Source organism: Pseudorca crassidens, chromosome 3, assembly GCF_039906515.1.
Source record: "Pseudorca crassidens isolate mPseCra1 chromosome 3, mPseCra1.hap1, whole genome shotgun sequence".
Lineage (NCBI taxonomy): Eukaryota > Metazoa > Chordata > Mammalia > Artiodactyla > Delphinidae > Pseudorca > Pseudorca crassidens.
The window spans coordinates 170,671,859-170,801,899 of record NC_090298.1 but is presented as its reverse complement, the minus strand read 5'-3'; the positions used below and the strand labels follow the sequence as shown (position 1 = coordinate 170,801,899).

At 60.4% G+C, this 130,041-nt stretch overlaps 7 protein-coding genes and 2 long non-coding RNA genes across 13 annotated transcripts; 4 read left to right on the top strand and 5 right to left on the bottom strand.

The window, feature by feature from the left end:
* Positions 1 to 1,482: 1,482 nt before the first annotated feature.
* Positions 1,483 to 19,584, bottom strand: SCAMP4 (secretory carrier membrane protein 4). Of its 2 annotated transcripts, XM_067734356.1 has the most exons (7): positions 19,504 to 19,584; positions 12,881 to 12,929; positions 11,595 to 11,723; positions 11,148 to 11,304; positions 9,352 to 9,453; positions 4,258 to 4,375; positions 1,483 to 3,107 (listed from the first exon to the last, which is right to left on the bottom strand). In XM_067734356.1, exons 2-7 carry the CDS (start codon positions 12,885 to 12,887, stop codon positions 2,928 to 2,930), a joined length of 693 nt encoding a protein of 230 aa, XP_067590457.1. In that variant the 5' UTR covers positions 12,888 to 12,929; positions 19,504 to 19,584; the 3' UTR covers positions 1,483 to 2,927. The 2 variants fall into 2 exon arrangements, with proteins under 2 accessions (XP_067590457.1, XP_067590458.1); XM_067734357.1 differs by lacking the exon at positions 9,352 to 9,453.
* On the bottom strand, positions 14,402 to 19,588 carry ADAT3 (adenosine deaminase tRNA specific 3). The gene is made up of 2 exons (XM_067734355.1): positions 19,504 to 19,588; positions 14,402 to 16,010 (listed from the first exon to the last, which is right to left on the bottom strand). Exon 2 carries the CDS (start codon positions 15,732 to 15,734, stop codon positions 14,682 to 14,684), a length of 1,053 nt encoding a protein of 350 aa, XP_067590456.1. The 5' UTR covers positions 15,735 to 16,010; positions 19,504 to 19,588; the 3' UTR covers positions 14,402 to 14,681.
* A 24,498-nt stretch (positions 19,589 to 44,086) lies between these two features.
* Positions 44,087 to 49,016, top strand: ABHD17A (abhydrolase domain containing 17A, depalmitoylase). The gene is made up of 4 exons (XM_067734352.1): positions 44,087 to 44,582; positions 45,711 to 45,905; positions 48,268 to 48,447; positions 48,550 to 49,016. Exons 1-4 carry the CDS (start codon positions 44,251 to 44,253, stop codon positions 48,773 to 48,775), a joined length of 933 nt encoding a protein of 310 aa, XP_067590453.1. The 5' UTR covers positions 44,087 to 44,250; the 3' UTR covers positions 48,776 to 49,016.
* Positions 49,017 to 57,873: 8,857 nt separating this feature from the next.
* On the top strand, positions 57,874 to 68,747 carry KLF16 (KLF transcription factor 16). The gene is made up of 2 exons (XM_067734354.1): positions 57,874 to 58,475; positions 66,401 to 68,747. Exons 1-2 carry the CDS (start codon positions 58,016 to 58,018, stop codon positions 66,700 to 66,702), a joined length of 762 nt encoding a protein of 253 aa, XP_067590455.1. The 5' UTR covers positions 57,874 to 58,015; the 3' UTR covers positions 66,703 to 68,747.
* Positions 68,748 to 71,957: 3,210 nt separating this feature from the next.
* On the top strand, positions 71,958 to 92,792 carry REXO1 (RNA exonuclease 1 homolog). Of its 2 annotated transcripts, XM_067734350.1 has the most exons (16): positions 71,963 to 72,225; positions 81,909 to 83,635; positions 84,603 to 84,707; positions 85,906 to 86,116; positions 87,921 to 88,084; positions 88,234 to 88,365; positions 88,430 to 88,553; positions 89,091 to 89,204; positions 89,313 to 89,450; positions 89,567 to 89,680; positions 90,273 to 90,346; positions 90,570 to 90,680; positions 91,097 to 91,212; positions 91,378 to 91,516; positions 91,703 to 91,823; positions 91,902 to 92,792. In XM_067734350.1, the coding sequence occupies exons 1-16, from the start codon at positions 72,069 to 72,071 to the stop codon at positions 91,988 to 91,990; spliced, it is 3,636 nt and encodes a 1,211-aa protein (XP_067590451.1). In that variant the 5' UTR covers positions 71,963 to 72,068; the 3' UTR covers positions 91,991 to 92,792. The 2 variants fall into 2 exon arrangements, with proteins under 2 accessions (XP_067590452.1, XP_067590451.1); XM_067734351.1 differs by lacking the exons at positions 90,273 to 90,346; positions 90,570 to 90,680; positions 91,097 to 91,212; ... (1 more) ...; positions 91,703 to 91,823; positions 91,902 to 92,792 and adding an exon at positions 89,787 to 90,266 and having other exon boundaries at positions 71,958 to 72,225.
* On the bottom strand, positions 84,025 to 88,238 carry LOC137222704 (uncharacterized). Its single transcript, XR_010942561.1, has 3 exons — positions 88,107 to 88,238; positions 87,219 to 87,274; positions 84,025 to 84,822 (listed from the first exon to the last, which is right to left on the bottom strand). It is a non-coding gene; the product is annotated as an uncharacterized lncRNA (long non-coding RNA).
* A 612-nt stretch (positions 92,793 to 93,404) lies between the features above and the next one.
* Positions 93,405 to 95,088, bottom strand: LOC137220947 (uncharacterized). Of its 3 annotated transcripts, none has more exons than XR_010941848.1 (3): positions 94,828 to 95,088; positions 94,303 to 94,598; positions 93,405 to 93,871 (listed from the first exon to the last, which is right to left on the bottom strand). It is a non-coding gene; the product is annotated as an uncharacterized lncRNA (long non-coding RNA). The 3 variants fall into 3 exon arrangements; XR_010941846.1 differs by having other exon boundaries at positions 94,912 to 95,088; XR_010941847.1 differs by having other exon boundaries at positions 93,405 to 93,780; positions 94,912 to 95,088.
* Positions 95,089 to 96,642: 1,554 nt separating this feature from the next.
* Positions 96,643 to 106,666, top strand: ATP8B3 (ATPase phospholipid transporting 8B3). The gene is given in 13 exon segments (XM_067730271.1): positions 96,643 to 96,686; positions 96,836 to 96,894; positions 97,373 to 97,464; positions 97,836 to 97,848; positions 97,851 to 98,226; positions 99,869 to 100,146; positions 100,224 to 100,358; positions 101,464 to 101,539; positions 101,764 to 101,884; positions 102,146 to 102,277; positions 102,372 to 102,614; positions 105,690 to 106,337; positions 106,339 to 106,666. Coding segments are annotated over 13 exon segments (2,451 nt in total). The 3' UTR covers positions 106,573 to 106,666.
* Positions 106,667 to 111,477: 4,811 nt separating this feature from the next.
* On the bottom strand, positions 111,478 to 129,541 carry ONECUT3 (one cut homeobox 3). The gene is made up of 2 exons (XM_067730203.1): positions 128,350 to 129,541; positions 111,478 to 111,770 (listed from the first exon to the last, which is right to left on the bottom strand). Exons 1-2 carry the CDS (start codon positions 129,539 to 129,541, stop codon positions 111,478 to 111,480), a joined length of 1,485 nt encoding a protein of 494 aa, XP_067586304.1.
* Between the last annotated feature and the right edge of the window lie 500 nt (positions 129,542 to 130,041).

Here is a 130,041-nt window from a genome sequence, read left to right as displayed (position 1 = left end):
AGGTGCCGTGCCCCCACCCTCACCTGCACCCCTTCCCCCGTGAATGATGCTCTCGTCCATCCCAGGGACCCATCCCCAAAGCCAAGCCCCTCGGTGCAGCCTCGGTTCTCTTTCCCTGGACGGGCTGAGCGGTGGCCCGGAACCTGTGACCTTACTTGGAAACAGGGTCTTTTCAGATGTATGAAAGGTAAGGAACCAGCTGAGATCATGCCGGATGTGGGGTGGGCCCCAAGTCCAAGGATGGTTTCCTCGTAAGAGACAGAAGAGAAGGCTGTGAGGACAGAGGCAGAGCCTGGAGCGCCCTGAGGGTCGGAGAGGCAGTAAGGACCCTCCCCTGGAGTCTGGAGGGAGTGCGGTCCGGCCACACCTGGATCCAGAACCGGGAAGGATAAATCCTTCGTTTAGGTCCCAGGTCAGTGGTCCCGTCACGGCCGCCCCAGCAGACGGTCCCCTTCTCGACCTGGCCTTGGTCCCCTCACCTCCACCCTGTCCTGTGTCCCCGTCACCTCTGAGCCGAGGACGCGGATGCCCTTCCCCAGACCCACGTCCCCCACACCGACAGGTGAGCCCTACACCGCCCGCGACCCAGCACCGCAGACTGCGCGGCTCACACACGTGTATCCCCTCAGCTCGGCAGGGCAGAGCCCGAGATCCGGGGTCCCAGGCTGGCTCCTGCCCAGGGACCACCTGCCCTCCTCCGCCCCCACTCTCCCCTGGCTTCCGGGGTTCCCCACAACCCTAGGCTCGGAGCGGCCTCACCCCATCTCTGCCTCTGCCTTCACATGGCCCCTCCCCGTGTGTGTCCAAACGGCCCCCCTCTTAAGGACACCAGTCCTGCTGCGTTAGGACCACCTGCTTCTGTGTGACCTCCCCTTAACTAACTACTCCCGCAAAGACCCCGTTCCCACACAGGTCCCACTCTGAGGTGCTGGGTCAGGACTTCACGTGAACTTGGGGGGACGCGAGGAAACCCACGCCACTTGCTCTGGGTTCCGTCTGCCTCCTCTCTGCTGACTTCGTTTCCTTCCCCGGGTGTCCGTGGGGTAACAGACCGGCCGCCGCTCTCCTGTGTCCACGCGGGGTGTCCACTCCACCACCAGGGCCCCCCGTGAGCCGGGCTGGGGCCTCTGCAGACCCACGCCGCTCCTATCTCAGCCACTTCAGCCCTCGTGTCTCCTTCTCGGCAAGTGGCGCTGGTGTCTCACTTCCTGCAAATTTTCTTTCTCAGATGAAAGCTGCTGAGCGTGAAGAAAATGTGACTGAAAGCAAGAACACGAAGGGACATGGCTTGCGGGCGAGGTTCCGCGGTGGGTGGGGCATGGTCCCGGGCAGGGGCGGCCGGCAGCGTGGACGGCACTCGGCCCAGCGCACAGCCTGGTCCTGGTTTATCCCACCGGAGGCCGTGGGCGCTGGGACCCAGGGGAGGAAGGCCCCGGAGGTGATACCACATGGCGCCAAAAACAGCCCCCTCGGAGGCTCCTCTGATGCGGAAAGGATGTTTTTATTTCCTGGATATTCTCACGTAACAAAAACCACAACGCACAGCGAGGAGCGGGGTGGGGGTGGGTGCTGTGGGCGATCCCGGGCTGGCTGACGCCTGCTCATCGCCCGTCACTGGTGGCGCCCCGCTCACGCGAGACTCGGCCCCACGGGGAGAGCGGCGCACGCCTCCGTCACGGGAGGTGGCCTTGGGGACGCCATCTCAGGGGCCCATTAGGGTCCCAGACCCGGGCGCTTTCTCGCAGCCACCTTCGGGCACCGCGGGGTGTTCAGCACGAGTAGCCAAGCAAGCAGGCAGAGGCGTGGGGGGCGGCCCAGCTGGTGCGACAGGAAGGGCGTCCTGCCCCGAGGGCTGGGCGGCTAGGAGCCGAGGGGCAGCATCCGGGGCGCCCGGGAGCCTGGACGGGGGCCCATCCACTCACACAGGTGCAGGCTGCTTGTCTGGGAAGGAGCTGGAAGGACCGGAGGGCAGAGCGAAGGGGCGGGTTCAGATTCCTAATAAGGCACAGACTTGTCACTCTCCTCTGTCCCCTCAGGGACTCCAACTCCTGGTCCCACGGCCCCTGCGTGGACGGCAGCCCACGAGCCTCGGGCCCAGTGCTCGGCCTGGGGCGTGCGCTCTGCGGAGACGCGTCTGGTTTCCCGTCTGCTTTCATCGGGGACAGACCGGCGGCTCCCCTTCCCCGCAGAGCGAGTTGGTCCCAGGTGTCAGATCTGACGAGGTCCTGCCTGAGGGTCCCAGCTCTAAGACACCTCCAGGGGAGATGAGAGCGTCTCGGAATGAGCGTGGCCACGGGCAGGGGGACTGGAGGTAAGCTGCCAATGGACAGATGGACAGCCAGCCAGACGGGGTGAAGCTCAGATCATGGCACTGAGGCGGCAAGTCCACAAGAGGGGAAACACGTGGAGGATCCGGCTACCGTCATGCCCCTCCGTCTCCCACCAGGGACCGGAACCTGGTGCTGGGAAGGCCTCCCTCTTTCCCTCTTACTGGAAGCTGGGCCGAGGGTGACCACCCGGATGGAAGCCGGGAAGGGTGGACGCAGGGCCGGGGCCCTTCTCCGCGTCAGCAGCTCTGGAAAGGGGGCAGCCGGCCCACCTCTGACCTGCAAGGCCCGGGTCAGCCCCCCGAGACCCCAAGGGGAGAGGGTGTGGCTGCAGCACAGTGGACGTCACGGTGACTAAACGCATTCAGGACCACAGGGGGTGGCCTTCTGCTGGACAGTGGCGGCCGGACAGCTTCTGGGCAGAGCCCGCAGGGAGCCCTGCTCTCGGGAGTGAGGTGAATGCGGGGGCGGGTCCCCGAGAGCCCCCGGGTCTGCCGTCCCGTTTGGCGGTGGGGCCTCACCAAACCCAGGGCAGTGGCAGTGGATGGCGAGGGGCAGGTGGGCCGGTGGAGGGCGGGCAGCGGGGCCGCCGGACTCCCCCTAAGGCCACTGGCTGCCGCTGGCCGGGTAGCTGGGCACGGTGGGGTATTCAGGCAGGCTGTTCCCCGAGAAGTTGTTGTACTGGGCCTCCCGGGACGGCGGATTCCGCCAGGCGCCTGTGCTCCACTCCGTCTGCGCCTTCTGGAAGCTCCCGCCAGCCCCGCGGTAGATGCTGTGCACCTGCGGGGGTGGAAGAAAGGACGGTGGAGAGACCCACTTGGGTTCGAGGCGGGGCTTTTCTTAAACAGGTGACAAACTGCAGGAGCTTTAGAAAAAGTGCAGAAGCTGAGACGGGGGTGGGGGGGGGGCTCTGAAGGCCACGCCTGCGCTGTGACCACTGCCTGCCCGTCCGAGGGTCTCCGCCACCCCAGTGGAAAGGGGCTCGTCCAGGACAGTCCTGCAGCCTGGCGACCACCCGGTAACTCAACTCCCGGGGCACATCAGGCCCCGGGCCCCCGTGTTGCCAAGGGCATCTCTGCAATGACTTCCTCAGCAGAGACCTCTGGGGACGGACCACTGCCTCCTCCCCACCGTGCAGGAAGGCTGGGCCCCTCGGACACGGGGCTGGGCTATTTCTGGAAGTCCCAGCAAATCCACTAACTGAGAAGATGGCATTTGTTTTAACTTGAGGCTCTTGAGCAGCGAAGCTGACGCTTTTGTCCTTTATCTTTCTCCTGTGCAATGGCCTCCCGGCGAACCCCCAAACCGGGGCGGTGCTGGGGACCCCGATGGGGCAGCTCTGCTCTGGAGGACTCGCTCAGCTCGGAACCCCTCCCGTCTGCTGCTGAGATGTTCCTGGTGGAACCGCAGCTGTCCCTGCACCGCCTTTGTCCCAGCATCTCCCCAAGCTTCCCTTGGTTCCTCCTGCCCCCTTCGGGTCATCCATAGAGCCAGGGGACTTCAGGGGCAAACACGGAGGAGGTGGGTGCGATGGACGCAAGGAATTTTTAGTTTTAGTTAACTTTACTCAATTTGGATTTAACTGTAAACAGCGATTAGTGGCCGGCGGTGGCTGAACTGGCAGTGTGGACCACCCTCTGGGACACGCGTGCTAGGGGCTCTGGCAGGCAGTGGTCACCATCGGCCACAGGGCACTGTCTCCCCAAGTCCCTCCTCCCTGGAAGGCCATGTGGGCAGGACGGCAGGGCCCTGGCCTGAGCAGTCGAGGGTCCGGACCACGGAGGGTGTGCCCTGCTGACAGCGCTCACTTCACTTCCCGATGCTCGGTCTCCTGCTCCCAAAACAGGGTAAGACGAGCCCCCGGGGCTGGGAGGTCAGGACACAGGATGCGAGAGAGGAAGTGGGATGTCTCGGGACCCAGAGGAGTTACCTTCATGATCGTGATGGCCATCATGGCGGCCGACATGGAGAACATGATGGCCGGAAGCAGCATGACCACGGCGGCCCCGACACTGGTCTGGAAGAACCCAATCGCGGCCAGCCAACCACTGCAAGGGGCGAGAGAGCGTGTGGGAGCCAGCATGACCGCCAGACAAGGGCCCACCATCCCTCATATGTAAAGAGCTCCAATAAATCAACAAGAAAAAGGTAAATGACCAGCAGAGAAAATGGGCAATTCACAAGGAGCAACAAACTTAGGAAGCGATGCTCGAACCCACCAACAAAGATGTGCAAGTTAGAAAAAGTCTTGTTCTCACACCATCGTCCCGGCAAATATCGTGAGGGAATGGAGAAACAAACACTACTTTGTCAGTGTGGGGTGCACCCTTCCTGGAGGGCAATGAGGTGTGACCTACAACAAGACTTAAGTGCTCATTCCTTTTTCTTTTTTTTTTTTTTTTTTGCGGTACGTGGGCCTCTCACTGTTGTGGCCTCTCCCGTTGCGGAGCACAGGCTCCGGATGCACAGGCTCAGCGGCCATGGCTCACGGGCCCAGCCGCCCCGCGGCATGTGGGATCTTCCCGGACCGGGGCACAAACCTGTGTCCCCTGCATCGGCAGGCGGACTCTCCACCACTGCGCCACCAGGGAAGCCCCAGCGCTCATTCCTTTTCCCCCAACTATTTCACTTGTAAAAATTTATGCCACGGCCATTGTTTGTAAGAAGGAAAAGCTGAGGGTAACCTGTGAACGCCCACTGGCTGGGAATGACTGGAACATCAGTTTGCTAAGGAGACAGCAAAACAAGAGAAAAGCTGGTGGTCACTGGGTGCGTCCCTAGTCCACATGCGGAAGAACACCCATCTGGTCTCTGGGAGGGAGAGGCAGGAAATAGGGTGTTTTTGAGAATGTTTCTTCTTAGCAAGTAATGACACCACACTGTTCAAGATTCAGGAAATTAAAAAAAAAAACACAATAGACAGTCTCTCTCCTGCCGACCCCCTCCCCAGCCCAGAGGGAACTGGTGTAGCTCATCTGCTATGTATCCATCCTGAGAGAGTTTATAAGACGTATGCAACCCGCTGCAGGCACACACGAACAGGCCTCGCCCCTCTGTGAAACCAGGAGAGGCGTCCTTGTGTACAAACAAGGACAGCAGAACACGCTGCTTTGCACTTTGAGGGGTATGAGCACAGCCGGGTGGCTGGGGGGCTCAGGTAGGTAGACAGGCAGATGGGGCTGGGCCAGTGGGGGGCTGGATGCTGTCCTGTGGGCTCCTGGGAGGGAAGGAGGGGCTGGCTCTGCTGGGAGAGGGGCCACTCTGGGGACCAATGATCTCGCATCGGATCTGGGGCCATGGATCCTGGCCACTGGGGAGGGTGGGGCTGTAGGATGCGGACCTGCTCCACGGCCCAGACTCCCAGAGGGACCGGCAGCCGGAGCTTCCAGAGAGCAGTATCACCAACAGCCCAGGGTGACCCACTCAGGACAGTGGGTGATAAACCGGCCTCGACCAGCTACGGACAGATGTGCAGAGCCTGCTGCACCCACCAGGCGGGTCAGCCAAGGCAAGCGGCAGTGGGGGGAGGGCAGGGAGGATGACAGGCCTGGAGACAAGGCGGCAGGGACACGAGGGTGCCAGGTGCTCCCCCAAGGCCACTCGGCCAGGAGCTCGAGGGGACAGAGCCAGGGATATGGGGACAGAAGGTGCAAAAGGACAGCACAGGGATGCAGCCTGCAAAGGCTATGGGAGTGCCTGGCAGCTCCTCAGACAGCTAAACAGTCACTGTGTTGCCCAGCAATTCCACAACCAGGTGGAAGAGGAATGAGAACACACATTCACACGGATACCTGTAGAAACCGCACAGCAGAACGACAAGCAATAACAGACAGGCACACACAACCCAAGCGTCCACCATGTGTCCGTGAATGGACACACATACCGTGTCCCTCCACACACGGGAGCATCACTCAGCCACGAAAAGGGGTGAAGCCCCGACACTCGCTACCACGTGGACGGACCCTGAGAACACGACGCTCAGTGACAGAAGCCAGACGCAGAAGGACACACAGAATGTGATTCCATTGATGGGAAACGTTCAGAATAGGCAAGTCCACAGACACAGAGAGGGGATGCGTGGTTGTCAGGGGCTGGGGAGGGGGTGTGGGTGACTGATGATGGGGACGGGCTCCTTTTTGGGGTGATGGAATGTTCTGGAATTGGATAGAGGTGATGAACCTCTATCCTTGTAAATACACTGAAAACCACTGAATCATGCGCTTCAGAGGCTGCCTTTCTGGCTGTGAAGGCACCTAGATAAAGCCCCTACCATGGAGACTACAGACGGTCGAGCTCCCGGATCAGAGAGGCGTTCACACCTCACCTGGAGTCTGATGTGAACCAACCGCAAAGGCCAAACGTTAACAACCCACAGGGATCCCCGAGGGGAAAAACACTGTGGAAACCTGTGACACCTGCAGGCGGGTAAGAGCACTGCACCCGCCATGTGTGGTCGAGGCCAGGACGTCAGATGTGGGCGGGGAGTTGGCTGAGTGGTGGGCGGCGGGCTCTGCCCCAGGTCCGTGAATCTCTAAGGAGCCCCACATGAGGTCACGAGAGGGCAGGAAGGACACGTCTGAGCACCTGAGGTGCTGGGGTCACTGTTGGTTTCCTGGCGCAAAGCAGCATCGCAGCCTTTTACGTATAAGACGTCTCAGAGGTTTTAAAAGTCCGCCTCCTGCACAGACTCACAGGAAAGCGTCTGGGGTGAGCAGGGAAGGACAGACCTGCGGGCCCGGGACTGGCTGGGAGCCGGTGCCCCCGGAAGGCATCCCCGAGGCTCCACACGCTGACCCCCGAGTGGTCCACTCGCTCCCTGGAGGTGACCTGCGGGACTGCGGTCACCTGGGCAGGAGGGTGAGACCCCGGGAACAGGGAGACCCCAGCCAGCCAGGAGGAGACCCCCGGAATGGGCAGACCCCGGGCGGGGAGGCTCAGCAGCGGGGCAGACCCCAGGCGGGGGAAGCCCAGGCTGGCCCGTCAGGGTGAACGCAGACAGGCAGAGCTGCAGCTCCTCGGCCCCAGCCCCAGCACTGAGCCCCGAGGCGGCCCCCGGGCCAGGCGCCATCTACTCCCTCATCTGCGGAGGCCGGGGGTCCCCATACGGGACCAGAGCCAGGACAGCTGCCCAAACCAGCAGGAAGGGGAGGGCCTTGGGTACCAGGTACGGAGCCTAATCCTGACCCTAACCCTTGCCCCCATCCACGCCTGTCCCCCTGTCTGCAGACTAGGAAGTCAGGAGACCCCTTCAAGGGGAGCAAATGAGCCAGCCCTTGGGAGGTGCCCAAGCCCCCCTGCACACCCAGGAGCACTGTCACCGTCACTGTCACCGTTGTTATTACTACCCCCCTCCCCCTCCCCAAACAAGGGCAACATCTCGGGCAGCCCCTGCACGAGGTGAGGTCACCAGCTGGGGAGGCCCCCACGGGAGGTGGGAAGGTCGGCTCCGATGTTCCCTTTCTGCAGGCTGGGCCCCAAGGAAGGTATGCGCCCTGCCCGTCCGCACAGAAACCACGGCGATGGGGGGCCAGGCAGAAGGCGGCTGGGTGCCAGCGTGAGGCCGCGTCTGGAACCAGACCTCGGGGGCTCCCCGTCCCAACACCGCGTATGCAAACGTGGAGTCCACCCGGGCACCTACTCTCCCGCTGGATCTGGGGTCTCGGCCATGCCTGGGGGTCGCCCAGTGAATCCCTGCACTTGGGGTGGTCCTGAGGACCCCACACCCCCATCTGGGAAGGCATCGGCCGAGAGGAGGCCCAGCATTCAGGGTCTGCTCACCATGCGGGGAGGGAGCAATGTCAGAAACCCGGAGAGACGCACCCTGGAGATGACCCTGGGTGACAGGCTCCATCCTGGGGAGGGGTGAAGGCCCGGCAGCAAACGGACACCGAGAGGCCGTGCAACCTCGAAGGGGCCTCAGGAAAAAGAGCGCGCACAGCTCACCACTGCCAAGGGCACGTGGCGGCCGTCCCCGCGGACACGGCAGAGTGACGGGGACGGACACCTAGAAGGCAATGCCAACAGGCGCCCCCCACCCAGGAGCCAGAAGATCCACCAGAGGGCGTGACCCAGAAGACCCCCCGCCGCTCACACGGGCAAGGTCCCGACACGCCGAGAAATTCTACCAAGAGACGTGGGGACACGCCAGGCGGCACATGCGGCAGGAAGAGCAGCCGCCCAGCGCCACCTCTGGGCACTGCCTGCCGCAGACGGACCCACTGCCCCGACACTGCCACGTCCTGCTCCAGGGCCCCGCGGATGTGGCACCTTAGGTGGCAAAAGGGACTTTCCAGGTGGGATTAAGTTAAAGCCCCTGAGACAGGGATGACCCTGGATTCCCCGGGGGTCCTAGCGTCATCCCAGGGTCCCTATAAGAGGGAAGCGGGAGGGTCAGAGGCAGAGAGAGACGGGAGATGCTGCGCTGCTGGCTGTGAGGATGCAGGAGGGGCTGAGAGCCAGGGATGCGGCGCCTCTAGAAGCTGGAAAAGGCGGGAACCGATGCTGCCCTGGAGCCTCCGGAAGGACCAGCCCTGCCCACTCACAGGTTAAAGTGAGTTCTGACCTCCAGAATGTGACATAAGTTTCTTTCATTTCAAGTCCTTAAATCTGGAGTAATTTGTTACAGTAGCCACAGAAACCTCGTATGATACCCCAAAAGCAAACAAATGGAAAACGGCTCGCCCCCTAGATGGCAGGCCTAGGCACAGGTGGCCGCTCGGGGCAGGCCCTCGAGCTGCTCTCCCACCCCCCAGACACACCATGGACCACGCTTCCCAGGTCCTCCTGGGGCCGGGTGACCACGCACGAGGCGGCAGAAGGCGGGCGGATCCGCCGCACCCGGCCCCCGGAGCCGGCAGCTCCCTGGAGGGTTGACGAGAGCAAGGAGCAAACATCAGCCCTGTCCCGGCTGTCGGAGTTTTGGGGTCCTCGTCACAGAGCTCAGCCTGCACTAACGGTACGAGCAAGTGACTCGTGGCCCCAGAGCTGACCCCGCTCGTCGCGGGCTCTCGGGGGCCCTGCTCACCATGCGCCCCATCCCGAGAAGCCAATAGCCTGGATGACGGTCAGGATGAACTGGGCTCCGAAGATGAAGAAAAACGCCATGAAATTGAAGGAGCTGTCAGATCTGGAGGAAAGGAAAACAGCCATTACTGAGGCCGTGGAGGAAGAGGCAGAGGCTGCGGGAGTGGGACGGCCCCTCCCCTGCAGTTCCCATCAGAAGGGGCCCAGCACTGCCCTTCCCAGAGGACGTCACCCAGACACACTCCTCCTGGGAAGTTTAAGAGCCTCCTGCGTCCTAAGGACATGCCCGCACCCGCGTGGCCCAAGGGAGGTTCATCGTGGATTTGAGGTGCTCTGCATGCTGGACCCATGCCTGCTGCCCCGGACAAGGGAGGCTGCACGGGGCTCACCCAAGCCGCTTCCGGCTCATGAAAGGAGGGCAGGCGCCGGGGGACCCACAGCAGAGGAAGGGCGGGGTAGGCAGGGATGCCCGCGTAGCTCAGGGCTGCTCCCAGGCAGTCCCCGAAGCCCTCGGGGGTCCCCGTTCCTGCGCACGGTCACACCAGCCAGCCTGGGGCCTCAAGCAACAGGCCCCTTTTGCTTCAGCACATGTGAGCAGGTTTCTGATTCTTGCCCCCAAGAGGGCACCAGGGGCCCTGTATGACTCCCACTGAGTCCTGGATTCAGGGACCTTCCAGGGGCAAACATGGCACACACCTGAGTAGCAGGGGGCTGGCTGGGGTTGAACTCACAGAGCAAGATTCACAGCACCCAAAAGGTGGCAACAACTCAAACGCCCATCAACGGATGATGGATAAACAGCTGTGGGGGGACTTCCCTGGTGGTGCAGTGATTAAGAATCCGCCTGCCAATGCAGGGGACACGGGTTTGAGCCCTGATCCAGCAAGATCCCACATGCCGCGGAGCAACTAAGCCCACGCGCCACAACTACTGAGCCTGCGCTCTGGAGCCTGTGAGCCACAACTACTGAGCCCTTGTGCGGCAACTACTGAAGCCCGTGCTCGGCAACAAGAGAAGCCACCGCAATGAGAAGCCCGCGCACCGCAACGAAGAGTAGCCCCTGCTCTCTGCAACTAAGGAAAGCCTGAGCGCAGCAACGAAGACCCAACACAGCCAAAAAAAAACCCCACGATATTATTAACAAAAACAAAACAAAACCAGCTGTCCCTCCACACACGGGGGCACCACCACTCAGCCACGCAAAGGGGTGAAGCCCCGACACTCACTACAACGTGGATGGACCCTGAGAACACGATGCTCAGTGAGAGAAGCCAGACACAGAAGGACATGCAGTGTGTGATTCCACAGACAGGAAACGTCTAGAACAGGCAGATCCACAGACACAGAGAGCAGGTTCATGGTTGTCAGGGGCTGGGGAGCGGGATGGGGGGATGCTAATGGGCACAAGGTTTCTCTTTGGGGTTTTAGACAGTGGTGATTGTTGTCCAACCTTGTGAAGATACTAGAAACAACGGTTAAGCAGGTGAGCTGGATAACATGTAAAAATATGATCTCAATAAAATTCTTAGAAGTGAACAAAACAGGCAGCAGCTGGTTTTGGCCCGTGGGCCGCTGTCTGCAGACCCGATATAAAGTGCCATCCGAACTGGACAAGGGGAGGGGGTGGAGCTCACGCCTGGGCCCGGCGGCAGATGCAGACTAGGATGCAGCCCACGCGGGGCCGGGCACGGAGGGGAGCGCACGCAGTGAGGTAGCCTGTTCCCCTCAGTTTGGGGCTGTCAGCACCAGACACTCCCCGAGGGCCCCTGGAGGGTGCAGGCCACCCGCCCCACTCACCGGAAGGCCTTGTATGCGGGCCGGAACCAGCACACGTAGCCGCAGGGGGAGAAGAGCAGCAGCCAGACCAGGGCCAGACCGAAGTTGGCTCCCAAGCCGCCGGCGATCCACCAGGCCAGGCAGGCGATGAGGTTGACGCCCAGGGTGGCGCAGTAGACTGTGGGGAGGGGGCGAAGGGGGAGAGAGGGGCTGAGCCGGGACACCCCCCACCCCTGGACGGCAGCTCCCATGAGTGCAGGGACCCCGAGGCCAGAGAAGGGTCCAGAGGGCCCAGCCCCGCCCCCTGCTCCATCCACACCGGACAGGAGCTCAGCAGAAAGGAGCTTTATCACCAAACCCTCAGGCTCTCACCGCCCGGGTGCAGGGCGGCCTCCTAGCCTGCCCCTGTCCCAGACTTGGGTCTCTGGGTGGTGCAGGTGGCCCCCCATTCCTGCCCTGTCCACTCACACAGCCACAGGCGGTAGATCCTCTTCACCAGGACCTGGTGCTCGATAGGGATCTCGTCAGAGAAGTTCTGGTAGAAGCAGGGCTTCAGGGGGATGAACTTGGGCAGCGGGGGGAAGTTGTTCTCCTTTTCTGCAGGGACAAAGGAGCCAGAACAAAACCCACACTGCAATCAGCTTGTAGCGGCCCCAAAGATGCGCCCATCTGGTCCCAGGACCTGTGGACATGTCACCTCACGGGGCAGAGGGGACTTTGCAGGTGGGACTAATTAAGGCCCCTGGGATGGGGAGGACACTGGATTCCCTGAGGGGCCCAGCGTCATCACAGGGTCCTTATAAGAGGGAGGCGGGAGGATCAGATGCAGAGAGAGATGGGAGATGCTGCACTGTTGGCTGTGAGGATGCAGGAGGGGCCGCGAGCCAGGGATGCGGCACCTCTAGAAGCTGGAAAGGCGGGAACCACTGCTCCCCTGGAGCCTCCGGAAGGACCAGCCCTGCCCACACCTGGATTCAGCCCCGTGAGACCCCAGTCGGACTCCTGACCTCAGGACTGTCAGAGAACAAATTTTATTTTAAATCACTGAGTTTGTGGTGATTTCTCAGAAGTCACAGGAACACACACAGACTCCATGGCAGGGCCCACGTGCCATTCACACCTTTGACTCCAGGGAAGGTTCTGGCACTCGGGACATATGAACTTCCCAGGGCGGCTGTAACAAAACGACCACAGACTGGGGGGCTTAACACAAGAGAAATTTATCCATCTCCATTCTGGACACCAGATGACTGAGATCCAGGTGTGACAGGGCCACGCTCCCTCCACACGCTCCAGGGGAGGGTCCTTCCTGCCCTTTCCAGCTTCTGGGGGCTCCAGGCGTCCTGCGCTTGTGGACCCATCCCTCCAGTGTCCGCCCCCATCTTCCCTGGCTTCTGTGTGTCTGTGCCCACATTTCCTCCTTCTTAGGACGTCTGCCATGAGACATCAGGGCCACCCTATTCCATTGGGACCTCAAATTAAGTTACATCTGCAATAGGGTCCTGTTCCAGGGTCCCGGGGTCCAGACTTCATGGTTTTCAACACAAAACCTTTCCGGTCTCGCGTGTCTCCCGGCTCAGGGGCCGTGCTCATCTCTGTATGGCTCCATTTTAGCGCACGTGCTACCATGGCAGGCACTGCACGGGCCTCAATGGGGACGTGATCCTGCCCGCAGCACAGCGTCCAGCGCCCGAGCGCTTCCCAGAGGAGTGGAGAAGCCAGAACCCTCGCTGTGTGACGCGGCCAGGACTCACCTGACATTTCCGCTGTGAAGACAGGGCAGGGGCAGAAGCCTGCAGCCACCTGGAGGGGAGACAGTCACAGTCAGGGGGTCCCCATGTCTGCTGGGTGACCCCAACGCCAGCTGCAGTCCCAGAGGGCTACCGCGGGCACCGTCCTAACCACCAAACTGTCCACAGGGGTATCTGGGCTCTTGGCCCAAAGGTTGGCCCAGCCCTGAACATGCGATCCCAGTCACCACCTCACCTCAGAGCCCCCCAGGCAGCCTGGCACTTATGCGAGGGGAGGCATCAGGCCAGAGGATCCCCGCAACCCACCCCCACTGCCCTCCTGCCTCATCTCCCCCACCCCCCAAACTTCCCCTTTATCCACGGATGGCTCTGAGCACCTCCTATGGCCACAAAGAATCTCTGAATCACCGATAAATGGGTCCATGCTCATTGCTGTGTGACCTCAGGCAAACCACACAACCTCTCTGGTCTGCAGTTTTTGCCCTTGTGAGTCTTGCAAGGCCAAGGACCCCACTGCAATCCAAGTAAAACACCAGGGGACAGACCCGGCACCCAGCGGCCCTGCCCAGAAGGAGCCCAGGAGCCCGTGTCACAGAGCAGCCCCTCACAGGAGACACCACCGAGGCACGTAACTGAGCTGAATTCACCTGTTCCACGAGGGCCCTGTGGGCAGATGGTGTCATCTTCAGGAAACAGGCCAGGCAATGTGGCCACGCCTAGCGCCCACCTGGCCCTCACGGTACAGCTGGCCCTGCACTGCCCCCTGTGCCTGGCACCAGAGTGGGTAGGGGAGCCCTGCCTGGAGGTGGTCCAGGTGGGAAGGATCCAGTGACCGAGAGTTCCCTGGGTCCACCCCCCGGCCCCCTGCTCAGTGAGGGCCCCACCGGGACCCTCAGCCCGGCCTGGCCCTGCCCTCCTGCCTGCAGGCCCCACTGTCTGCCCACTGCTCCGGCTCTGGCCAAGCCCCCCTGACCTGTCCCCACGGGCTGGGAGCATCCCCGAGCTGGGGGCTGGAGCGGGGGCTCAGGGCAGGGATGTCTCAGGGCCCTGTGGCACTGTGTGGTCAGTCAACATGTATCTGCTGGATGGACAAACAGGCTGCTCCGAGCCCCTCGCACACGGGTCCTAGTGCTAACCCGCCTTGGAAGAGCCCAAGGGCCCCTCTGGGGACCCCGTGGGCACCTGCGAAGGACGGGAAATTGATGTGGTCAGCTGAGTCCAGGCTGGCCGGGCTCCTCCCCAGAGTCCAGCCACAGCCTTCCAGACTCTGGGGGCCCCGCTCTGCCCACACGTGGCTCAGAAGCTCACCGCCCGCACCCCCTCCAGTACAAGCCCACGTGTCGGCGGAAGCAGCCACCCCGATCCAGGGACCCTCGTTCCTCTATCAACAGACAACGACCTGTTTTTTTTTTTTTCTCTTGGCCGCACCGCTTGATACGTGGGATCTTATCGAACCTGTGCCCCCTGCACTGGAAGCACAGAGCCCTAACTACTGGACCGCCAGGGAAGTCCCAGACACCGACCTGGTTTTCAGTTGTTTATTTTCACACGTCAGAGCTGTTTCCTGACACCTGAGAAAAGGAGACACAATCCTGGTGGCCCCAGAGGCCCAGGTCTGAAGCTGCCCGGCTACTCGGCCTGGCTGGAGCCCCGCTACGCCCAAGCCCGGAGAAGAGCTCACCCAGACAGGCATGCACCCCACGCGCCGGCAGCAACAGCGCGAGTGTCCCCAAGCCGAGACGGGCCGGCAGCCCCTGGCAACGTGAGGGAGGCTGAGGAAGGTCCGGTCCGGTCCAGGTCGGGCCTATGCGTCGGGGTCCAGCCGGCGGCACTGGGCCTCCAGCACGCCACAGAAGGCCTGGAAGCGGTGGTTGAGGTCCGGCTGGGCGTGGAGGCGGAAGCGGGTGCCCAGCGCACCGTCGGGCGAGGGCGCCCCGTAGAAGACGCGCCGCACGCGGGAGTGGACGAGGGCCATGGCGCACATGGCGCAGGGCTCGCGGGTGACGTACAGGTCGTAGCCGGTGCACACGTAGGGCAGGCCATCGGCGTCCTCATCCAGCTTGTGCACGGAGCCCGCGCGGACGCCTGGGGGGGCGGCGGCTGGGGCGAAGGAGCAGGCGGGGTGGGGTGCAAGGTCATAGGCACCGCGGCCCTGGCCCCGGGCCACCAGGTCGATGCACACCATGGTGGCGTGCAGCAGGGGTCCGGCCGCGCTGCTGCAGTCGTGGCCTGTGGCCAGCACGCGGCCCGAGGCTGGCTCCACCACCACTGCCCCCACGGCCCGCAGGCCCCGCGAGGCCGCCTGCTGCGCGGCCCACACGGCCCGCTCCATGTGGCCCTGCATCGCCTCCCGCTCCTGTGCCGAGAAGAGTTGCCCGGCCAGGGCTCGGGTCACCTGCCGGTCCTCGTGGAAGGTGGTGGGCCAGTGGGCGCGCGCCTCCTCAAACTGGCCCCTGGTCAGGGGCGGCCGCGCGGGCACAGGCACCAGGAAGGGCTGGCCCAGGCCACGGGGGTCCACGGCCGGCGGCGGGAGGAGCTCGGCCAGCGATCGCATGCCCGCGGCCGGACCCGCCAGGCACAGCAGCATCTCCAGCGCGTGTGGGCAGCCGGGGCGGGGGCTGGGTCGCACCCTCTTGAGGTGAGGCTGTGCGGGCAGCGGGTGGACGGCTGACACCTCCTTGAGGAGGCGTGAGGTCTGGCGCTTGTCCAGGACCGGCGCGGCATAGGCCAGCACCAGCTCCACAGCGCCGGACTGCTGCTCAGACAGGATCGGGAGGGCCTGCCACGCCGGCTCTCGCTCGGGGCTCCCGGCCTTCGCGTCTCTGTGTGGCTCCACGTCGCCCGGGGTGGGGTCCATCCTCGGCAGGGCTCCGACTGCGGGGACAGACACCGGAGCAGGGCATCATCCTCAGCTGCGGGAAGCCTGCTGGGCCGGACGAGGGGTCGGTCCCAGGAGCGTGCCGAATCTGGAGGCTCGTCCAACCGAGCGAGACGCATCAGCGGTCGTGCTCTCACTCACGGCCTACTAACACTTGCTTTGCACAGAGTTTAAACCGCCCTCGTTACGGTGTCTTTTTCCCCCTTTTGCTTTGAGATGTCTCACGCTGGGAGAATGCACACCGGACCTCAGAGACTTAATACAAAAGAAAGAACATAAACTGTCTCAGTTTTTTCTGTGTTCCACGGATACCGAGGACCGTCTGCACTACACCGTTTTACATAAGGGCCTTGAGCATCCTCGGATTTTGTCATCCTTGGGGGTCCTGGAACCAGTTCCCCATGGATACCGGGGAGCGACCGTGTTGACTACGTGCTGAAGTGGGAATACCCTGCCTGTCTCAGGTTAAAGAAACGTATTACTAACGTTAAGTTCACCTGTTTCTTCATACTTTTCAAAAACATGGCTTCTAAACGCTTCATCTCACATACATGCCCCGCATTATATTCCTACTGGTCAGGGCTGCCTTGGATGACGTTAGAGATGCACTACAGATGACCTTCGCGGGACCCCAGAGGATCTTGGTGCCACGCCCGCAGCACCCTGCACCCTGGCGGCGTCTCGGAGTGGGCCAGCCCCTTCCGCCTCTCCCCCCAGACGAGGCTTTTGCTCCTGTGATGCGCCCCGGCTCACAGGCCCCCCAGAGGACACGGTAGGTCCTCGCCCACCACCGCCTGTCCGAAGCTCACGATACGAGCTCGGCAAACGCACAGGACCAGGGGTGCAGGTGGCAGCTCTGAGAAGCAGCCAGCATGGACGGGCCCCTCGGGCGCCCATGACGCCCGTGCCAGGCGGGGGCCCTCAGGAGGGTCCGGGGCACTGGCTCTGAATCTGCTCCCGGCACACACCGTGCCCAGGATGCCAGGGCCTGCACAGCCTGCCCCAGGCCACAAAAGCTCCCATTGTCTCCCGGGCAAGATAAAATTGTCTCCTGGGCAAGACAGACACAGTCCCGTTTGTATCTCCAAGAATGCAAGCTCTGATCAAAATAAAACAAATGACAAATACAGGGGGCTGCCATTGGGACACTGCTGGCCGGGCTGCCAGCTCCCAGGGAGGATGCCTAAATACAGCAGGCCACCATCCGCTCCTAGGTGTGTGTCCAGGAGAACTGGAACACACATCCACACAGGCACCCGCACACGCATGTCTGCAGCGGCAGGATTCCAGCAGCAAAAGGTGGACACAACCCAGATGTCCACAGAAAGATGGACAGATAAACACAACGTGGTCCCTCCACACCCAGGGGTATCACTCAGCCATGAAAAGGGGTGAAGCCCCGACACTCGCTACAACGTGGCTGGACCCTGAGAACACGATGCTCAGAGAGAGAAGCCAGACACAGAAGGACACACAGGGTGTGATTCCACTGACGGGAAACGTCCAGAACAGGCAGATCCACAGACACAGAGAGTGGCTTCGTGGCTGTCAGGGGCTGGTGGAGGGGATGGGGAATGACTGCTGATGGGGACAGAGTTCCTGTTGGGGGGATGGAATTTTCTGGAATTAGACAGATGTGATGATCACACAACATAGTGAATACGCTCATACACTTTAGATGGGTGAACCACACAGTGTGTGAATCATATCTCAGGAGAGCTGCTGCTCCTTGCGGGTGGTGGGGGACATGTGGTGGTCGCCAGGGCAGCCGGCCCCAAACGAGGCCCAGCACCTCGTGACCACTGCTGGCACTGGAACCACCGCACGTCCTCACACTGCCGTGAACAGGCTCCCCGACTCCTTCCCATGACCCAGGACAGAGACTGTGGGGCTGTTCCCTTTCTAGAGGCCAAGGAACTTGCCTGGGGCCAAGTGGCTGGGAGGACAGAGCCAGGACCTGACGCTGAGGCCAGGTGGCCAGCAGCTCCCCGACTCTGCCTTCTGAGCCCCGGACCATGGGGGTCCTGAGCCCCTTCTACAGATGAGAAACAGGGTCCGCAGAGGGTGACCCACCCAGCGACTTGCTTCATCGTCCGCGGGGACCTAAACGCACGCGCTCGGAGGCTGACCTGGTCCTCTTTTCGTCCTTGAAGCCCCGCATCCACCCCCAGCTCTGGGCGCCCCACTGCGTGCCACCCTCCCCGCTGTGCTCTTTGCTGCTCCCGCCAAGCTCAGGCCCTTCCCTGGGTGTATCCACCTCCCTCTGCCTACAGCGAGGGCACCTCATAAAGGTGCCTGTGCTCCAATGAGGGGGGGGGCAGCCCCTTTCACAACTGTTTACATTTACGGTTGTAGCCTCTGTGGCGGGCACCGGCTGCCAGGCTCAGGGAGGGCTCAACTGCGTGGGGCAGGCCCTGGAGGGTCTGCAGAACCAGGGAGTCAGGACACCTAACAGCCAGTCCCCTCACTGGGTGCCCTGGAACTCCTGGGCTGTGGGTCTGGGGTCCGAGGAGGCAACGGGGCTTATTCAGCAAGCTGAGTCAGGCTCTGAAGGTGACACCCAACCAGAAGAAGGGGCCTTATCTCACCCCTGGGTGTGTCCCAGCCCTGCCCGAAGCCCTTACCCAGCCCACGTTTTCCTAGCTGAGACCTGGTGTTACCTGTCCTAACCCCACCCCCAGCTTCCCCCTCTGTGAAATGGGATCCACGGCCACCGCCATGCATGGCTGCCTGGGGCAGAAAGTGACAAAATCCACAGGAGGCTCAGGGGCCCAGTGCCCTGCAACGGGCAGACTCCAGGAGGGCTCCTCAGAGGCGATGACACAGAGCTGGGCCTGGAGGGAGGGTGGGGAGCCCTGGGCAGAAGGAACAGCCAGGGCTGGAGTCTCCAACACTCACACAGTCCGGGTGGGCACTGGTTTCAAATACGGTTTCCAGGACTCGGCCCCATAGAAGGGGGAGGGCCCCAAAATCTGCATTTCTGACAAGCTCCCCAACAAAGTGGGGTCCGCAGATAACATGCAGGACGCTTCGCTAAATTCGAATTCCAGATGATCAGATAAATTTTTAGCATAATCGTTGTGTCCCATGCAATCACTGGGATATACGTATTCTAAAATATATGTGTGTGTGTGTTGTTTACACTAAATTCCAATTTAAGGGGGCAACCTGCGTGTTTATCTGCAGAACCTGGCCACCCTATAAGTGGGCCATCGTGCATGAAAATTCGAGAACCTCGTGCATGTGGGGTGTGGGAGAGACCCGAGGTCACAATTTTAAAAGGTCTTGAAAACTCACACTTTCCTTAAGTATCAGAAAAGATTATCAATGTTCAGGACGTACAGAAAGGTTGGGGCATTTCCCCCAAAGCGGGCGGGAAGCTGGTAAGTGGACAGTCCAGTGGACAGCCCGGAGGTAGAGGGCTGGCCGCGATGACCCCTGGGCAAGGCACGCCGGAAACAGCTGGGGCACGGGGTCTCCACCACGGACGGCAGGGGCGCGCGCACGCGCAGAAGGGCGATGGCGCGGAGAGCGGGGTCCCGCGGCCCGGCAGCCCCGCGCGCACGCGCACACGCACACGCGCCGCTCCCCGCGCCCGCCCGAGGCGCGCACGAGCCCGGCCCAGGTTGCTCCCTAGCTCCCCGCGCGGCCGGCGTCCACCGCAGCCGCGACCCCCGCCCCAGCTCCCGCTCGCCCTCCGCGGGAGCCTGGGACGCAAGAGCCCGAGACCCCGGGGCCGTGCGCTTACCTGACGAGACGGGCGGAAGCGCTGCGCCTCACCAAGTCTTAGCAACCGGCCCGCCTGCCCCGCCTCTTCACCGCCTGGCGCCGCGGGGCACGACGGGAGCGTAGTTCCAGGGGCGGAGTCAGCGCGAGGCGGAGGCGGAGCCTGAACTACAATCCCCACAAGAGCGCGCGCGCGCGCTCCGCCACGCTCCGCCCCTTTCTTGAGCGCTGCTCCCGTGACCGGCAGGAGAGAGGGGGGGGGGGGGGGGGGGGGGGGGCGAGCTCTGAGTTGAGGGTTCGAGACCCATCAGGGCGGCGGGAAAAGTCCGACCCTGGGGGCCCTTTGGGAAATCAGCAGAGTGAAGAGACTGAGGCGGAGAGGCACACGCCACCCGTTGCAGTCACTCCCCGAGTCCAGTTTGCTGCTGCCACGTGGCACCGGAGAGCCTGTGCCCGGAGACCAGGATGCGGTCTGGTTCCAGTTCTGCTCTGGGGCCCCAGCCGACTCCGGCCTCACTTTCCCATCTCTACAGTAAGCGAAAGGGACCTCTTGACTCTCCCAGGCGAGACATGCTAATGAACAAATCCGGTTATTCATTCTGGTTAAAGAGGTTAAACCCAGAGGGTCTCAACCAGGGGCAATTTGTCCCCCCACTCCCAGGGGACACTGGGCGATCTCTGGGGACATTTGTGGTTGTTATGCCTGGGGTTCCTCCTGGCATCAAAACCTGGGATGCTGCCAAACACCCCACAATGCATAGGACGCCCCCAAAGCAGCCTCCCAAATTGTCCACAGTGCGGGGGGGGGGGTTGGAAGACCGTGGTTTAACCCCACTGCTAAGCAAGGAGAAAGATTTAGGTCTAGAAGGACCCTGAAGGGGGAAAATTTTCAATCTTTCCATTTTCTCCCTGCTCCACTCCTGCAAGAACCAAGGTATCCGTTCAACGTCTACCCTTGGAAGGCAGTGGCTGGAGGGTAGAACCCACCTCCTAGAGTCCCCCCCGCAGCCCAGCTCCTCAACCTTGTAGGACCCTGAGAGTCCAACCCCCTGTGTTTCTCCTCTTAATTTGCAAAGCATCTCTTGGTGTCCCAATCTATTCCTATGTGAAACAGCACTCCGGGAAACCATCCTGCTGGAAGCTAATCACTCTTTTCTTTTCTAAATACTCAGATTAATGTATGCTTTAGTTTAACTTTTTTTTTTTTTTTTTTAGAGACGTCTTTCCATCCCTGCATGTCCCACTCAAGCTAGCCAAGCTAGCCAAGAGTCCCTGTTTTGCTGATTTTTTTTTTTTTTTTTTTGGCCCTGCCGCACAGCTTGTGGGATCTTGTTCCCCAACCAGGGATTGAACCTGGGCCCTTGGCAGTAGTGAAAGCACGGAGTCCTAACCACTGAACCGCCAGGGAATTCCCTGCTGATTTTTTTTAATGCTCTTTAACTGGTATGTTATTAAAAGCAATGCCTAGATTATTTGCATCTAAAAAATGAATCTCTTCAATGTATCTTTCTGCTTACTTTTAATTTCTCAAAATGCAAAAACACATACAGGTACGGACGTAAAATGGTGCAGCTGCTGTGCAAAACATTGTGGTAGTTCTTCAAAAACTAAAACAAAACATTACCCAAAAATCCAGCAATTCCACTTCTGGGTATATACGGAAGAGAGTGGAAAGCAGGGACTTGAATGGATACTTGTACACCCACGTTCATAGCAGCATTATTCACAATAGACAAAGGGTGGAAACAACTCAAGTATCTGTCATCAGATGAATGGATGAACACAATGTGGTCCATCCATACAGTGGAATATTACTCAGCCACGAAAAGGAAGGAGATTCTGACACCTGCTATGACATGGATGAAACTTGAGGACGTGACGCTCAGTGAGAGAAGCCAGACACAGAAGGACAAATACTGTCTGATTCTGCTCACAGGGCGTCCCTGGAGGAGTCACAGCGACAGAGACAGGAAGTAGATGGTGGGGTCAGGGGCTGGGGGAGGGGATGGGGAGGGCCTGCTAATGGGCATGGAGTTTCCTTTGGGGTGATAAATATGTTCCACAGTTAGATAGGACTGATGGTTATACAACATCGTGGACGTACTCTCTATCCCACCAAATTGTACTGTCGAAACAGTTAATTTTGTTTTGTGTGAAATTCTCCTGAAAACAAGAAAGACATAAAAGAGAGAAAAGAAATGATCCCTGTCTCTCTGCCTCTTGTTTGCATGCTGCCTTCATTTCCTTACCGGACAGGGACAGACAGGATTTCGGCAATCCTCTGGCTGCAACCTGACAGCTGCTGGCTGGCCTCCAACCCACCTGTCTACCAGTGGGGTCCCCTTGTCCAGGGACCCTGCTGTCAGGCTGTCCATGCAGACAAATGTCTGCCTACAACATGACATCCTCTGTGTCAACACAAAGAACTCCACTTTGGGGAGAAAAACCAACAAAGGCCCACTGAATCTTTCTTTTTTCTTTCTTTTCTTTTTTCTTTTCTTTTGGTTGCACTGCACAGCAGCAGAATTTTGGGATCAAACCCGGGCCCAGCAGTGAAAGTGCTGAGTCCTAACCACTGGACCACCAGGGAATTCCACACACACCCCCGACGCCTGCCACCGAATCTTTCTAATGGAAGTCACGCACCAAGTCTGTGCATCCACAGGGCAGCGCTAAGGCGGGGAGGGAGAGGCAGTGTGGCGGGTGGGCAGAACAGGGCACACACACATAACAGCTTGGTCCAGGGGTGTCTCTTTCACTCGGGTACTGCCTGGTCATCGGCATGGTTACAGCAGAGGGGGTGAGAGAGGGGGTGAGACTGGAGTCAGGGCATTGACTCCCAGGTGCACACCCCAGAGAATTAAAACCAGGGACTCAAATACTTGTACATGAGTGCTCCTAGCAGCTCTACTCGCAACAGCCCAGACCTGGAAGCCACCCAAGTGTCCATCAATGGACGCGAGTGGATAACCAGAACAGGGGCCTTCCATACACTAGCGTGTTATTCGACATTGGTCCTGGATCAGGAAGATGGGGGAGCTGCCTGTGCTTATGTTTCCAGGACTGGGATGGGGTGGCAATGGAAATGGGTTGGCATCTCCTTACTGGAAACCCCATCAAAGCCGGGCAATTGTAAGTGGTGTCTGTGTTGTATTCTCTTAGGATCCAGCATATCCTTCTGGACATGGCACTCCAATGTTTGTGGGGGACTGTCCTTCTCACATGCTCATGTGGCTCTACAGATCCATTATCAACTTAGCCCCCCGTTAATCAGAGAATTTCCATCCACAGAGATTCCATCCACAGTGATTGGTTCGGGGAATGAACATGTAACTCAAGTGGGACCAATGAGAGTCATCCCAGGCACTTTGTCTGAAATATAAGCAGTGTCGCTCATGGTGCCATACAGTGGAAGCCTGGAGCTTCCATGAGTCATTTTTTGCCACCCAACAGCTCTGAGATCTGGAGGGTGTGACCATGTCGCACATAGACTCTGACCCTAGATACTAGCCACTCTGCTGTTCCTCGTTTGTGAATTCACCCCCACCTATCAGCTGGACTTAAGCCTTCTGGGAGCATCATTGTGGTTGTTTTGCATTTGTATGTCTGGACCATGAGCCTCAGTAAAATAAAAAAAAAGGGGGGCTTCCCTGGTGGCGCAGTGGTTGAGAGTCCGTCTGCCGATGCTAGGGGACACGGGTTCGTGCCCCAGTCCGGGAAGATCCCACATGCCGCGGAGCGGCTAGGCCCATGAGCCATGGCCGTTGAGCCTGTGCATCCGAGCCTGTGCTCCGCAACGGGAGAGGCCACAACAGTGAGAGGCCCGCGTACCGCAAAAAAAAAAAAAAAAGTAATGAGAATGAAGACAAAGAAGAGGGCGGATCTTAGAGAGAAAGAGAAGTTGAGGAGTCCATGCCTTCACAACATTGTTTAAGCACCTTTTTTTTTTTTTTTTTTTTAGCTGTGCCACACGGCATGTGGGATCTTAGTTCCCAGAGCAGGAATCAACACGTGCCCCCTGCATTGTAAGCATGGAGTCTTAACCTCTTGACTACCAGGAAAGTCCCTGTGTAGGCACCTAGATCCAGCCATACCTGAAGCAGGCAGCCCTTAGCCCTTCCTGTGTATTTTGTTTTGGTTTTTTGGTTTAAGCTAATTTGAGTCATGACTTCAGTCTTTTGTAAACCGAGAGTTTCGACTGATAGTGTCCCTTTTGTTTTTTGGGTTTTTTAAATTTTGCATTTATTTATTTATATTTTTTGGCTGAGTCAGGTCTTAGTTGCAGCACTCATGCGGGCTCTCTAGTTGTGGCGTGCTGGCTCAGTAGTTGTGGCATGTGGGCTTAGTTGCCCTGCGGCATGTGGGATCTTAGTTCCCCGACCAGGGATCGAACCGGCGTCCCCTGCATTGCAAGACAGATTCTCAACCACTGGACCACCACAGATGTCCCATGTCCCTTTTGTTTTGATGTGATTCATCATCCAGCACCTCTCACAAGTAACGTGATCCTCAAAACTCACAGTGGTAGGTTAGTGTCTGCCACCAAAATGTGGCGAAACCATGGAATTGGTTCCCCAATTGGAAGCTCAACAGCAGCAGAAAGCATCCTGGAGTCAGTCAGAAGCCTGTGTCAGCTGCAGAGGTAAGACTTCCACCTCTGCAGGGCAGTCAGTCAACAAATGAGTCCAGGGGGGAGAGAGGCTTCCCCCCAAGCCACCCCTATCTCCATGCGGCTGGGGCCAAAGTCAACATTTCTTCAGCCAAGTTGTGTGGCTTGTGTTTATCTGGCTTTTCATCCTGTTGACTTTCTGAGGTTGCTATGGGCAGCTCTATAGGCCCCAGGTGTTTCCCGCCTCTCTGGGGATCTTCCTGGAAATGGGTTGCAGGGGGCTTCCTTCAACTGCCCAGGAAAGGCAGATTAAAGGCTGTGAGAGCCTCACAAGGAGGGGAAGGTTGCCATCTCCTGTTTCCCGGAGGTTACAGGACACTTTCAATAAATGAATCCCTGCCTACCTACCCAGACTCTAACACACACACACACACACACACACACACACACACACACAGCTCATCTGGCCATTCCCCCAGGCCGGAAAACATTAGTTTCCAAAAAGCAAATTCAAGTGTTGTAAAATTCTAAAACACAGCCTCTTTTCTCACAGCCCTTTAACACTTAGTTTACACACAATTAAAACCTACAGCGTTCTCTGCGTTCCCAGGTCTCAGATGCTGAAAGTAATGATAATAATTAATAGAGGTTAGGGACTTCCCTGGTGGCGCAGTGGTTAAGAATCTGCCTGCCAATGCAGGGGACATGGGTTCGATCCCTGGTCTGGGAAGATCCCACATGCCGCGGGGCAACAAAGCCCGTGTGCCACAACTACTGAGCCTGCATGCCGCAACTACTGAAGGCCGCATGCCACAACTACTGAGCCCATGTGCTGCAACTACTGAAGCCTGTGCTCCTAGAGGCTGTGCTCTGCAACAAGAGAAGCCACCGCAATGAGAAGCCCGTGCACCGCAACGAAGAGTAGCCCCCACCTGCCACAACTACAGAAAGCCCGTGTGCAGCAACAAAGACCCAATGCAGCCAAAAACTAAATAAAATTTTTTTAAAAATAGTGGTTAATATTGAGACTTCCCTGGCGGTCCAGTGGTTAGGGCTCCATGCTTCTGCTGCAGGGGGCTTGGGTTTGATCCCTGGTGGAGGAACCAAGATTCTGCAAACTGTGTGATGCAGAAAAAAAAAAAGTGGCTAATATTTACTAAGTGCTTATTTGGAACCAGACACCATTCTCAACACTTTATATCATCTCATTTAGTCTTTTCAACAACTCTGTAAGACAGCAGTGTAACCTGTTTTAAAGATGAGGAAACAGAGATGCAATCTCCTAACCACCCAGCTATCTTTCATTGAATCTGTGTCCTTTTGATTAGTTTACATTTATGCTTACATTTATGTGTGCACCTCCCCAACTAACATCCCAAGGTCTGCCTAGCTGTCCACTGTGGTTCTAGCTTAGCCAAAAACAGGGCCTGGCACAGCTAGGAAGACCACAAATCTTCGTCTCTGAGTTTTGCGGCTGCGGAATGACCCACCCCTGGCCACGTGGGAGTGGGGTGTCAGAGAGGAACCCTCATCTCTAGTACTCCCTATTCTTTCCCGGCCAGCTCTTTATTGTATTGTCTTTCCAGCATTTATATTAGCTGGTGATATTTACCTAGAATGTCTGCTCCAGGATGAGTGGACATGTTGTCTACGGAGGTGTCCCCATTGTCCAGAGTGAGAGCGCAATTCGTGCGAAGGGACCACGTTATTATTGTTAGTGTGCTGACAAGTCAGTCGCTCACGCATCCCGCCCCGCCCCCACCCCCCACCCCCACCCCCGCCGCATCCCTGCGCCCCTTCCCCGACCTCCAGGATCAAGCGGGCACTGTCGCCACCTAGCGACGAAAGGCACCATGGTCCGAATCCCTGGCTTCAGGCCAGATCTGGAGATGCAGTCATTTGAGCACTTCCCCCCCAAACATCTACCCCCCCCCGCCCCCCCGGTCCCCCCCACCCCGCCTCTGGCTCCTCCCGGTCAGAAGGAGGCAGCACCTGGCTCCAGTGGCTCTCAGTCTGGCAGGGGCGGCGTTACAGCAGTGGGTCTCCAAGAGGGATTCCCCACCACCAGCAACACCTGCATCACCTGAGGTCCTTTAGAAATGCAGATTCTTGGGCCCCACCTCAAACCTGCGGAATCAGAGACTTGGAGCGAGGCCGGGCCTTCTGTGCTTCAGCGGGGTCCCCGGGGGATACCCCTCCAGCCCTGAGCAGCAGTCTTCAACCACGTTTGCTCCCAACATTTTCCACAATTGGGGAGTCCTCCAGGCATCGTGCAGGTGGGGACCAGGGATGCTGCTCAACACCCTACAGTGCCTAGAAGGGCCCCAACTCAGAGAACGATTTGGCTCCAAGTATCAGCAGTGCCGAGGTTAAAAAGCCTCACACTATTTGGGGGAAAAAATGGAATCTGACTCAATTGAGTCCCTGCTCACACTACGCACCAGGACAAATCTCCAATGGTCAGACAGGGTAAACCAGGGTGACCCCCAGTGTCTGTGTCTCCTCCTCTCCCTCCCACTCAGGTGTGTATTTAAATGTGTGCAGCATTCCAGGACCTCAGAGGTCAGGGAGTACATTGTCCTGGGGGGGGTCCATGAAATCCCCTAATCCAGTGAATCTCACCCATGGTGATCCTGCCAACCCCCCAGGGGACACTGGGAGATGTCTGGGGACATTTGTTACTGTCATGACCGGGGGACGGGGGTCCTGGCATCCAGTCGGTGGGGGGCCAAGGATGCTCTCCACACCCCGAAGAGCCCAGGATGCCCCCCCCCGCAAGAATCATCCACCCAGTCTACTGTCTAGACTGAAATTCCTGCCCCAGAGCCAAGCAGATACGCTAATCATAGTGGGGGACCTTGGGCAAGGGTCTTGGGGCTCCAAGCCTCCAAGCCCCAACTTTTGTAAGTTGGGAATGATGACAGGACCTATCCGCCTAAGAATGTTGCAAAGACAGCGACGAGCATGGACAAGACAGCGACGAGCATGGGAGGAATCTGTGGGGCGGCAGACCCCTCCCCTTTAAAACGGAGGCCCGTATGGGACTTGAGGAAATGGGGGCCATTCTGCAGAAGCCCGTGCCACTGTGCCAGGGACTGGGGGAGCCCCTTGTCCTTCCGCCTTCTGCTCTATCCTGCAGGTACAAATACCTGGCCGCGAGAAATGCGGAGACATACTGGCTGCCCGTCCCGCCTCCGCCTGGAAAGGCTGCTTTCTATTGGTCTCGGGCAGCAGTGGCGAGGGCCGATTGGCCTAGAGGCGGGCCGTGGCGAGTGATGGACAGACCTGGGGGCGGGGCCTCGGGGCCCTGAGAGCTTTCAGCGCGCATAAGGCTGGTCCTGGCCGCTGGAATGGGGGGCGAGGAGGGGGCGGACAGAGCGCCCTAGACCCCGCGGAATTGCCCAGGGGCCGATTCGTAGGGGTGGAACCGCAGCCGCGGGGAGATTGCCTGTCTTGCTCCCACCCTCTCTTTTCCTTTCTCAGATAGGGAAACTGAGTGTTTATTCAAAATTTTATTTCCTCCACCTTGGCTTTTTTGCATTAATCTTTTTTTTTAATTAAAAAAAATTTCTTTAATTGAAGTATTTGATTTACAATGTTGTGCTAATTTCTGGTATACAGCAAAGTGATTCAGTTATACATATATATACATATCCTTTTTCATATTTGTTTCCATTATGATTTATTACAGGATATTGAATATAGTTCCTTGTGCTATACAGTAGGACCTTGTTGTTCACTTATTTTATATAAAGTAGTTTGTATCTACTAATCCCAAACTCCTACTCCCCTACCCCCTTTTCCCCTTTGGTAACCATAAGTTTGTTTTCTGCATTAATTATGCTTTTTAAAATATACTGCAATACAATGGTATTTACCTCTATGACTGAGTTTTTCTGGCGTGACCCAAACCCACCTCTTCAGAGAAGGATCCAGGCAAGTGAGCCCAGGGGATCTACTGCTGCTTCTTGGGCCTCCAGCTGCTGGGGTCAAATCATCACTCCCAGATCTGACCTTTGTGGGGCAGAGGGAGGGGCCTGGCTCCTTTGGCCTTACTTTTTTTTTTTTTTTTTTTTTTTTTTTTTGCGGTACGCGGGCCTCTCACTGCTGTGGCCTCTCCCGTTGCGGAGCACAGGCTCCGGATGCGCAGGCTCAGCGGCCATGGCTTACAGGCCTAGCCGCTCCGCGGCATGTGGGATCTTCCCGGACCGGGGCACGAACCCGTGTCCCCTGAATCGGCAGGCGGACTCTCCACCACTGCGCCACCAGGGAAGCCCCGGCCTTACATTTTAAAATTGATTAATTAATTAGGTACAATGACTAAGTTTTGTAACGTGTATTGAGACATAATTTTCATGCCTTACAATTCACTCATTTAAATTGTACTATTCAGTGGTTTTCACAAGGTTGTGCAACCAGCACCAGGATCTATTTTAGAGATTTTCATCACCCCAAAAGGAACCCTGCCCCCCTCATTAGCAGTCACTCCCCACTCCCTTCCCCAGCCCCTGGCAACCGCTAATCCACTTTCTGTCTCCGTGGATTTGCCTGTTCTGGAATGTTATATAAATGGATCAGACAGCATTTGTCCTTTGGTAACTGGCTTCTTTCTCTGAGCATCATGTTTTCAAGGTTCATCCACATTCTAGTGTCAGTGCTTCATTGCTTTTTACTGCTGAGTAATAGTGTGTGGACAGACCACACTGGTTTATTCATTCGTCAAGTTATGGACATTTGGGTTGTGTCCACTTCTTGGTGGTTATGAATCATGCTGCTGTATGTGTGCATACATTTTTATGGGGCATACATTTTCATTTCTTGTGGGCATGTACCAAGGAGCAGAATTGCTGGATCATATGGCAATTTTGTGTTTAACCTTTTGAGGAGCTGCCAGACCGTTGTCCACAGGGGCTGCTCCATCTTACATTCCCACTTGCCACGTGTGAGGTTCTGATTTCTCCACACCCTCACCAACATTTGTTATCATCTACCTTTTTGAATGCAGCTGTCCTAGTGGGCATGCAGTACCATCTCACCATGGTTCGGATTTGCATTTCCCTGATGGCTTATGATGTTGGAATGCCTGCTGTGTGCCAGGCTCTCTCCTGAGCTTGGACATAGAGCGTGGACAGCAAACTTGGTCCCTGTTCCAGGAGTACTCACGAGCAGTAGAAGGAGACAGGTAATAACCAAGTAAGATAAAATTGGGACTTCACAAGCAGTTCAGTGGTTAGGACTCCGAGCTTCCACTTCAGGGGACCCAGGTTCAATCCCTGGTTGGGGGACTAAGATCCCGCATGCCACGTTGTGCAGCCAAAAAGAAAAAAAAAAGAAAGAAAGATGAGGTCACAGGAAGTGCTCTACGGAGAATGGAAGGTAGTTGCTGCCTTCAGGATGACCATGTGGCCATGGTAAAGGGACTGGTCAAGAAGGTTGGGCTTCCCTGGTGGCGCAGTGGTTGAGAGTCCGCCTGCCGATGCAAGGGACACGGGTTCGTGCCCCGGTCTGGGAAGATCCCACATACCGCAGAGCGGCTGGGCCCGTGAGCCATGGCCGCTGAGCCTGTGCGTCCAGAGCCTGAGCCTGTGCGTCCGGAGCCTGCGCTCCGCAACGGGAGAGGCCACAACAGTGAGAAGCCCGCGTAACGCAAAAAAAAAAAAAAAAGAAGGCATCTCTGCAGAGTGACGCTTTCCCTGAATCCTGAACGATGAGACGTTTTCTGTTGGAAAAGCATTCCAGGCAGGACCTGGCTCTGCATATTGAAACCAGGAAGATTCCCTGGGATTTGAGTTTGGGGAAAACAGGGGCAGGTGGAGGAGATGAAGCCAGGGAGCCAGAGAGCCCGGCTACTCTGAAAAACCATTTGGCATTTTGGACAAAATCTAAACTCATGGGTATTCCGTGACCCAGCAAATAAGCTCCCGAAGGCGTAGGTGTCTGTTAGGGACTAAATTTCGTCTCCCTAGATGCATACATTGAAGCCCTAATTGCCTGGACCTCAGAATGTAGCTGTATTTGCAGACAGGGTCTTTACAGAGTTAATTAGGGTAAAATGGGTCTAGACCCTAATCCCATCCGACTGGTGCCCTTGTAAGAAGAGGAGATTAGGACACAGGATTGAACAGAGGGATGACATGGGGAGAAGATGGCTGTCAAGGAGAGAGACCTCAGAGGGAACCAGCCCTGCCCACACGTCAATCTTTGGAGCTTCCAGAACTGGGAGAGAATCAATGTCTGTCGTTTAAGCCCCCAGATTGTGGTACTGTGTTATGGCGGCCCAGGCAAACGAATACAGTGCCCAATAAAATATGAGTGCAGGCTTCCCTCGTGGCTCAGTGGTTAAGAATCCGCCTGCCAATGCAGGGGACATGAGTTCGAGCCCTGGTCGGGGAAGATCCCGCATGCCGCGGGGCAACTAAACCCGCGCGCCACAACTACTGATCCTGCACTCTAGAGCCCGCGAGCCACAACTACAGAAGCCCGCACACCTAGAGCCCGTGCTCCACAGCAAGAGAAGCCACTGCAATGAAAAACCAGTGCACTGCAACGAAGAGTAGCCCCCGCTCACTGCAACTAAAGAAAGCCCGGGCACAGCAGCGAGAACCCAACTCAGCCAAAAGTAAAAAAATATATATATATATACACACACAACCAGGAAAAGACTCATAGTAGCTGTGTCCATAATAGCCCTAAAGTGGAAACCACCCAAGTGTCCATTTGCAAGAGATGGGTCATGAAATGGTGGTGCGTAATAAACAATGATAAACCATAGTGAAAAAGAATATATATTTAAAAGAAAAGAATGTAAGTACTTCCCTGGCAGTCCAGTGGTTAAGACTCCACGCTTCCACTGCAGGGGGCACAGGTTCGATCCCTGGTCAGGGAACTAAGATCCCACATGCTACACAGTGTGGCCGGAAAAAAAAAAAAGTATATATATGTATAACTGAATCACTTTGCTGTACAGCAGTAAGTAACACAATATTGTAAATCAACTATACTTCAAAAAAAAAGAGAAATTATAATTCTTAGGTCAGTGCATCAGAAGAACAAGAATGCTTCTGAATTCTTGAAATCTGTATTTTGACTTAGGATCATGCAGTGCATTGTGAAAGACTTCATTTAGACTATTTGTGAATTTAATATATGTCAATTAATAAAATTGAACGGTTTTTTAAAATAAATTCATTTATTTATGTATTTATTTTTGGCTGCGTTGGTTCTTCGTTGCTGGGCGTGGGCTTTCCCTAGTTGCGGCGAGCAGGGGCTACTCTTCATTGCAGTGCAGGGGCTTCTCATTGCGGTGGCTTCTCTTGTTGTGGAGCATGGGCTCTAGGTGCGCGAGCTTCTGTAGTTGTGGCACTCGGGCTCAGTAGTTGTGGCACGTGGGCTCTAGAGTGCAGGCTCAGTAGTTGTGGTGCACGGGCTTAGCTGATCCGCGGCATGTGGGATCTTCCCAGACCGGGGCTCAAACCTGTGTCCCCTGCATTGGCGGGTGATTCTTAACCACTGTGCCACCAGGGAAGTCCCTTGTGTGCAGGATTTTTTTTTAATTTATTTATTTTTGGCTGCTTTGGGTCTCTATTACTGTGCGGGGGCTTTCTCTAGTTGCGGCGAGCAGGGGCTACTCTTCATTGCGGTGCGCGGGCTTCTCATTGCGGTGGTTTCTCTTGTTGTGGAGCACGGGCTCTAGGTGCATGGGCTGCAGTAGTTGTGGCTCGCGGGCTCAGTAGTTGTGGCGCACGGGCTTAGTTCCTCTGTGGCATGTGGGATCTTCCCGGACCAGGGCTCGAACCCATGTCCCGTGCATTGGCAGGCAGATTCTTAACCATTGCACCACCGAGGAAGTCCCCCTTGTGTGCAGTTTCTAAAGACAATTTCTCAGAGCAGTTTTAGGTTCCCAGAAAAATTGATCAGAAGGTACAGAGATTTCCCACTTCCCCTCCCCCCCCACGCATAGCCTCCCCCACTATCAACATCCCCCACCAGATGGGACGTTTGTGACAAGGATGAACCTACACTGACACGTCATTATCAGCCATTGTCTGCAGTTGACACTCGGTTTCACTCTTCCTGGTGAACGTTCTACGGGTTTGGACAAATGCATAATGAGAGGCATCTATCATTATGGCATCACACAGAGTATTTTCACTTCCCTGAAACCCCTCCGTGCTCCACCTGTCATCCCCTCCATCCCCCGACCCCTGGCCACCGTGGATCTCTTTACCGTCGTGACATTTGCCTGTATGTGTGTAATTTCATTAAGTCGTGCGACATTACGCTCTGTAAGATACATCTCTTTTTTTTTTCTTTTTTATCCTCACCATGGTGGCTTGCAGAATCTTAGTTCCCCAACCAGCGATTGAACCCGCGCCCTCTGCAGTGGAAGCTTCGAGTCCTAACCACTGGACCGCCAGGGAATTCCCAATATATCTTCATTTTTTAAACTTGATTTCTGGGTGTGTCTGTGCAGGGCTTTCCGGATGAGGTGGTCCTTTGAATTGGTGGACCCCGTAAAGCAGATGGCCCTCGCCTAAGTGGGCATCAACCAGTCCATTGTGGACAAGAATGAAAAGCAAGGCAAAAAAGGGAGAATCTGTCCCTTCTGCCTGACAGCTGGCAGGACCATCCATCACCTCCTGCCTTTGGCCTTAGAGCACCAGGTCTCCTGGGTGTCCAGCTTGTAGACGGTAGATCCAGATAGAGGGACTTCTCAGCCTCCATAATACTGATTATACATCTCTTTCTGGGTAGCAATATATCTATATCTATATATTAATAAATTTTCTTTCTTTATTTTTTTGGCCATGCAGCATGTGGGATCTTAGTTCCCTGACCAGGGATCGAACCCACCCCCTGCATTGGAAGCGCAGAGTCTTAACCACTGGACTGCCAGGGAAGTCTCCACAATATATCTATATTTGTATCCTTATATATTCTGTTGGTTCTGCTTCTCTTGAGGACCCTCATCCAAGCTCTTAGGGTGGTCCACCGGCACCTCTTTGCTTTGAAACCCAACTCCTGAGGCTGGGCTGGTAAGGCCATGGTGCAAGGTCTGGCTGAGTCCAGGGAAGGAGCAGGGCTGGGTTCCGGGGAGGGGGCTTCCTCAGAAAAGTCCCATCCAAGCCCCTCTCCCCGTCCCCACCCACAATCAGCTGGGTGAGCAGTGCTATTTTCAGACCCTCCTCCCCCCACTTCCTTCCGTGCCCTGTCAGAAGCCCACTTCCTGACTGGGTCTCATCCTCTCCCCTCAGGGTGGGGCAAAGACAAACTTGCATATTGTGGCATTTCTCCACCGACTTCAGTGTCCCAGACCCCGATCTTGAGTCCTTTCCCCGAACCAAGACTGGCCACATAATGTACAGATCCCAGTGCAGAATGAAAATGAAGATGCCCTTGCTCAAATACTATGAGGAATTTCAAGACACAAGCCACAGGGCAGTAAATCATGGGTGCAGCCCTTCTGAGCGTGAGGTCCTGGGTGACTCCATGGGTCTCAGCCCAGAACGCTGGCACTGCCCCCAACCACCTGCAGCCCTCCCTCCACCTCCTGGTTTCATAAAGTTTTATTTATTTTATTGTGTTAAAATACACATACTATAAATTTTCCATCTTAACCATTTTTAAGCACACAGCTCAGTGGCATTAAGCACATTCACATTGTCGGGCAACCGTCCCCACCATCATCTCCAGAACTTTCTCATCTTCCCAAACTGAAACTCTGTCCCCAAGAAACACTGACTCCCCAGCCCCTCCCCCAGCCCCTGGCCCCCACCATCTACTTCCTGTCTCTGTGGATGTGACTTCTCTTGGGACCTCACATGACTGGAATCAGACAGTATTTGTCCTTCTGTGTCTGGTTTCTCTCACTGAGCATCATGTCCTCAAGGTTCATTCGTATGGTAGCAGGTGTCAGAATCTACTTCCTTTATAAGGCTGAATAACATTCAACTGAGTGGATGGACCACGTTTTGTTCATCCATCGATCCACGCATGCTGCTTCTACCTTTGGCTGCTGAGAACCATGCTGCTGTGAACATTCCTGTACAGGTATCTGTTTGAGTACCTGTTTTCAGTTCTTCTGGGTCTGTACCCAGAAGCACAAACATTAATTTTAAAAAATTAATCAGTTAATTAACTTTTGGCTACGTTGGGTCTTCATTGTTGCACGCGGGTTTTATCCTTTCTTTTCTTTTTTTTTTTTTTTTGCGGTACGCGGGCCTCTCACTGCTGTGGCCTCTCCTGTTGCGGAGCACAGGCTCCGGACGCGCAGGCTCAGCGGCCATGGCTCACGGGTGCAGCCGCTCCGCAGCATGTGGGATCCTCCCCGACCGGGGCACGAACCCACGTCCCCTGCATCGGCAGGCAGACTCTCAACCACTGCGCCACCAGGGAAGCCTCGCGGGCTTTCTTCAGTCGCGGCGAGTGGGTGCTACCCTTCGTTACAGTGCGCGGGCTTCTCACTGCGGTGGCTTCTCTTGTTGCAGAGCACAGGCTCTACGCGCGCGGGCTTCAGTAGTTGCGGCACGCGGACTTCAGTAGTTGCGGCACGCGGGCTTCAGTAGTTGTGGCTCGTGGGCTCTAGAGCGCAGGCTCAGTAGCTGTGACGCATCGGCTTAGTTGCTCCATGGCATGTGGCATCTTCCCAGAACAGGGCTCGAACCCGTGTCGCCTGCATTGGCCTGTGGATTCTTAGTCACTGAGCCACCAGGGAAGTCCCACAAACATTAATTTTTAATAGCCAGCCTTCCCTTAGGCATCTAGTTTTATCTCAGCTTCTGGCTGATCCTAACAGTGAAAACACTCCCTTTGCCTGGCAAAACCAATGAAAACTCAGAAGACACATCAAAGAGTGAAGAAGAGAAAAAAAAACAAAATCTCCTGTAACCTCATGCCCCAGCGTCCCCCTCGTTTCCACTGTGGCGTGTGTTTGGGGGCGGGGGTGTCGGCTACAGTTGCGCTGGTTGCGCTGTTTGCTGGATGTGGTGCGTGAATCTTCTCATTAGAATCCTCTGCTTCCAGGAATCTTCCCCTCAAGTCCCGCCCACAAGTGGTAAATGCCCCAAGTGCTGTTTTTGTCCCGCCCACAGCGGAAACAACCTAAGTGTCCAGCAAGAGCGGACTGTGTACACAAACAGTGGGCCAGCCCTAGGGGTTGCATGAGAGGATCGCAAGAGCAGTGTTGCTGAAAGCTACTTTATGTGTCAAAAAATAATAATAATAATGGGGATTGTGTCTTTACACCTGCTCACAGGTGAACACAGATGCCTGGGTTTCTCAGCACTGAATCGGTTGCAACTGAGAATATTGGCCGCCTTAAGATGGGGTCATCTGTTTCCTGTGCAACAGGATTGGGGGAGAGAGGTTTTCTGCACAGCCTTTTAAACCCTTTGAATTTTGAACCATGTAAATATATTTCCCATAAAAACATAAATCAAAGTAAAACTTTTTTTAAAAATTTATTTATTTTTGGCTGTGTTGGGTCTTCGTTGCTGCGCGCGGGCTTTCTCTACTTGTGGCGAGCGCGGGCTACTCTTCGTTATGGTGCGCGGGCTTCTCATTCCGGTGGCTTCTCTTGTTGCAGAGCATGGGCTCTAGGCGCACGGACTTCAGTAGTTGCAGCACGTGGGCTCAGTAGTTATGGCTCGTGGGCTCTAGAGCACAGGCTCAGGAGTTGTGGCGCTCGGGCTTAGTTGCTCTGGGGCATGTGGGATCTTCCCAGACCAGGGCTCAAACCCGTGTCCCCTGCATTGGCAGGCGGATTCTTAACCACTGCACCACTAGGGACGTCCCCGCAAACTGTTTTTTTTTTTAAAAAAAGACCGACAGCCTAGTATGGGTCCGCATACCTCAGGGCTGCAGTTTTTTTCTTCAAAGGTTGACCATAATCTTTTTACTTAATTTCCTCTCTTCACTTTGAGGATGTTTTTTCTGTTTTCTTTTATATTATATTTTATTTTTTTATTGGAGTATAGTTGCTTTACAATGTTGTGTTAGTTTCTGCTGCACAGAAAAGTGAATCAGTCATACGTGTACATACATCCCCTCTTCCTTAGATTTCCTTCCCATTTAGGTCACCACAGAGCACTGAGTAGAGTTCCCTGTGCCAGCAGTCCCCAAACTTTTTGGCACCAGAGACCGGTTTCACCGAATAAATTTTTTCCACGTACCGGGGGCAGGGGGCGGGGGCTGGGGGGTGAGGGGGTGGGGGTGATGATTCAGGCAGTAATGCGAGCGATGGGGAGAGGCAGATGAAGCTTCCCTCGCTTGCCCACCGCTAACTTCGTGTTGTGCAGCTGGTTCCTAACAGGCCAGGGATGGGTACCTGTCCGCGGCCTGGGGGTTGGGGACCCCTGCCCTGTGCTATAAAGTAGGTTCTCATTAGTTACCTATTTTATACATTGTAGTGTATATATGTCAATCCCAACCTCCCAGTTTGTCCCACCCCCACTTCCCTTCTTGGTAACCATAAGTTTGTTCTCTACATTTGTGACTCTATTTCTGCTTTGCCAATAAGTTCATCTGTACCATTTTTCTAGATTCCACATATAAGAGATATTATACGACATTTGTTTTTCTCTTTCTGACTTACTTCACTCTCTGTGACAATCTCTAGGTCCATCCATGTCTCAGCAAATGGCATTATTTTGTTCTTTTTTATGGCCAAGTAATATTCCATTGTATATAGGTACAACTTCTTTATGCATTCCTCTATCGATGGACACTTTTCACTATTGTAAATAATGCAGGGATGGACATCTATGGATAGAACTTGCTATCTTCATCAGATTATTTACTTTGATTCCTACAAGGAGAATTCCTTCTTTCCTCCCTCCCTCCTTTAAACATTCAGTGAGCACTGACTGAATGCTAAGCTCCAAGCTAGGCACCAGAGACGCAACAGGAAACCAAAAGGATACCAACGCAGATGCCTTTCCTCTTGGAGCTCAGGGGCTAGACCGGTGCTTCTAGAACTTTCTGGGTGATGGACTTGTTCTCCATCTGTGCCATCCAAAATGGGAGCCCCCAGCGCCAGGTGGCTCTTGAACACTTGAAAATGAGTCCATAGCGACTGGAGAAGTGAAATTTAATTTACTTCTAATCAAGTCATTTCAATTTATTACTTTTTTTTTTTTTTTTTGCGGTACGCGGGCCTCTCACTGCTGTGGCCTCTCCCGTTGTGGAGCACAGGCTCCGGATGCGCAGGCTCAGCGGCCATGGCTCACGGGCGCAGCCACTCTGCGGCATGTGGGATCTTCCCGGACTGGGGTACGAACCCGTGTCCCCCGCATCGGCAGGCGGACTCTCAACTACTGCGCTGCCGGGGAAACCCAAGTCATTTCAATTTAAATAGTGGCTTGGGGCTGACGGCCTCCATATTGGATAGTGCGGGGCTGGAACTTATGGCTCCAGGTGGGATTGATCTCGGAGAGAGACAGCAGTGAGCGGGGGCTTGAAGTGTGATCTTAGTTCCCCACCCAGGAATTGGACCTGGGTAGCTTGGATGAAAACCAAGAATCCTAGCCGCTAGTCCACCAAGGACTAGAGGCTAGAAGCAAGGTTCCCCTGGCTCTTGCCCCCATTGAAAAATGCATTTCTCAAGGAGGCAAAAACTGTAAGAAACAGGTACAAAGTCTGTTATTAGAGACACAGCACAACAAGCGGGAGAGCACACAGAAAAACAATTTGTTTAGTTAAGACAGAAGCAAGGCAGAGATGCACCCAGGGACAGAAAGATATAGGCGTCCCCACTAAAGAGGAGGAGCGCAGCAAAGGGGCGGTTAAGTCATTCATATAGGGCAGTTCTTCCGGTCTTTGTTTACCTTTGGCCAATTATCTGGCTTATTTTTCCACACCTGAACTGCCCTAGGACCTTCCCCAGCACGCGTGTGCAACTTTTTCCCAAGATGGATTCCAGCCCAGAGGCCTATGGGGGTCCTTGGCATCACCTATTATGGGGTGACGCCCCCTCCTTTTTGTCCCCGAAGGAAGGTTTCTGCGCATGTGCGGTGTCTCCCTTGCCCCAAGGATGGGAAATATGTGACCTCTTGATCTTTTCCTCAAACAGGATTGCTTTTAAGACCATTGATTCCCGTGGTCACGTTATTTTGCCAATGGGTTGAGTGTCTCGGGAGAGAAGGAAAAGCACAGCATCCCGCCAGCCTGAGGTCTGTGCCAGTGGCACCGAAAATCTCATGGAGCCTCCCTCCACCCTCCCGAAAGCCTTCCTCTGGGCTGGGAACTACCCTCCTCCTGTGCAGCCATTGATTCATCAGACAGCATGGGAGACAGCTGGGGACCTGGTGGGTAAGAGCCTGGGTGTCTGCCCTGGGGAGCTCATGGAATGGGGGGAAGACAGATGACAAGCAAACAACTCAATAAAATGATGTCAAGTTCTATGATGGAAATGAATAGGGTGTGGTAGGGATTTTGACTGGGGGTGGTCAGGGAGGGCTTTCTGAGGAGGTTATATTTGAGCAGGTGCTTGAAGAGGAGGAGAAGCTGGCCATGTGTCTATCTGGGGGCACTCCAGGCAGTAGGCACCACTTGTGCACAGGCCCTGAGGTAGGAACAAACTTGGCAAGGATGGTTTGGATGGGGCAGAGAGAGCAGGGGCAAAAGAGGTGGGGAAGGGACTTCTCTGGTGGCCCAGTGGTTAAGACTCCACATTTCCAATGCAGGAGGCATGGGTTCGATTCCTGGTTGGGGAACTAGGACCCCACACACCTCGTGGTGCAACCAAAAAAAAAAAAAGAGATGGGGAAAATGGGCCAGCAGCTGCATGGCAACACCAAGCAGGGGCTTTGGGGAGGGGAGGAGAGAGGGGTGACTGACCTTCTGAGACCTTGGGGTATTCACAGCAGTGCCTTCATCCTTTCAGAGTGTCCTCTGGTTGATGGGGGAACTCCGTGGGAGCGGGTCAGGCCACATTTGGGTGGGGACTAAGCCTATCCCCACATCCTGGCCACCCTCTTCACAAGTGTTCCCCTTGGGGCATTTCAGTCCTGGTTGAGCTGGGCTTTCTGGAGGCGCCACTGCTCTGGCCCTTTCTAGCCCAGGCCTGGAGGGGAAGATGGGCAGGGGAAGGAAGCTGCGGACAGGCCTCTTCCTGTTCTGGCACAAGGAAACTGGAAGGAGCCTGGCCCAGGTGTGACCTTTGGACCTCAGGAGAACAGCTGATGCCAGGAGCCCTGAGGGGGGCAGCCGAGGCAGGAGGACTCCGGGGCACCCCTCAACAGCCCCCTGGCACATGGTGTGGAAGGTGGCAGCTGATCCCGGGGCCAGGGGCCAGAGGAAACCGCCTGGAAACTACCTCTGGACAGTGTCCACTCCTGAGCCTAAGCCTCTCCGGGAATGGGGCCCTGGGGGAGGGCTGGCCAGGGAGGCTTATCTCTGCAAATGAAGCTGAAGGTTAGGCATCCCGGGGAGGAGAGGGGCCTGGGGTTGCCTGCAGCTGGTGGGGCGGATTTTGAGCTGGAATAGGCTTGCCGGCCCAGGGAAAGGAACACGCAAAGGGCGGAGGCCTGGAATGACGAAGCTGTCCCACTAACTCATCTCCCTGACTCAGGCTGGGCCCTGTTGGCCTCTGCAGCCTTCCTGCCCCTGTCCCTGTCACTCCTCAGGAAGGCCTGCCCTGACTACCCTCGAAGAGATTCCCTGGTCACCTTCAGCCACACCGCCACTTTGCTCTCAACTGACATCCTTTTTCATCTCCCCTACCTTCAGCTCGGTAACCATCCCTGCCCGCGGGGTGAGCTGAGTGGGAGGGGCTCGAGACCCATAATATTTTACTATATTATTTATTTATTTGGCTGCCCCGCGCGGCATGCGGGATCTTAGTTCCCTGACCAGGCATGGAACCCGTGCCTGCTGCTGTGGAAGTGCACAGTCTTACCCACTGGACCTACTGGACCGCCAGGGAAGTCCCCGATCCATAATATTTTAATTGCACTAGTAAAAAAGCCAAAACCAAGGCAAAAGAACCCATGATGAACAAAATAAAGGCAGGATCACTTGCCTTACCCCCGTCAGGGGCCTGGTTCCAACAAAACTTTGTGGGTTTTTTAGTAGTGCATTAAAATATATTTTTTTACGTTGACTACTGAGTTTTTGGGCACGCTGTAAGCTTATTTTCTAGGAGAGTGCCTCACTTGCCTCACCCGAGTCCTGGCGCTGGAATGAGTGAAGGATCGAATGAATGGTTGTGAGTCTCCACTGCCTGAAACCTAAGGGGAACCCAAAGCCCGGGCCCGCCCACCCACTCTTGCCCCGCCCACCACGACGTGGTCCCGCCCCTCCAGGGAGCCAGCTCCACCCCCAAACCCTGCCCAGCGCCCAGCGCCCGGCGCCTGGCCCCCGGCCCCTCCGGCCCTCGCGCACACCTGCGCGTCACTTCCGGGGCGGCGGTGGGAGTGAGGTTCACTTCCGCCAGCGGGGGAGCGGCGGCGGTGGCGGCGCAGGAGACCGGGCCGGGGCCCCGGGGGATCGACGGACGCACGGGCGGGCGGCCGGGAGCCATGGAGCGCGGCCCCGGGGCCGGGGGGCGCGGGCCGCGGCGGTGAGTGTCCTGTAGGGGCTGGCGTGGCTGCGCGGAGCGGTCTCAGTGCTTTTCGCGGCCGTTTGGAGAGCCGGGCCGGGCCGCGAGGCCGGGCAGTCCGGCCGGACGCCCCCGAGACCCCGCACTCCCGGGGCGGCCGAGGTCGCAGCCGGAGGACCCCAGGATCAGGGCCAGGGACGGCGTCTCAGACTCCGGCAGAGCCCCGTCCGCCGTCCATTCAGCCGTCCGACTTGGGGTGTGTTCCCACCTTTCCGGGTGCGCGGCCCCGCCTTCGGGGAATGCGCTGTCCGAGCCAAATACTCTATCCCCGGCCCTGAACCAGTGCCCCAGCCTGACACCCGGACCCACCGAAGCAGCCGGAGCCCTGCTTCCTAAACGTCTCCAAGACACCTCTGCCCTTTCTCGGGCGTCCTCTGGCGGGCTGGGACACCTGGACAGGCTTCCCAGCCTTTGCTCCAGTCCCATCTCCAGGCTACAGCTAGGGCATATCCACAGCTTCTAACCCACGGGCTCCATTCCCAGCCCGGGACTCCTCCAGGGCTCCTCCTTTTCCCCCAGGATGAAGTCCAAACTGCAGCAGGGCTTACGGGCGCGGCCCGACCCAGCTGTGGCTCTCTCCAGGATCCCTCTGCTCTCCTCTTCCTCCCAGTGTCCCTCTAGCCTGGGACCCGCAGTTCCTGGAACCCGCTGTCACTTCTGGGTTTTGCCCGTTTTCTCCCCTCCCGGCACCCGGCACTTTGCCTGTGCCTTTCAGGCTGACTGGCTGAATGAGGTGCGGTCATAGTCGTCCGTATTTAGGTCGTCCTGGAGTATTGTAATTGCCTGGTTCCATGTTGGTCCTCATGACACTGCCAGCCTGCACCGGCCCGGCAGCGGGGTGTCCGATTATGTGCTTGTGGGTGAAATCGCTGGGCTCTTGGTGCCAGGGGTGCCTGCCCAGTGAGTGAGGTATCTGGATGTGCTCTGTCCAGTCCGAGGCCAGGCTCTCAGGTCACATTCAGTGACATCCATAAAAGACAGCGGGAGGTCCCAGGTCTGCGTGGCTTGAGAAGAGACCTTCCCCCCTCTCTGTCAGATGTCAGACCTGGCGGACTGTAGCGTCCCCCCTTCCCTTTTGCCCCTGGTACTTTGTCCATTCGTTCAGTCAGTGTTTACTGAGCAAGAACAGGTAGTAGTCTTGCCCTCATGGAGTTTCTCTTTGGTTTGAGGGGTATGGTTGAACATGCAACTACAAGCTGCAGAGACAGATCTGAGCCATGAGAGTGTGTATGGGGGGCTGACCCTGTTTGGAAGGGTGCTGGAAGGGAGATGTGAAGGGTGGGTGGGACAGGGGTCACGGGCTCTCTGGTGAGATTAGGGGAACTGCTGGGGCTTCGGCTCTGAGTCAGGAGAAGGCAGTGGGGCTCATCAGGGGAGAGTGAGGTACAAGATGCGTGAGGCTGGAGAGGTCGGCCCCACGCCTGGTGCCAACCTGGCAGATTGTGGTGAAGGCTTTGATCTCTATCCTGAAAATAGTGGGGCTACTGGGGCACCCCAAAAGGGAGGTAGCATGATCAGATTTGTGTTGTGAAAAGATCTTTTGGCAACTGGGGTGAGAATGGCCCAGAGTGGGTGATGGTGGCCCAGCTGGGGGTGGGGGTGGGGACCGGCGAGGAAGGAGACTGTGCATGCCCCAGGCAGAGTCAGCAGGCCCTGTAACGGGCGGATCTGAGGGTGCAGGGAGGTGTCAAGGATGGCATCCCGGTTTCTGGCTTGGTCAGTGGGACCTTGTCCACCTTAGTATGCCTGTTCATCCTCGGGTCACCAGAGGCCTCCTACCTGCCCACCGGCTCTCAGCCAGACCTTCCTCTCAAAACAAGCCTTCCCTGTGCCACCCAAACTCCAGACCCGCCAAGTTACCAAAAGCACCAGGGCAGTGTCCTCTGTTGGGGCCTGGGCCTCTTTGAGAATGTGTTGGAGCAACATCGGTTTGGTTGACACTCTGGAGGGGGAGGGAGGGTATCCTGGCCACTGTGGGGTGTTGAGCAGCACCCCTGGCCCCGCCCACTCAGTGCCATTAGTAACCCCCTCGCCCCCAACTCATGACAGCCAAAGATGTCTCCAGACCTTGGCAAGTGTCCCCGGGGGGCAAACTTGCCTTCGTCTGAGAACAGTGTGATGGACTTGTAAAGCGAGCATCCCACCTGGGAGTCTGGGGGCTCCTGGAGGCGGTCCGTGTCCCCTCCTTGGCTTTAGCCACCCTCTCCCACACCCCTCCGTGTGCCCCCATCCGAGTGACTGCAGTGCGGCTTTCTGCAGCCCCCGGTCTCAGATCACAGGTCTGGAGGGAGCAGGTGTATTTCTGGGCCTCAGACTGCGCCGACCTGCTGTGCATCCGCGTGTCCCTGGCCCAGTGGTTTACAAATGCTGTGGCCCCGAAACAGAACAGGCTCAGGTGCTCTGCTGCTGACACTTGAGTTGTGAGCGTGTGTCCCTCCCTCACTCCAGGCTGTAGGGAAAATGTAGTAAGCGAGTACTCCGTATTTTCAAACCTCTGTATTTTCTTCCAGTCTCCCTGTTGGCAGCTCCATGTACGATTGTAGTTGCTTTAGCAATTTCGCTATAGTCTGTTCAAGGCCACGTTTCACATGACATTCTGCATTTCTTCTCTGAGCCTGGCCCATTCCACCACTTTCTCCTCATCTTATTCACTGTCTCTGTGACCTGAGTGGTGTCTGATTGATAGATGAGGAAACTGAGGCCCAGGGATGCTAAGCGACTTGCCCAAGGCCACAGACACCTAAGCTGGCAGAGCTGGGGAAGGAACCCCAGGCTCCCATGACCCTGCCCTGCCTCCCCCCTGCAGCAGGCTGACCCCTGGGCCTGGCCCCAAGCACTGGAGAGAGCCATTGTCTCAGCCCAGTAGGCCTTCCCAGCCTCGAGATGTATCCTGCTTTTGTTTCCAGAGCCTTTGTTTGTTGTATTTCCTCTGCCTGGGCTCCTGTCTCCGGACTTCGCAGGCCCTGGGAGCTGGGAGCGTGCTCCTGGGTCCCTGTGGTCAGCAGTCGGTCCTCGCCTGGCTGAGCTGTGGCACCTGGGGGTGGCAGATGGGGATGGGCCCCAGGGCAGAGTCTGGGCCGGCCGTGTGGACAGAGGCATGGGGCGGGGGTGGGCTGGGGTGACATTTCCCAGGGCCTGGAGCAGGAGCTGTGCCCGGGAGAGCTGGGTGGGCCAGGGCTCTGATCGCCCCGCACAGCCTGCAGGCCAAGGCTGGGTTGATGAATGGGCTTAAATGGCAAGAGTTGGTGTCTGCCAGCGGAGGAAGGGTGGTGGCAGGCGGGGTCCTGGTCAGGTTTAGGTCCCACCAAGGTCACTTGGGAGCCCCGGGGGAACTCCACATCTTGCTGTCCCCCTGCAGGGTTTCCCTCTGTGCGACATGGACACACGAGGCTGCGAGGCTCCCAAGGGCTCAGCTTGGACCGCGATGGGGCTGGGCTGCAGCCTCCTAACGGGGCTCTCGTCTGGGGCGGTGGCCGGGGGTCGCCCTGCCCCCTGCCCGTGTCTCCGAGCACCCCCATCCCTCCCCTGCCGGGCAAGGCCCGCCCCGGGGCCCGGCGCCCGCCATGAACGGCCTGTCGGTGACTGAGCTCTGCTGCCTCTTCTGCTGCCCGCCCTGCCCCGGCCGCATCGCCGCCAAGCTCGCCTTCCTGCCTCCAGAGCCCACCTACTCGCTGGTGCCTGAGCCCGAGCCCGGGCCTGGTGGGGCCGGGGCCGCCCCCTCGGGGACCCTGCGGGCCTCGGCCAGCACCCCCCGGCGCTGGAAGCTCCACCTGATGGATCGCGCCGACTTCCAGTACAGCCAGCGTGAGCTGGACACCATCGAGGTCTTCCTGACCAAGAGCAGCCGGGGCAACCGCATCTCCTGCATGTATGTGCGCTGTGTGCCCGGCGCCAGGTGAGCCACATGGACTCGACCCCCCCGGGGTGGAGGGACCGGGTGAGGGGTGGGAGCCCAGGATGTGCTCCATCCTCAGGGCTCTCGTTTCGGCCACTGGTGGCCCTTGGAGGGCCAGAGACTGGCGAAAGCCCATCTGGAGGTGCGGGTGCCCCGGGGATTCTTCTCGCCAGAGGGGCAGCAGATGAGATCTGCCCATGGCCACCGAGGAACTGCCGGGGGCCCTTCCACTTGCAGCGCTCTGGGGGGCCCTCTCGGCACCCTGTCTTGTGGACAAGAACCCTGAGGCTCGGGGGTGGCTCTGAGTGGCTGCGTCACGTCACCTGCTCGATGTGGAGCCGTCTGCTTCCGGGTCTCGGTGTTCACCTGCCCAGGGCTGGTCTCCTGGGCCCTGGGTGCCTGGTGAGGCCTGGCACCCGCTTTGGGCCGGTGGCCCCTGAGGCCTGGCTGGCGGCTTGGGCCAGGTCTGACTGCCGGAGCCCTATAGTGGTGCAGAGGGGGACCTTCCAGCTGCTTCCGCCTCAGAGCAGGCTGGGTCCAAAGGGCAAGCTTTTACCTTTCAGCTGGGCTGGGCTAAGGCCGCAGTGGGGCTGGAGGAAGAAGGCTCTGCAAGGCTGTCAGCCGGGATCCAGCCTGGTCACCTGCCATCGGCATGACTGCCTGGCAGGGCCGCCATGGGGCACAGGGCAGAGGTGGCGGCCCGGGTCATTCCCTGGAGGAGCGGGAAGAGCTGCACCGCGGTGACCGGGGCTTGGCTCTCTTCGCCTGTGGTCGGAGGGCCGCGTCTCATCCTCCAGGATGGTTCCGAGCAGTAGGCAGACGTGCCTCCCATCCTCGGGCCGTCAGAGTCCCTCCAACAGGAACAGTTCCAAGGGAGAGGTGGCTGCTGCTCAGGGCGTCAATGTGATGGTCACTGCGGCTTCTTGGGCTCATGCTGGGGGTCCACCTGTGGCAAGAAGGTGACTGGTGGGCCCAGCGGCCCCCTTAGATGAGCGGAAGCCCGAGGCTCCACTGTGTGTCATGGCCTAAGTCACACCGGGCAGAGCCAGGCACTGTTCCCCTTGGCAGGGCTCCTGCCCCCTCCGCCCTTCGCCGTCTGACCTGTGCTTCCCCACTGCCCACCCCAAGGTACACGGTTCTCTTCTCGCACGGCAACGCGGTGGACCTGGGCCAGATGAGCAGCTTCTACATTGGGCTGGGCACGCGCCTCAACTGCAACATCTTCTCCTACGACTACTCGGGCTACGGCGTGAGCTCGGGCAAGCCCTCCGAGAAGAACCTCTACGCCGACATCGATGCCGCCTGGCAGGCCCTGCGCACCAGGTGAGCTCACGCGGCGGGGAGGGGCTGGTGGACGTGTCTCCTCACAGGTGGCTGGTCCTGGTGAGACCAGGTGGGAGGAAGCCCAGGTGGGTAGCCCCGCAGGAGAGGGAGCTGATCTGCGGCCACACTGGGCCACAGGAAGAAGCCCGACCCCTGTTCCCCCTGCAGGGTAACAGGCATGCTTGGTGTGCAGGGGGAGGGCGGTCCTCCAGCCTCCCTGGGGGGGGCCCCTCCTGGGAGCCACTGGCCTGGGACTGTCCCCATGGGAATGGAGGTTCCGCCTGGAGGGAGGGGGCAGGCAGAGGCCGAGGCCCCTCCTGAGCCCAAGAGGTGGCGTGTGAGGGCGGTGTGAAAGGACTCTGGGAGCCCCGAGGCTGAGGGAGCACTTGGGGTGCGGGGAGGGGCTGGGCCTCTGCATCAGGGTTCTGGTCGTGGAGCTTGGCCTCATCCTGAGGAGGGTCTCCTCTGGGCCTGGAAGGTTCTGTCGGGCAGCTTTGTACCCAGCACAGTCCTGGTGGCTGGAGGGAGGTCAGCTCCTGGAGGCTGGGTCCTCCGCAGGCATTGTGCCCAGCACACAGCTGCTTGCTTGACTCAGACAGGGCCCGCACTGTCTGGTCTACACCTCCGTCCCCAGACCCCACTGCCCCGGTCATCCAGGTCCTGGCAGCCCCCTTCCACCCCGTGCTCGCTCACTGAAGCACAATAGCTCAGTCTCTGTGCAGAGATGGCCCGGCGCCCTGTGCTGCTCTAGAGAGAGACCCACCCAACCCCACCCTCCCAAAGGTGGTGCCCTCTGCCTGCCCAGGGCTGCCCCATCTTGGCCCTGCCTGGCCGACTGGCGCAACCAGCTCCTTCAGGGACCACAGCCAGCCTGCCATGGGGAGGCGGGGCCCTGGTTGCTGGAGTGATGCACCAGGCAGTCCCTGATGCAGGCCCTGGGAGCAGGGTCCGCTGGCACCACCCTGGCACTGGGACCCGTGCTGGGTGGCGTGGTGCAGGTGTGTGTCCACACTCGGCTGCCGCAGCCTGTCCCCACTGGCTGGGGGTTGCTGGCAGAATCATATCCCGCCGAAGGGTCAGGGGTCTGAGCTCTGTCATCCATCCATCTGTCCTGCTGCCAGGCTTGACCTCCAGAGACCTGGTCCCTCAGACCCAATGGCTGAGAATCAGCAGGAGGGTGGGAGGCTGGGGCCCAAGTGGTGGCCTGGGGCAGGGCAGGCACTGGAAAGAAGAGCTGTGTCATCCGGCACCTGTCATGTTTGTCCAGGTGGAGACAGCCAGGTGGCAGCTGGGGGTCCCTGCCTGGAGCTGGGTGATAGGACGAGGCTGGTGCTCAGCACAGCAGTACTCATGGTGAACCAGGGAGCAGGTCGGGGAGGAGCTTGCAGGGTGGTAGGCACAAGGCCAGATGGCATCCCCGAGGCCTGGGGGTTGGGACCGGAGGACAGGGACAGGGGCAGATGGCGCCTGGGTGCCCAGGTGGGTTGTCCGGTGAGACGAAGACTTTCCCTGGCCACTCGAAGAAGGGGCACCCCCTTTGAGATCAGGATGTGGGTGTGGGGAGGAAGGCCGTGGAGGCCCCCTGCAGTGGGAGGGTGGTGAGTGGGTCCTTGTGGGGTCAGGAGAGGACTGTGCTGGGATGGCGCTGGGGGAGGCCCGTGTGGAGGGGGTGTGTGTGGGGGTCAGGACCTGGCCACTGTGTAGGAAAGATGCCCAGGGAGGGAGGTGATGGCCACCCACCTCCTCCCCTCAGGAGCCGCTATGCCTGCTCACCCACGTTGTACTAAGCAGCTGAGGGGCTGCAAACTGGCTGAGATAAGAGAGGATGAGGCTGCCTCCATTCCCCGAGGCCAAGGGGGTGGGTGAGGGTGACGGATGCTGGGAGGAAGACACACCCCCTTGCCCTGCGACCTGGAAATGCTGTCGAATTCCGAACAGCAGCGAGGACAGGAGGGCCCCAAGCAGGTTCTGCATGTGGCCCTGGTCGAGTGTGTGTAGGGGTGGGGGTGGCCTGGTGACCAGGAGGAGCAGGAGAGGCCCCAGGGATCTGCCCCCAGGAACCACACAGCGCAGGTACGGCCTGCACAGGTGCACTGCCCAGGTGTGACCAAGTAGATGCTGTCGAAACTGAGGGTAGAGCTGGGAGCTTGGGGCTGCGGGCAGCCAGCTCCCCTCACACCTGTGGGTCCTGCCTCCCCTGCTGAACGGACCGCCTCGGGGCTGGGAGGCAGGGGAGGGTGCCTGGGCGCCACCCTATTGCTTGGAGCCTAAGCGGAGAACAACTGGGGACTGCACTAGGAGGGCAGGCAGTGGGAGGGGTGTGCGTGTTGCGTCGCGGCTGATCTGCCCCCACCGCCGCCAGGTACGGCATCAGCCCAGACAGCATCGTCCTGTACGGGCAGAGCATCGGCACGGTGCCCACCGTGGACCTGGCCTCGCGCTACGAGTGCGCCGCGGTGGTGCTGCACTCCCCGCTCACCTCGGGCATGCGCGTCGCCTTCCCCGACACCAAGAAGACCTACTGCTTTGACGCGTTCCCCAAGTGAGCGCTGAGGGGGGCGGGGCCGCGGGCGGGGGCGGGGACCCAGGGGGCGGGGCCGCGGAGGGGGCGGGGCGTGGAGGCCTAATGTGCCCCGACCCGCAGCATCGAGAAGGTGTCCAAGATCACGTCGCCGGTGCTCATCATCCACGGCACGGAGGACGAGGTGATCGACTTCTCGCACGGGCTGGCGCTCTACGAGCGCTGTCCCAAGGCCGTGGAGCCTCTGTGGGTGGAGGGCGCCGGGCACAACGACATCGAGCTCTACAGCCAGTACCTGGAGCGCCTGCGCCGCTTCATCTCCCAGGAGCTGCCCAGCCAGCGCGCCTAGCCTAGCAGCAGGCCCGAGCCGCGCCGGGACCTCAGCAATAAGGCGGCGCCCGGCCCCGGGGGCTGCATGTGAACCCCCGGGCGCCCCACGTCCTCGAAGCAGCTGGCCGGTAGGGGTCGGGACCTGACCCGGCCCCTGGGCCGTGGACAATGTACAGGCGACGGAGCTATGCGCTCCTTTCCTTCTGGAAGAAAAACGAAGGAAAAACGTGAGAACAGAAATTAAAGATTTAAAATTTTAAGGTTCCTCTCCCTTTCTTGGCTCATGCGTGCTCTTCCTGGGGCTCAGCAAGCACGAAGAGGGGGCCGGGCTTTGTCCCCAACCCCCCAAGGAAAGTTCACAACTGCGGATGTCAGGTCACTCCCTACAGAAGAGGGGTCCAGTTCGGGTCCTTGGGGCTGCAGGTTGCCTGGGTGGTGACGGAGGGGCAGCAGCATTTGAACCCAGGACGCTGCGTGCTCAGAGGGCGCGCCTGGGGAGGGTGGTGGGCTTCCTGTCTCCGAGACAACCCTGGGGGTGGAAGTGGCCGCCGCCGGTTTAGGCTGAGCCTGCTCCGGGCCCCCAGAGAGGCAGACAACCCTTCCGTGCCCGTGTGGTAGACATCGCAGGGCTGCTCTTCCCATCCCACCCCACCCGTCCTCGGCTCCCGCTGCCCAGAGAGCTAAGAGAGTCTTGCAAACGGGGACGCTTGGGTCCAGTGGAGGGCAGTGGCAGGTCCGAGGCCGCGTGGGGCCTCCCCAGGAATGAGGTCACCATGAGCATCCCGCAACACGCCTCCGGACCTTGGTCTGAGTTGTATCCTCCGCCCGGGGTGCCCTTGAAGACAGGGTCGGTCCGCGTCACCCTGGACCCTGGCCAGACGCCTGGCTCATCAACGGCCTCCGGAGTACCCCCTGCGACCTCCAAGGGCGGCACTCTAGAGTGGGTAAGGCCTCAGAGGCCTGTCATCCACCGCGAGGTCGGGCGGCGGCTCGGCGTGTGTGGCGACACTAGGCAGTGGCGAGGCCGGGAGCCGGCGATGCTTCCGCCTCGGCCCCTCGGGGTCCGCGGCCCCTTTAAGAGGGGGCAGTGCTTCGGCCTGGGGGCGGGGAAGACGGCAAGGGGCGCGGCCGGGCGAAAGCGGAAGTGGGGTGGCGCGCGCACGGCGGAGGCGGTGGGTGGCGAAGCGCGAGGAGACCGCGGCGTGCGCGGTAAGTGGCAGCGGCTGGGGCTCCGGCTGGCCGGCCCTGCCCTTGCCGCCGTCCCGGTCGTGGGGGCGCGCCTAGCGGGCCGGCCGACGGCGGCGGGTGTGTGTCAGCGCTCTCTGTGGCTCACAGCTGGCCCTCGGGCCTGGGGCGCTGGAAGAGCCGGGAGTGGCCCCGGGCACGCCGTCCCTGACCCAGGACGGTGCCCGGCCTTGACCCTCCCGAGCCCCACGGGCCCTCCCGCTGGGAGGCTAGGCTCGTGTTTGATAAGCCAGGACGTCTAGGAGCAAAACTGAACGTGGGGTGTGTTCTCTCGGGAGCAGAGAGCATCGGGTCCTTTCCGCCGCGGGGCCTTTGCACGGAGTGGTCCTCGTGACCGACGTGCCGCCACTATGGCCCGGCCTTTGCCGATCCCCCTCAGCACGTCCGGCTCCTCAGCCTCCCGCTGCAGTATTTCTTCCTCGAAGCCGCCCCCCAGCCCTGTGCTCCCACTGACCCCACTGCTGCCCGTGTCACAAGAGCCCGCCGTCTTTTCACCCCATCAGAATGTAAGTTCCCTGAGTGCCGGGGCTCCGCAGTGCAGCAAGTCCAAAGCGACGGCTCACGATTGAACAAAAATGTTTTCAGACACACAGGGTAATTCAGAGTATAGAAGAGTGTTGGGTGAAAACTCAGTGTTCTTCCCACCCCTGACCTCAAGTGCTCCCCTCCACTGGGGCAGAGAGGAAGCAGTTTCTTATGTGTCAACAAAGAAAGTGCATGTGTACCTAATGAGTTTATACAAAAGTGTGATCCTCTTACTCAGCGTGCCTTGGAGAGTGTTGAGTTTCCCCTACATAGATAGACTGGATCCAGTCCTCCTGGTGGCCACGCCAGTTTATTAGCACTATAATTTATTCATCCTGTTTCTTGTTGGTTGAGATGTAGGTTTTTTCCAGTCTTCTGTAGCAGGCAATGCTAGGTCCAGTATCCTCGTACAAATATCTTCCTACCCAAGTACGAGTACTTCTGGAGGCTGAATTCCTTAATACAGAAGGACTAGATCCAAGGGCTTTCCATAGAACTCTAAATGGGTATGTGAGCCCTTAAAATAGTATTTCATTGTAGCTTCATTTGTGTTTCCTAGAAGTATAATCAAACATCTCAGTGCTTCTGTCAGATTTGTTTTTATGTTGATCATTTCTACCACTAATATAATCATTTTGAAACTGGAAGTCTATTATAAACATGTATATTCTTAAAAAGCCATTTGTATTTCACATTCTTTGTCCATTGGGTTCTTGATGTTACTATTGGGTTCTTGGGTTGGGTTCTGTTGGGTTCTTGGTTTACTGTTTTATAGGAACACTTTACAGACGAAGAAAATTAGCCCACTGTCTTAAAAAAGATATATATTTTTTCCAACTTGTCATTCGTGTTTGACTTGGATTGTGTGTGGGTTTCTTTGGTTTTTTTTTTCGTTTGTTTGTTAATTTTATTTATTTAGTTTTGCCAGGCACTTAAAATCGTTATCAGTCATTACCTTATCAATATGGCTTCTGCATTTTGTATAGTGCTCAGAGATATCTTCCCTACTCCACGATTGTAAAACGTTTGATGTTTTCTTATGTAAATATAATGGTTTGTTTTCTAAATATGTATTTAAATTTTTGGTCTAACTCTAGAAAGGACTTCTGAGAAGGAGTAAGGTAGGAACCCAACCTGCTTTTTCCCAAATCGTTCGACCCCAAAGCCATTTCCCGATAAAGCCATTCTTTTCCCCGACTGAAGCACCGCCTTTACCGCACGCACGAGGGGCTCTCCATGTCCGGGGCTCTCCATGTCCGGGGCTCTGTTTCTAGACTCTATCACCCCAGTCATCCTGAACCCTGCTGACTTCTTTACTGTCTGGAGGCCCCAACTCCCCTCGTGAAAATCAAGAAAAGTTCTGTCATAATAAATAGCTGACGGCTTGAACATGTTCCCTGTAATGCTAGTTCTGACAGATAGGATTCTGAAAACTTAAGCCTTTGGGGCCTCCCCCCTGGCCCCCATGTACAGTCACAGTGCGAGGTGCTGACCTTGCTTGAGGTCGGCACAGTGCTTTACTCGCCGGTGCCTGCCCATTGCAAGGAAGGGATAAGCTAAGGCCAGGGGCTCCTCAGGCTGGCCCGGCCGGCGGGCTCTGCCCTTCTGCGGGGGACTCGCCTTTCCCACGGGGGGTGCCTCTGAGGGGCTCAGCCTCTGAACCGCAGGGGCTGTGATGGGGGAGTGGTACCTTCCGGGATGCACCCCCCCCTTCCTTTCCACTTGGTACGGCCCATGAGCCAGGCCGCCTGGGACAAGGGCCAACTTTCGGTTCTCCATTTTGTGAATTTCCCAGGACACACGTGTTCACACCGGGCAGCGTTCTTGCGCTGCTCAGCAGGCGCCCCCCGGCTCCCCAGAGCCTCGCGTCCTCCGCTCGACACCTGGCCTGGCGCACCTCACCTGACACCTGGCCCCTGGGTCCCGGAACCAGGGTCCAGGCTCTCTGATCCGCGGCCTAGGCACGCCTGGCACCCAGAGACCCCGGGGGACACAGCCCGCCCAGGGGGTGGGGCTGCCTCAGCCAGGCACAGGCCCCTCCCCGAGGGTGGGGTCCGGGTTGTGCGCATGCCCCTCGCCCTCAGGAGCCCCGACTGGACTTCCTGCAGGGCCCAGCCCCCGAGGGCCCTCCGTCCATCCTCCCTTCCTTCCTCCGGCGACCCTGCTTCACTGCCCACCCCCCATCAGGCTGAACTGGTGGGACCCACCCCTCTGGTTCTGCTGTCTTCGTGTTAACTGGGGGGCCCCAGGGGTCCCAGAAGAGGATGGGGAGTTCAGTGTCCTCCCTGACGCGTAGTGGCTAAGGTTATGTGAGGAGCTGTGGTCCCCCCAGGGCCCAGATCTGAGATGGGGCCTCGTGGTGGGTGCCACCCCTCAGGGCCCCCGGCACCCTGACCCAGGGCCTGGGCGCTCCCCCAGGGCAGGCACTTGTCTGTATGCTTCACGGTCAGGGTGCAGGGCCAACGTGTTAATTGTGCGATTCCGTCAGGTGGGAGTGCCAGCCCAGCATCAGCGTCCCCCTTAAGTTTCGAAGCTCCTGCCGTGTGCAGTGGATCTTCACGACGACAACCCTGGGCTACTGGGGTCGCCGTCCCCACTGTCCCAACTTCAGGGGAGATTGCTCTGGCCAAGCTGCCCAGAGAAGAAGGCCTGGGACCCTGACAGGACTCAGGCCTGGGCTCTCTGGTGCTCAAGTGGTCTTGGGACACAGGGACCACTGCCCTGGACCACTGCCCCTGGACCACACTTGGGACGTGTCCACAGCACGTCCAGGTGAGGTGGAAGGGATGGGCCTGTCTGTGGTCATGGTCATCGCTGGGAGGAGCCGAACCAGGTGCTCTCTGAAGCCCAGCAGAGCGCCGCGCAACCCACGTTACAGGAGAGGGCCTTGAAGAGGGCTTGTCATCTCCCCCAGCAGGGCACAAGGAGGCCAGGCCCATAGGTGGCCCCCACTGCATCTGGCCATCTGAAACTTTCCTCCAGAAGCCCCTGCTTTCCAGGGGTTGGTCCCAGGCCAGCAAGGAATGGAGGATGAGCAGGGGCCCTGGGGAGGGAATTCACGGGGCTCAGGCCATACCCGCCCCCTCCCGCTCCTAGAGAAGGGACGGGTTGCGGGGGTGGGCGGGTGGGCTGGGTCTCTCCCCAGAAGCTGGGAGCAGGGACCTGGCACCTCCTGTGGGGGAAGTTAGCCACATGCCCACTGCCCGGCTAGGCCTGGGCTGGGGCCTTCTGCACCTCCTATGTGTGACCAACCCCTAGGACCACGGTGAGTAATCTGACACAAGTTAGAAATAAACAGGGATGGGGGCTTCCCTGGTGGTCCAGTGGTTAAGACTCTGTGCTCCCAATGCAGGGGGCACGGGTTCGATCCCTGGTCGGGGAACTAAGATCCCGCACGGTGCACGGCTTTAAAAAAGAAAAAATATTTTTTGTGTACCTTTGCAGGAGTGGAATTGCTGGGTCACAAGGTACCACATTTACAGCTGTGACAGCTCTGTACACAGCTGTGAAAATGTAGAACTCCTGGTGCCTCCGATGTGGACTGCTAGCATCCACTCCTCGTGTTTAATTTCAAATGTTCACCTCGGACTAGTTTGGGGTTTACAGAAAAGCTGCCATGTCTAGCCTTCCCCCAGCGCCCCTCGTGGGAGGGTCTTGTGAAAACCAAGGACTAACTTGTGTACCTGCCCATTCTCACGCTCCAGACTTTTTTCCCTGTCTCCGCAGTTTTCCCACTAACGTCCTGTTCTGTTCCAGCGTCCGACCCAGCAGCCCACATGGCCTTCAGTCATCATGTCTCCTTACCCTCTTAAAACCTGTGACGCTCCTGCAGTCTTTCCTGGTTTTTCATGGCCTTGACAGTTTGGGGACCAGTCGGGAATTTCTGTAAATGTCCCCTAATCTGGGCCTTTCTGAGGTTTTCTCGTGATCAGACCAGGGCTATGGGTATAGGGAAGAACACCCAGAAGTGAGGTGCCCTTCTCATTACATCCCACTGGGGATTGCTGACACCCTGAAGACGACCTTGACCTCCTGGCTAAGGTGGGGTCCCCAGGTTTCCCCACAAGCAGGTTACTGTCCTCAGCCCAGCCCACACCAAAGCGGGGGAGTTATTTAGAAGATAACTTTTCAGGGACTTTCCCGGCAGTCCAGTGGTTAGGACTCTGTGCTTTCACTGCCGGGGCCCAGGTTTGATCCCTGCTGGGGGAACCAAGATCCTGCAAGCCGCATGGCATGTCCAAAACAAAGAAAAAAACTTTTCATATGGAAAAGTATGAAAGGAAAGGGCCCATGGCCCATAATTGCACTGCCTAGATATCTACTGACATTTAAAGAAAATAAAAGTAATAAATCCACATGGATTAAAAAAAAGGTTGAACTATACAGAAAGTACTATTAAGACAAAAAGTAAAGAGTTCACTGTCTTTAAAAGAAAAAAAAAGCTATGGTCCTTCCGGAATGTCTACACATACAGACACACAGATGTACACGCAGGTACACGAGCCTAGATTCCCACTCTGACCTGTTGGGGCCCCAGGGCATCCATGTTTCCAATGCGCTCCACTTTATATTGCCTTCCCCTCACTGGCAGCTGGAAGGCTCACCCTCTGAGCCCCCTTCCCTTCCACACCTCCCTGTGTCTGCTTCTGCCCAGCTTGGCTCCATGGGCCTTGTGGTCTGGCGAGAGCCCCCCTGAACTCGTTGGTGCCAGAAGGGAAGGCTAGAGATGGGCCCCCATCTACAGGTGAGGAAACTGAGGTCTGGAGAAAGAAGGGACTGACCTCTGTGTGGGTGCCCCGGCCAGGACAGAAGCTCAGGCCCCTAAACCCTCTGCTGCCTCCTAGCTCTTCCACATGGGCCAGCCACTTCAGGCCACTTCTGAGACCTCTCCCAGCCTTGATGTCTTCATCTATGAAATGGGGTGACAACTCCTGAAGGGCTGTAGTGAGGATAGGGTGACAAAACATAAGGCAGAGGTGGGCATGGGGTCAAGGTGGGGCAGGGGGGGGTCATCAGGGGTCACCCAGGCATCCCCCGGGGCCTGGGGTGTGAACAGAAACACTGTGGGTGGAGTGTGGTCCCCCGCCTGGGGTCTCCTGCCTGCACAAGTGGTCCGTGGAAGAAAGCCACAGGTCCAAGACCCTGATTATCCGTGGGAGCGAGTGCACACCTGGGGTTCTGAGAAAATGGTCTGTCTGGGGCCGTGAGATCTGCCAGGCACAGCCGGGACGGCAGTCCTAAGCCCTGCTTTGCCATGGTCCACCCCTCGCTTGCCTGTGGGAAGTTATTGCCCCAGTTTCCCGTGGCTGCTCCCTTGAACTGCAGGCCCCAGGTGGAGCCATCTCTGGGATGCTACCCCCACTTCTTCCACTTGCCAGGCCCGTGTCCATCCGCTGTGCCACTGTCTTGAGTCCCAGCTGCCTTGCCCTAGACTCTGAGCCCCTGGAGGGCAAAGCCACTGGGGAGATCTTGCTCGGGGTCCTATAAACATCAGTGGAAGGAACGAACAAAGGGTCCCGGCATCTTTCTTGTCCTGCTTCTTCCCCACATGCTGGGGTGAGTTGGGGCCTATGGGGGCAGCCTGCAAAGCACTTCCTGCCTTGTCTGGACTTGGGAGAGGCCAGGCACAGGGACTTGGGGAAGACCTGCGGGTGGCTGTGCTGAGATGGTGGAGGGTGGGGGCCTGCCCAGGTGGGCCACCCTCTTAGACTTTCAAAGGCACAGGAGGCCCCGGCCAGCAGGAATGCTGACAGCCGGCGCCCACCAAGTGCCCACCTGGAGTGGGAGTGGGCTCATCTGTTAAAGGAAGAAGCGGCGTCTCCTCTCTGAAGCCTGAAGTCATTGCTCCAATGCCCCTCTCCTCTCCCTCCCTCTGTCCACCCTTGTGCAAGGGCGGGCCCCCAGAGGAGGCTGGCACAAGCTGGCACCACCAAGGATGGTCGGGCCTAGACCAGGGGGACGCATGGGGCGGAGCCAGGCCTTGTCAGCCAGCGCGTGGAGGGGGTATGTGTTGCAGGTGGCCAGGGTGAGTATTCAGTCCCGGGATGGGGTCTGGGCTAGAGCCCCCGGCCTCTGTCCACACCCAGCTCAGGGCGGGTCACCGAGAAAACAAGAACCCGTGCAGGAAGGTCCCCTGGAGGCCGCTCCTGCCACTGCACGGTCCCCGTGGCCTGCCTAGGAAGGGGCGGGGGCGTGATCGCAATGCAGGGGACCACCCCATCGCCCCACTTCCCCGCGCCCGCTGCTTCAGACCTGAGGGTTGGGCGGACCCCGGGCATCTGCGTTCCTGGCGTCATCGACATTAAACAACTTGGCCAGGACGTCCTCGGGGTCTTGCCGAGGCCCCACTTGCCCCGTCTGCGCCCCAAAGATCCCTGACTGGCGCCGGTACTGATGTTCCCGACCCCCTTGTTCTGGCGGGGCCGACCCACTCTTCCAACCCAAAGCACCCCGAGCCCCACCCTTTGTGACCCCAACCATCTTCACTCCCGAATGGGTCAAAAAAAGAGGAACGAGCGCACGTTAGCTCGACGCTACCAGGCGGGGAGTCCTCCCCTCCCCTGCCTAGCTGCGGGTCTCCGGGAGCGGCGAGGGGGACACCCACCATGAAAGCAAGCGGGCGAGAGAAGGCAGGGGGCGCGCGGTCGAGCAGGGCCACAAACTGGGGAGAAGAGGGGGAAGGGTCGCGCACGTGGCCGGGGGGCGGGGCTAGCCGCTTCCGCACCCCCACCGGGCCACGTGGGGAACGACCCCTCCCCCATCTTGACCTGGGGCGCGCCCAGGCCAGGGTGGAAGCGTCCGAGGAAGGGGCGGGCCCCCGCCGGCCGCGCGCCCCAGCGTGGGGTGGGCGAGCCCGCGGGGAGGCGGGGCGCGCGCCGAGCAGGGAGGGGCGCGCCCTAGGGGGCGTGGCCCTCCGAGGAGGGAGGGGCGTGCCGGGACGGGGCGGGGCGCGCCCCGGAGGCGGGACCGTAGCGGGGACCGGGCGGAGCTTCCTGGTGTGAGGAGAAGGTGCTCGGGGAAGCGGACCAGGGGTGGCCGCAGGGGGAAGGGAGGGCCAGAGGGGGCTGGCTCCCCGGCCTGGCGCCCCGCGTGGGGAAGGAGCACTCGGAGAAGGAGGGAAGGCGTACTCCGTTGCCAGAGTAGGCGCGCCAGGGGGCGGCTCCTTCGGCCCGGCCCCGCCCCCGGCGGCCGCGCGCAGCGGGCAGGGTGGTGGAGGGCGCGCCAGGCGGGGGGCGTGGCCGTGCGCCCCGAGGGGGCGTCCTCCGGGCGGGGCGGGCCGCGGCCGCCCCCGCGGGCTCCGGTGCGTCAGGGCGCGTCAGGCGGGGCGGGGCAGGCCGAGCGCGGGCGGCGGCGGCGGCGGCGCGCGCCGGCCTCCTCCTCCTCCTCCTCCTCCGCCTCCCGCACTCGATCAGCCGCCGCCGGCCGGACGGGCGCCGCTCCCGCCGCCTCCGCTCCGCCCGCTCGGCCGCGCCGCCCGCCCCTGCCTGGCATGTCGGCAGCCGTGGCGTGCGTGGATTACTTCGCCGCCGACGTGCTCATGGCCATCTCCTCAGGCGCCGTGGTGCACCGCGGGCGACCGGGCCCCGAGGGCGCGGGCCCGGCCGCTGGCCTGGATGTGCGCGCGCCGCGCCGCGAGGCCGCCCCGCCCGGGCCCCCGGGGCCGCCGCCGCCGGCCCCCGTCGTCCCGGGCCCAGGCCCAGGCGCCGCCGCCGCCGCCGCACCCCACCTGCTGGCCGCCAGCATCCTGGCCGACCTGCGCGGCGGGCCCGGCGCCGCTCCGGGGGGCGCCTCGCCCGCCTCCTCTTCTTCGGCCGCCTCGTCCCCGTCCTCCGGCCGCGCCCCCGGCGCCGCGCCCGCCGCCGCCAAGAGCCACCGCTGTCCCTTCCCGGGCTGCGCCAAGGCGTACTACAAGTCCTCCCACCTCAAGTCGCACCTGCGGACGCACACAGGTGAGTCTGGCCGCGCGCCCGGCCCGCGCGAGGGCGGCCTCCCGCGCTCCCCCCACCCCCCCGCCGGGACCCCGAAACTGCGTGGCGCGTCGGGGGCGGGGAGGGGGGCGCGCCCGGGCCGCCGCCGCGCCGGCCGGGAGGGCGGGGCCTTGGTGGGTGGGGCGCGCGCGGGGGGCGTGGCGGCCACGCGGTCGGGCGGCGAGCGGATGGCGGGCGCCGAGGCAGCGGCAGCGGCTTGCGGGGCGCGCGTCGCGGCGGGGTCCGCGGGCGGGATCGGGGCTCCCGGGCAGTCTCCTTCGCTCTCGGCCTCGTTTCTCTTTTATTTTCCGTTGGTTTCGGATCTGGTTGGTGGGTATCGTGGTCGGAGCGTCCAATTCTGAGGTTCTCGTTCTCTCTCCTGCCTTGGTTTCCTTCTCTGTAGAAAGGCAGGAGGAACCGCGCGCTGCCTCCGAGGTGGCCGCGAGGATTCACCCCAGAGAGCGGCGGAGCGCCTGGTGCAGAGCCAGGTTGGGGGGTGCCCGACACGTTTTTTTTTCCTTTATATGTATTTTAATAACGCGGAAGGCAGGGCTGGGAGTGCGGGTTAGGGCTTGAGTCTGGGGAGGAGGGGGACCCCTAAGGGTGTCACGTCCTCAGTGCGTTTCGCAGCTTCCTGGGTCCCCCCCACGCCCCCGCCTGCAGCGGGAGCCGGGAAGGCTTGGGGGCGGGGGTGGGTTCCGCGCGACACTGTCACGTCTCACAGCCCAGCCGGGGGTGGGGAAGGGCCGCTAGGGAGCCGGAGGTAGGGGGGCTCTGGCCACCCTTTCACTCTGTCACCCCCTCTTTGTCCTCCTGTGGGTCCCCCCAGTCCTCCCCACGGAGTCCCACCCTCAACCCTGAGGATTTTCTCTTGGGCTGGGGGTCTGGGGATGGTGGGCCTTGGTCACCAGCCTGAGTTTGAACATTGGAGGTGTTCCTTCTGTTGGAAAGGGCAGGGGGGCTGGGTGGGCGTGCACTTGGACTTGGTGGTTCTGTCCGTTTCTAGCACATTACCTACCGCCTCCGGGCTGCCTTCTTCTGAGGGCCGTTATGGGGGTCACGTCGGGCAGTAGGGTGCATCAGCTTGACTCAGTGGACACGCTCCCACTGTAGGAACACGTGGAGCGGGTGCATGGAAGCGGGGTTGGACCTAGCATTGTGGCAGAGACATGGATGGTGTGACCCCTGAGAGTGGCTCAGACCCCCTAGTGCTCTAGTTTGGTTTGTTTTTTTCCACATTCTGTTTGAGTCTCTGGGTCTGGTGAAGGGGGTGGCCACCCCCCTTCCCACTGTGGCTCTGTAGGGACACTTCCCCAGGGTATTCTGGGATCCTTGAGAACCTCCGTGGGCCCCCAGGCAGTACTGGCCGCCTCCCTAAGCCTTTGGGGGAGAAAGGATTCCTTGTCGAGCGCCTGGATGTCAGTATTGCCATTCTGGTTTTAAAGAGAAAGCGAGGCCCAGGGGACTGAGTTGGGGTGTCCCAGTGATGGGTGGGGAAGGGTAGGGTGCCATCCCCCCATGCCCTGCCCCCTGGATAATAATGGTGCTGGGCCCTGGGGTGGGGGGGGTGCTGCTCCTGAGAGTGAAAGTCGTGCACCTAGGCACCTTTGGTGCCGGTTTTGGAGGGTTTGGGGCACCTTTGTGCTCAGTGATTGCTAATTCAGCATCTGTTTAGTGCTCAGGACCACCAAACCCTACCCAGGGTTTGTGTCAAGGCCTTTGGGTTTTTCCAGCCCCCAGGGGAGGGGGCAGCTGTTTTTATGCCTGTTTTGGGGTGGGGAAGCCATGCTTGTCTGGACCTTGTTGCCCACTGCTGGGGGCAGGCCTGGGGAGTGATCTGATGAGGAGCTTTAATTAGATGATGGCTGTCTGCTGCGCCGTTGTCCGCCGAGGGCCTTTGGGAGGGAGTCCCGTTCCACCCGCCTCTGCCTGATGGCGGCTCTCCTCTCTGCAAAGTAAAGAGAGCTCCCATCCTGGCCTGGCCCCATTTTACAGATGAGCAAGCAGGCCCAGCAGGAGCCAGGCGAGTTGAGTGTGGTGCCTCATCATCCCTGCTCCATTTGGCACAGAGGTTTGGGGTGGGGAGACCAGGAGGGGCGATGGGGTCCTTCACAGGGCCACCCAGCTGTGGGGGAGCGGGGACGGCTGTCCTCCGGTCCCCTGTGTCTGGCCCGCAGCCCCTGGCCCAGAAGGAGCTCTCCTGCCTCCAGTGTGGGGCACGGAAGGACTGGGAAGCTGCAGGAGATGTTGACGCGGTTGCCGTGGATACCGAGAGGGAGAGGGAGGGAGGTGGGGCGGGGGCGGAGAGGCTGGCAATCGACTCCTCGCTCTCCCAACCTCCCTTGTCTCCGGACTGCTCCCCTGCCCCAGTGCCCCCAGTGTCCAGCACCTTCTGGTGGGCTCAGGCCCCCTCCCCGCAAGGAGCTGAGATCTGGAAGTGGGGCTGTTAGTCTAGGGTCTCCCCTTCGGCCCTGCTGACTTCGGGGCTCATTGTTTGTGTGGGGCGTCCTGGCTACTGTAGGGTGTTGAGCAGCCTCCCTGGCCCCCACCTGGAGCACCCCCCGTTGTGACAATGACATATGTTCTCAGACATCATCCAGTGTCCCCTGGGCGTTGCGGCAATACCTCCAGCTGAGACCCCCTGTAAAACCCTGTCTGCTTGAGCCAGAGCAAGAGTAGCTGAGCCTTTACAGTGTGTGAGTGAGAGGCACTGTGGGGACGACCCAGCCCCCGTCCCCCGGGACTCCTGGAACACTGGGGGGACAGTGACAGCAGCGGTGATGGAGGAAAAGGCTTCCTGTAGGAAGAGGCCGCTGAGCGACACCGCGGGGTCAGATGTAGCAGGGAAGGGTGTGTCCCAGGAGAGGGGCCGGCACCCTGGCTGCTGGGGGTGGGGGCAGGGACCCTGGGGCGTGGATTTGGAGGGCTGCGGCTGTGGTGGGTGGGAGGTGGGGAGGGGGCAGAGTAGGTAAGTGTGCCCTTTAATCCCAAGGGCAGGTGGGGGGGGCGGGCAGGCCCGGCTTTGCAGAGGAAAATCCGTTTATGGGGAAGGGATTAGGATCCGGCGGAGGGATCGAGGAGGGGGGCCACTGTGTTGGAGGGAGAGCAGTGGGCCACCGCACGAATTGGGTGGGAGGGACAAGGCCCAGGACTTGGGGGACAAGAGGCGGCTAGGGCGACCCCTGTTTGCCGAGCGGCCTAAGGGGGGTGGTGGTGGTGGTATTCTTTGCTGAACAGGCCCCCAGGAGGAGAGGCAGACAGGGAAACTGAGGCCCAGAGGGGAAGTAGCCACCGCACCCCCCAGGGCTGTCTGAGTCAGCAGACCCCACCTCCACGCCTCGCAGAGCTGTGAGTGCCCCTAGCGTGCCAGGTGGGGCGCAGGAGACTGGTGGCTTATCTGGGGGGCCAGAATGGGGCAGTGCCAGGGCGTGGGGTGGGGTGCGAGTGCCCAGGACTGCCCGCCCCCCAGCCCCCTCCTCCCGCAGCAGGGTGCAGCGAGCAGCTGGGACTGCTCACGGTGCTGGTGCCCCAGCTGGGGGGCGGGGGAGGGTGCCCCCAACCTTGCAAGGGGCGATAACCACCCCCCACCCAGGCTCCCTGATAAAGCTGGCCCAGATGGCCCGGGAGTTGGCACACGATACCAGCCTGAGGAGCTGGCCTCCCGGGGAGGGAGGGGGGCCACCCTCACCCAGTCCCGTTTCCAGAACAGCGGGGCTCCGGAACACACATGCTCTGGGGGGCCTGAACACACAGGCACTGAGTGGGCCATCACCCCCGATGCTGAAGATGCCAGTCTGAGTGGGGAAGCAAAGCGAGGGCAGCCTGGGTTCCCCAGGAGGGAGGAGAGGTGTGGGGTGGCAGGTGGCCCGCTTTTTATGTAAACGGGGGTAGTGGTGGCTCCTACCTGGGGGGTGGGGAGGTAAACCAGATGACGCACCAGCAAGCTAGCTGGTTAGCTGCTGCTGGAGCTGTAGCAACCTGAGTGTCATTCTTGGGGCTTGTAGACGCTTTCCACGGATGTGTTAAGCACCCACGGTGTGCCAGGCCTGTGCTGTCAGCTTTATGGTCAGGTGGGGGGCACATATCATTCCCAGGAGAGACTGAGCATAAGCATAAGAAAGCCAAGAACGGGGACAGTGGGGGGGGTACCCCAGCGGGATAAGGAGCGTCTGCTCTGAAGGGTGACGTTAGCACAGAGAAGGGACGGAGTGATGGGGGAGAGGTTCCAGGCGGTGCGTGAGGAGCAGCTACCGGGGCTGCAGAGAAGCGAGGCCACAGTGAAGACTTCAACTTCGACTCCGAGCCAGGGAGCAGAGCACAGGCTGGGCGGCCCAGGCACCCGCTGATGGGCTGCCGCCTCACTCCTGGGCTGAGCTGGGGCGGGGGGGGGGGGGGGGGGTTGGACATATTTTGAAAGGGTGTCTGATGGGATTTGCTGCCAGGTACCACGTGGGGAGGTGAGGGCCTGCAAGACCCCTGCCTACGGTTTTTGGTGGCAACCGCAGAGCAATTGAAATGGAAAACCTACAGGAGGGGCGGGGACAGGGAGAGAGATGGGGGTGGCTAACGTCTAGGGAGTATTTAAGATCACAGAGCACATGAACTTCGCACGGGTTGGTCTTTGTTAAAGCCATCAGGATGGCCAGCCGCACGGGGACCCTGTGCTCTGACCCCCGGACCTCACCATCAATTTTCAATCCTTTTGGCTGTATGTCCGTACTGTCCTTCGCGGCCTGCTCAGGCCTGTCTCCTTTGGGAAGCCCCTTGCCCCCGCACCTGCTGCAGTCCCAGCCTTCTCCAGCTCTCCTGGGATGCTACCTTACCTGGGCCTCTCCCCCGGTGCAGTCCACCTGGTAGGTGGGCATTTGCGCAAGGGTTGGCTGTGGGCCACACACCCCCCTCTTAGGTTAGTGATGACCTCAGGAGGTCACAGTGAAGGTCAGCTGTCAGACCCTTGGCCCCCAGCCCCAGCCCGGGGAGGTGGGGCACTGTCCCCCGTGAAGGCTGAGCACACTGAGCCAGGCCTGGCGCACGTTCGCCAGGACCTCCTTTCCGGCCGTCCTGAGCTCACCCCTAGTCCCAGCCCAAGTCAGAGGGTCAAGTCCACCGCAGCCCCGCCCACCGCATCCTCCTCCGGCACCCAGGTGGACTCAGCAGACAGGCAGCTGCACCCGGCATGCCGGCTCTGAGCCTCTGAATGTTACCGCCCTTCCCGGCCAGAGGACTGAGAGGGTGGCAGGCCCTGGCATCCTGCAGGCATCCGCCCGACGTTGTGGGGAGGGAAGCCTGCAAGCCCCGGGCCGCGCCACCCACGTGTGCACGTGCGCTGCGCTACCCAGCAACCCGGCGTGGGGCGGGGTTGGCAGGCGGCCAGCCGGCGAGGCGACCCCCGGCCCCGGCGGGAGCGGGACCACGTGAGCGGGGCCGGCTGGGGCTGCGGATGTCCCTGCCGCCGCTGAGCTACGTGCGGCAGCTGTGTTCCCGGCGGCTGCAGGCGTCCGGCCCCTGCGGGCACTGGCACCGCTCTTGCAACCTGCTGGTGGCAAAGTAGAGCTGCGGGACGGAGAGAGGGGAGGGCAGGGCGGGAGGCGGGCCCCGCTGCCCTAAATGGGGAAGTGAGCCAACTGTGGGGCGCACCCGTGGCGGGCTGGCCCCCCTCTCCCCCCCCTTCTCCCCCGCCTGCGTCCTGCAAGATGGCGACAAGGCCGCATGCCCCTCGGAGGGGCGTCGCTCCCCCAGGCCCCCGTTTGCTTGGAAGCCAGCAGCCCCGCCCCCAGACTTAGGCCCTCGGGACCTGTCGATTCCAAGTGGGGTGGGGTGGGGTGTACCTTCTGGGGCTGTTTTGAGCCCCGTGATTCTATGGAGGACGTCCCCGCCGGGGCCCCTCCCCCAGCGGCTGCAGACTCTGCCTGCTGGATTGTTGCAGGGGAAGCATGGGGGTGTGTGTGTGGGGGGCGGCCCCAGGGATTTGGGGCCACCTGTGGTCTTGTACAGTTGCTCTCCCCCCAGCACCATGATTGTGGCCTGTGACCCCTGGGGGAGGTGGCACCAGCGCGTCTGGGTCCCCAGCCTCCTGGGGCGTGCCCTCCCCCAGCCGTGAGTATAACCGACAGGTATCCCACAAGAAACTTTCTGGGGGAGGCTGCTGGGCTTTGACCCCCCCCCCCGCTTTTCTGCCTCGCTGGTGGTGTCCGAGTGCGACCAGGAGGAAGGGGTGGGGGAGGGGAGGTTTTAGTCCCGCTCTCTCCTGGGCAGCCCCTCTGAAGTCCACTGGTGCCCCTCAGTGGTTCGCGATCCCTTCCCCCTCCCAGCCCTCTCCCCAGGGCGGGCTTTGAGCTTCCAGAGCAGAGATGTCACTGGGTCACCCTGAGAATGCAGGTTCCCCCCACCCCACGGCTGCGGGTCTGTCCCATGGCCCCCACCTCCGGCTCCTGGTCAGCGGTGCACGCCCCCACTAGGGTGCTGCTTTTCAGGTGCTTCTCTGATTCTCGGCTGAGGACACCCTTCAGTCTGTCTCCCTCAGCACCTCCCCCACCGGTGGGCGTGTTTCCTGAGGCAGGGTCAGCCTGGGTCACCGCAGTCCCCAGTGCTCGGTGTGGGCCTCCCAGTGTGTAACCTACCCTGACCCCACTGTGGCTCCCCCTCCTGCCCCCCAGCTGGCCTCCCCCTCTTCCTCTGCTGGGTTCCGTCCAGTGCCACGAGGGGCGACCCTGCCCACGTGTCCACACTCTATCCACCCCCAACACACCCTGCAAACCCCCTGAGCATTGGGCAACACAACGCCTGGGGATTCCAGGGTCCCAGGTACCCGGCGCTGGGTCCAGGAGGGTGCAAACTCTTGGGTGCTTCACGGCCCCCGGGCCTGGGGCGTGGCGGGGGTCCCCCTGGGTCGGCTGGGGACACGCTGACAACACAGACGTTGATGTGTTGATGAGGGGGGTCGGGTGACCCCCCGGGTTGATGAGGGGGGTCGGGCGACCTTGTTCCGGGGCGGAGACCCCCCCCAAGGGATGGGCGGGTGGGGACTGGCAGGCGGGGAAGGCCGTGGCCCGCAGGGGCAGGATGGGCGAGGCCGGCTTGGCGGTGGGAGGGGTCTGCGGAGGAAGTTGCCGGTGGCGGCCCGCCCCTCCCCTCGCCTTTGCTCCGCTGGGGCGGGGCGAGTCCTGGGCTGCCTCGGGCTCCGCCCCTTCCCCGCGCACACCCAGGGGCTGTCCCCGTCTCGCCTTGCGTCCCTCCGCACCCTGCGAGTGCGGCCCCGGGGTTGGCCGGGGTTGGGGGTCCCTTCACATGTCCCTCAGCTTGTAGAGGGGCCACGAGGGTCAGCAGTGGCGTAAGGCATGGGAGGCTGCCCAGACGGTGCACCCCACGGGGTGGTCATTTCCAAAACGAAGGGGCTTGACTGGGATCGCGAGCACCTGGGAGACCCCGAATGCCCCCACAGGAAGGGCAGAAGGGAGTTTCGCGGGAGTGGGGACGGCAGGACCCGTTTGCATAAGAAGCCTCTCCGAAAACTCGACGTGCGTTCGGAGCGGACACGTGTGTGCCAAGTACACATGACACCGAGGTGGCGCCTTCCTGGGGGTGGGGGCGCGCGGGCGCGCGGTCCTGGGAGAACGCGGTCTCTGTAGATTCTCTTTTCAACCCATGGCAGCTGCTCCCAGTCTGATTACCATTAGTCGTAGGAAATAGAGGGGAGAGTATTCACGGGGGTTCGCGAAATGAGTTGGGGCCGTTTTCTTTAAACATCTACACGTTTTAAATTCACGCCCAGAATTCAGCCTCTAGAACGAGGTGGGGAGGGATGAGGCAGATGACGAGGACCTTTGGGGATCTGATGGGACTTCCTCCTCTCCCTCTCTCCCCCGACATTGACCAATGTCTGTCTGTCCTCCGCCTCCTCCGCGCAGGTGAGCGCCCCTTCGCTTGCGACTGGCCGGGCTGCGACAAGAAGTTCGCGCGCTCCGACGAGCTGGCCCGCCACCATCGGACGCACACGGGCGAGAAGCGCTTCCCCTGCCCGCTCTGCTCCAAGCGCTTCACCCGCAGCGACCACCTGACCAAGCACGCGCGCCGCCACCCCGGCTTCCGCCCGGAACTGCTCCGGCGCCCGGGCGCCCGCAGCACCTCGCCCAGCGACTCGCTGCCCTGCAGCCTGGCGGGCAGCCCCGCGCCCAGCCCGGTGCCCAGCCCGGCTCCCGCCGGCCTGTAGAGTCCCAGTCCAGCCGCCCTGAGCGCGCCCCCGCTGGGCCTGGGCATGGAGTACCAGCAACACGCCTGCTGTCCCGGCCCGGGGCGGGGAACGGACTGACCGCCAGCCCGGCCCCTTCCAGTGTCCCCCTGAGGGCCCCCCAAGATGCCCTTGCCCCCTCGAGAAAACAAGGAGGGGTCTGAGACTGGACCGGGGTCATCCGGGCCTTGGAGTTTGCTCTCGGGAGGGGTAGTGGCCCCGTGTCTGTATATAGCCATGATCGTTAACTCTCTTCCCAGCTGTTAAACAGGGACCCCGGGTGGGTGGCCAGGAGGCGTCCCCCTTCCCCCTTCGCCACCTCCCTGCTTTGAGGGACGTGTGGGCCTTGGGGGGAGGTGGCCCAAGAAAGGCACCCCCTAACCGGTGTTCACACTTGGTCCCCAGGCCCCTCTGTCCAGGTTGGGATGAAGTGTGCAAAGAGCCATAGGTGAACCAGGGGTTACCGCGGGCTGCCTCGTGTCCCCCCATCCCCCGCCCCGGGAGCCCCTCACCCCACCGAAAGCCATTGGAGACGTTCAGGGAAACGGGGGTGTGGCCCGGCCGCCCCCATTCGGGTACTCAATCTCAGGTGTCCACAGGTTCTACCCCACTGCTCATGGGAGGGGCCCCTCAGCTCCCCGGCCTCGAGGGCTGGGTGGGTGGGGACGGGGGAGGTCGTAGGGTTTCCATAGGGGTACCGGTTTTGCTTCTGAGACTTGGGGTAGGGAGGGAGAGAAAGGGGGGTTCTTCCAAAGAGCAATTTGACTCACGGTGGGGGCGGGGTGCGGGGCGCGAATATCACCGGATGGGAGTTACTGCAGGCTTATTTATTTTCCGCTGTCTGCTGGCTTGGGGGGCTGCCTTGCCCCTCTGGGTGGGTGTGCGAATGTGTCAGTGAGAGAGACTGTGGGGAAGCTGGCCCCCAGTTTGGATGGCTGGCTCCCCTCTCCTGAAGGGGAAGAGTCCCCGACTTTGGCCTTGTGCAGCATCACGTGACAATCAATCCTTCCTATTTGGGATCAGGCCAGCCTTCGGGCGAAATGCACCCCTTCCCCGCCCTGCGGATGGGGGTGAGGAGGCCCCGGGCCCTTGCTCCATCCTGCCCCGGGCATGGCCACTGGACCAGCGGTTGAGGTCCCGCCCACGCGGGCGGGCGGGCGGGAAGTGGGAGGGCTGACCCCCGAACCCCCTGGGATAGCTCGATTTTTTTGGACCGGGTAGAATATTTTTTCAGGCGCCAATCTCTTCCTTGATCTGGGCCCCGGTGGGTGGTCTGTTGTCCTCAGGCTTTGTGGGTGTGTGGGGGAGGGCCTGCGTGGTCTGAACTTAGGATGAGGAAGGACAGATATCACGTCCCCTCCTGGTGTCTTCCCACCGTGGCTGCGGTTGGATTTCATTTTGGACAGAGGGACTGAAGACCCCGGCCCTGGAATGGGAAGGGACCCAGGCTCCCTGTCCCATACCCTGAAAAGGCCTATCCCGCCTTTGGCTGCACGAGGTCTGTGACACCCCTCTGTGTTCCAGAACCTTCCTGCCTCCCAGTTGGCGGCTGGGGCGTTTGGATGGCACTAGCGTGGACCGGAACGGCCCTGGCAGGATCCAGGGACAGGTGCCTGGGGTCCTGGGGAGGGCGGTGGGGCTGCGGAGGATCTTCCCGCGGTGGTGAGATGCCTTAGTCCAGGGGGCAGAGGGCGGGCCCGGGCCTTGTTTCCCTTTGTGTCTGTCTGGACGCCCCCCTCATTGTCCCAGCCCTGGCCGGTGCATGTCCGCGGGGGTTGGACTGTGGTCTGAGGACCCAGGGAGCTGAGAACTTGTCCCTGCCCCCCTCCCCCCCCCCCCGTGTCCAGGAGTCTGGAGGGACCGATGGTCATTGGGGTCTGGCTCCAGCCATTTTAGCTGTGGCCTCTCGAGGTGTGGTGGGGTAGAGTCCTAAGGGATTTGTGCTTTCGGGTGACCCCCCCCTCCCCTTGCCCTGCCTGGCCTCATCCTGGTATTTAATTAATTAAACATGTCTTTTTTAAACCCGATTTCCAGAGCCTTGTGGTTTTTCCCATCGCTGGTCCGAGCCGGTGGGCCCTCTGAGTCCCTCTGTCCCCCTCGCCAATGGGGTCCCCAGCCTCCTCTTGGGGAAACTGAGGCAGTGGGCTAGTGAATTCGGGGACCCAGTGGCGGTCTTGGCAACGCCCCTCCAGCCCTAAGGTGCGGGGGGGGCTACCCTCTGCTGCGCGTGGCGCGTGCTGCAGTCCAGCGGCACCCACGCCTCGAGCAGCTGCGCCCCCAGCCCGCCTTCCGGCTCCGTTACCCGGCAACCGAGGCGCGGTGACACGGCGCCCGGGGGCGTCCGCTGCCCGCCCCCTTCCGGAACCGGGGGCGGGGGGAGCCCGCGCTTCTCTAGACTCTAAAGGACTCGCGGGCTCGACAGGGCTCCTCCCCGGAGGTTCCCCTCGACCCCTGCCTGGCTCCTGTGCCCATCGTCTGGCCGCTCCTGTATCGTGTATGCCTGCTGTATGCCGGCTCCCAATTGAGAGGGCAAGGGGCCTCGGGAGCGTTGAGAAACTGGTGAGGGCTCTGAACCCCTTCTTAGGAAGAGTGCATCCCAGGTTCCAGCGGTCTCCAGAGCCCGGATGGTGTGTGGGGGACTGCGGTGGGGGGAGCGCGGACCCTCCCCACGGGTTTCCCCGCTTCCCGCCCCCGGGAAGGCGGCAGACCTGCCATCTGGTGGCTTCCCCTGGTACTGCACCACCGGCTCCGGCCCACCCCTCCCCAGGGTCCTGTCCTTGGGGCCGCCAAGGTCGCCCCAACCTGGGCACGGGGCCCTCGCCTTTACTCGATGGTGGCCTCCCTCTGGCACTCCCCTTGCTCCCTTTCTCCTGGAATCTGGCCCGAAAGCCCGCAGATCTCGCTCCCTGGACCCCTGTCCCCCTCCAGCTCTGGCAGGCTTCTCTGCTCCTTTGTGGCAGGGTTCCTGGAATGCTGGGTCCACGCGGGCAGCCCCCCCTTTAGTCTCTCTTGGTCGCACTCCCACGTGCCCCGGAAACAGCTCGAAGATGCCCCCTCTGCCTCCTGGACGCTTCATTGGCAGGTGGCCTCGGGACCCCTGGCCCTCCTTCCCAGGTGTGCTGAGGACACCCCCTGGTCCATGCCAGCTGGACCTCACCCTCAACTCCAGGCCCGGCATGTTCTTACCCCTGCCCCCAGTCTGCCTTGGTCGGCTTCCCTTCATCACTGCAGCTTCATCTTTCCAGGTGTACAGGCCAAAATCTTTGGGGTCACTCGTAACTCCCCTCTTTGTCTCACCACCCACATCCAGTCCACCCGGAAATCTCCCTAGAGCTCTACCTTCAAAACATATCCAGAATCCACCCACTTCTCCCCCCTCCTCGGCCTCCACCTGGTCCCACCTCATCATGGCCCACCTGGACCAGCATGGCCTCCCCTGTGGTCCTTGACTCCCACCCTAGCTCCTGACAGTCTGTCCACCCTGTAGTGGCCACAGGGCGCCAGTGAGCACCTGTACCAGGTCCAGTCCCTCCTCTGCCCAGAGGCCTGCAAGGTTCCCACCTCCCTGGGGATAAAAGCCCATGCTCTCCCCATGGCCCACAGGGATCTGCACGACCTGCCCCGTCCCCTTCCTGCCCTCCCCTCCTCCCTCTCTGCCCCTTGCTCACTCTGCTCCAGACACATGGACCTTCTAGCTGTTCCTCCAACATGCTAGGCCCGGCCCTGCCCCAGGGTCTTTGCACGGGCTATGCCCTCTTCCTGGAAAGCCCCTCCCCCAGATGCCTGCTTAACTTCCTCATTCGCTTCCTTAGAACTGCTCAAATCCCACCTTTCCCATAGGACTATGTGAACCACCCCTTGTCCCAGCCCCCTACTCTGTTCTACTTCCCCGTCATAGCACTTTTTACCTTGTATCAAGATATTTACTGATTTCCTGTTGTCTGTCTGTCTGCATCTATAATGCTACAGCCACCAGGGTGGGGATCTTTGCTTTGTTCAGGAGCCCACCCTCCTGTTGGCAATGGAGGAGAGGCATTGAGAGACCCCTGGGGTGAGGGGTCTCAAGCCCATATGTCTGCAGGGCCAGGTGGCTGAGGTAGGGAGAGAGGTGGGTTGGGAGAGCGGGGAGGTGACCTGCACAGACTAGCGCCTGCTCACAGGAGGATCCTTGGTAATTGCCAGCTGGTGGACAGGCTGGGAATTGTAGTTGTATGTGACATCTCCCTACATTTTAAAAATGGGCAACAGGGCTTCCCTGGTGGCGCAGTGGTTGAGAATCCGCCTGCCGATGCAGGCGACGCGGGTTCGTGCCCCGGTCCGGGAAGATCCCACATGCCGCGGAGCGGCTTGGCCCGTGAGCCATGGCCGCTGAGCCTGCACATCCGGAGCCTGTGTTCCGCAACGGGAGGGGCCACAACAGTGAGAGGCCCGTGTACCGCAAAAAAAAAAAAAAAAAAAAAAAAAAAAGGGCAACAGGCAAATTTACATCATTTGAAAAACTAGTACTGAAACAAAACTGGTACTCAGATACACACATGTTCACAACAGCACAATTCACAATAGACAAAAGGCAGAAACAATCCGAATGTCCATCATTTGATGAATGCATAAAATACGATTTAGGGCAGGGCCTTGGTATACAGTAGGTGCTCAATATTTGATGGATAAATGAGTGAATTGGAACAGGTCTCCTCTGGTAGACCTGGGGATTAGACTGCTGACAAGAGTCCAGGTGGGAGAAATGAAGCGCTTATTGCCAGTCAACCAGGGAGGAGTTGAGTTTCAGAGCCTGAACTGGGTAACTCAGGTGAGGGTTCCCAGGTGCAGGTGAGATGCGCCCGCAGGACTCGAATCGCCCCGCAGAGGGCGCTTTAGGGGGACAAGCTAATAGAACGCAAATTGAATGCAAATGAGCCGCAGCCGAGCCATGTGGGGGCGTTTTTTTTTAATCAGGCGCGCCTTGGACAGCCCAGGTGCCGCAGGGGCCTGGGGCTGAAGATGGTGCTTCTGCCGCCGCAGAGGCCCGGGCGGCGGCGGCGGCAAGACACCCGGAAGCCGCAGGCAGGGCAGCCTGCGCCCCCCATCACTCCCTCCGCAGCCGCCTGTCCCAGGCCAGGGGTCCGTGACCCACCTCGGTCCCGCGGGAGCAGGCGTTTCTGATCAGGCGCACTTCGGGCAGCCGCTCCCGGGGTCCCTTGCGGCGTCGTCCCGGGGGCCTCCGGGGACCTCGGAGCAAGATGGCGGCGGCGGCGGGGTCCGTGAGCTGCGGGCGGCGGCGACCGCGGCGCCAGTGAGGGGGCCCGGGGGCCCGGGCGGCTCCGGGCCGGGGCCCCGCCGCGGGACGGACCATGCTACGCTCCACCGGCTTCTTCCGGACCATCGACTGCCCCTATTGGGCCGGGGCGCCTGGGGGACCCTGCCGGCGGCCCTACTGCCACTTCCGGCACCGCGGGGCCCGGGGTCCGGGCGCACCTGGCGAAGGCGGAGCGGCGCCCCCCGCAGCAGGTAATGTCTACGCGCCCGCCCCGGGCTCCGTTCCCTGGCGCGGGCCTGGACCCCAGCGCCCGGGTTTCCATGGTTTCCTGTTCCCCGCTCAGCCCTCTCCTTGCATGGTCGCGGGCTTCGTCCCCCCAAGCCAGGACCACCCACCCCGGGGCCCAGTGCCAGTCGCGGGACCTCTGTAAGCCACCGTTTCCATGAGTGTAAAACGTAAACAATGGGAGGACTTGCTCTCCTAGAGGTGTCGCGAGGGTGGAGCGCGCGGGGATCGGGAAATGAGCGCGGCCGACACTGGTCTGCAGGCCCGGGACTCCTGCCCGGGGAACCGTTCCCGCCGCCTCCCCGGCCCGGGGTGTTGGTTGCAGCCGTTGTTTATTTCCGCGCTTCCTCTCGCGCCGCGCCTCTGCTCGTGGCCGCTCCTGTTTACTACAGCGGAGTCGAGAGGGTCTTGTTTAGCGGCCGCCGACTGTGTGTCGAGCCTGGTGTGTCATGCCAGGGTTAGGGAGTGAGTCAAACCCGGTTGACTGTGTGTTGTGTGTGTTTTGGGGTCGGGGACCGCCTTCCGAGAGAACGCTCAGAGACTGCGCATCCCATCAGCGTGGTGATTATCAATGTCATGGCAGAGTTCGGTGAGAGCTGTCGGGGGCAGGCAGTGCTTCTCGTAGGAAGTGTGGGCCTTGAGCCGAGACGTGAAGAACGGGGGCAAAAAGAGGGACATCACAAGGAAAGGCCCGCCGGGAGGATCGAGTGTGGTGTCATTCTTTCCGAGGGGAATTCAGGCTCCCGCTGTGGCCCCTGTCCTCCGGGACTGGCTCCCCCTTTCCATCAGGGCCCAGATTTCCCCCATAAGGCACTGGTCATTGTCTCAGAGTCTTCTTACTTGAAGAGAGGAGCGTCATTGCTAGGATGAAACCATAGGGCTGTTTTCCCAGTTTGCCAGAAAAAAAAAAAGGTAGAATTTTTTTCAAATTTCCACTGTAAATTTGCTCAGACCGCTGGACCCTGTAGCCCAGTGTTTGCTACAAGGTCGGGCTCCACACCTGCGCTGGGCTCCAGCCTGCGTCTCAGGAACCTTCCCTCGAGGAGGGAAGACAGACGTGCACGCAGGTGCCTGAGCTTCAGGTCTGGGAGAGGGGAAGGGGGTGAGTAGGAGGCCTCTCGGTGGTCACCCTGTCACAGGGAAGTTTCTCACTCCATCTGTTGAGTTATTGGCGTGGTGTGTGGCGTTCTGTAAAGAGCCCCTGGTGTCTGGGTTCCTCACTGTCAGGACAGACCGGGCGGGCCGGCTCCCTGAGACCCCGGGACTGACTCTTCTGCAGGCCCACAGGTGGCCTTCCAGCCGTCTGCGCTCTGGGGCGCTGACTTCTCTTCCTGTGCATTTCTCTCGTGCCAAGTCAGTCTCTTGATTGCTTCCTACACCACAAATGGCCATTTTCCCAAAGGATCGTTTTTGAGAATCCATTCGGTTGATGTAGCCCTGTCTGCTTCACTTTCCCGCAGGAAAAAGTGCAGCTGCCTACCCCTGACCCCAGTGTGTCTGCATTTTCCTTTTGCAGGTGAGAATAAGCAGCCCTCTTCCCATCACAGAGGGCGGGGCCTGGGGGGCGTGCTCTGGTTACCTTCTGGTCGAGGGCTACCTTGCCCTGCAGAGAGGCAGGGGCAGATCCCAGCCTGGCCTCTTTCTCGCTGCGGGGCCTCTCTGACACTCTCTTTCCTTCTCTGTGGCGTGCTCGTGGGCCAGGGGGAGTGTGTGCCTAGACCTCCCCCACCCCTTCAGCTCCCGTTGCTCCAGATTTTGACAAACCCACTTCCCATCGGGCTTGGAGAGACTGCAAAAATCCAGGCTTTGGGGGTCCACTTTTGACCAGATAGGCACGGTCCAAGCACAGGTGCTTTGGCAAGGGTGGGCTGCGCAAGGATGCTGAGGTGCTGGGTGATGGCCACCTGCAGGCAGGATGTGGGGGTCCCTGTGTAGCCCAGCACCTCTGGCCTTGGGTTGATGGCCTCCTGAGGGCTGGGTGGGCATCCCGTTCTTCCCGGCCCTCAAATCTGCCCTCCTGTGCTCCAGGGTCCCCACCTTGGCACTCAGCTGGGGGATGCCCAGTTACCGCCACGCACCCTCAGTCGTGCTCTTTAACCAGTGGTAGGGACGATTGTCCCCATTTTAGGGACAAGGAGACAGGCCCAGAGAGGGGAAGCCACGCACCTGTGTACACATGGCTGGTAAGTGGGGGACACGGGGTTGATCTGGACTGTCAGGCCCTTGCCCCTCACCACCGACGGCCAATTCCTGCTGCCTGACACATGTGGGACCTGGGCACCTGGGTACCCATTACATGTGGGCTCAGTGCTGTGCCCTGAGGCTGGGAGGTAACAGTGAGAGCTGGGAAAGACGGTATAGCAGGGCCTGAGCACTGAAACCTTCCAAGGATGGGCCGGAAGGAGGCTGGAAGGCGGGGGTGGCCCCAGCTGGGTGGCAGTGGCAGCTCCCTGGGCAACCCGCTCCCCGGGGTCTCAGATTTAGGCCTCGGCAGCGGCCCCTTGTGGTCTGGAATCCTGAGAGCAAGCCCTGCTTCTCCAGGGAAGGTCGCAGCCAGGAATCAGGCAGGGAAGGGAGGGTGCAGCCAGAGAAACGAGTGCTTCCAGCAGAGGGTGGGTTTTGTTTGATTTTCTCCGCGAGCTGACTTGGAACAGGAGGGGGCAGCAGCCCCTGCAGTATCACTGCCCCGGGCCGCTGGCCACGCTGCCCCTTAGCTGCCTCCCCCGTGGGCTGGGTGCCAGCAGCTTTCCCACTGCCCTGATGACAGTGCTTTCCTCGGTTTGACACTTTCTCTTCCAGAGTGAACTGCCGTGTGCACTTCCCTCCCTCCCCTTCCTGGGAGAGAACTGATACTGAGAAAACCTCAGCAGAGAGCAGAATCGCCTTTGTGTCTGGAGGCCCAGCCAGGGTACTTGAGGACCTGGGAGGGATTTTCCTAGCTGGTTGTCAGGTGTGGTCTTTGGTCAGGCCAGCCACGGCCTCTCACTTCATCGGGGGGTCGGGGGGAGCTATGAAGAATAGCAGAAACTGGGGACATGGGGGGTTATCCTCTGGGCCAGTCCTGGGCACTTTGAGGTGTGGAGCAGCCTCCCTGGTCACAGCCCCTCGATGCCAGCATCCCCCCCAGTCACAACGTGCACAGATGTCAGATGTCCCCAGACGTGGCCCAGTGTCCCCTGGGGGGGCGGGATCACCCTGGGTGAGACCCCCTGGTCATAGGCTGCTTCTTGCTGAGGCCACTTTGTTTTATTTAAAGTCTCCTCCCTGCCCCTCCCAGGGAACTGTGTGCCCAGGTGCAGCTCCAGCCCGGGCCACCAGGCTCAGAGGACAGAAGCTGTGGCCTCCCAGAGGAGGGGCCTTCACTGCCATCCCGTGGGTGGTTCTCTTGTTCTTGACTTTTTTGTAAAGAGAGAGTAGAGGAGAGGTACTGTTGGATTTTCAGAGCAGAGTTCGTCTCTTACACCAGGATGAGAAGAATCTAGGTTGTATTTGTGGTTCAGCCCCACCCAGATGCAGCCCTTGTCTTCGGGGGCAGTGTCCCAGCCAGCGGCAGCCTGGACACGTTGTCTCTCCATTCAGAGCACTTTTTTTTCTGGACTTGGAGAACGTTCATTTTAAAACCACTGGAGAATGCCGCAAAGTCAAAGGAAAGACGTTTCGTATGTTGTCGCAAGTCCTGCATCTGCCGGCTTGTTGTGCGTCCTCCCAGCCTCAGAAACAAAAGGCTCTGTGTCTCTTTTCTGTACTCGTGACCCTGCCTCACTGGTGAAGTTGCATTCTTTTGTGGAGGCTCCAGAGACTCCAGTGAGGTGAGAGGCCGTCCCCAGGCCTGCGGCCCCTCTTCAAGCACTTGGGGAACTTTAAAAACCTGCCTTCTTGCCCAGATCCAGGCTTGGGACACTTGAATAAGGGTACATCTGCCCTTAAAGCTGTTTTTGGTATTTTAGGATTCTTTGCTTCGTGTCAGTAAAGCAGTGTCTCTCACCGTGGACAGTCCTGATCCCCTGGGGGACACAGGGCGATACAGGGACATCTGCGGTTGTCATGACTTGGGGGTGCTCCTGGCAACAAGGGGGCGAGGGCCAGGGATGCCGCTCAGTGCCCGCGGGTGCCCAGGATGGCCCCCTTCCCCTACACACACAGACTTTTCCAGCCCCAAACGTCAGTGGTGCCAGGTGACATGGAGCAGCCTGATCAGTGTCCCAGCACCTGGCCCCTTTCGTATTTGAGAATAGGACAGGAGGGCTGGCCACGCCTGCAGGGAGCCAAGAACCCCGAGAATCGTCGCCGCCCCAGCTCCTCCGGCTCTGGAGGTGAGGCAGGGCGGCCCAGGCGCCCAGGTTGGGGTGGACAGGGACAGCACCCTGCTGGGAGAGCTCAGAGGACCACGTGGGTGCCCGAGTGTACCCCCCACCCCCAGAGCATCCTCCAGAGAAGAGGTACAGGCGCCACGGCTGGCTTTCAGCCCTGCAGGTGGAGTAGGGCCTCAGATGAAGACCTTTTGGCTCCACCTTCCGTTGTGCGAAGAGCCTGGCGTCAGTTACTTCTGCAAAACGGGGTCGCGATGCAGACCCTCTACACACAGTGCGCCTCTCTCGTCTCAGCTGTGGTGCGCAATGCTCCTGCTTTGCCGTCCTCCTCCACTCCCATTCTGCCCTCAGAATCCCCCACACAGGATCATTTCCAGTGACGAGCGAGTGCTGGGTGCATAGGAATTTGGTTTATTATTATTTAAGCTGTCCAAGTGCGGAAGGTAGACTTCTGCTGGTCTGATCTGACTCAAAGCAAAACCTGGAACGCTAAAGAGGAAAAGTGCGGAAGGAGGATCACGGGAGCTGGGAGGTGGTCAGGGCAGATCCGGCCGGAGCCCCACAGGGTTGTCTCCTGGTCCCCTGTCCTCCTTGGTGGTGGCAGGTCCTCAGGCTCCTGCGGTAGCCAGTCTGCCCTTTGAAGAAGCAGGCACATGTGCCAGCGGTTTTAGGGCGCTGGGTCCGTGGCTTCCTCTGAGCACTGAGGCTTTCTGTAAAGGGCCATGTGGAGCACCCTGCCCCCGAGGGCTGCGCGGGTGGCAGGCAGTGTCGAAAGCCCAGGAATGTTGCTGGGGGAACTGCCCTCCTGCCTGCTGCTGTAGTTGCTGGGGGGAGCAGGACGGGTGGCTGATGGACCTGGGTGCTCTGGGGGCTGGGACTTGGCCATCTCACAAGCTGTGGCCTCAGCCTGGGCATGCACGCGGGCACGGCACAGCTTCTGTGTCGTCCGTAAAATCAGGAGCTGGCTCTGGGGCCTTCCAAGGGCTCTTCTGGGTCTGTCTGAATTCAGTACTTATCTGGGGACCAGGCTGTGGGGACTCTGCAAGGGAAGGAGGGATGTCCAGCAGCACAGATAACGGCCCAGAGTCCGGGAGAGCGAGCCGTTGGCACCTGAGGTTGCAGGGAGTCGGGCGAGTATCCCCAAGCAAGCAGTTACCGAGCTGGGCTTTGAAGGATGAATAGAAGTTTGCCTAGTGGCTGGAAGTGGAATGTCCTCCATTCTTTATGCTTTTGAGGCCTCTGCCACTTGGGTAGCTTCCTGGGGCAGGGCTGGTCTAGTTGCTCTTCTTCGACTCATCCTTGTGTCCTGCTTACCTCTCGTGTGGCGGGATGGTGTCTGTCTTCTCCTGGCCCCCCTGCCCACCCCCTTGTGTTGTGACCGTCCCCTGGGTTGGAGGAGTCCCCACTGATGTCTAATCAGAGCACAAGTGGGCGGGGGGTAGGGGTGGGACCACTGTGTGCTTCTTGTCTTTGGAGGTGCAGTGGGGAGGAGGGGTGGGGTGATGGGGAGTCTTTCGGGGCCCAGAAAGGATCGCGCGGCGCTGGGTCTTCTGGTCTGGGGGCGGGGAGCCAGGGTTTGGGGTTAGGCAGATCCCTCACCCGCTGCCCTAGATCCAGCCTCCTCTCTCCTCTGTGAGGGGGGCTGACGCGAGCAGGGCGAACGTAGAGATTAAAGGGGAAGGCCTCGGAGCCGGCTGGGTGGGGGTCACGTGCCTCCCAGTGGGGTCTTCACGCTCATGTGTCTGCTCATTTTCGCTTGTTAATTTTACGTGCAGCTAGAGCTTGTGGGCCAGGCGTCTGCGCAGTTATGGAAGGGTGCGGAGTGTTTTCTGGAATGGAAGGGCGTGGTGGGAGCAGAGAGGAGCAGGGGGAAGGCTTGGAGGGGTTGGAGGTGGCCACCACCCCGTGTTGTCCTTCGACCCGCCGTGGGCTCTGTGTGATCCGTTCCCTGAGCGCTGTGGCCCCGAGTGTTTGCTTTTCCCGGCGTGGAGGTGGGGCAGCTGGCCTGGGCCCCGCTGTGCCGGATGCTGCTCAGAGCTGGTGATCAGAGCCGGTCGGGACTGGGTCACTGGGAGAGTGTCCAGCAGCACCAGAGCCGGGAGTGGGAGCTGGTGCACACAGAACTGGGCACAGGGACGGCTGAAGAAGGCTCGGCCCCATGAGCTGGCCGGGAGCCTTCCCAAGGGGCGTCCTTCAAGTGGTGGCCCACCTGGGCAGGCCCTTGGCCTTGTGGGTGTCCCTCTAGTGGCAGTAGCCAACCCCTTCCTTGCCCTGGGCCGGGGGCAGGAACTTCTGAGAGTGTAACCCCAGCAGCCAGGCCTTCAAGGTGCTTTTCCAGTCATCCCGAGGTTCGCCCCCTTTCCGAAAAACAGCCCAATTAATCTTGTTTACCAAAGGCATGCTTCCCTGGTGCAAGCCCCGAAGGAGCTCCCATTGGCTCCCAGCCAGGTTAACTCCCCAGTAACGGGGAGGTGCTTCTGAGGTGCTCCCACGGCCATTCCTGACCTCTCGAGGGTCACCTGTCGAGTCGCTTGTAAAACATTTTCTTGGGGAGCTTCTCCAGTTCCTACCGGTCCCTGAGGCGGGGTACGGCGGGGGCGCTAGGTAGCATCACAGATATCTTCTCCATTTGCCCGCCTCCCCCCACGAGCCTCCAGTAGCCTTGGCAGGGGCTTGGGGCTGCAGCTCCAGGGACCAAGCTCTGGGCCCCATGCACTAGCTTCTGAGCTACAGGGGGCTGCTGCCGAGCCCCTGGCAGCTGTGTCCTTGATGCGGCTAGACCTGTCTGGAGCTCCTGGGGCTGGTGATTTGGCCTTATGGTACCTTGGGGACACTGAGGCCCTGGAGGGGAGGGTGTTGGCCTAGACCGGCTCACGCCCACCTTGGGCTGTTTCTTTTGCTTTTTGGTGTAGCCTGATGGGGTGTGAGGAGGCAGCCTCCCCTGGGACTGAAAACACCCCACGCGTGGGGTGGAAGCTCAGATCTAAGGGGCTGGGGGCTGGGTCCCAGGGCACCTCCTTCCTCTCCTTGCTTCCAAAGCACAGACTTGTTTGTGGGTGGATCCCTTTCAAAATGCAAAGTGCAGGGGTTTGAACTCTGCCCTTACTTGGGAAGGGCTAGAGGCACTCCTGGGTGATTTGCATGTTGTCTGTGGCCCTTTGTGACCTGTTCCAGAGCAGGTCAGAGGTGGGGAAGGACCCCCATCCATTTGATCCTCACCCTGCCCTGCCCACCTCTCCTGGGGGAGGGCATTCCCACCAGCTGGGCCCTTGCTCCTGTCCCCCACCTAGGGGAGCCGGCTGGGGTGGGAGCCATCTTGGCCTCAGGAGGGAGGTTGGGAGTGAGGTGGGTTGGGCTGGAGGCCCCCTGAGACCGGCAAGACCCGACCCACCCCTCACTTGAGATGCCCTGTAAGTGCCCCCTGGCTTGTGTCCTGGGCCCTCCACTCCGAGGGGACGGCGTGCAGGGGCGCTGGCTCTTCTGTTCATCCGGGCGGTGGTGGGCTAGGGGTGGGTCTGCTTTAGTGCCTTCGGACCCGTTGAGGGTTAGGGTGGGCTGGGAAGAGGGCCCTGGATCTCGCTGTTGGGGTTTCTAGCCTTTCCTCTCTGTGGTGCCTTCACCTTGAACCTTGTGGGGGGGCAGAGGGCCCAGTGGCTGTGTGTCCTGACCTGTCCCCCACTCCGCCCTTCACCCTGGCATCCTCAGCTGGGAGGTGGGGGCCTGAAGTGACTGCTCCCCGGCACCCCAGTCCCGCTGCCCCCTGCAGCCTCTGCAGCTTGGTTTTACCTCCCCATCTATAACCCGCAGCCTGGGTGTGTCCTCGGTGTTCTGAAGCACAGATGTACGCGCGCGTGTCCTTTCTCCTTTCTAAGCATTGTTTGAGAAATAGGTTCCAAGGTACAAGCCAGACAACAGGCCTGCAGTGGGCCCCGCCCCACCTTGGGCCCCCAGGCGGCCCAGGCCCAGCCACTGGCCCCGGCAGTGCCGGGTTCTCTGGTGCTTCATCAGTGATGCGTGCGTTTCCCGGGGCTTCTGCAGCAAGACCCCACTCACCGGTGCCTTAAAACAACACAGGGTTTTTCCTCTGGTGGTTCTGGAGCTCAGAGGTCCAAAGTGGGTCTCCCTGGGCTACAGTCCAGGTGTGGGCATGGCTTATCCCATCTGGAGGTTCTGGGAGAATTGGCTGTTACTTTGCTAACCAGAAAGCACCAAATCGATCCACTTTTCTGCCAGAGGTTTTACAGATTATGTCTGGCAGACGCTCTAACAATGAACCGTCTCTACGTTCTGGAATATTTGAACACGTTATCCTTTCTCAGAACGTTGGGTTTTATTTGCTTACATCTTACTGAGAATTTCCGCACCTCTGTCCTGAGTCTCCCGTGAGCTTCGTGTCAACTTGGGTGGTATTGGGGTTGGACTGGTCTCGTGGAATACACCCTGGAGCCAGGTAGCCTGCCAGCCGCTCCGCCACCCCTGTTCAGCTTGATACAAACCTAAGTGTGTCCTGTGTCCGCCTTGCCGTCCGCCCCACTTCGTGCTTTCCCAACATTGCCCATTGCCGGAACGTCTTTCACGCCGTGGCGCTGTTCCCTGGACATCGTCGTGCCTCGCTTCCCCCGTGAGATGTGCTGTGCTGTCCTTCGTCCACCCCACCCGCTGCCCCTTCCCAGTGGACGCTTCGGGGCTTTCTGTGTCCTCACTGGTACACACGCAGCCGGTGGAGTTCTCTGTGGGCGAGAGTGCGTGTGGGGGACAGAGCCCTAAAGGCGCTGTCACCAGGCAGGGCCGTGTGCATCCGCCTGTCCACCCGCTGCTGTGGGTGGGCTGTGTCGGCCCCGCCTCCCGCTCCCTCTCGCACCCCTGTCGCCCCCCAGTCAGGCGTCTGTGCGCTCTGCGCTTTCTGCCCTGGCTCGGTGTCCGGCCTCCCCGGCTGCAGGGAGCAGCGTGGTGTGTCTTCAGTGTGGGCTGGGCCCTGGGGAGAAGCCACCCTCTCGCCCAGCTCCCCAGGCCTCACCATCCCCTGTCCCAGGCAGTGAAGTCCCCGGGATCTTGTGGCCTCCTCTGGGGCCTGGGCTCTGTGCCCTCACCCTACCTGGCAGCCTCTTCGGGGCAGGACCTGCAGGGAGGGGCCCTCTGGAAACCCTGACTTGCTGCTGGAGCCTTGGTGGGGGTCGGCCGGAGGTCTGGCCCCCGGTAGGTTCTGGAGGCTGGTACTCTGCTCTTCCTTGCTGGCACCTGGGGTCGAGGCCCGGGACGAGGCAGTGACCGGTCACTGGCTCGTCTGGCCTGCTGCTATAGCCACCTGCTCATTGCTGTTTTCTCCCTCTCCGTTTCAGGGCTCGGTTATGACCCGTACAACCCCGAGCTGCCCAAGCCCCCTGCCCAGAGGGAGAATGGCGCCCTGGGCAGAGGTGCCGAGCCCCGCTCAGACATCCTGGAGCTGGAGCTGGTCAACCAGGCCATCGAGGCCGTGCGCTCTGAGGTGGAGCTGGAGCAGAGGCGCTACCGGGAGCTCCTGGAGACGGCCCGGGAGCATGGCTCGGCCGAGGCCCCCGCCCTGGCGCCCCACGGCCCCACTGCCGGCCTGGATGGGGACACCTTCTCTCTATCCTTCGAATACAACCCCGGCGGCCGTGGCCTGTTAAGCCCCGATGCCAGCTACCAGCCCACGCCTCTGGCCAGCCCCACCGAGCCTGGCACCAAGTACTCGCTGGCCTCTCTGGACCGGGGTCAGGGCTATGGTGGAGGGGCTGGTGGCACCCTGGAGTACGTCCCCAAGGCCGTGGGCCAGCCCCGGCGGTATGGCCGCCCCATCTCCAGCGGCAAGTACGTGGTGGACAACTCCAAGCCATCTACAGACCTGGAATACGACCCCCTGTCCAACTTCTCCGCCCGCCTGCTCAGCAGGGCCAGCACCAAGGACGACAGGGCCCCCAAGCGGCCCCGGGGCTCCCGCGGCAGTGAGCCCTACACACCTGCACCCAAGAAGCCCTGTGACCCCTTCGGCGGCTGCGACGCCAGGTTCTCAGACTCTGACGATGATACCGCTGCTGCTCCAGGTGACAGGCTCGCCACCGCCAGCCCCCCGAGAGCCCGAGTGGGCCCTGAGAGCAAGGCCCTGGGGAAGCCGGGCTCTAGGGAGGGCCCAGAGCCTGAGGAGGGCAGCCTTCGGGAGACCAAGGAGATGGCCGTGCAGTACGACGTGGGGGACCTCGGTCAGCCTGCCAAGGGCCCAGGCGGGCTGCCTCCTGCCAAGCCCAGTTCCCCGGGCAGGGCCTCGCAGGAGCGCAGCAGCCCCAAGGAGGGGAGACCCAAGAAGAAGAAAACCGGGGGGCCGCCGGCCGCCGGCCGCAAGGATGGTGTCGGGAAGACAGGCAGGGGTCAGGATGGAGAGCATGGGAGGCCAGCCGAGAAGCCCTGTGTGGACAGGAGGGGCCCGCGGGCCGGCAGCCCCCGGCACAGGGCGGAGCGGCCCCAAGGGACCAAGAAGAAGCCATCTTCAGCCACTCCGGTGGCCAGCTCAGGGAAAGGCCGGCCCGAGGGGCCGGGACCGCGGCCCAGCCCCGCACAAGGGGCTGCCCACCAGCTGCCAGACAGGACGGGCAGGAAGACCCCGTCAGGGAAGCTGGCACAGCGGAAGGCCCGCTCGCTGGATGAGGGTGCCCCCCGGGGTGCCCCCAAGCTGCCGAGGCGGGCCCTGAGCCACGCCGAGCTCTTCGGGGATGAGAGCGAGGACGAGGACCCGGGGCCCGAGGCGCCCACCCCGCGGCCGCCCGCCCTCCCCAGCCTCAGCTCCAGCTCCGATTCCGACTCGGACTCCAGCCTGGGCCTCTGTGGCGCGCAGGGGCCGCCCAAACGCCTCAAGGCCTCCCCACCCCCGTCGGCCAGCCGATCCTCCCCTCCCCGCCCCTCCTCCTCCTCCTCGGGGGCGGGCTCCGACGTGGACTACTCGGCCCTGGAGAAGGAGGTCGACTTTGACTCCGACCCCATGGAGGAGTGCCTGCGCATTTTCAACGAGTCCACCGCTGTCAAGACGGAGGACAAGGGCCGCCTGGCCCGGCAGGTGAGGGCGGGCTGGGCTCGGGCAGCCGGGCTCCTTCCTGGCTTCCCCCGTGACTGGAGTCCCAGCGCCTGGTGGAGACGGCTCGCTCAGCGTCGGCCTCTCAACTCGTTCAGAATTCAGGACCCCTCGCTGGCTGCCTGCTGCCCCCCTGCACCCCGTCCAGAAAGAGGACGCTGGCTTATGGCCCACCCAGCGGGGTTCCCACGGCAGCCTTCTGAGAGCATCCCGGCCAAGGGGTATCAGGCACCACCATCCCGCCTTCCCCAGCCCTCTCTCCCCACTGAAGCGTTGCTTCTCCCCTGCCTCTCTTGCCTCTCCCCTCCTCCCTCCTTCCCCGGCTTCCCCCCCCCCCCGCAACCCGTCCCTGACCCCCCCAAACTCAGCCAGCCTCCACCTTTCTGGTCTCCTGCTGCAGTGTCCCCACCTCGCCACCAGAGGGAGCTTGCTCTAAACAAAGCAGGCTGAGCTAGTCAGTCCCTGCAGAGAACCTGCGGCTTCTGAGGGATCCCAGGGTGGGACCCTGGCCCCGCCCCTTACTGCCTCCATTAGTGCCCCACCCTGTTCTTGGTCCTTTGCTTTTCTGATTTCTTCCCCTTCATTCCCACGATTCTGAGCTTGTCCCTGTGCTGGCTGGGTGGGAGGGGAGCAAGAGGCAGGCGTGAGCGTGGGCTGGGCCAAGTCTGCAGAACTCACCATCCGCAGGGCCTGGGAGGGGGGCCCAGGGTTCAGGCAGCAACTGGGGGCCTTGGCTCCGGGGCGCCAAGTCTGTTTGCTCACCTGGGAGGTGGGGCAGATGCCCCAAATCGCATCTCTAGACGCGGCAGCCCTCCTTCAGCACGGTACTGTCTTCCACCCACTACTCGGGCCTGGGAGTCAGACCCTCCGCGTGCTGCAGGCCAGGGTGAGAAGAGCCGCAGCATCGGTGTGTGTGTGGGGGGCCTCGCTGAGGGCCGGATGTGTGTCTCAGCCCCCCAAGGAGGAGAAGACCGAGGAACAGGGGCACTCGGGGCTGACCACTCTGTTTCCTGGGCAGAAGAGGAGGATCTCTCACCTCTCCAAGCAAGGCAAGGAGGTAAGGGAGGGCCCGCTTCTGGGTCCTGGGTAGAGGCTGGCAGGGGGGAGATGGGCCTCGCTCTCCCTTGCCCATGGGTGCCTCTGGCAGCCGTGGATCCAGCACTGCCTGTGTCCTGCAGAAAAATGCCAGGGACCCACGTCCAGTCATCAAATTGCGCTTAGTGCGCAGAGTGGGGCACAGAGCAGGGACAGCGAGATGAGGGGCAGCCCTCCAGCAGGGTCGCACTGCCCCATCCCAGTCCCAGTTCAGAGGTACGCTGTGTGATCTTGGGCAAGTGGCGTGACCTCTCTGAGCCTAGGTTTCCTCCCTTGTGGTCCAGAGACAGGATCAATTGTCAGTCACTATGGGGCTGCTCAGTTAGTTAGCACAGGGAAGCCTGGAGCAGAAGACAGGGCTCCTGGCTGAAGAACTGCAGGTGATCCAATCACCAGACCCCTGCCCCACCCGGATGGGGATTTTGGAAGTACAGTTCAGAGAAGATTGGATCAAGCAGGATCTAATCTAGGTGCTGGGGGTTCCCACCCACTCTGTGTCTATATAAGGGCTGAGAGCACAGTCTGGGCACTTAGAAGCCAGGACAGCAGGGCTGGGAAGGGACCTGGGAGAGTGAAGCATCATGGTGAATTTGAGAGCCGAAGCACCAAGCTGGTTCCCTCCCGGGTATCTGCAGACTTGGGGGGAAGCTAGTTGGTTCCTTCCAGGGTATCAGCAAACTCAGAAGACCAGCTGGTTCCCTCCGAGACCCCTGCACACTCAGGAGGAGGAGAGCTGGTTCCCTCCGGGACGCCTGCACACTCAGGAGGAGGAGAGCTGGTTCCCTCCGGGACCCCTGCACACTCAGGAGGAGGAGAGCTGGTTCCCTCCGGGACCCCTGCACACTCAGGAGGAGGAGAGCTGGTTCCCTCCGGGGCCCCTGCACACTCAGCAGGAGGAGAGCTGGTTCCCTCCGGGGCCCCTGCACACTCAGGAGGAGGAGAGCTGGTTCCCTCCGGGGCCCCTGCACACTCAGGAGGAGGAGAGCTGGTTCCCTCCGGGGCCCCTGCACATTCAGGAGGAGGCTTCTGAGGTGGCCTGCTCCATCCCAGCCCTGGAGCACCTGCCGCCCGCCCCACAGTACTACCTCTCTCCTGACACTCCTCGAGGCCTCCTCCGGGTACCTCTGATGTGCAGCCTGGACTTGAAATTTGTCACCCAGGCGGAGCCCACAAGCAGAGGCCCAGCGCCTCCTACCCGTCCCCCGACTGCCCAGGAGGTGTGCTACCGCCGGGCCCAGCAGGCACAGAGGGAGTCAGCCAGCCGGCTCCAGGCTGCCCAGCCACTGGCCGAGAAGCAGTCCTCCATGCACATCTCAGCCCCCGGAGAGAAGAGGAGGATTGCCCACGTCCCCAACCCCCTCCTGGCTGCAGGTGGGTCCCAGGGTTGTGGTCTTGGGAGTGCTTGTCCAGCAGGAGGACCCCAAGGCCGGGCTCCTTTTATGCCAGTAGTAGTGGCCTTGAGCAGGGCCTGGCTGCGTCTCGGTGATTATATGTCAAACGGGGATAAAAGTCTCCCAGCTGTGTGGGAGGCTGAGGCAGGCCTGTTGTGGCGCCCGGCGGCTCTGGGCCTCTGTGGGCTTTGGTTTTAGCAGTGGGGCGGGCCGTAGGGAGTCTGAGGGGTGTCTTCCTCTCTTCCCTGTCTGTCCACCAGCCCCAGAGGTCTGCCTGTGACTCCGCTCTGCCCCTGCTGCCTGCTCTGTGGGGGGCTCCCACCCAGGTGTGGCTTGCACCTGGTAAGGTGTTAATGGGGGGGGTGGTCCTGGAGGCCTTCACCCTTGAGTCAAGCCAGCTGATCTGGGGTGGGAGTTGGGGGCTGGTTTTCCTCCCCCTCCCACCCTGAGGGCCACTTTCCCCCACTTGGGCTTGTCTGAAAGCTGGGTTGCCCTTCAGCAGTCCGATGCGTGAGGTGCTCAGTGGTGTGTCTGGGGCTGAGGACGTGGGACAGGAGCCGGGGCTCTGCAGCCACCTGGAGGCTCGTTCAGATGCAGTCGTTTGCCCCCTTGGACCAGGGGGACCCTTACTGTCTGAACAGCTGCCTGGGATGTCCTTCCTGCTAGTTCCAAGACCCCTTTGAGGAGCCAGCCCCGAGGAGACGGCTCCACACGCTGGTCCTGCGGATACAGGCTTCCGCAGGCCTCCTTGGTTTCCCTGGGTGCTAGAGCCTCCTCCTTCAGGAGAAGCTGGCCAGATCCCCATCCTTCCCCCTGCCCCAGGATGCTGGAGGGAGCGCTTACAGCCAGGCGGCTTGTCAGCCAGGGGCTCTATCTCCGGCATGGGTTTTAGCAGTTGTTTGGCCCTGGGGATGTGAACAGAGATCGACCTGAGTTGTGGACCTGAGACGCACACTCTCAAAAGCCTGCACCTGCTCTCAGGTTGTCTGGTCATCACCGATGGCTTGGGACAGTTCTGCCACCGTTGTCACTGCACGCGCTGTGGTGGGGTGGCGGCTCTCCTGAGCCCCAGGGGGACTCACCTGTCATCCGATGCCTCATGCTCCAGATGACCGTAAAAGCGTTCCTTCCTCCGTCACTGAAAAGTGTGCATTCTTAGAGCCGAGGCCGGTCGGCAGCTGGCCTCCTCTGTGGCCCGAGAGGCTGGGCCTGGTGTGGGCCCCGCCGCTCTGTATCTGTGCCTCCGTCTCCTTGCTGCTCCTGTCCTTCCTCGGGGCTGAGCCCTCCCGCCACCCCACCCACCCTCTGAGCCCTTGGAAACAGCCCTGCTGGTGGTCACAGGAGACTGTCTGGTTTGTGACCTCATCAAAGAGAGAGACAGAACAGAGGTCGCTGGGGGCAGGCTGGTCGGTCACAGTGAGCAGGCCCTCTGCCCAGGAGCCAGGGCCTTTCGTCCCTCACACTTCAGTGCCTCGGGGTCGGGGCCGCAGCATGTGGCAGAGGCTCCCCACACCCCCCCGCCACTTGCAGGGCCACCCCAGTGGCGACCTTGCCTGAGCTGGCCTCCGAAGCCCCGTTTTCGTCGCGTCCCCTCTCGATGGACTTGCCCGAAAGCTGATAGAGCCTAATGGCGTTCCACAGCCCACAGGCCAGACCCCGGCCCTTCTGCCTGTGCCCCAAGACGCACGTCCTGCTGGCACTGAACGGCCGCAGCTGCCTGGTGCTCTGCAGCTCAGTGATGGGCGTGCTCTCCTTCCGTACTCACGTCCCCCGTCCCCCTCCAGCCCCTACAGGTGCCAAGAGGACCCTCTCGGCCGGCAGCAGCCAGCCCCCCAATGGCCCCGAGCCGGGCAGCCAGCCCCTGAAGACGCGTACGTTGTCGGGCATGGCGTCCAAGACTACCGCCACCGTGGTCCCCAAGCGTGTGGCGCACAGTCCATCCTTACAGGTGAGCCCTCTGCTTAGCTTACCTCTCTCTGCTCCCTTGTTGTTTCCATTTAACCCGTAGCCTTACTCCTTCGAGCAGTTTCAGTTTGCAGACCCTGAGCGGGGTGCAGACGGGAGCGTGCCACGCTCTGCTGGTCTCTGTTCCCCTAGAGTTTAAAGAAGCCCGTTATCCCAAAAGAGTTCGGGGGCAAAGTTCCCACTGTCATCCGCCAGCGCTATCTCAACCTGTTCATTGAAGAGTGCCTCAAGTTTTGCTCTTCTAACCAGGAAGCCATAGAGAAGGTGCGTGGGGCGGGGCTGGTGGGAGGCGGGGCTGGGCTGGGCTGAGCCGAGTGTCCTCCTGCAGGCGCTCAACGAGGAGAAGGTGGCCTACGACCGGAGCCCCAGCAAGAACATCTACCTGAACGTGGCCGTGAACACCCTCAAGAAGCTGCGTGGCCTGGGCCCTGGCACCGGGCCTGGTCTCAACAGTAAGTCGCCTCCGGAGGACCGGGGCCCAGCCCTCCCCGGGCCACCGGCAGGTTGTCAGACAAAGGCTCTGCGCGCCAGCCACCCGGTTGCCAGGCTCCTGTCAGGATGGCGCTGGGCCCATGCCCTCAGAACAGCCTCCTCTCGCTGTTAACCGCCCTCCTCAGCGAGCCGAGGGCCGCCACTAATGGGGGCCTCTTCAAAGCGCAAAGCAGGGGGGCATTTCCTGAGCCCTCTCGAAGGATGCATTAGCGCCTGTCTGCTCTGCCTGCTCTCCGGTTCGGCCCGCTTCCCTGGCAGGCAGCTGCGCACAGCGCCCGAGGTGGCCATCAGAGCCTGTGTAGAGTCCTTTCCCTTCCTTTTCCAAGGGGTGAAGACCCCCGGGGGGTCCAGGGGTGGTGGAGGGGCTGCCGGGCAGCCTGCTGCTCCCCAAAGAGTGCACATCACAGGAGGTCAGGCCGTCCCCTTCTGGAGGAGTGTGGAGGAGCACTTGTGAGGGCTGAGGTCTGAACCTCGTTTACCCTCCCCTCCCCTTCCAGAACCCAGCGGCCGGAGGGTGGTGTCCCATGAAGTGGTGCTGGGGGGCAAGTTGGCTGCCAAGACCAGCTTTTCGCTCAGCCGTCCCAGCAGCCCCCGCGTGGAGGATCTGAAAGGTGAGCTTGGCTCTCCAGGTGCGGCCCCTGGAGGCTCTCCCACCCTCCCCGGCCACTGGGTCCAGCCCCAGCCCGGCTGGGGGCTGACCCCCTCTCCCCTGTCCCCAGGGGCCACCCTGTACAGCCGCCTCAAGGAGTACCTGCTCACCGAGGCCCAGCTCAAGGAGAACGGCTACCCCTTCCCGCACCCCGAGAAGCCAGGGGGCGCCGTCATCTTCACGGCCGAGGAGAAGAAGCCCAAGGACTGTGAGTACCTCCTGCGCCACCGCCCTTGGGGCGGAGGGGCCATCTGGGGACAGGGAACGCCAGGCCCAGGCTGGCCTGACGCATCGCCCTTCCTCCTGCCCCGTCCCCACTCGCAGCCGCCTGCAGGGTCTGCTGCCGCTGCGGCGCCGAGTACCTCGTGTCCTCCTCCGGCCGCTGCGTGCGCGACGAGGAGTGTTACTACCACTGGGGGCGGCTCCGCCGGAACCGAGGTGAGACCCCCGCTGGGCCGGGCTGGCGCCAGCTCTGACCATTTGTAACTTTTTTCCGTTGGTTGTTCTTCATGGGAAAAGTAACACAAAGGTCTTCCTGTGACAGTGTTCCCGGGTAGATAAAAGGAAGGCCTCCCACCCCATGAGGCCCCCACGCATCCTTTCCACGACTGTCCCCATGGAACGACGTGGGCGGTTCTGCCCCAGTGGGAACAAAGCGTTCGTCCTGTCCTGCGGCTGCTTGTTTCATTTTGTCGCCGGTGTGGCCAAATTCCCTCTCCTGGGAACACACGGGGTGGAGCTGCCGGCTGGCCGCCCGCAGACACGTCTCTGGGTGGGCAGGCCTCCCTGGGGGCCGCGCCAGGCGTGTCCTCACTACCAAATGCGAAGGGCTTGCGCTAAGCTTGGGCAGGGCGGTGGGTCTGCGAGCTGTCCTGGCCCCTCACTGCCTGGTCGGGCCTGGCGCCCTTCCAGGGAGGGGCACTGGGAAGCCCCTGCCCCGCGCAGGCAAACCAGCTGGCATTTGTAGTTCCCTGCGGGAGGCTTGGGCCCAGGGCATCAAGGAGGTCTGCTGACCGCGTCTCCCTTGCAGTGGCAGGGGGCTGGGAGACTCAGTACACATGCTGCTCGGCCGCCATCGGCTCCGCCGGCTGTCAGGTCGCCAAGGTAGGTGTCCTGGGCCCTTCCTCGTCCTGGGAAGCCCCTCCCCGATTCTGGCCAGAGCCCTGACCTCTGAGCTGCCCTTTTCCCATCCTTGATCTACCTGCCTGGTCTGGGGGCTTTGGGAAGAGGTGGACAGTCTGAAAGCCACCAGCACAGCACAGCCCCCTGAGCCCGGCCTTGCCCTTCCGAGCTTGCCGCCCTGACCTTCCTTCCCTCCCACCCTCAGCAACACGTGCAGGACGGCCGGAAGGAAAACCTCGAAGGGTTTGTGAAGACCTTTGAGAAAGAACTTTCAGGAGATGCACACCCAGGAGTCTACGCCCTCGACTGTGAAATGGTGAGGCGGCCCAGCTGCCCAGCGGGGCTGACCCAATCTCTCTACCCAGAGCCTCGGGCCAGCGCAGGTGCCGGGATAAGAGCGTGAACGGCAGCCGGGCCCACCTGCCCGCTGAGCACCCGTCACAGCCTCGCCTGCGCCCGAGGGCCTGGCACACAAGGTCCACCTTGGCTCTCGGAGGCTGTGTGGGCCTCGTGAGCACAGCTCTGGCTTTGGGAGGGTGCCTGGGCTCACGCCCCCTCCGACCCGCAGAGAAGCCCCGGAAGGCCTCTGGCCTGGTTTCCGTATCTGAGAGTGGGAGCTGAGCCTCCGCCCGCAGGGTTCAGGGACAGGGTGGCCTAGGCGGGAGTGCTGGTGTGCAGGGCCGGGGAGGGCCACCGGGTGCTCCACCTGAGGCCTGTCCTCTGGCCCCGCAGTCTTACACCACGTATGGCCTGGAGCTGACGCGCGTCACGGTGGTGGACACAGAGCTCCAGGTTGTGTACGACACCTTCGTCAGGCCGGACAATGAGATCGTCGACTATAACACTAGGTGTGCCCCCCCACCCTGACCCCCGACCCCTTGACCAAGGAGCTGGGAGCCCTGGCAGGACCCCCATTCCCCACCACGGCCCAGCCTTCCTGCCCGCAGCCCAGCCCCGGGTTGGGGTCCCCGTGCCCTCCCCAGCTCCCTAAGGCCTCCATCCTCCCGCCCCAGGTTTTCAGGGGTGACTGAGGCTGACCTCACGGACACAAGCATCTCGCTGCGGGACGTCCAGGCCGTCTTGCTGAGCATGTTCAGTTCAGACACCATCCTCATCGGCCACAGCCTGGAGAGCGACCTGCTGGCCTTGAAGGTACCCGCCTGCCTCGTCTTCGGCTCTCTGAGGGTCCTCAGAGGGTGGGTGGGGCCGTCTGGGGCCCGCTGCCCTCAGCCCAGGGCGGAAGCTGTAGGGTCGGGGAACAGGCACTCGGCGTCCCCCTCCCCCCTTTGCCACCCCAGCCCTCCTGTGGTCCGTGACCGCCCACCTGCCCGCCCGCAGGTCATCCATAGCACCGTGGTGGACACGTCCGTGTTATTCCCGCATCGCCTGGGCCTCCCCTACAAGCGCTCCCTGCGGAATCTCATGGCCGACTACCTCAGACAGATCATCCAGGACAATGGTGAGTGCCGGGCCGTGGGGCCGCGGGGGCCGTGGGGGCTGTGGGCTCCCTGCCCTGACGCATTTGTCTGCCCTGCAGTGGACGGGCACAGCTCCAGTGAGGACGCCAGCGCCTGCATGCACCTGGTGATCTGGAAGATCCGCGAAGACGCCAAGACCAAGCGGTGACCGCCGCCTGCCCGCCCGCCCACCCGCCCGCCTCTTCTGCCGCCCCGGCCCGTTCTCTACCCCAGGCCTCTTCCAAAACAGTGCAATAAATCTTGAGATCTAACCCTGTCCACGTCGCCAAGACACAGAAAACCGAGAGAACGGGACAAGGCGGAGGCCACGAGAGCCCAACGCCGAGACTGACCCCGGAGCCCCGGGCCCCCGCCGCACCCCGTCGCCCGTCCCTGCCTCTCTGCCCCAGACCTCTGTCCTCTGGAGACTGCTGCTGACTCGACGGGCGAGGCCAGGGCCCTCCCGCCCGGCACCTCCAGCGGGCCCTGCTCGTGCCCCAGGCAGCGAGACCACCTGCCCCTGCTCCTCGTGGGCGGGGGGGGGGGGCGGCTGGGCAGGCTTGTCGAGGGTTTGTTTGTGACAGGAGTTGTCTTTTTATTTTGTATTGTTATTTTTATTATTTGTAATTTAAACCTGATAACTTGCACAGTTGTCTTCCCCCACCTGGAGGAGCAAGGCCCTGGTGCTGCCTTCCCTCCCGGGGGACGGGGGTAGGGCTGGGAGTGGAGCACCGGCACCCCAGCCGCCGCCAGGACCTGGGAGTTCTGGGAACCAAGCCAGCCCCTCCATCAGCCCCCAGGGCCTTGCCTTCTGGACGCCCCAGGGCCCATCAGCCTCTGGACACTTGTCTTCCCGCCAGAGCCCCGCCCTCCTCGGGGGGCTGTCTGTAAAGGCCCGCAGTGCCCCAGTTCCTGCATCCCCTCTCCCCCACCCCCAGGCAGGGGCAGAATAAATGTTTGTATGGATTTTAGAGCTCATGGCGTCTGGAGGTGTTCTTGGTGCCAGGTGTGGCTTTACACACACAGTGGAGGTCACCGTCACCCATAACGGGGGGAATCAGGAATGGGACCTTGCTGTCCCTCACAAAAAACAGCCCAGTGCTCGGGTTTACCCCAGGACCAGTGTCCAGAGCAGACCAGGGCCTCATGCTTCCAGCCCCTCGGGGTTCCGTGACAGTGGGGCCAGCGGCCAGGCCCTGGGACTGGAGTTGCCTTGCCCACTCATGAGGTGGGGCCTGTGTACGGGGCTGGGAGTGGGGAGACCCCGGCCACCGCTGCATGTTCCCTGTCTGAGCAGCTAACTTGGGAAGGGAAGGGCAGCCACTGGGGTAAAGCAAAAAGTGAAGCCCAAAGAGCCTCATGGGTCGGGGAGATGCTGGGGGGCCCCAGGTCCCTGTGCAGGAGCACGAAGGTGCTGGAAGGAGGGCTGCCTGGAGGAGGCCCCCTTGCCACTCCACTTCCGCAGAAGTTCCTCTGGCTTTTGCTAAAGGCCAAGAGGGCAGGCTCCCATCTGAGGACACAGCAGCCAGGGCTGCAGAGTTCCCAGGGGGCGTCGACTGAAAAATACAAGACCTGAAAGCTGTGAGTTATGTTTTATTCCAGGAGCTTACTGAGGACTGTAGCCCAAGACATTGCCTCTCATATAGCTCTGAGGAACTGTTCCTCGGAGTTTTTGCTGAAAAAAACCCCATAGAGTCAAACATCAAAAGGTTCCTGCTAATCACAAAAAGCTGACATCTCTAGTTAATGATTGCAGTGCTTTTCTGTGTATGGGAAGATGCTAGATGCTGTCTGGGCTCACTGAAATCATTCCTTGGATATGCACTTCAGCTATCCAGGGCCAGTATCTGGTTCTTCTCCATCCTGAATCCCCTCACGGCGCACCACTGTGGGGAAGGGGGGTGGCGCTGCAGTGGCAGAAGGCTTGATGGTGAGCAACATTCTCTGTCCACAGGGGCCCTGAGGGGAGGGTTCTTGGTGAAGTCAGGCCTCTGCCACCATCGTGTCCCTCCGGGGCTGTTCTTGTGACCAGTTGACTTTCCCCCACCGTCTGTGAACAAGGAGTGTTCTTCTAAAGAAAGGATGCAGGCAGCATCCCAGAAGCCCCGTTTCTGTGTGGTCTGTCCCCCTCCCCAGAGCATGAGTGCCCCAGGGAGGCCTTGGGCAGTTGGGGGAGGAGCTCCCAGGTGTGGGGGGTGTTGGGGGTGGGGTGCAAGCTTTCAGCTTGCCAAAACTGCTGCCTCTTGGAGGCCAAAGAGCCTTTGCAAACTCGCTGCTTGGGAAACTCCTCTCCCTCTGTCACCGTCCCAGGGGGGAGAACCGATCCCGACCCCCTCCTCACAGGCGCCCACCGGGTGAGGTGTCTCCTAAAGGCTGTTAGAGCAGTTTGTCCAAGACACTCCCCGCAGTGTCTTTCTCTGTAACCGCTGGGTAGGGCTGGATGAACGTTTCTCCAGTGAATGAAGGAAAGGAGAGGTTTACCTGGCATCCCCCAGAGGCCGCTGGGTGTGCAGGTCTTCCCAAGAAATGGGAGTGGGAGGCTGCTGCTCTGATGGGGACGGTCAGCTCCTGGGTGCTGTCACCATCCCCATCAGTCATTCCTTCACCCAACATCAGCTCAGAGGGGATGCCCGTGCCCCAGGCAGGGCACAGTCAGACAGGCACCCTCGGTCTGTTGGGTGGCGGCTGGGCCAGAGGGAGAGAGCAACCCCGAGGCTGGGGAGAAAGGGTGGTGGAGGTGTCCAGTACCTTCCTACTTTCTGCGCTTCAGAGGGTTCCTAAAAGAATATGAAAAACAGAGCTTAATCACCTCCCCTGAACCCCCAAGTTTGACCCTCCTAGGAGGACCCTACCTTCAGTAGCGCCTCCCACACACCCTCCCCGCCCTGGCTCAAGTCCCCCATCTCCGGCCTGGACGCTGCCCCAGCCTCATCGCTGTCTCCCACCCCTGTCACCACCTCCAGGAAGGCCCCCGGAGTCCCGGCCGCGTGCTGGGTAGACACACACCGGGCTAGAACCCTGTGGGCTTCTTCCTGGCGGGATGATCTCTGGTTCTAACAGCCTCCCCCAGCCTGAAGTCCAACACTGTACCTGCGCGTACGACATGCTCGCTGAACTGGAACGCGCACACAGCTCAGACTCACGCTCCGCATACCTGCGATTACCTCTCCGTCCTTTCTCCGCCCCTAGCCTCTCCCCCGCACACACACCCGGCCCCGCCCAGCTTCAGCCGGGTCCAGCCCACCCCCGCCAGCGACTGGCTCCTTAATTCCCAGGCCCAGATTAAGACTCCATCCCGCCCCAGCTCCTCGAGGTCACGCTCGGTCCCGCCTTAGGCCCCGCCCCTTTTGGCCCTGTTAGGCAAGGCCTAGCTCGGCCCCGCCTCTGTCCCGCCCCGCCTTCTGTCTTGGCCCCACCCCTGGGGTCCCGCCCCGCCCCCTCTACCCCGGCCCCACCTTCCACCCTGGCCCCGCCCTCGGCCCCCTGCATTCTGCCCGGCCCCGCCCCTAGGCCCCAACCTTCCGCCCCGCGCCCGCGCCGCCCGTTTCAGGCCCGTTTCAGGCCCGTTGGCACCGGGCTAACAGCTCCACCACGTCCGTCGCCCTGGACGCCTGCGGACCGCCCCAGGAGGCCCGGCCCCGCCTGCCCCGGCCCGCGCAGGTGAGCGGCGGCGCTCCCGCAGCTGTGCGTCCCCGGGCGCCCGCGCACCCTCTCTGGACTCCGCCCGGCCTGAGGGCGGGAGGACGCAGCCGCGGCGGCGGGGGCGCGCCCTAGAGGTTCGCGTGGGCCAAGGTTCGGACGGGCGCCGGAGCGCCTGTGTCGTGTGGGCCCGGATATCCAGGTGCATTTCCCAGGGGCCTGGGCGTCGAACCCTGAGCCGCTTCGCTGCGGGAATGCTCAGGGCTTCCCGGGGGGGGGGTAGTGGGCGTTCCGGTGAGCTGAGAATGCGAGGGAGGAGGGCGTGTCCCTGCCCCCTGATACGCTTTGATTGGATTCTGGCCCACAGCATTCGTCTAACCCCGGCCGGGTTTCCCCCGGCTCTGGCTCCGGTGGGGCCAGAGCTCATCCCGGCTGTGGCCCCACGGGATGAGCCTCACTTTTCCTCATCTGGTGAATGGGCACTGGCCTTGCTCGGGCCCCCAGGAGCATCAGAGCTGGCCCTGAGCCAGGCCCTCCCTCCCCCTGGGGGCCCCGGCACCAGTGACCCAGACGCCAGCAGTCCCTGCCCTAGGAGGTTCCAGTTTCATCAGGCAGCCCAGACAGGGGAAGAAGCAGAGGAGAGAGGGTGATCAGAAATGGGATGGGGGATCCCGCAGGCAGAGGGGAAGCCCAGAGGAGGCGGCAGAACAAGGCTGGGCAGTAGGAGAAGTAGGGGCTGAGAGCCGAAGGGTGAGAAAGCTCCGGCCATGCGAGCAGGAATGGTGCTCCCGGCAGAGGGAACAGCGGGGCCAGGGCGTGGGGAGTAGGGAGCTGCTGAGTGCTGGGGGTGGGAGTCATTTGGGGAGCTGCCAAGGGCACGGAAGGACTAGGAGTGACCATGAACTAGCTGGTGGGAAGCCTCCGGGCTCTGTGGAGGGCTGGCGGTCCCTGCCCCAACACCACACTCAGACCTCTCAGCCCCTTGGTCCTCAAACACACTTTGAGACATGATGGAGAGCCCTGGGGCCCCATTTAGTCTGTCAACAAACATTGACTGAGCACCTGACCAGGCTGGGCGTGGTGTGCCGTGTGGGGATTGGGGCAGGAGGGGCAGCAGGGGGGCCCGGGAGGATGTGGGTGCGATCGGCCCCGAGAGGTGATGAGGGACGACCATGGGGGGCCATGGGGGGCCATAGGGGTGGGGAGCAGCGGCCAGGTGACCGGCTGTAACGGGGAAGGACTCACAGCTGGTGACTGGACCTCCAGAGCCTGGGGAGGGGACAGCAGATGGACGTGGGAGGTGACATTTCAAAGAAGGTGGAGTGGTGGGCACTGTCCGGCTGCCAGTGTGACCTCAGACCCCTCTCCTCGACAGCCCCACCAGCACGGGCAGCCTCGCATACCGAGAAGACCTTGAGGAGGAGAAGAACTTGGGTGCATGTCTGGCCAAGCGCGGGCGCAGGGCTGGGGGTAGAGTGAGGGGGTGCCAGGGGGACCCTGACAAGGGGCGTTAGAGTGCAATGACTGAAGTGGGGAGATGGGAGGCCAAGCACGCGGTTCTCAGTGGGTTACAAAGAGTTCAAAATCCTATCACTGAAAGGTGGACTCAGGATTTGTGGGCCTGTGAGCCCAGAACTATCTGGGCAGGGAGTGGAGCCTCGGACACCTCGGCACCCGTCCCTGGGCCTCAGTTTACCCCTCTGTAGAAGGAATGTGCGTGAGTGGGTCTCCCAGGGCCTAGGGATTGGCTCAAGGGGAGCCGGATGCTCAGATCCACCTGGGCTCCCCGAGTGCCTACTGTTGTGCAGGGGCCGCGTGGGCCCTCTCATCTGTTTACGGGCTGGATCCCCGGGGGGCCCCTTAGCCCTCCTCCGGGGTGTCATTAGCCCGTGTTTGTCCTCTCGGGCCTCAGAGTTCACCTGGGAGGTGCAAACCAACAACTGGTCCTACAACAACCAGTTCAAGAAGAAGGTCTTCCTGTGCTGGCAGAGGAAGAAGTACAAGGTGGGCAGGCCCAACCCCCGCGGGCCTCCGGGACCTGCCACCCAAGCTCTGCATGCTGGGTCAGTCCACTTAGTCCTGAGGACTGTAGCGCCGCCCTCGCCGAGTCGTGGGGTCCAGTGCTGGCGCTTCGCGTGTCTCCTCCGCCCTAAATAAGTTACTAGGCAACCTTCACGGTACAGCGTGTCCATTGGGCTCTACCTGAAACCCCCGGCCTGCGTCTCACGCGGGGAGTCCTGGGGTCACAGCTCGGCTCACTGGGTCTGCACCCGCGCTGGTCATGGCCGGAGGGAAGGGGGAGGCGGATGGGGCTGGGTGGGAACCCGGGCCCTCCTGGGCGGCGCCCCCATGCCGGCTGCCGGCTCTTGACCCAGAGGAACGTCATCCACGGGCCAAGTACAATGTCTTCTCCTTCCTGCCCTTGAACCTGTACGAGCAGTTCCACCGCATGTCCAGACTCTACTTCCTTCTCATCATCATCCTCCAGGTGGGGCGGGTGGGGCAGCCCCAGGGGTCAGTGCCTGTGCCCACTCCACTCCTTCTACCTGCTCGAGCCACCTCCTCCAGGAAGCCCTCCCTTCCCACCTTCCCTCATGGCTCTGTAGACCCAGGGTGGTCCTACCCCGTGTTTGTCTGTGTGGCTGGTGAGTCAGTGTCCAGCCCCCCTCACACTGGGAGCACCCTCATGGCTGGGTCCCCACTGCCCAGCCCAGGGCCTGGCACACAGGAGGCGCTCAATATATGTTGGATGCTGAGGGTGCATGGGTGGCCCCTCCAGGTCTAAGGTGGCCTCCTGACCCCTTTGGCCCCAGCAGGCTGAGCTGATCCCAGAGGGCCAGGAGGAAGGATTAGGTTCTTGGGACCCGCCGGGTCACTTCCTGGCATCAGGCTGGTCATGGATGGAGATGGGTGAGGGATGGGCAGTTTCCAGTGCCTGCAGAAGAAAGGCCTGATGGAGTGGACCACGGAAGAGGCCTTGGCCATGAGTCCCTGTGGGAAGGGAGGGTGGAGGGGCAGGTTCAAGGGCACAGGGACAGGAGGAGAAGGGCAGGAGAGGAGAGTGTGCAGAGAAATGGCCTCAGGTACCCAGGGCGGCCATGTACAGTTGATCAGGTTGTGCACTATTCTGCCCAGCACGCGCGCACACACACACACACACACACACACACACACACACGCTGGAGAGGGAGCCAAACTCCAAGCTGCACCTGCCCAAAGGGAATACCTTTTTCTCAGTCACGCAAGGACACCCTGTGGTTAGGCTTTTGTTCTGGTTGCTACCCCCCTATCCCAGCCAGGCCTAGTTTCCAGGACGTGCTCTGCCCCAAAACTTTTGTCTCCGTGGGTGAAGCCCAAACGCCTTGGCCCAACTTTCCAGACTGTCTTTCTGTGTTCTGCTATCCTGTCTATCCTGGTCCCTCCTTGACCTCGCGGGGTTCCCCAGAACCCCAATTTCTGGCTTGCAGTTTCCTCCATGCTCAGGTGTTGCCTCAGGATCTTTGCACACGCTATTCCCTCTGCTAGGAATGCCTTCCTCCACTCTAGCGCTCAGTCACCATCCTTTGGTCCTCAAGGTTCAGCCATAGGTCCCCACCTCCAGGGAGCTGTTCCCGCCCCGACCCTGACATGGGGCTGTCCTGCCGTGCTGGCCCAGCCCTGACCCTGCAGGTCCCCAGCCTCACCCCGCACAGGGGCCAGTGGGGCTGCTTGGGGAAAGAAATGTCCTGTGTCCCTCCACACGGGGGCCTCCCAGACTGCCCTGTTCTACCTCTGCCGGGAAGTGGGTGGGGGGTGGGGAGCAGGCAGCTGGTCTGTGACCCACAACCGAGGAAGTGCAGTCAGAACCATGACCCAGAGCCCAGGAGCTCGGCAAGACGGCTTGGCTTAACCGCCTATGGAGTGGATGGGGAAACTGAGGCACGAGAGGAGCACAGGCCTGTCTGGAGCTCCTGACCTGTCCAAGCTCAGCCGCTCAAGCCCACCTTCAGTCAGGAACAGAAGCAAGACCCCAGGCAACAGGCGAAAAGCCTGGGGGAGGGTTGGGGCGTAGGAGGGAAGGAAGGAGCCACGATGGGCCCCCCTGGGGCGAGCGAGCTCTGGGTCTTTCCTGGGGTCTGGAGACAGAGTCCCCAGGATCCTTACAGTTCCACCCACCCCAGAGGCCTCAGCTCCTTGAAAAATGAGGCAGAGGGAGGGGTCTGGGGCTGGGGGAGCCCTGACGGCGGAGGGCTCTGGCAGGGCTGCACCGAGTGTCTTGCGGAATAGTTAGAATTTGCCTGTGAGGTCTGGGGGCAAAACAGCTGGGCATCGGCGGGCGGGGGGTGGGGGGGGCAGGGGGCGGGCTGAGACAGAGCGGGTGTGGAGCAGGGCGGCACGTGGTCCTAGCTCCCCCTGCCCGGGAAGACAGACTGTGGGTGGTGGGTAGGTTGGGTGACCCCAGGCAGAGGGAGGGGTGCCCGGGTGAGGGGGCAGGGGTTGGCGGGGGTGCCAGCGCCGCCTGCCCGCCCGGGGCCCAGTCCTTGGCCGAGCAGACCCTGCGGACACTGTGCATGGCCTGCAAGGAGGTGGACGAAGACATGTACGAAGAGTGGTGCCAGCGGCACCAGGAAGCCAGCATCCTGCTGCAGAACCGTGCCCACGCCCTGCACCCGCTGTACGAGGAGATGGAGCAGAACCTCCAGGTGGGTGGAGCTCAGGGGGAGGGGCGCCCGCACCCCAGCTCCAGCCCCTCAGCCCCACCAGGGAGCTGGCTCCCTGCTCAGGCTGTCCCCACGCCCACCCCCGGCTGCTGGGAGCCACAGCCCTCGAGGACAGGCTCCAGGACGGTGTCCTCGACACCATCAAGTGTCTCAAGCAGGGGAACATCGAAGTGTGGGTTCCCACAGGGGACAAGCAAGGTGGGTCCCAGGGCGGCCACCCCCAACGTGGGGAGAAGGGAGGCGCGGGGAGAGCTCACCCCTGCCTGGGCACCACCGTCGGCCCATCTCTCTTTTTTTTCTTTTTTTTCCAAAGATTTATTTTTGTTGTGGACCATTCTTAAAGTCTTTATTGAACTTGTTACAGTATTGCTTCTGTTTTATATGTTGGTTTTTTGGCCACAAGGCATGTGGGATCTTAGCTCCCAGACCAGGGATCGAACCTGCACTCCCTGCATTGGAAGGCAAAGTCTTAACCACTGGACCGCCAGGGAAGTCCTGGCCTATCCCTCTTGTCTGAGTTCAGCATTGCCCTCCACCTTGTCCCTGGGAAGGGAGGACCGGGAACAATGGACTGGGGTCCCCTGGGCGCCTCCCTCGGGCGGGCCGGTGCCATGCTCAGCGTCTCCTTGGGGTTTGGCCCCCTGGCAGCGCCATGCAGTGGGGCCCTCATTACCCCTGCCTCATAGATGACCCAGCGGGGCTCAGAGAGCATGGGCACCTGCCGCAGTTGCTCAGCCACCCAGGAGCCAAGCTGGAATGGAACCTCAGGTCCTGTGGCCGTGGAGCCATGACTCCACTCCAGTGAGGCTTCTCCGGGGCCCCACTGGGCATGGGTGCCTGCAGGGCTGCATTAGAACTTCTGCGGACAGGAGGCACGTACACACAAAATATTTAGGATGACGTTTAACAGCTGTGCTGGAGTAAAGACAAATATCCAGGCTGCATTTTTATATTCATTTTTTTCCCTCTTCTTTATTTTTTTTGAACAAATTAATTCATTTTTGTGGGTTCCTGGAAGTGCCTTGGGGCCCTAAGCACGATATGTCTAACGATCCCTTGGCCCTGGCCCCAGACCCACCTCTCACTGGCAGCCCAGCTCTAGCCAGGCGAGTGGAATGGAGCCCCCTCTGCACAGAGCTGCAACCAAAGTCTCAGGGCTGACTCTCATTGGCTGGCCTGGTCACATGCCCTCCTCCAAACCAATTGCTGTGGCCAGGGGGAGGGGCATGCTGCTGTGATGGGCAGAGTGGGCATGGCCGCCAGGCAGGGGGCTGTGGAGGGGCTGATCTGGGCTGGTTTGCAGAGACAGCGGTGAACATCGGCTTTGCCTGCCAGCTGCTCTTGGAAAACATGATCATTCTGGAGGAGAAGGAGATTGTGTAAGACGTGGGGGTTGGATGGTTGGGTGCATGAGCCTGTGTTGGGGGGGTAAGGGTTGGGGCAGGGCACCACCCATGGCCCAGGCATGGCTCTGGGGTCTGCAGAATGCCCTCAGCCTCTGCCTGGTGGGGCTTCCAGAGGGGGAAACCAAGGCACAGCTGGGGAGTGGGTGCAAGGAAGCCCGTGCGGCTGGTGTGGCTGAGCCCCTGCTGGACCCCTGCAGGCAGATCCTGGAGGTCTACTGGGAGAGCAGCAATAGCCTGCAGGGTGGCAAGAAGGGCCACCTGAACAAACAGCTCCCCCTGCACGTCAAAATGGCCTTGGTCATTAACGGGGAGTTCCTGGTCAGTGTCAGCTCAGGGTGGGCAGCGGGGCCCTGGTACCTGGGAGGGGGCTGGGGACGGCCTCCACCAAAAGGCCCCCAGATGTGGTGTTGGACCAGCCAAGGCGAAGGGCCTGAAGCGTCACACCGAGAGATGGTTCTCAGCAGGGCGAGAGCAAGGGAAGGACGCAGTCAGGTCCAGCCCGGAGGAGGGCCCAGTCGGGGCGTTCCTGGAGGGCAGCGGTGCAGCTGAGTGACGCGCCCCCTGTCCCCCGCGGGCCAGGACCAGCTGCTGCTGTCCCTGCGCACGGAGCCCCGGGCCCTGGTCCAGAACGTGAGCTTGGAAGAGGAGGAGCCCTGGCAGGAGCCCAGAGAGGAGAGGGCGGACTTATTGCAGGCCAGACGCCTGTCCCTGGTGTGACGGTTCGTGGGTGGTGGGCAGCAGCGCGCGGGGAGGCCGGCGGCTGGCAGCAGGCGGGGGTGGTAGCTGAGGGGCCCGGGGCCGACAGGCTGCGTGTGCCCCTGCAGCTGCGGACATCGGCATGGGGCTGGCGGGTCAGGAGGGCATGCAGGCGGTGCAGAACAGCGACTATGTGCTGGCCCAGTTCTGCTTCCTGCGGCGGCGGCTGCTGGTGCATGGCCGTTGGTCCTACACGCGCGTCTGCGAGTTCCTGCGCTACTTTGTCTACAAGACGCTGGCCAGCATGATGGTCCAGATCTGGTTCGCTTTCTACAGCGGCTTCACTGCCCAGGTGCGCTGGAGGGAACTCCCCTCTTGGGGCGGGGGGGCCGGGGGGGTGGGCTCTGGGATTGCCGTGTCCTTCCCATAGCCTCCAGGAAGGCAGCAGGCAGGCTCACACTCGGGTCATCACGGGGCAGAGTTGCCTGAAGTCACAGAGCAGCACAGACTTTTATTTGGCCGCATTCATAGAGGTAGAGATTCCAGATGAAGGGAAGGGATGGTTCCACGCCCAGCTCAGTGCCAAGCCTTTTCAGGGATATTTGGCAAATTTGAGCTTTGGAGCAAGGGCAGGACAGGTGCTCCAAATATACATCCTTCAAGGGGAGACAATGAGAGCTTGAACTTGAGAGAAGATAAGACTATGGGGGCTGGTTCCCTAACTTCAAGACTCTTGACAGTATCATGGTGAATACTGGCTGTGCTCTCCAGAGCGTTAGAGGAGTTGTAGGGCAGTGATGTCCACTGTGTGTAAGGAAATTGTCTGAAGATAGACTACAGTGAGAGGGAATGAGCTCCCCGTCACTAATGCCAAGGTATTTGAGAGAGAGCTTTACAGCAGCAGCCCTCATAAATATATATATGTATATATATATATTTATTATTATTACTTTTTTTTTTTTTCTTTTTGCGGTACGCGGGCCTCTCCCTGCTGTGGCCTCTCCCGTCGCGGAGCACAGGCGCCGGACGCGCAGGCTCAGCGGCCATGGCTCACGGGCCCAGCCGCTCCGCGGCATGTGGGATCCTCCCGGACCGGGGCACGACCCCGTGTCCCCTGCATCGGCAGGCGGACTCTCAACCACTGCGCCACCAGGGAAGCCCATAAATATATATTTTTGTTTTACTTTTTATTTCTAGATATTTTCTTCTTTTAGATGCTGCTCTAAATGGAATTGTGTCTTTAATTCACTTTTGAGATTGCTTATTGCTGGTATATAGAAACAGTTTTGTGTGTGTGTTGATCTGTGTGCCCTTCAGCTTTGTTGAATTTGTTTATTGGCTCTAGTAGCTTTCCTGTGAATCCTTTGGGATTTTCTGCATATAGATCCTGTCCTCTGCAAATAGAGATAGTTTTACCTCTCCCTTTCCAATTTGGATACTTTGAATTTCTTTTTCCTGCCTAATTGCTCTGGCTAGGACTTCCAGTGCAATGTTGAATTGCCATGGTGAAAGCAGGCACCTTTGTCTTGTTCCTGATCTTAGAGGGGACAGTGTCCAGTCTTTCTGTATTTGTTAATTGGAATTCTTCCATGGGAAGAACTGTTCCTTCTCCCCTATTTATTTATTCAATTATTTATTTCTATCAGTGTGGACTCATGGGTGTTTATTTTATTCTATGCTTTGTTGCTCAAGTTGTCCCCGATTTGCCCCTTTGCCACGTGCCTGCTCTCCTCTGAGTACATCCTCACTTCCTGGTGCTACAAGAGGTTCCAGGCCCATTTTGTCTTTTCCGTGCCCCAACCCTGGAATGAGCCATTCCCATATGGAGCCCTGGTTCTCTTCACCAGAGAATGGTAGTTAGACACCAAGATCCAAGTGCTTAGTGTGGTCATTTTGCTACTGGGATGCCATTATCCTCTCAGTAGACAGAGCTAGGAAATGCACACATATTAACCCATGTTTAGATGCAAATCTATATCTCTATCGACACCTATCCATCTATCTATTTTTGTGTATGTGAGTTCACACTGATACCTCTGCTTCCTGACCCACAGAACAAGGCTCAGCTTAGCCTTTTCCGTTTACTGCTTTGTGACTCTTATCTCTGATGGTGAGAAACTTGATTCTGGTAAAAAAGTTCGATCGTTACTTATTTGCTCAATCCCACAATGCACATAAAGTGGTTTTTGGAACTGAAACTGATATTCTTTTAACTAGTCTGGATTCGTGCATTCGGGAAGGGAGCTGGGCTATATGTCTCTGAGGTCTCTTCCAACTCTTCTACCCATCAGTGATTTCCTAAATCGAAAATGATCTAAAAACACACTCTCTAGCCGTTTTCCCTCCTGTAGCTTTTTATTGAAGTCATCCACTTAGAACAGGCTCAAAGGTGCTGCTTTAAAAGAATTAGACCAGGGCTTCCCTGGTGGCGCAGTGGTTGAGAGTCCGCCTGCCGATGCAGGGGACACAGGTTTGTGCCCTGGTCAGGGAAGATCCCACATGCCGCGGAGCGGCTGGGCCCGTGAGCCATGGCCGCTGAGCCTGTGTGTCCCGAGCCTGTGCTCTGCAACGGGAGAGGCCACAACAGTGAGAGGCCCGCGTACCGAAAAAAAAAAAAAAAAAAAAAGGACAAATACTGTCTGATCCCACTCACAGGGTATCCCTGGGGGAGTCACATCCATAGAGACAGGAAGTAGATGGTGGCGGCCAGGAACTGGGGGAGGGGTGGGGAGTCAGTGTTTCATGGGGACAGAGTTTCAGTTTGGGAAGACGAGAAAGTTCTGGAGATGATGGCGGGGATGGTTGCACGACAGTGTGAATGTACTTAATGCCACTGAGCTGTGCACTTAAAAATGGTTGAAATGGTACATTTTATGTTATGTGTATTTTACCACCGTGAAAAAAGGTGGGGGAGAGGACTCACTGGCTCATAAAATCAGAATCTAGAAGGATGGGTCGCAGCTGGGCTGGGCCCCAGAATTGACTGGAATGGTGGACTAGGACATGGCCACAAACCTGCCACCTTCACCCACACAGGCTGGACATTGGGCTGCCCCAGACTCTGATTGGCTGATCCAAAGTCAGGTCCTAGGGAAGGAATCTGATTGGCTGGTCCAAAGTCACGTCCCATGGGACTTCCCTGGGGGTCCAGTGGTTAGAACTCTGCACTTCCATGGCAAGGGGCACAGGTTCGATCCCTAGTTGGGGAAGTAGGATCCCACATGCTGCGCGGTGTGGCCAAAGAAAAAGAGAAAAAAGTCAGGTCCCATGGAGGACTCCATGGGTCAACTTGGGTAGGAAAGAGCCTGGCCAATCCATGGTGGCAAAGGGCTCTGATTGGCCCCCACTGGAGGGGCAGGTGACCCGAAAGCAGTCAACATGGCTTAGCAGCCTGATGACTCCTGCTTTCCCCTTTGCTCTGTAGAAGGAGGAGGAGATCATCACCGTGGAGCCCATACCCCATGTCCTCCGGGAGGCACGGACCCGGCACTCCAGCTATGCCTTCTCCCACCGGGAGGGCTATGCGGACCTCATCACACAGGGCACAATTCTGTGGAGGTCACCAGGGGTCAACAGCGACACGCTGGTTGGTCACACGAGGCCACCTGATGAGCTGCCCTCAAGCATGGAGGAGTCCTCCTGGTACCCCAGGAGGATGTCGTTCCTGGGGAGGAACAGGCGCCAGCACCAGGGGAAGGTGTCCTCCGAGGATGTTCAGCCTGCCTCTGAGGTGAGCTCATCCTTGCCTGTGGATGGGCAGTCCTCTCCTTATCAGGAGAGCCAGCACTCTCTCCCCAAAAACCGGCTGTCCGGGTCTCTCCAGGAGAAGTTGCCGAAGAGGCAGGAGAGGTCACTGTCATAGGAACCGTGGCCATATACTCCCCAGAGTCTGCCACCAACCAAGGAGTCACCACTATCAGCGGAGGAGAGCCAGATGACTTCTTCTGAGAGCCAGATGCTGCCTTCAAGCCAGCTGTCTTTGAAGAGCCAGTCAGCACACTTGCAGGAGAAGACATTCCTCTGGAAGATCCGGAAACTGTCCTGGAAGAACTGGCCATACACCTGGCAAAAGGAGTCCGGGCCCTCCCAAGGAGGGGACGGTGCCAGGTTCCAACTCGAACCTCACTGCTCTGATGGAAACTCCACCACCAACTGCGAGAGGATCATCCACCAGCGAGCAGCCGATGGCGGTGGAGCCCTCCCCTGTGGAGAAGCAGCCGTCGCCCACGGAGTGGCTGCCAGGGCCCAGCGAGGGTCAAACTCCACCTGATCTGGCAGGGCTGCCGCCCTCACCTGAGGAACAGCAGTGACTGCCCAGGCTTAGTAAGTGTCACCCAGCATCGTGAGGCCTTCCCCCAAAGACAGGGGCTCCACCTGCTCCTCTTTCTCTAATAAACCACGGTCTGACTGACCCCAGGTCTCCTTGAGGCTCTCTCTTCCTATACTTCTTTCTGTGATGTCCCATGAAATAGTTCTTTTCTGGTTTTAAAAATCAAAACACTGACCTCTAGTGGCCTGATGGGGAATTTGCAGGGAAAGCTGGGTTTCTTTGGGTTTCTTTACCCTGGGGTAATGTGGATAAAAGCTTTATTGCTCTCAGAAGGGAGAAAGGTGCTGAGCAGACTCTGCTTACCAGCCCTGGCTTCCTGCCTGCAGCCTGCTGGCCTATCTCAGGGCAGTTTATAAGGTCCAGTCCTGACACCACCCAGCCTTTTCCTCCACTGGGCTGCCCTGGTTTCTTCTCAGACAAACCACCTTACACTTTGCTCCAGAAGGCAGTGGTCAGTGACACCTCAGAAGCAGAGCCCAGCAAGATCCGAGGCTCAGGTGGCCCAAAGGCCCTGTGGAGTGTGGAGCCCTGTGGGGGCAGGGGCTCAGGGAGGGCTGAGTTCAGAGCAGAGAGGGGTGGGCTGGGAGAGGCCCGCTTCCACTTTCCCTTGTCCCCTTCCTCCTTCATGGAGGGTGAGCCCCATGCCTCCCACTCCTGCACCAGCCCCTCCCCCCCCACCATTCAGCAAAGGCACAAGCCCAGGTGAGTGACTAGAAAATAATTTATTGGAGGGAAACAAAACAACAAATCCAGCACAGCAATGGTTCACAACTATGATGATATATTTTTTTAAACTTTTAAGCCTGTCGCCTGAGGGTAGGGTGGAGGGGGCCTCTGTTCCCTCTAGCCCTGGGGGTTCGGGGGAGGACTTTGGATGACCCAAATCGTGTGTCCCCTGAAAGCAGCCCTAGTGTCCAGTTGTGATTACACACTCAGGGCCACGTGGCCTCCTGGCCGCCCTCACCCCTGGTGGAGACAATCCTGCCAAAGACCAGCCCTTGGGGGGCCTGCCAGGGATACAGGAGGAGACCAGGGAACTGATGGGCTGGTGTGGCTGAAACTGCTTTGGGCCAAGAATGTGAGTGTCCCCAGTTCCAGCCGGTGCAGGGACCCTGGAACACGCCCCACCCCCACCTCCCACCCTCATTGCAGGTGGGTTTAACCTGCGCCCCCAGGCCCAGCCCTCCAAACTTGGGCCTTCTGTCCTTCAGGGTGTGAGAGACCCCCTTTGGCCACCCAAACCCACCTTACCTGGGGCCTGTCCTGGAAAGTGGGCTCTCGCCTGGTGGGAGTGTGGGCCCCGTGGCAGAAGAGTCACAGTCAGGGAGACTGTCCCAGAGCCCCCTTTCATGATTTTTTGGGGGCCCCTTTGCTGTCTGGGTACCAGTGGGGGCTGGGAGGGAGGGCTCCACAGGTGTGCACCCCCTACCTCCCAGGCCAGACAGAAAGGTGAAGGCCAGGCCTGAGGGAGCTGGGGCGTGTGGGTGGAGCCCGGGCAGGTGCCTGCCTTGGGGGGGTTGTCTCAGGAGGGCCCTTCAGATCTGAGGAAGTAGGGGTACACCCCGCCCCCCACCAACCTAGGCGACAAGACTCGAATTGGTTGATTGTCTGTCTCCTCTGAACAAGACACTTGGGAATTCATGCTAACGTGAGACCGACCGACCGTGCGGGGGGCCCGAGGTGGCAGTGACGCCCACTGGTGCCCCAGGACCAGGAGCCGGAGGGACTCTGGTGCCAGGAGCTGGAGGCCCCGCCACCGGCCGCCTTCCTTCTGCACCTGAGGCCCGTCCACCCACCGCCGGCTAGACACAGATCCTTGGAAAAGGGGGAAAGTAACACAGAGCAGCGCCGAGGAGCACCGAACAGCACCGACTGGGGCATGAAACACAAGATGCGACACGGAATCCCGGGGCTCCGGCCCCGCGGCCCCGCCCCACCCCCACCCTTCCACCTAGTACATTATCTTCAAGAAAAAGTACATTAGTCATGCATCAAATCAAATTCCATTGCGTCTTTTTTTTCATTTTTCTTCCTTTTTTTTTTCTTAAATTACATTTGAACACAGAACACATAGAATAATAAATACTCTTATAAGACATGACTTCAAAAAACAAGAAACAGAACACGCCAGAGAACAGAAAGGTATCCAACGCTCTCTCTCTCCTCTCTTTCCTAAAGGACTCATTGAAATAAGAAATCTGTAAACGCCGCAGGTCCTTCCTCGTGCGCTCCCAGACTCTCTCTCTCGCTCATGCTCCCCCGGCCCTTTGTCTCTGACCACCCAGCTTCCCCTGCCCTGACATTCAACGCGTCTCCCACGGAGCTCACCAAAAGAAATGACATACCATCGTCTGCAAAATTATAATTTAACGGTATAAAGCTTCAAGTCACGTATTCCAAAAACTAGCTAAGGATTTTTTTTTTAATCACATAAACTATACATTAAATATCTTGAGGTATTTCAGAGAAAATTGTCAAAGGCTCGAAGGAGCTGTGCTGGAGGTGTCATTCCCTGTGTGGAGAATGGTCTTTGGTATGTGACAACCAGCTGGGTGTTGGGGCAAGCGGGGCTGGGCGGGGCGTCAGAAGGGAGATGGTGTGTGTGCACGTGTATGCGTGCGTGTGTGCATATGTAATAGGAGGGTGTTTGAAAGGGACACAGGAGTCAGGGACGCTTCTGTGACCCGTGTCACTGGGGCTTGAGGGGTCCCGTCACCAGAAAGGTCCCATGTCCATTCCTAAGTGTCCAACACGGGACAAACCCAGGAGGCCCTGGCCTCTGACGCTTGGGTCTTGAATGCAGGACCAGCAAGTGACTTAACCAGCAGAGAATCCCCGTCCCCCAAAAGCAGGTGCTCTCTCAAGTGGGGCTCACGTGTTCGTGGCAGGCTGAGGGAGGGGCCGTGTCCACCCAGACCCCAGCTCCCAGTGTGGTGGGACCAGTGTGTGCACAGGAGTATGTACGTGTGTCTGGGGGGAGGGGTTGTTGCTGAGCGGGAACGGGGACCCTTAGGATTCTGCCCCAACACCCAAAGGTTCTAGAAGCATCACTCAGATCCGGTTGCTTGAAAAGCGGGGAGAATAGCGAGTCGATAAGGACAAGAGAGCATCTCACACACGTCTTTGGTTCAAGAAAAAGGCACTCATCGACCTCACCACCCTCTCCCTCCCTCCCACTCTCTCTCTCTGTCTCTCTCTCTCTGTCTCTCTTTCTCTCTCTCTCTGCTCTCTCTGGTGGTGGACAGGTGGCACCTGGGGGGCAGGGCCCAAAGCAGACCCTCGCCCACACCTGGTCCCCAGGCGAGGGAATCCTAGCATCCAGCACAAGTCCTTGGGGGAAATCTTTGGTATCAGGCGTGATTTTTCCAATCACAGACATGAACATTTGAGTGAGGTAGCCTTTACCTGGGGAGGAGGAGGGGCATTTCATTAGAAATGTCTCTTGCATTCTCAAAGGGGAGGGGTGTGGCCACCTCTCTGGGAGGCGGTGGTCAGGGGGTGGGAGGTGGTGGTCAGGGGGTGGGAGGCGGTTTGGTGGGGAAAGGTTCCTTCTAGCCTCCAGCTCTTGAGCCCTGGGCGGGGGAGCAGGCTCTTGGGATCCAGCTGCCGGCCAGTCCTGGAGGTCACCTGGAGAGGGTGAGCAGGGGAGGGGGGCGTGCTCATCTTCATTTCTGACCCTTCCTTCCCCTTTGTCATTTTTTGTTTTTCTTTTGGCAAAAATTAGAGCAAGCAGATTCCACCTTGTTCATCATCTTCTTTCTCTCTTTGGAGAAAAAGCAGCAGCAGTACCGGTTCACCCCTGCGCCCCTGCAGGCCCAGCGCCGCACCCCCAAGCGCTGGGAGGTGGGGGAAGTTCCGGGGGGTCCCGAGCAGAGGGCGACGCCGCGACCCCAGCAAGCAGAGGCTCAGGTGTGCCCTGCTCTTCCGGGGCCCGTTTCTCCGTGGAATCTGGGTGTTTTCTTCTGTTTCCTGGGGTCTGTCTCTCCCCGCGCGTCATTCATCAAGGTGCCTAGCGGTAAAGTGAACTGGCAGAGGGATGTGGGGAGGGAGGCGTCTGGAATTACCCGCTTGTTTGAGCTGCCGTCCCCTCCGGTCTGGGACAGGGTGGGGAAGGGTGCTCGCCGGTGGGTGCTGGGCGGTCGCCGCTGCAGGGCACCCCCGCCCCCAGACGTTAAGGCAGGCAATTCTTGGCACAAGGAATCCCGGCTGCCGGGAGGGGCGGCTGGGTCTTGGCTGCGGAGGCAGTTCTGCCGGCGGACCCGGGGTGGTCTTGGTGGGGTGGGGGCAGTGTGAGGCTCCAGCTCGACGTGGGCTTTGGCGACTTTGGAGGGGTTGAGTTCTCGGGGAAGGGTCCGTGGCGGGGATTTGGGGGGGTACCGTTGGAGAGGAAGCCTCCCTGCCTCCTTCCGTGGGGTCGGGGGGCCGGCGAAAGAGGGATTATTCTTTAAATTCCTTTTTTAAATACCCGGTTTGTTTCTAGTATGTGCTTCTTGACCCGCTTTCGGGACGACACGTGAGCCCTGGTTTTCCTCGAAGCCCCCTGGGCGTCCTGCCTTGAAAGGGAGCCCGGGAGCCCCTTTCTGTCACCCCCTCCCCTCTGGCGGGGGGGTGGAGGGCTTCCTTTGGCCTGAAGGAGATTGGGACGGAGGGAGGAGGGGGGCCCTTTTTGTGCACTTGGGCTGGGGGTGTGCTGCGTCCCTTCCCGGGGTGTGGGAACCCGGACGGCAGCCCCTCCAGGCGCCCCCTGGCGCGGGTCTCCGGGCCGGCAGGGTTGGGGCTGGGGGACGTGGGAGGGCAGCGCCCGGGCCGTGGAGGCTGGGAGGGCGCGGTGGGGGAGAGGGGAGGGGAGGGCGCGGTTGGGGGGGAGGGGAGGGGGCGGGGCGCCTCAGGCCTTGGAGAAGGTGGCCGCGGCGCCGACGGGGCCCCCGGGGGCCGCGCCTGGCTCCTCGGCCCAGCGGTTCATGCAGCGGCGCCGCGCGTTCATGAAGAAATTGCTGACGGTGTTGAGCTCCAGGCCGAGCTGCTGCGAGATGGTGACCTGCATCTCCTTCGACGGCCGCTTGTTCTCCTTAAAGATGGCAATCAGCGTGCGCCGCTGCAGGTCGGTGAACACCAGGCGCTGCTTCTTGGGCTGCAGCGCGCGCTCCTTCTGCTGCTCCTGCTCCTTCCGCTTGCAGGCTGCGGGCGAGCGGGCGGGCGAGCGGGACGCAGCGCCACCGTGCGGCCGCACGGAAGAAGACAGGCCACGCGTCCCGGAGCGGAGAGACACGAGGAAACACAGAAATACGCAGGAAACGCGAGAGATGGAGGGAGAGACGACCCGGGGACAGGGCCAAAAGAGACAGGGAGACACAGAAAGAGGCCAGGAGGCAGCGAGTAGAGACCGCCAGTAATGGAAGGAAGTGGGGGGCAGACAGTCGTGGGCAGGAGACAGAGACAGAGGAGGCAGATGTGGAGGTGGGGAGAAACAGAAGGGGACACAGTGTGAGCACACCTCCACAGGCACGGGTCGCCACCCCTCCCGTCCCTCTTCTGCATGCTTGGCCCCCTCCCCAGCCTCATATCCCCAAACCCCTCCCCACCCCCCCAAGAATCCTGACCTCAAGAGTACCACTGGTGTTGGTGGCTTTCCGCCCTCCCTTCTGCAGCCCACACCTGGGGGGTGCTGGGGGAAATGACATGGAAACTCTACATGTGAGTTATTTGGCTCAGTGTAGACCTGGGTGAAAGAAGTGGTTAATTCATAGGTCCTTGGAGATGTGTCACAAAGCCCAGTAACCTCCCCCTGGAATGATGGGGCAAGGGGGTTCTCAGAAGGGGGGTGACAGCCCACGCTTCCTTCCCTGGTGTCCTCTGGCGCCTGGCCAGCTCAGGGACCCTGAACCAGGCTCACATGGGCAACCACTGCCTGATTCTGATATCTGAGCCCCCACTCTGGCCTCCCCCCACCAGCAGACTGAGACTGAGGTTTGGCTCCCCTCGAGTCCCCAGAGGAACTTCTGGAGCTGGGAGGATCTAAGGGGGGTTGAGAGACCAACCCTCCCTCTCCCAGGGTCACCTGCACGGAGGACCGGGAAGGCTGCAGGAGGCTGCCCTGTGGTCGGTGGATGCTTGCAAAGGGGAAATGGCAACATCTCAGGGTGGTGGAGCTGGGCTGGAGCCTGTGGTCCTCCTCCTCCCTGCCCCAGCTCCAAAGCGGACCCCTCCCCTCAATGCCATGGGGGCCAATGGGTGGAAAAGATGAGCTTCACCAGCCAGAGCAGGCTACTTCCCCCCGGGGGCTGCTGACATAAGCACAAACTCTATCAGAGTCTCAATTCCTCATCCACGTAGCAGTCAGGGGCAGTGGGTGGTGGACACCTGCCCTATCCTGCCTCCCTGCCAACCGCTTGCCCCAGCGACTCTGTCACCCCCATAGTGGCCGGTGGCACAGGCTGTACTAGCAGATCCCTGCTGCCAGGCCCAGTGGCCTGCTGGGACCACAAGCCAAGCTGGAATTTTTGGTTCCAGGACAGCCTGAACCCGATGACATGCCAGATCAATGTCCACACACGTCAGCAAAAATAAATGAATGTCCCCTGCACTGTGGCTCGTTTCTCGGGGACGACAGGTTCCCCTGTGTGACCTGACGCACCACGTCCCTCCCTGGCCCCCTCTGACCTGGAACACACACGGGGCTTCTGATTGGCTGTTTCAGGTTTCATGATTAAAGAAGAGTGATGATCAGAGGTTACTGGACATTTCAGAAAAGCCTCTAATGAAGGAGAGAGAGAAAAAGTGAGAAAAATGGCAGGAGGATTGGGGGATGATGCTCTCAGAAGAAACAGACAGGTCAGGCACTGTTATAAGTCAGATTCTTGGAGAGGTAAGAGAAAAATACTGTATCCATGAAACAGGACCATGAAAGGGGAAGACAATGCTCTTAGAATTTAAGTGTATAATAGCTGGAATAAAGTCAATGTAAGAATTGGAACGTAGGGAATTCCTGGTGGTCCAGTGGTTAGGACTCGGCGCTTTCACTGCCAAGGGCCCGGGTTCAATCCCTGGTCGGGGAACTAAGATCCTGCAGGCCATGTGACTGGGCCAAAAAATTAAAAAAAAAAAAAGGATTGGAACATAAAGCAAATATCCCTGGAAATACAGGTGGACACAGAGATGGAAAATGAGGGAAAGGTGATAACAAAGTTAGAGGATGAATGTGCACGTTTGTCATCTGAGCAAGAGGCCATCCAAAACTAGAGGAAGGGAAGCCCAAATAAATTATATATATATATATATATATTTTAAATCCATGGCTGGAAGACATGAGAGTTCAGTTTAAAAGAGCCCATGAAATGCTCAGCTCAATGAATGAAAAATAATACACTCCCTGAGGTTCATCCTTGTGAAATGTCAGGGACCCAGGATGAAAAAGAAGATAAAATGTCCCAGAGAGGAAAGCCACACGCCATTTGGAGACCTAAGAATCAGAGTGGCTTTGGGCTTCTTGAAAACTGGGAGCCAGTGGAACAATGCCTTCAAAATTCTGAGGGAAAACTGTATTCAGCTAGAATTGTGTGACCGGCCAAACATAAGCATGAAGGTGGACTAAAGATATAGTCAGACATTCAAGGTCTCCAGAAGTTGACTTCTTTATACCCTTTCTCAGAAAGCTACTAGAGGGTGTGTTCCATCAAAATGAGGAAGTAAATCAAAAAAGGAAGGTGCGGGAATCAGGAAATGTGATTCAACCTAGAGGAAAGGGAAAAGCGGTCCCCCAAATGAAGACGGGAGAGCCTGAAAGACAGCAGGACAAAGGCACCAAGGGCACGGAGGGCAGTCCCATTCAGGTCAGGGCAGAAGAACCAAGGGAAATGGAAATGTCCTAACATGCGTTGGTTTCAAACTTTGATGGAGGATGTGGGAAGAGTTTGTGATTGGCAACAATTAACTCCTGGAAAAACAAACAGCCGTGCAAGAAAGGAAAAGCAATCCTGGTACTGTATGAGGCAAAACCTAGGACATGAACAGTGTACTGGGCAGCCTTTTGTATACAAGACAGGGGAGTGAGAACATTTGTTCGTATTTTATCTGCTTAAAGAAATGTTCGAAGGAAGCACAAGCAACTGCCTTGACCTCCCATCTCCTTGGAACCTGGCAAGCCTGTGAGACTCACGAGAGGAGGCCACATCCCCCACTCTTTCAAGGGAAAGCTGGGTCTCAGGCAGCAAGGCCAGGGAAGAGTCAAAACTCAACCAGGCCTTTACGTTCCAAAAGAGGCCTTTCTTGCCCTCCTGTTGCGATCATCAATTCATTCATTCACTCATGCATTCATTCATTCTCTTAGCAATTTTCTCATGAGTTCACTATGCATTTACACTAGGGACAGATATACAAATGCTCCTTTGTATCAATGCTCTAGCTTGCAAGAGCTTTGCATGTGCAGGGCCTTATAATTCCATAGGGCAGGAAGTTTCCTTCTTACTTACTCAGGGAAGGTAAGCCCCTCGCCCAAGTTCGCCCAGCAAGTCCTGGCAGGGGCAAGACAGCAGCCAGAGTTGACTGGCAGAGGGGAGGGAGGTAAGATGTGGGTCGCCTCTTTGCCCCCGGCCTCCCCCTTCTCCAACCCAGAGTCTAATGGGGGCCCCAGAGGCAGAGGCTGGGGGAGGGGCCGGGCGAAGCAGAGCGGTGAAAAAACTTCGCGTTTTGTCGATCGCAGCAAAAAGAGGCTCCGCTCGCCCCCCTTCCCAGCGTTCAATCTAATTACAGCTCCTCACAGCCTGGATCGATCCGGGCTCCAGTCGGAGCTGTTTACCTCGAGCAGCTTTTGTCACCGCTTCCCTCCCCCACAGACCCCGGCGGCGCCGGCCTGGAGGCCCCTGCCCCTGGCGGGGGTGTGAGTGCCAGCACGGGAGGTGCCCCAAAGCCCCCCAGCAGCGGGTCCTATCGCTGCCCTGCCCCTCATCAGTATCCCTCCCAGCGCCCAGCATCACCCGGGTCAGCCCTAAAAACCAATGCACCCCTGGAGGCAGCCCCAGAAGGAGGAGAGGCCTGGGTATGGGCCCCTTTCACAGAAGTGAAAACCAAGGCTGCCAGAGGACCGGCCAGGGAGCAGGGCTGGGGAAGAGGAGCCTGGGGAGCAGCCTGGGATGTACTCATGGCACCAGCCAGCAGCCTCACACTGCGGTGCCACTGCTGCGGCCACCTCTTCCACGATGATCTCCAGTGGGGACCGCCACTGTGGTGTACCTGCATCGCCTCCTCCACCTGCATCACTTTTCCCTCCATCACCTCCTCCACCACCCCCACCTCCTCCACCTCCATCACCTCTTCTGCCATCACCTCGTCTCCACCACCATCGGTGTCCATCTACCACCATCCCTTCCATCATCTGCATCAGTTCCACCACCAGCCCCTCCTCCTCCACCATTACCACCACCTGTACCACCACCACCTCTCTCCGCAGCCGAACTCCATCATCAACACCACCTCTGCTCTCATCACCTCCTCCACTTGCACCTCCACCACCGTCACCTCCATTTTATCCCCTCCACCACCGTCTCCTCCAAAATCCTCACCGACACCATCAAACCCCATCCTAGAGTCCACCTTGTATGTGCCCAGCACAGGGGGACTCAGCCCAGGTTCCCCCACCAGGGCCACCCAGCCTGTGGTGGGGAGACAGGGAGTGGCCTCAGACACAGGCCCTCACCACCAACCATGGCTGCCGTGACAGCCAGCAGAGGAGGAGCCAGCTGGGCTGGGCTGTGGGACTGGTGTGGTGGGGTGGCCTTCATACATGCTCTGGGACCCTGGGTGAGTCAGTTCCCTTGCAGGGCCTGCCTCAGTCTCCTCAGTTGCAAAATGGGACGTTCTGCCTCCTTCAAACATTTTTCAGGGCGCATCAGCTGCTCAAGCCCTCCCCATCTCACTCGGCCCCTGGTCCCCCACTGCCTCTCTGTTCTCACCTCCTCCTGCTGCCCCTCACTCAGCTCACTCCTCCGTGGCCACACTGGTCACATCCTCCGGGCACAGTCCAACCTCAGGGCCTTTGCACTGGCTGCCACCTCTGCCTGCATCGCTCTTTTTTATTTATAAATATTTATTTATTTATTTGGCTGTGACAGCTCTTAGCTGTGGCACGTGGGATCTAGTTCCCTGACCAGGGATCGACCCTGGGCCCCATGCATTGCGAGCACAGAGTCTTAGCCACTGCGCCACCAGGGAAGTCACTGCCTGTGTTGCTCTTCCCACGTTTCTTCATTGTTCCCTTGCCTCCTTCCATTCTTCGCTCAAATCTCTTCTCTGTGAGGCCCACCCTGACCCCCCCCAATTTAATACTGCAACTTTCTCCCTCCTCTGCTTTTTTCTTTCTTTTTTCCACACCATTCTCCCACTCTATCCAGGGGTGCCACAGAGTGAGGGTTTTGGACCCAACTTTCTCTCCTGTCCACCCTCCCTGACCCCAGGGACTGAGAATCTGATACTTGGAGCTGCTGATTCCAAGATGCTCTGATCTTAAAGATGGTGGGGAAGGTGATGGAGATAGAAATGATTCAGGTGGAGGAGGGGACGCAGGTGCACCACAGTGGCGGCTACACCCCATCCTGTTTCCCTCATTGCTATCAGTCTTTTCGGAGTCCAGGGATGAGGAGGGTCTGGGGCTGGCTCCTGGGGGGGTCCCAGAAGCCCTGGAGGAGATCAAAGGAGATACAGAAGAGACCTTATTCCCAAATCAGCTGCCTCACGGGGAGCCCAGCAGGCGCTAACGGCAGGCTTTTCGGCTGGTCTGGCCCGCGGTTCCCTCAGTGACTGACAGGGGAGCTGACCCCGCCCCAGCGCTGGCCAGGACTCCAGGTAGGAGGGTGGGCCCTGTTGGTCCACGTTTTGGGTGGCGGCAATGGGAGGTGAGTTGGGGGGACCCTCAAGTTCCCTTTCATTTCAGACCCTTGGAGACTTGCTACCATGGCACCTCTGTCCCTCCTGCCTTTCTACAAAGCTGCTCGCGTCCAGGGGCCCAAGAGGGCAGTCAGACCCGTCCCCACCGTGGATTACTGCGTGGTGACGGCCTCTGAGTCTCAGGTTCCTCAAATGGAAAATTGTCTTTATCATGATCTCTGCCTTACCAGGTTCTGAGAAGGGGTTTAGCCAGAAAAGTCTTGAATACGATGGTGGGGCTGGGATGAGGCTCCCAGCTCCCATATGGGGGCCCGGGGAGGAGCTAGGCTCTGGGCCCCACTTGCAGGGCAGCCGTGAAGTTTCTCCCCCTCTCAGGGCAGGCCTCAAGCCTCAGCACCTTCCCTAGAATCTTCCTGGAGGGGGGAGGGATGGAGAAAATGAGGTCTGGAGTAGGGAGTTGGGCTGCCTCAGCCCAAGAACTCCTAGACATCCCTCAAGGCCCAGCCCCAGTTGCCCTTGCCCCAGGAAACTCTTCCCCTCACCCTCAGCAGAGCCCCAATTCTCTCCCCTAGGAGCCTCCTGGTGCCCAGCACAGAGTGGACCCACGGGAGGCTGCCGGCTGGCTGTGTTGTCCAATGCCTCACACCCCTATGTGGGCGGTAGGGGACTCAGCCCAGACTGGAAGACCCTGCGCAGGGAGACCCGGCTGGTCACTGCCCTGGAGGGTCCGGTAAAGCAGGGGGACCCCAGGGAGGGCCCTCAGCAGGGAGCACCCTGTCCCCAGTCAGCCAGGGAGAAGCTGGGGCTGTGCAGCAGGAGGGGGAGGGGGTGTGTCCCTGGATTCAGTCGCCCCTCAGTGGATGGAGAGGATCAGGTCCGCAGTGGAGGGAGCTAGGGTTGCACCTGTTCACCCCCATCGTCACCTGACAGACACCCATCTCCTCCCCCCCCTCCGTCTCCCCCTCCCCTCTGGCATCCTGCACCATCCTCCTCTCCTCCTCCAGAGGCCCACTGTGGTCTGGGTGGGTGACACGGCGGGATGAGTGCCCCTGCTGTGCCTGTCCTGGGCCATCCCTGGCCCCAGCCGGCTGAGCACGCGGGAGTCTGCCTGTCCCCCATCAGCTGGGTGTGCCTGCGTGGGGCTGCACAGGGCCTGGCCGGATGGAAGGCGGTGTGTGCAGTGCGGCTTTGCTGTATTGGAAGGGGTAGCCATGCACCGCAGACCGCACGCGCGTGAGGAACGGGGAAACTGGGAGGGTAGCCAGAGCCTTCGGTGCGATAGGCAGACAGGTGGGCAGCGGGTGGGGACCTGGGGGGCGGTGGGGACAGAGGCTCAGAGGATGTGGCCGGTCAGTGGGCAGCGGCGGAAGACCCGGGGGCCAGCAGGCCTCAGCGGGACGTTTGCTTGCAGCTGGCCTCGGGGGTTGGGGACAGAGCGTGGATGTCAGACAGAGGATGCAGTGTGAAGAATCAAGGGCGGAACGTGACTTGCTGGGTGTGACAGCCAGGGTGCGTGGCGCTGAGCCCACTGGGTCTGAGTCTACAGGACGTAGGATGGGCCATGGAGACCCCCGGGGTGGCTCCTGTGTGTCTTCTGGCCTTGGGCCTGCTAGCTGCCCCACTGCCCTGCCCTTCCCCATCAGCGGGGACGCTGGGCCTGGGCTCCGGGGGCCGAGTGGCCCTGAGCACACAGTCTGTGGACACAGTTTTCCTGGTTTATAAAGCGGGCCCAGCGACCCCTGGTCCTGATGTCCCCATCTGTCTGTGGGGTTGGGGGTCCCAAGCAAAGCTGGCTCCACATGCGGGCCAGGGTGGACCCTGCAGCTGCTCACTCCTTCCCCCCTCCACTCACACAGTTACCAAGCACCTCCTGTGTGCACCGTGTGCAAGGTCCCACGGAGCCTCGATGTGGTGTGAAAACACCGTCACCCGAATAATCGCACAGATACAGGGAAACCGATGACTGACTGTTCCCAGACGGGGCTGCCAGCTGCCCCCGCTGTGCAGCTCGGGATGGAGGTGGGCATGGTTGGGCTATCGGGCGGTGGGGGGGGAAGACATGAGCCCGGCTAGGGGGGAACAGATCTGGAAGAAGCCAGGTGGCATCAGGAGGGTGGCTCCCCCCACTGTGAAAGCCTGGGTCTGACAGGGGAGGACAGCAGCCAGACGGTGGCCCGAGAAGTGCTCATCCCTCTGTGTCACCCTCTGTGCAGTGTCAGAGCCACCGCGGAGCCACTCTCGCCTGCCCCCAGGGCCCCGGCCCCGTGTGCCTGTACCACCCCCTTCCCAGGATCTGTCTACCTGGGCACCGGGTGGTGGTGTGGGAGCGGGAGCCAGAGCCACTGTCCCGTTCCCTCCCCTCCGGCCACCTCCCGCGCTCAGCTCAGCTTCTCGGGGCAGACAATTCAATACGGAGCCAGGTCCCCGGCTGGGATGATGACCGGTTTCCTTGGCGACACGTCCCACCCCGGCCACCAGCTGCTCAGCCCCAGGTGTGGGCCACATTGATGCCACCACCCTAGTGGCTTGTCCCCACTGGGCTGAGCTGCCCTGAGCAGCCCCCGCTGGCCTCCCCTGGCCAGGGACAGTGAGTGACTTGCCCAAGGTCACACAGTGAGTCACTCGGAGGGGAGCCTGGAGCATACACATGCCTCGGACCTGCTTTATCCACACCCTGCACTCCTCAGGGGTGGGGGGGAGGGGAGTCATCTCCAGGGAGACGGTGCTGAGCCAGGCCCCTGCCCTCAGATGTGGACCCCCTGGAAGCCTCAGCAGCCCCTCCTCTGTCTCCGTCGCCTCACCGCTCTCTGCCCCTCCACCCTCCCCTGCCCGCCAGGTCCACCCCTCCCCCTCCCCCAGCCTCTGAACGCACCTTGGCTGTCACCCAGCCTCCCTCCCCGCCCCCCTGCTTCCCCTGATGGGATTTTAATGGCCGCATTTTCAAATTAGTTCTGAGCCTTTCAAAGACTTATCAGGGAAATGAGCGTTTCCACTGGGTTCTGGGCTGCCCCTCCCGGGGGGGGGGGGCGCTCCATCTGGTGGTTGCAACGCCTGGGGATGGGGGGACGGGGGTGTCCAGGGGCAGCTCTCACGCCTTGAGACCCGCCCCCCCATTCAGGCACTGGGGGCAAACCTCATCAGCGGGTGCACGCAGAGCTTTTATTTAAAAAAAAAAATGTTAAGAGTCACAGCGGCTGACAGCTGGAAATGGATTTGAAAAAGATGACAGGAAAGGAACCTTCGGTGATAAGAAAAAGCATAGAGAAGCCAAAGCAGAAAAGGCCAGCGGGGTGGGGGGGGGGGGGACCCAGCATTTCAGTGCCTGGGAAACTAAGCCACAGATAAACTCACAGGCAAAACTGTCGTGCTGCGCGTGCTCACTGCAGCCCTGGGGGCGACGACAAACCACCTGGAACTGTCCTAAATGTCCATTGGGCAGGGACGTGGTTGAAGACAGAAGGAAAGGGCCAAACAGAATACTATGCAGCAGGCAAAAATGCCTTCGAGGCTCTCTCTTTCCTGATGTGGATGTGCCGGCTGTCGGTGAAGCAAAAGCACAGCAGAACCGGTGTTTTTTAAAAAGAGGAAAAGGAAAAGGAAAAGTACGTGCGTTATGGCTGCCGGATGAAGTGTAACCTCTCTTTAGGAGGAGCAATACGAACCGCGGTTTACAGAAAGGGGACTTGCTCCACTTAAATTTGGAACTTGGCGAATGTGTCCGCTGTGTGAAAAAAAATAATACAGCATTTTTTAAAGAACAGGGTGGGTAGACAGGAGGGAGGTGGAGGAAGCAAGCAGGGACTTTGCCGTTGCTCCGACGCGCGCAGGAGGCTTTTCTTTACGTGCTTCGTTCTCAGCCGGGCTGAGGATTCTAGCCTCCATTTGGGGAAACGGAGGTGCGCAGGGGAAGCGCCTTGTCCACAGTCCCGGGCCTGACCGCCGCCGCACGCATCCCTCCCCAAGCGCCCCGGCCGCCGCGCTGTGCTGTCTGCATTCCAGGAGCTGTGACCCGACGTTCCGAGCGCACAGCCAAGCGCGCCAAGTCCGCCGCCGCCCTGGGTTGGGCCAGAGGGAGGCGAACCCAGAGGCGGCTCCCCACGGGTGGGATATGACGTCCCCCGGGATAGGATGCGGGCACTTGTTGAGGGCGCGCCGGTGACCCTGAGGCTCGGAGGCCGCGGGTGTGCAGGGCAAGGGGCCGGGTCCTTACACTGGGCTGCGTGCGCCCATGTCCCTCCAGGCTGTGGAGGGCGGATGCACGCTAGATCCTTTTGGGTTTGTGAGATCCCACGTCCGCCGAGGACAGACGTGCGGAACGTGGCGGCCCCGGCTGCACTCCGCGGCTTTGCCGGCACTGCGGGGCGGCGTTGGCCTGGTGGTGGAAACTGAAGCACCGACATCTTCCCTAGTGGGCGCGTATGCGCTAGGGTGCGTAGAAAAGCATGAACCCTGCTGTGCCCGCACCAGGTCCCCCATCACCTACCTCCGTCACCGCGGGCGGACGTGACCCTCTCCCACCCACCCCCAGCTCTAGGGAGTGGGGTCCGGACCGCCCCTGCCCGGAAGTGGATGGGTAGGAGAGGTGGCCCAGAGGCTCAGCTGGGGGGCCCGTGAAAAATTCCCAGGCGCCAGCGAAGGTGTCGGGGGGGAGGGAAGTGGGTTCTTCCCTGCTCCCCCAGCACCGGGATGTGCCAGACCCCGACCGGAGGGCGGTGGGGGTCCTGGGCCGGAGTCTGCCCGCGCTTGCCCTAGTGTGGATGTGGGCGTCTACACTTGTGTCTCCAGAGGCCCGCGCCGGTCATGGGTGCCTCTCCTTGTCCGTTTCCACCTGCTGCCAATTTGTGGCTTTATGCGTGTGACTAGGTCTAAGCCCCCGGCCTGCCCCACATCTGTCTATAGGGCAAGACACCAGCAGCAGGAGAGTCTCCCCTTTTCCTAGCCCCACCACGTCCACACCTACTTGGCAGAGGGGAAACTGAGGCTGCAGGTGTCCCTGGACTGCCCAAGGTCAGGTGGGTCTCCCAGGCTGCCCCTGGCTCCCGGCCAGCCTCTTCCCTCCCCCACGAGCACAGCCTTCCTTATTGATCAAGGGCCATATTTAATTAAACACTTGATTCAAACCAGCCTGAGCTCCCCTGGTTCAGCTGAGCTCGCTGCTACGTACAAAGACTCCAGCCGCAGGGGTCCAGCCTCCATCCTTACAGCAGCTCTGGCTTCCCACCTCCCAGCCTTTGTCCTTGGTGGTTCCACCTGCATTGACGCAGGACAGAAAGTTAGGGCCGTGGAAGGAAGTTTCCTCTACTTCTGGGCTCTTGGGAGCCACGGGGCACGGTACTAAGCAGAAGAACGATGAGCTCTGACTTACTGTAAGAAGCCCCCTCCAGCTTTGGAGTGAGGACATCAGGGGAGGGAGTGGAGCCTGGAGACCAGCAAGGAGGAGGCAGCGGCCAGAGGGGGGTTGCTCAGACTAGAGTGGTGATGGTTGATAGGGAGGGAGTTTAGGGAGAATGGCTGGGTCTTGGTTAGTCCTAGGATTTTCAGGTAAGGGGACTTGAGAATAAAGGAGCCAAAGCCCAGCTCCAGCCCCTCACCCGGGAGATTCCTCTGTGTGCTTCTCTGTGACGTGGGAACGACCATCCTTGTCTCTCAGGCAGGAAGGTACTATCGGGACTGGGGTCCAAGGAGGGCTGGACCTCCAGTTCAGGGCCCAGGTTCCCCCTGAGGGCTGGCAGCCAGGAGGGGGCAGTTCACCAGGAAAAGCAGAAGCGGGTGGCTCTGAGTGCAGCAGGAGGACCCATCCCCAGGGTCTCTGGTGGTCCCTGGGGGGACTCTCATGGGTCCGTGATCCTGTCCAACTCTGAGTCTGAAGGACAAGTGCAGGCCTGCCCTCCCGGCCCAAGGGTCACCCAAGCGGTTTGTAAAGTGGACCTTGACACGACCTTGAGAGCCTCCCTCCTGTCCCTGGCCTCAGTCCACTGAGCTCCCCTCCCAGCCTTTGTCTCTGCCGGGCCACCTGCCCGGAATGTCCCCCCATCTCTGAGGGAGGTGGGAGCCTGAGCATCTCAGGCCCCATTTACTAAAGGCTCTGAGTCACCCTGAGTGCGCAGCACTGGCAAGCACCCTTCTTTCAGCCTTGGCTTGCTGGTCTGTAAAGTGGGCTCAACACTCAAACTGGCTTAAAAGGTCCCTCCTTTCTGGTGGGTGAACCGAGGGGGAGGGGGAGGGCTTCCGGGCATCCCAGCCCGCCCCCTCCCCATCTGACAACCTACCCCTCTCCTCTCCCTCCCCCTCTGCGTGGAAATGAAAGCCAGAATCAGTGAACCTGGGCAGGGTGCTGGTGCCGCCCCACTTGGGTCTTGTGGTCTAGAAGGAAGAACTGGTTTGGGGGACTCAAGACATCATGCACAGCCCCTCATGGCCCTGGCACACACAGCCCCGGACAGTATCCCCCCACTCCCTGCTTCCCTGAGGAGGCCTGCAGTGTCCCCTCCAGGTCCCAGACCCCTTCTGGCTCCCCTTCCCCACTCTCTGTGGGTCCCACAAAGCACAGGCTGCCAGGGATGACCCAGGTCCTCCCTAAAGACAAGGAGATGTGGGTGTGAGTGGGTGATTAAGCAATGGGGCCTCAGGGTACAGGGTCTGTGAATACATCCTGAGGGGCTCTGGGGGGGGGCGGGGTTGATAAGAAAAACCTCAACAAATACCTTGGAGGTGGTATCTGATTCTGTCCATTTCTCAGATGAGGGAACTGAGACTCAGACTCTCACCCAAGATCAGTCAGTGACTGAGCCCGGGTGAGGCCAGGTCTCCGAATTCTCTACTGGGGTGGCTTTCTGGAGGGGTCTGCAAGAGGTGTGGACCCTTGTGGGTGGATCAAGGTCAGGTTTTACTGAAGGTACATTGGTCTTTGCAGGGGTGGGGGGATGGGGGGAGGGGAGAGGGGGTGGAGAGTGCTTGCGGGGGGGATGGATAGTGTCCCTCCAAGTGGGACTCTGGAATTGGACCTTGTGGGCTGAGTCTCTTCTTCTCTTCCCATTCAACACCTGTCCGGGTTGGTGGCTGCAGAATGGGGGGAGGGGTGGGGGAAAAGCCTGTCCTAGCCTGGAGGGGGGCAGCTGGTGTGCCTTTCCCCTTTCCATCACCATCCCTTCCAGACTCCAGGCCCCTGGCCACCGCACTGCAAAGCCACCGCCAACCCTGACATCTGCCCTCACCGTGCCCACCCCCTGTCACCTCCGGAAATGGCTCCCTCTCTGCCTCAGTTTCCCCCACGGCCGGTCTCCCACAGCCTTCAGGGATTCTGGGTCTGGGGCTCATCGGCAGGCGAGAAGGAGGAGGAGAAGGCCCTTCTTTCAATCGCCACCATCTGATATTTTATATATATTTTCTGATCAGTTACAAAAAATACTTTTCCTCCGGAGTTGCAATTTAAACAATATTTGAAGACGGCCGAAGTTATCGACCCGGCGACGGTGATGAATTAGAGACGGTAATTCGAATTCATCGACCGCCCCGCCCCCGCGGAGTCCGCCAGCCCCTCCCCCAGCCCCTCTCCCGTAATTACTGTTTGAGACAGAGTCGGGGAGGGCTTCGAAGAGGCGGCGGCTCCGAAGCTGTGGGAATCTGAGGATCCTGGGGTGGAGTAGGGCTAGTCACCCCCCCACACCATGGCAGTGGGGTTGGGGGGATGCAGGATGGGCCATCCCCAGAATGTCAGAGCCAGAGCCTGGCTCCCCCAATGCACACACATTGTACAGGGGGGTAAACTGAGTCACAAAGAACAGGCAGGCCTGGCGGCAACGGAGTGCCGGACCCTCAGGTCTACCTGGCCAGATTTCTTGGGTGCTTCAGAGAAACAAAGAAACTGCTCTTCCCTCCTAAGCCCCAGAGTCGGAAAGGAGAGAGGCGGGGGAGCTGGGAGGTGACAGGGTCCAGGCTAGTGGAACCCAGCAGCCGGGCAGCCGCTGGGACCTCTCCACTCCCCTTTCCAGTCTCTCCTTTTCTGTCTCTTTGACTTTCTCGCTTCTTCTTTTTTTTTTTTTTTTGCCACTCTCTGTCCTTCCTTACCTATCTCTCTTTCTCTCTGTCTCTCCGTGTGTCTTTCTCCCTCCTGGTCCAGCGCAAGGACGGGACTACCTGACGGGAGGTCCGGAGCAGCTCGGCCAAGAGGCGAGGCCGGAGGCGGGCCAGCGCGAGGGGGTGGGACTGGGGCGCGGAGCTGCAGGGTCCCGGGATGGGGCGGGGAGGAGGGAGGGCGGCGGTGAGTACTCCCTGCCGGGGTTGGACTGTGCGGGTCTAGGCGCCGGGAGGTGCTTTGGGCTGTCGCTTGCGGGTCGGCGCGTTGCGGAGGGATGTGCCCCGCCTCCCCCACCAACCGCTGCGATTTGCCGCCACTTAACCGCTTTTCATTCGCGCAGCGACCGGAACTAAAGGCCTCTCGGCCGGTCGGTGCTTAATTACCCCGGCCCGGCCACCGCTGACATCCTAAGGCCAGCCCCGCGCTGTGGACGGGGTCCTGAACGCGCTAGAGGTGTGGCGGGGGCCCAGGGCCGGGCGCGCGGACCAGGCGGACGGGGGTGGGGTGGGGTGGGTGGGTCACGCGTAGGCAGCGGCCTGGAGGAGCCGGGGACAGGCCGGGTGTCGCGGCTCAATGTCGCCTGGACCTGAGCATGTGCCAGGTCCTGTGCTCATCCTCTCCATTCACCCCACGTACCCCTGAGACGGCCACTATTCTGACTCCCACTTCGAAAGGGGAAACCGAGGCTCAGAGAGGTGAGGCGTCTGACTGCCGCCGCAGAAGCCAGGGAGGCCCGGCTGGGATGCAAACGCAGCCTCAGTTTCCCCTGCCCTCCCCGCACTGACACCGACTCTGGGAGCTGGTGCCCTGCTGGCTGGCACTGATCCCTCACAGCAGGCACCCGCCACAGGGACTTCTCACCTGAGGCTTGTCGTTCTAAGACGCCCTGGCCAATCTGTTGGGTGGCCCCGAAGTGTGCCACTCACATACCACAAAGAGGTCCAGTTAGTTAAATGACAGTGACGGTGGAAAAAAATGGAAAGTGGTGTGTCCTTTGGGTACACACATGTCAGACACGATGTCCCCAAAATACACGCGCCGGGGAGGAGGCCGAAGGTGGCCAGTGTACAGTAAGTCAAACCTCACAAGTGACCCCATTCGCTGGGGGCTGCTTAGTACCTACAGCGTCAGAGCCATGCCCTTGACCTGCTCCCTGATCACCTGCTTCACACACGGCACGCTGTGGCTGTGTGTTGGTGTGACTGAGTGTCCCCCGTGAGCACACCTGTGTCACTGCATGTGTCATGAGCAGTGGGTACTGCCCTTACACACAAGACCCTCCAGGTTCCTGATGCCATTTCTAACATTTCACGGCCACCTTCCCACGCACTTGGTTACCTGCCACATCAAAGGAGGATTTAGTCCCCAATGTGGAGAATCTAGGAAGCCTATCCGGGGCTCAGGCAGTCACCTTGTTCTGCAGAAGGGGCAACTGAGGCCCGCGTGTGGGTGCAAGTCCCCCAGGTTGTCCAGGACACCTAGGGGGAGGGGAGCAACGAACACCGACCCCTCTCCATCCCCCAATGGCACCCCCTCTTCCCCAGCCCCCCTGCCCGGCCCTTCACAGCCAAGTGCCTCCCTGCCTCCCCGCTTACGGGGTGCCTGGTTTGAGCCCCAGTCCACTCCATCCAGCCCCACTCGCCCCTGTGCGCAGAGAAGCGATCGATCAGGCGCCCGGGGCCGCTATTGTCCCCGCTGCTGGGGCAGCTGCAGCCCCTCCCCAGAGTGGCCAGGAAAAGACTCCCCCCCACCCAAGCCAGGCCACCGTGGTGAGAGTGGGGGCTCTCTCCTGCACCCCACCACGCACACCCAGGAGAAGTGGTCCTGGCCGCCGGCTCTCTGGGGGCAGGTGTGGACCCAGCTGTTGTCAGCTGGGAGGGAGGAGGGAGCGAGGGGAGGCTGAGCATCAGTGTGAGTGAGACACGGAGACAGAGGCAGAGAGAGGTAGAGAGGGAGCGGGACAGAGAGAAGGAGAAAGAATGAGACCAGGAGGAAAACGGAGACAGAGCAAAAAAAATAGATCCCAGTTCGCCCGACAGAGAGAGAAGTAGAAGCCAGAGAAACACAAAACGGAAAAGAGAGGCCAGTGCGGTGCGCGCACCCTAGCCAGGAGCAAACGCGTGGGGCGGGCGGCCGGCTGGGGTGTAAAGGCCTCCGCGCCGCGCGGGCCGAGGGTCCCCCGGGCTGCCCCTCCCCCGCCCGTTCTCGGGTGACCTTTGCCAGCGGCCGGAGAGGGGGAGGGGGCTATCGATCGCAGAGGCCCAGCTACAAAGAAGCGCGCGCTGGGGCCGGGGGCTGAGCGCGGGCCCGGCCCTGGCTGCTAAGGTTCTGGCACCCGGTGCACGGTCCCGGCGCTCTGCCCCGGGGCTGGAGGCGCAGCGAGGGATCGTTTGGGAGGAGGGGAGTGGCACCCCGAGCTGAAAGCGGCGGCGCGTCTTGGGCACCCACCCCCTAAAACACACACGCACACATCACACACACAATGAGCGACCCTGCTGGCAGCTTGGGGATCCTCCAGCAGTCTAAAAAGGGTCCAGGAACCCCCTCCCAGTTCCCGGAGGGGCTGGGCGGGAGTCTACGGGAGGGACGGCGGCACAATCCTTTTCCCCCTTTTGCTGACGGAACTGACGGGCAGGGGCGCAGATCACGCTCTAGTCTCCTGCAGGGGGGTCCAGAGTGGGGGGAAGGGGCGCAAGGCCGCCGACTGGGGAGGGAGCCGGGGCTCTCCCCTGCCGCACTGCTTGGTGCTGGGGAGCCCCGAGCCGGACCCCTAGGGTCGGGCGGTACGCGCCGCGCTCCTACCTGCGAGGCGCAGCGCCGACATGCGCTGGAACTCGGGCTCCTGCAGCCACTTCCACATCCTGCGGAAGGTCTCGCGGCCCGACTTGAGCTTGCTCCAGGGCTTGGGGTTGCGCAGCAGGTCGGAGAGCGTGCCCTGCGAGCGGCACAGGATGCGCTGCGCGAAGATGGCCTGCGGGATGCTGTAGCGCTTCAGCTCCGCCGTGATGCGCTGCGCCACCTCCTTGGTGTTGATCTCCTCGGCCGCCGCGCCCGCCCCGGGGCCGCCGCCTCCCGCGGCCGGGCCGCTGCCGCCGGAGTGAGGCCCGTGCGCTCCGGCCGCCGCCAGCCCGCCCAGCGGCGCCAGCAGCCCCCCGGTGCTCCCGGCGCCCGAACTGCTGCCGCCGCCGCCGCCTCCGGGCAGCCCGCGGGCCAGCGCGTCCTCCGCGCGACCCAGCAGCGCGGCGTGAGGCTCGAAGGCGGCGGGCGGCAGCAGCTTGTCCCCCGCCAGGTGGCCCGGCGCGCCATAGGCTGCCAGCGGCGGCGGCGGCGGCGGCGGCGGCGGCGGGGGCTGAGGGGCGCCGTGCAGCGCGGGCGGCAGTGCGTTGGGCAGCGGCGAGAGCGGCGACCCCATGGCGGGCAGCTCCTTGCCGTAGGGCCCATAGAGGTGGCCCACGGAGGCGAGCGCCGCGCGCTCGTCGCGCATGAGGGTGAAGCTGCCGCTCACGCTGGCCGCCAGGCGCTGCGGCGGGGGCGGCGGGGGCGGCGCGGCCGCCGGGTGCGGGTGCGAGTGGGGGTGGCCGCCGTGCGCCCCGGCTACGGCCGCGGCCGCCGCGTGCTGGTGGAACTTGTCAGCCACGGCCGCGAGCGGGGGCAGGTGCTGCAGGGGCGTGAGCGTCGTGTAGGTGCCGCCCAGGCCGGGGGCCTCGCAGGCCATGCCCATGGCCGGGTGCAGCGGGCCCGCCAGCTCCCCGCGGAAGTCGGCGCCGCCGCCCGCGCCGCTCGAGCCGCCCGCGCCCCCGGCGCCCCCGGCGGCGCTGCCGCCGCCGCCGTCCAGCAGGCTCGCCATGCCGGCCACCAGGCCGGGGCGCCCGGGCGCCACCAGGCCGCGGTGCGGCGCCGCCGCCGAGCGCGCGTGGCTCGGGCTCAGCAGCTCTCCCGCCTGCGCATGGGCCACGCCGTGCAGGCCCCCCAGGCTCTCCAGGCTCAGCTCCATGCTCGGCCGCCGCGCGCGGGCCCCTCGCCGGCTCGGCCGCCCGCCCGCCGCGCGCGCTCCTTGGCGCCGGCCCGGCGCGCTCAAGGCCGACGCATGGCCCCCGCCCGCTCCCCGGTGGCTGCGCGCGAGGCTGCCCGGCTGAGCGGCGCACGGCCCGGCCCGGCTGCGAGCGCGGCCACCAGGATGTGGCGGGGGAGCGGCCGCCGGCGCCCGGGCCCGGGTCTGACGTCAGTGCCCCCGCCCACCGGCTCCCCTCGCCGCCACCTCCCGCCGCCTTGCTCTCCGCCCGCCGCGTCCCCTTTCAGCGCCAGGCAGGCCGGAGTGGGCCAGACTCCGGGCTTCTGGGGTCCCCTGCCTCTGTCTCCGCCGTGCCCCCTGGGGACTGGTCGTACCCGGGGACAGTGGGCGCGGGTCGAGGACAGACTGCCGAGGTGAGACTGGGGACCTTGTCTCTGGGTCTCTGATTCCCTGTCTCTCCCGAGGGTCGTGAAGGTTACTTT

Coding starts and splice junctions, on each gene's coding strand:
- ABHD17A (XM_067734352.1), top strand. CDS start 44,251: ATGAACGGCCTGTCGGTGACTGAGCTCTGCTGCCTCTTCTGCTGCCCG. Junction 44,583..45,710: donor CGCTGTGTGCCCGGCGCCAG/GTGAGCCACATG, acceptor GCCCACCCCAAG/GTACACGGTTCTCTTCTCGC. Junction 45,906..48,267: donor TGGCAGGCCCTGCGCACCAG/GTGAGCTCACGC, acceptor CACCGCCGCCAG/GTACGGCATCAGCCCAGACA.
- SCAMP4 (XM_067734356.1), bottom strand. Junction 4,376..9,351: donor TTCTCGGGATGGGGCGCATG/GTGAGCAGGGCC, acceptor CGCCCCTTGCAG/TGGTTGGCTGGCCGCGATTG. Junction 3,108..4,257: donor TGGCCATCACGATCATGAAG/GTAACTCCTCTG, acceptor CCACCCCCGCAG/GTGCACAGCATCTACCGCGG.
- REXO1 (XM_067734350.1), top strand. CDS start 72,069: ATGCTACGCTCCACCGGCTTCTTCCGGACCATCGACTGCCCCTATTGG. Junction 89,205..89,312: donor CCGCGTGGAGGATCTGAAAG/GTGAGCTTGGCT, acceptor CCCTGTCCCCAG/GGGCCACCCTGTACAGCCGC. Junction 91,517..91,702: donor GCGACCTGCTGGCCTTGAAG/GTACCCGCCTGC, acceptor GCCCGCCCGCAG/GTCATCCATAGCACCGTGGT.
- ONECUT3 (XM_067730203.1), bottom strand. CDS start 129,541: ATGGAGCTGAGCCTGGAGAGCCTGGGGGGCCTGCACGGCGTGGCCCAT. Junction 111,771..128,349: donor GTCGGCGCTGCGCCTCGCAG/GTAGGAGCGCGG, acceptor GCTCGCCCGCAG/CCTGCAAGCGGAAGGAGCAG.
- KLF16 (XM_067734354.1), top strand. CDS start 58,016: ATGTCGGCAGCCGTGGCGTGCGTGGATTACTTCGCCGCCGACGTGCTC. Junction 58,476..66,400: donor GCACCTGCGGACGCACACAG/GTGAGTCTGGCC, acceptor TCCTCCGCGCAG/GTGAGCGCCCCTTCGCTTGC.
- ADAT3 (XM_067734355.1), bottom strand. CDS start 15,734: ATGGACCCCACCCCGGGCGACGTGGAGCCACACAGAGACGCGAAGGCC.